Genomic DNA, 144,179 nt, shown 5'->3' on the forward strand with positions numbered 1-144,179 from the left:
AAAATGAACTATACAACTTGTAGGTGGGGATGGAAGGGAAAAATAGAACTGGGAGAGAGAGGGGGAAGGGGGTGACATCGTACAAAAGTAAATATACTCTTAATCTGAATTATGCAACTGTAAACCCTCCTGGGCACTGTCACTGAGCTTTTTGGCTCTACCACTTTGAGCCACAGTTCCACTTCTGGTCTTCTGGTGGTTAATTGGAGATAAAAGTCTCACAGACTTTCCTGACTGGACAGGAAGCTGTGAGAACCCTAGGCTAAGATTATAGGTGTGAGCCATGAGTGTCCAGCTCCAGCCCTGCTTTTTGATGGTTATTTTTAAGATATTACTAATATTGGAGATTGTCAGAAGCCCCATGGGAAGTATTTCAATCAGGTTAAGGTAGAAATAATAATAATAATAATGCACAATAAAAATGCACGAAAGAAAAAAGGAAAAGAAAACCAAGAATATACAATTTTAACTAGTGCACTTGTAAATGGCTCCCACTCTTTAACCTATTTCTCCTAGCTAAAGACATTAACACTGTTCAAGTCTGAAGGAAACACTTGAACTAATTTAAGGAAAAAAAGGGTTATAAATCATTACAAACCAAAAATTAAATTTATTTAAATTACTAAAATAGCTTTTAAAGTCATTTACACATCGATTGCTAAAATTATTTTTCTTGAAAGATATAAGATATTACTTTAAAATTATTTAGGTCAGTGAAACATTTAATAGAACATTTCATTTTCCATATAATATGCATGTACAAAATAAGCTTCTTCAAAACAACTGTTTTACAATCCTCTATAAAATAACTCAGATGATCTGAGTTCTGATAAGTACAACACAATAATGGGCATACCTTTATGAATATTGGTAATTTCAGTGGTAAGAAATTAGATCACGTCCTACCACTAGTTCTAAGACCCTCAGAGGGTAACCTATGAAGCCAATGACTGGCTCTAATACTCTAAAACGGTATTTTCATTTAAATGTCTATAAACACTAGTTAAAACAAAAACAAAGTGGATCCAGAATTTTAAGAGCCTTATACATGCTAGGAAGTGTTCAACCACTGAGCTACATAGAATAAAGCAAACCAAAGCAGGTGACAGAAAGAAGGCTTATCACAACTAAAATACTACACGAGTACAAAAATACAACAAACACTATGTATGTGGTAAAGTTTGCTATCTTTTTGGCTTGAGGCACTCTAAAGGAAATTTGTCATGTGCATAGTTAGTCTTTATATTTGTTATGGAGTGTCAAAAACCCAAACAAAAAACCAAAACAGATTGTAAAAAGTGGGCAAGTAGAAAATTAGCTCAGGATAGCTAGAAAATGGTTTATCAATATGAGAATGTATTTCTTTAAAATAGTAGCTTAAGGTTATATCCAAAGTAAACTGAATTTATTTTAAGAGTTAAATCAGGAAATATATTAACCCTTACCACAGATAGGCTTTAAAACCCTCTGGGAGGATGAAGACTTTTTTAAAGGAAAACAAAAAGATCCTTACAGAATTCACCACAGTAAAGGTTCAAATAGATATTTGGACTAACTTATCACTCAGATGTGTATTGTAACAGTTTATCTTGAAGACACTTTTCTCCCATTTCCTTTCCCATTCCACAATCTCTCTTTTCCTCCTTCCCATCTCCAAAAACAAAGAAAAAAAATCTAAATATACACTCAAGATAATCTTTTATTACTTTTGTTCTATAGGCAGAAGCTGACTACTGAACACAATAACAACACCTAAATGGTATAAAAGAAAATATAATTGGAAAACCTATGGTTACAATGAGAAAGCTACTAACCAATGAAAAATCTAAAAGTCAGGGATGATTCATAAGAAAGGAGCTTAATACTTTTCACTGGTTACACCAAAGCAAGAATGATTCAGCCCAGAATCAAAATAGATCCTCTATGGGATTGTATATACTTTATACACTCCTAAGTACCCTTAACATACTGCTTAATAGAAACAGAGAAATAATTCTTTCATTACAGACAATTAAGTTGAATAAATGATTTAGTTTCTTAAAAAGAAACTAGTTCTTAAAAAAAAAAGTTGTGAATTCTGTCTGTGTTTAGAAAGTGTACAAAATTCCCAGAACCTGAGACATGATTTTCTCTCCTTTTTTTCCCTTATAAGCAGATACCTCTTTTCAGGGCATTTTCAGGTTGCACAGGCAGAACTAAGTGAGAAATACGGCTCCACAGCCCATTCAATTTGTCCAGGTCCATATGATTGTGGGAGCTGGGTGTGCTAGAATCGGTGAACTTGACTTTGAGGAAATCTCTCACTTTTTCTTCAATTTCCTTTAGGCCTAGGCTGGTTCCAAGTGTCTTGTCTTCTAGCAAGACAGTTAGGACTAAGGCTACATCTTTGAAGGCTGCATTTTCATGGTCACAATATTTGTAGAAGATCAAAGCAGAGCCTGCAGGCAGTGATTCAAAGCGGTGTACTACAGCTGCATTCTGGCCATTTGTAAATCCATTGCTCAATTCCTGATCTACTTCTAGTTTGACATCATCACTGTCCTGAGCAGCTTTGCTTGTTCCATCAATTCGTATGGCACGAACACTATGGAAGGAAGAATAGGCATCAGCAATTTGTTCACTCAGACACTTAAGTGCTTCTTCCGCATCTTGGGCAGCTGTAAGAAGCAAGATTGCAGGCTGAGGCCGAGGATGGGAACTGTTAAGATGTTTCTGCAGGAACGTTACACTTCTTTTCCACAGCTTCTCATCTTGACCTCGATACTTAGTCATAAGTTGGTTCATCTGGTTCTGGAATTCTTGAGCAGCAGTGGTTTTTACCTCAGGAGTATGAATGAACTGAAATATCCCCAAAGCAAGAAAAGCTACTGCACAAAGTAGCCACCACTTCCATTTCTTCACAAAAGATTCATTTTGGGGTTGTTCAGCCACTTCTGTTCACAAAAGAAAGAAATGACAGATAAATATCATTTTCTAAGATTCAAGGGTGAGTGACTTGTCATTTCCAATTACAGATGGAATTGATCCAGGTGCAGAAAGACAAATGTCACATGACCTCACTTGTATGCAGAATCTAAAACTGTTGATGATCTCAGAGTTGAGCATAGAATAAAGACTACCAGAGGCTTGAGAGAATAAGGGTAAAATGGGTGGGGAAAGGTTGAGCAACAGGTACCAGACAAACAGAAGTAGAAAGTTCTGGTGTGGTAGTGCATAGTAGGGTATGTCCTAAATAATGTTTTGGTGTGATAATGTTATATGCCTTTTACTATATATTAAAAAAATATGGATGGGAATGTGGTTTGGTAGTAGAATGCTTGCCTAGCATGCAGGAAGCCCTGGGTTCAATTCCTCAGCACTTACATATATAGAAAAAGCTGGCAGTGATGCTGTGGCTCAAGAGGTAGAGTGCTAACCATGAGCAAAAAGAAGCCAGGGACAGTGCTCAGGTCTTGAGTCCAAGCCCCAGGACTGGTTAAAAAAAAAAATAGAGGAAAGAATTTAGAATGTTTTTATTATAAGAAAATAATAAAATACTTGAGATAGGTATGTTTAATCTTCTAATATACATGTTTCAAAACATATATACTTATAGGTACATATGTACCTTTAACTATGAATGATTTTAATATTTTAAAATACCAGTTAAAAACTGATCTAAGGGCTGGGGATGTGGCCTAGTGGCAAGAGTGCTTGCCTCGTATACATGAGGCCCTGGGTTCGATTCCCCAGCACCACATATACAGAAAATGGCCAGAAGTGGCGCTGTGGCTCAAGTGGCAGAGTGCTAGCCTTGAGCAAGAAGAAGCCAGGGACAGTGCTCAGGCCCTGAGTCCAAGCCCCAGGACTGGCCAAAAAAAAAAAAAAAAAAAAAAAAAAAACTGATCTAAATTTAATTTTTTAAAAAAGCTCTTTGGGAATACTTAATCTTAACTAGTATAAAGGGGTTCAAAGACTAAAAATATGAGAATAACTATTTTTGCCAGTCCTGAGGCTTGAACTCGGGGCCTGAGCACTGTCCCTGAGCTTCTTCTGCTCAAGGCTCCCATATGAGCAACAGCACCACTTCAGGCTTTTTCTGTGTATGTGGTACTGAGGAATTGAACTCAGGGTTTCATGAATGGTAGGCAAGTACTCTACCACTAAGCCACATTCCCAGCCCTCACTATAATTTTTGTAGTACTCACTCAGGATAAATAGGCTATAGGAATAAAAGAAACTTGTCTTAAGGCAAGGTACATGAGGTAACTGTTCTAATTAAATATAGGTCTGTGGATTTCAAAACCCATAGCCATCCTCTTATGCCTGTTACGGGGTTAGAAATGTTACGGGGTTGGAGGGAGCGGATTCCCTGTCCCCCCAAGAGTCCACCACTCAGAGACAGTCTCAAGCAAAAAGATGGAATTATTTATTTATTCTGCCAGTCCTGGCACTTGGACTCAGGGCCTGAGCACTGTCCCTGGCTTCTTTTTGCTCAAGGATAGCACTCTACCACTTGAGCCACAGCACCTCTTCTGGCCTATTTATATATGTGGTGCTGAGGAACCGAACCCAGGGCTTCATGTATATGAGGCAAGCACTCTTGCCACTAGGCCATATTCCCAGGCACAAAAAGATGGATTTATTGGGGAAGCATAAAGTGAACTGACCGGCCAGGGACGCAGCACAGACTTGGGAGCTGAAATGCGATGGTGAAAAGTGGGCTGACCGGCCAGGGACAGGGTGCAGACTCAGAAGCTGACACCGTGACCCCCAGGAGTCCTCAAATTGGGGTTTATAAAGGTAAAAGCATAGCACAGATGTAAGGGCTTGATGCAGGGGTAGAGCAAGCAACAAACAAGCAGGCGTGGCACAGATGTAGGAGATTGTTGCAGGGGGTAGAACAAGCAACAAACAAGTTAAGCATTTACAGAAGCAGAATTTTGGGGTCAGCTCTACTCCCCGCAACATTTCCTACCATGTTTCCCTAATCACGATGGAGTCAGCTCTGTTCCCTGTAACGATGCCCTACTTAAACTGTCCTTCTAATTCAGTATGGTTCAGTTAATGGTTATTAGCAGCTTTAGTTATTTTTAATTTTGGTCTTATGAACAATAAAGGGAAATAGAAAACTAGATGCTGTTTCATGTAGTTTGTGCACAAAAATTCCACTGCTAGTAAAATTCATACTATTTCTTCTGAAGTACTTAACATAATAATTCTTCAAATAGCATTAAGTCACACTGCTCTAAAATGATACTTTAAAACAATCATGGACCACCAGTTTTAAAACCGTTTTGTTTTAATAAAGGTGATATACAGAGGGGTTAGTTACATAAGTCAGGTAAAGAGTACATTTCTTTTTGTAGAATGTAACCCCTTCTCTCACTCTCTCCCAGTCTAATTTTAAACTCACTTACTGAACAGATAAAACTTACGTTGGGTGGAGGCTGGTAAAGATTGGTTTCTGGGCTCCAATTTCTGCATGCTATCATCTAAGATAGAAATAATTTTAAAAGATTATCAACTTATGTTCTATAATTTGAGCATTTATTACTAATGTAGAAAAAATATAAATTCTATTAGGAGAAAAAGCACAGATCAGCTACAAGCAGAAGAAAGGTTCATTCTACTGAAGGTTCTTGAGACACAAGATCTATCTCTTTCATGGTTATTCATACCATTCAGTAATCTATTACAAGGCACACATTTATTTTATTTTTTTTATTTGTTTATTAATTGAGCACAAATTTTTTTACAAGGTGTTGCGCAAAAAGGGTACAATTACATAGTAGGGCAGTGTGTACATTTCTTGTGATATCTTACGTCCTGTTTTTCTATCCCTTCTCTAGGTCAGGTAGACATATATACAATATACAATGTATCAAGAACATATACAGTATTCACAGACTTGGTCTCTACTGTCTCTCCATCTCCCTTTGTTAACAGTCATATATCAGGGAGATCATGCCCCTTTGTTTTCTGTGTTCTAGGCTTGTCTCGCTCAACATTATTTGTTCGAGTTCTGACCATTTCCCTGTGAATAACAATATTTCACCATTCCTAATCGCTATGTAGTATTCCATTGTGTATAAGTACCATATTATTTGGATCCATTCGTCTGTGGAGGGGCATCTGGGTTGTTTCCATATTTTGGCTATTGTGAATTGTGCCGCGATAAACATGGAAGTACAAATGTCTTTTTGATATCTTGGGGTTTGCTGTTTAGGATAGATGCCTAGGAGTGGTATGGCTGGGTCATAGGGTAGGTCTATATTGAGCTTTTTAGAAACCTCCATACTGTTCTCCAAAGTGGTTGTACTAATTTGCACTCCCACCAACAATGGAGAAGGGTTCCTCTTTCCCCGCACCCCCTCCAGCATTTGTTGTTTCCTGAGTTCAGAGTATAGGCCATTCTAACTGGGGTGAGGTGGTATCTCAGGGTTGTTTTTATTTGCATTTCCTTTACCACCAGGGATGTTGAGCATTTCCTCATGTGTTTCTTTGCCATTTTTATATCTTCTCTTGTGAAGTCTCTCTTTAGCTCCTTTGCCCATTTCCTAATAGGTTTATTGGGCTTGGAGGGGCTTAGTTTTTTGAGTTCTCTGTAGATGACCGATATCAGGCCTTTGTCTGTTGCTGTGCTGGTAAATATCTTTTCCCATATCGTTGGCTGTCTTTCTATTTTGGTGGCTATGTCCTTAGCTGACAAGGCACACATTTAATACTGAAGTCTGAGAGAAAAGCCTTGGAGCTTATTTAATGGAATTAGTAAAACCTGAACAATGCCTATACATTGAACGTGACTGAAGATTCTGTAAAGAGGTGAGAGGTGGGAAAGGAAAAAAAATGTGGAATATGGATAACTAAATTATCTGGGTAAGATATTTGCATATGAAAATCTTTTTTTTTTTCCAGTCCTGGGTCTTGAACTTAAGGGGACCTGGGCACTGTCCCTGAGCTTCTTTTGCTCAAGGCTAGTATTCTATCACTTGAGTCACAGTGCCACTTCGTCTTTTTCTGTTTATGTGGTACTAAGGAATTGAACCCAGAAAACTGGAAATGGCACTGTGGCTCAAGTGGTAGAGTGCTAGCTTAACTACATAAGGGCTGAGATCTGAGGATCAAGCTAGAAAACTAGCCTAGACTAAAAAAAAATGTGTGAGACTGTATCTAAAACAACCATCAAAAAGGCAGGGCTGGAGCTGGACACTGGTGGCTCATGCCTGTAATCCTAGTCTGTTATCCTCACAGTTTTCTGTCCAAGCAGGAAAGTCTGTGCGATTCTTATCTCTAATTAACCACCAGAAAACCAAAGTGGAGCAGTGGCTCAAAGTGGCAGAGCACTATTCTTGAGCAAAAAAGCTTAGGGACAGCACCCAGGCCCTGAATTCACACTTCACAACTGATAAAAAAAAACAACAAACAAACCAAAAACAGTGCTGGAGGAGTGGCTGAAGTAGTAGAGTACCAGCAAAGCAAGGAAGTCAAGTACTACCACCTCTTCAATTCCAATACATTTAATCATTTCTGGTAATACACTAGTAAGCATGTTTTAGGTTTGTGGTTAGTAATTCTTAAGTATTTTTGTCACAACTCTATCAAGACTCTTCCATCATTACTTTAGAAAATAAAAACTACCCTAACCCTTTTCTTTTTCCCCTCTTTCTTATCAAGGCTGGTTTTTTAATCTCTAAGAGAGAGGAGAGAAAGGTGAGGGTTCAAGAGGTAGAGAGACTGAATTATCACATTTGGTATGACCTACATTTACTGGTATTGCCACCATCTATCATTTGTCTGTAGTTTTATAACCTTTGTATATATAACTGATCTTCCTGTAGAGCTTCCTATCAACAACTTTAATTTGAGCAACATTGGAATAGAGTGGAGGAATAAAATTAGCACTACCAAGACACAGAAATAGCTACATTTTTTTTTTTTGGTCATAAGACAAAACCCCAAATAAGACAAAATGACATCAACACTAATTCTAGGAGGCATATTGGTGTTCAATTACTAATTTTACTTAGGAAGCTTCATTATTTAGAAACTTCTAAGGCCATCAAAGTTGTGACTGCATTATTAAACAAACACTAAGCAAACAATAAAAAATTCTAAACTTATCAGTTAGTGTTTATCTTTTCTTTTTTTTTGGCCAGTCCTGGGCCTTGGACTCAGGGCCTGAGCACCATCCCTGGCTTCTTCCCCCTCAAGGCTAGCACTCTGCCACCTGAGCCACAGCGCCCCGTCTGGCCGTTTTCCATATATGTGGTGCTGGGGAATCGAATGGAGAGCTTCATGTGTAGGAGGCAAGCACTCTTGCCACTAGGCCATATTCCCAGCCCCCAGTTAGTGTTTATCTTGCATATCACATTACATGTCTGCAAAGACCAAATGACAAAATAAAAATGAAAATGCTATGAAGTGTTATTTTATAATGAAACTTGATGAGTCACTATGAATTATGTGTTGTAAATAATAAGTAATTCATGGTTCACAAACATATCCTTAGCACAATATATACACTGCTGAGGCATGATACTGAAAGGAGCAGGGCACTGGTGGTGGCTCCTGGCCTATAATCCTAGCTATTCAGGAGATTGAAATCTGAAGATCTCAGTTTAAAGCCAGCCGAGGCAGGGAAGCCAAGAGCTAGAAGTGGAGTTATGGCTCAAGTGGCAGAATGCTTAGCTTAGAGGAAAAAAAGCTCAGGGATAATGCCCAGGCCAAGTTCAAGCCCGAACCAGCAACCCTCCCCACAAAAGGCACTGAAAACTAAACTCTATCCCCCTTATTAAACTTAATACAGCCAATAACAAATGCTGAAAGCAGTATTTTTTTTTTTTTTTGGCCAGTCCTGGGCCTTGGACTCAGGGCCTGAGCACTGTCCCTGGCTTCTTCCCGCTCAAGGCTAGCACTCTGCCACTTGAGCCACAGCGCCGCTTCTGGCCGTTTTCTGTATATGTGGTGCTGGGGAATCGAACCTAGAGCCTCGTGTATCCGAGGCAGGCACTCTTGCCGCTAGGCTATATCCCCAGCCCTGAAAGCAGTATTTTTGAGACAAGGTCTTGCTATATTACTCAGGCTGACCCTGAACTCATGATGTTTGTATATCAGCAGCTTCTTATCCCTGAAGGCTAGGATGGCAAGCATATGCTGCTACATTCAATTGAAATAAATCTTTGTTTTTGTCAGTTGTGGAGTTTGAACTCAAGGCCTGGGTGCAAGTCCTTGAGCTCTTTTGCTCAAAGCTAGTGCTCTACCATTTGAGCCTCAACTCCATTTCTGGTTTTCTGGCAGTCAAATGGAGATAAGAGTCTTAAGAGACTTTCCTGACTGGGCTGGCTTTGAACTGTGATCCTCAGATCTCAGCCTCTCTTAGTCGCTAGGATTACAGATTTGAGTCACCAAGATAAAGACCAAACTTTTCCAGACTGAAAAATATGCAACAATCACTCCATACAAGTCAAGAATAAAGGGCATGAATCCTCCATAGTTACTAATTTTTAAAGAACATATTGTTAAGGGTACAGAAGCATTAATATTTGTGATAATTAGGCCTTAAAATTATGTAAGCATATATAATCTAAAGGCACTATTGTTTCTAAAATTAAGAAAATTGAAGTTTACAAGAGTTAATTAAGTTCACCAAGCTTTTTCCCTTAGTAAGTGGAAGAGCGAGGACTGGAGAAAGGAACACAGAATCTGGAGTTAGAAGATTGCCAAGAGTTCAATTTCATCATCAAATTTTGATTGAAATGCTATAGGATTATCAAACCTAGACCTAGACCTGGGTTTTCTCAGACCACTTTCTATACTCTATGACCAGTCCTTTGATGCTAGCTAGTGTAAGCAAATGGAAATGACTAAACCAGAAGTCATAGCTGTTCTTTATTAGTGAAACTACAATGTAGTTTGAAGAACTAAATATTTTGGTATGCTAGATAATTAAGAAAAACACAGCCAGTAGCAGCAATTTAACTACTTACTTGGTATCCTAGTCCTCATTCGCATGGTTTGTTCCACCCATTCCTGAGGGTTTTTTTGATATCCCGAGCCTGAAACAAATGCATATACAAAAATATTTTATATTCTTGAAAAGTCTATACACACAGTCTTGAGTGGGGCTGGGAACATGGCCTGGTGGCAAGAGTGCTTGACTCATATACATGAAGCCCTGGGTTCGATTCCCCAGCACCACATATATAGAAAATGGCCAGAAGTGGCGCTGTGGCTCAAGTGGCAGAGTGCTAGCCTTGAGCAAAAAAGAAGCCAGGGACAGTGCTCAGGCCCTGAGTCCAAGCTCCAGGACTGGCAAAAAACAAAAACAAAAACAAAAACACAACCACACAGTCCTGAGTAACACAATAAATCTATCAGAAAGTAAAAAGGAAGCAGGAAGAAAAATCAATGAAAGTAGTAGCTTCCCAAGTAAGAGACATTTTTCACAGGGTGAGATCAGTAAAGATGCACCTTTCCTGTAACAAAACAGGTAGCTAACAAATTTAAATTTTTTTTTAACCAGTCCCGGGGCTTGAACTCAGGGCCTGAGCACTGTCCCTGGCTTCTTTTTGCTCAAGGATAGCACTCTACCACTTGAGCCATTGTGCCACTTCTGGCTTTTTTCTATATATGTGGTGCTGAGGAATTGAACCCCGGGCTTCATGTATACGAGGCAAGCACTCTTGCCACTAGGCCATATTCCCAGCACCACTTCACACTTTTATACCCAAGAGACCATGTCTTCTAATACCATTTATGGTATGTCTTACACTTAGTAGCTGATGATAAAAAAGGTCTACTGTCTTGCTGAAAGCTAACCCTGGATTTAGATGCTGCGCCTCTCCAGTGCCTAGGCCTACAGAAAACCTGCTCTGCCTCTGTCCTGCCTTCAATGTTCATTGTAGAGAACTACTTGGCTTCCTTTCAACACTGTCTACCCTTCTTTTGCCAGAATTAATTCAAAGATCCTATGTATTGGTCAAGCGGGGGTCTTATTTACAAAGGTAAGTTATTTACCTATTTTTAAAAACAACTTTGAGTAGTGTTGTCTAACTTTAGGTGGGATTATGAAAGACGGTAAATAGTAGGTGGTAGAAAGTTATATTGACATCACATTTTTTAAATAAATAAGTTAAATTGGGACATATTAAAAAAAAAGAATAAAAAAAAAAGAAAAGAGCTGGGCACCAGTGGCTCACACCTGTAATCCTAGCTACTTAGAAGACTGAGATATGAGGATCAGGCAGTTTCCAGCCCTTTCAGGAAAGTTCATGACATTCTTATCTCCAAATAATCACAGAAAAAGTCAGAAGTGGTGCTGTTGCTCAAGTGTGCTAGCCTTGAGCAATAGGAGGTTAGGGACAGCATCATGGACCAGATTTCAAGACCTAGGTTCAGGAGAAAAAGCACTTAAAAATATATTACAAGTGTTTTGTTAGAAGAATAGAGAGCAAACTACCAACCACTTACTCAACACTGAAAGTTGTTTATCAAGAGCTGTATAGTCTTGACCTGAAACAGAAAAAAGGACATTACAGATCACTTGGAAATGAAAACAAAAAGATGTTGTAAAGACACTTTTCTTGTTTCCCATGGACACTGGAAATCAGATCAAATCAGCTGGGTGCCAATGTCTCACACTTGTAATGCTAGCTACTCAGGAGGCTGAGATAGGAGGATTATGGTTCAAAGACTGGGCAGGAAAGTCCAAGAGACTCTTATCTCCAATTAACCACCAGAAAACCAGAAGTGGTGTTGTGGCTCAAAGTGGCAGAGCACTAACCTTGAGCTAAAGAACTCAGGGGCAGCAACCAGGCCCAGAGTTCAAGCCCCACGATCGACAAAAAAACAAAACAAAACAAAACAACCCTTTTTCTCACCATCCACAAATACATAATGCATTTAATATTTTCCCCCTTTAATAAACTTTAAACTATCCAGAAATTAGACAATGACAAGTAGTCAGCATTGAGATCATAAAGCATTATGGACAAAGGATGTAACTCAGCTGTAGAGTACTTGCTTTCTTAGCATGTGTGGACATTAAATTTGAGCCCTCAGCAAAACAAAACAAAAAATGGAAAACAACAAAAAGTCCCATAAAGAGTAACAATAAAACAAAAACAGGCTAAGGATATTCAATTAAATGGTGTAGATACTATTTTCCCTATTTTATAAGTAAAAATAAACATATTGACAATTTTCTCCAAGTTACTTATCTGAAAGTACTGAGTAGACTGAGATACAAATCCAGGCAGCCTACAACCACTGTATCATATAAAGTACAGAATGGATGATATGGTATATGCAAAGTAACTATGGGTAAACAGTGCTACTTCAAGTTCTGATGTGGTGTTTAAGGATAACTGTTAAGATGATGCAAGGGGATAATTTTTAAAAATGACATTACAATTAATTCAGGAATATCTGTTAAGTACCTAGTAGGCACAAAATATTGACTATGAGAATACCATGTATATAAGACAAATGAACACTTTTAGATTTACTACATAATAAACTTGAGAAAAATAGTACACATACATTTTTATATATTCTTTCATAAAATACTAAGTTTTCTTTTCTTTTTTCTTTTTTTTGGCCAGTCCTGGGCCTTGGACTCAGGGGCTGAGCACTGTCCCTGGCTTCCTTTTGCTCAAGGCTAGCCCTCTGCCACTTGAGCCACAGCGCCACTTCTGGCCATTTTCTGTATATGTGATGCTGGGGAATCGAACCCAGGGCTTCATGTATACGAGGCGAGCACTCTTGCCACTAGGCCATATCCCCAGCCCCTTTATTTTCTTTTTTAAGTCTGATTTACAGCTGTAGTTAGTGTATATGTGAGCATGCACCAGTTCTGGGGCTTGAACTCAAGGCCCGAGCACTGGTCCTTTGCATTTTTGCTTAAGGACAGCATTATACCACTGGAGCCACAGCTCAGCTTCTGATGTTTTGGTAGTTGATTGGAGATAAGAATCTCCAAGGACTACATTCCCTGGGCTAGCTGCAAATCTTGATCTTCATATCCAAGTCTTTTTAAAATTTTTTTAATTTTTATTTTTAAAAGTATCATTAAGTAGTTGTACAAGGCATTCTGTTCAGTATCACCTTATCCATCATTCAGATCTCAGTCTCTAGAGTAGCTAGAAATACTGGCATGAGCTTCATTGCTGGGCTAGGGCTATATCTAATTAATAGTTAAATGACATCATTTAAATGGATGGATTTTCTTTCTCCTTGATAATTAAAAACAATAAATAGTATCTTAAATTTAAGGAAGCATATTTTGATTTGCTATATCAGTATACAAAGAACTCATTTTTCATATCTGAATGGCATTTCATTGCTCAGTTAGATATATTTCAGTTTCCAACAGTCAGAAATTGGAGTAAAATAGGGTAAAGATGTAATTCATAGGGCAATTTTCCACAAATTTTTTAAAACATGATTCAGCCTTATTGCTCATTTGTTATATTTCAACCTACAGTTATTAAGAGAACCAACTAGAAACTAAAATTTTTTTAAATATATAAAATGGAATTCTATTAATAGATTTCCAAAGGTCTTGGCTTTAGTATTAAGTGTGTAATTTTTTTTAATTTTTATTATCAAACTTATGTACAGAGGTTACAGTTTCATACGTTAGGCACTGGATACTTTTCTTGTACTGTTTGTTACCTCGTCCCTCATTCCCCCCTTCCCCCTCCCCCAGTCTGTAATTTTTAAATTAAAAAAAAAAAAGTTTTTTGGCCAGTTCTGGGGCTTGAACTCAGGGCCTGGGTGCTGTCCCTGAGCTTCTTTGGCTCAAGGCTAGTGCTCTACCACTTGAGCCACAATGCCACTTCTGGCCTTTTTTGAATAGTTTATTGGAGGTAAGTGTCTCCTGGACTTTCCTGCCTGGGCTGCTTTCAATCATGATCCTCCTGAGAAGCTAAGATTACAGGTGTGAGCAACCAGTTCCTAGCTTTAACTTTGAGACAGGTTTTCACTATGTAGCCAAGTTTGAGATCCTTCTCCTTCACCTTCCTAAGTGTTGGACATCATGTGTGGCACTCTTTTAAAAAGGATGTGGAAGAAAAACAAGTTCTTAAGTATTTTAAATACAAGGACTATATATGTATTGGTGGTACTAGGAGGTTTGAACTCTGGACTTTGAGTTTCCTGGGCTGGTGTGATGCTGCTAAGGCATACCTCCAGCCTTCACACAAAGGCACTAGGGTGATTATTCCTAACTCAAATTCTAGGGCTTGATTTAAAAATAAAAAATGAAAAAAAGAATTTGCTCACTAAGCCTATGAAACATGTTATCAACTGCAAACAACATGTAAATTACAGAAAACGATAGCATATACCTAATAAGCATGAGGCTCTTGAGTTTAAATACAAGTAATGGCAAAAAACAAAACAAAAAAAAGAGTTGTACTAGGGTGTAGCTCAGTTCTTGAGCCCTTGCTTTAGTATTTTCAAGTTTCTGAGTTCCATTGTCAGCACTGCCAAAAGCAAAATGTCACAAATGATTCTGTCATCCTAAGCAAATCATTGTTATTATCATTTTAGTATATTATTTCCCACTGCTTTCATGTCTCATTTTCGCAACAACACAAACGTTTTTAACACTATCAATTTCAAATTACTCTATTAGTCAATTAAATTTAAAGTGATTAACATTTATATTGCAAGCAGACATTCAACAAACCAGAGAAAGAAGTTTTGTTTCTTTTTTTAAATTAAAATTTAAGTTTTGGGGCTGGGAATGTGGCTTAGTTGTAGAAGGCTTGCCTAGCATACATGAAGCCCTGAGTTGGATTCCTCAGTACCACATAAACAGAAAAAGCTGGAAGTGACGCTTGGTACAAGTAGCTGAGTGCTAGCCTTGGGCAAAAAGAAGCTCAAGGACAGTGCCCAGGCCCTGAGTTCAAGCCTCAGGACAGGCAAACATATAAATAAATAAGTAAATTTAAGTTTGAGATGGGCATTGGTGGCTTATACCCATAATCCTAGCTACTTAGGAACCTGAGATCTGAAGATTATGGTTTGGAGCCAACCCAGGTAGGAAAGTCTGTGAGATTCTTATCTCCAAATAACCACCTGAAAACTGGAAGTAGAGCTGTAGCTCAAAGTGGCAGAGTGCTAGCCTTGAGCAAAAAAGCTCAGGGACAGAGCCTAGGCCCTGAGTTCAAGCCCTACAACCGACAAAAAAAAAAAAAAAAAAGTTTGGGCACAAAGAATAACTCAGGAACTGAAATCATGAGTTAAATATTAGGTAAGGGTTTGTTTTATTTCATTTTTTTTAGCATTTATTATAATTAACAGTACTATGTCCACAAGAAGACTTACACTTACTTTGTGATAACCTCCAAAATGATTCTGGATATTGATCAGATGATCTGGTGGTTTGAACTAAAAAAAAAGGGGGGGTGGGATTATAAGCCATACTTAAGTGCCTATTTTACAAGGGAAAAAATGAGTAACAAACCACAGGGAGGTCAACACTCAAGTAAATAATTTTTAAAAGTTTCTAAAGAATCATACTGTATCTAAAAAGTTAGCTAATTATGGAGTTGAGCACTGGGGGCTCATGTCTATAATTCCAGCTTCTAAGGAAGCTGAGATCCAAAGGATCAAATTGAAGGCCAGCCTGGGCAGGAAAGTGTGGGAAATAATATCTCCAAATCATCATCAAAAAGCAGGGCTAGAGGTATGGCTCAGGTAGCAGAGGTCTGCCACAAACAACAACAACAAAAAACACCAGTTATGCTTCCTTACTGACAGGTAAAGAAAAAAAAAGGCAAGATATATAACACAGCATGAGCTTCTTTCATTCAAAGCTAGTGGTCTACTACTTGAGCCATAGTACCATTTCTGGCTTTTTGTTTATGTAGCAGAGGAACTGAACCCAGGGAAAGCACTCTACCAGTAAGCCACATTCCCAGCTCAATAAACCTTTGAGATGAAAAAAATCTTTCATGTTTACAATAATGGATCTTCTTAAAATTACTTACTTTATTTGTCAGTCCAGGGGCTTGAACTCAGGGCCTGACCACTGTCCTTGGGCTTCTTTTTGCTCAAGGCTAGCACTACCACTTGAGACACAGTGCCATTTCCAGCTTTTTCTGTGTATGTGGTACCGAGGAACTGAACCCAGGGCTTTGTGTATGCTAGGCAAGCACTCTACCACTAGGCCAAACTCCTGGCCTAGTTCGTTCTTTTGTCTGTTCGTCCGTCCGTCCCTCCATCTGTCCATCCCTCCCTCCGTCCCCCGTCCCCTCTCCTCTCCTCTCCCTTCCTCCCTTCATTTATTTCTGTGCTACTCCTGGGGCTTGAACTTAGCCTAGGTACTGTCCCTGAGCCTTTGGGCTCAACATAAGCACTCCACTACTACTTGAATCACAGATTTACTTCCAGCCTTTTTTGGGTCAGTACTTGGGAGATAACAGCCTCATGTACTTGCTGCCTGGGGTGACTTTGAACTACATTCTTGGATCTCAGCCTCCTGGGTGGTTAGGATTATACATGTGAGCCATCAGTGTCTGGCTTAAAATTACCAACATCTATTTGCGGGGCTGGGGATATGGCCTAGTGGCAAGAACGCTTGCCTCGTATACATGAGGCCCTGGGTTCAATTCCCCAGCACCACATATACAGAAAATGGCCAGAAGTGGCGCTGTGACTCAAGTGGCAGAGTGCTAGCCTTGAGCAAAAAGAAGCCAGGGACAGTGCTCAGGCCCTGAGTCCAAGGCCCAGGACTGGCCAAAAAAAACCAAAACATCTATTTGCTGTAATAATTTTGCAAGTGGGAAATACCTTATGTATTTTAGACTTCTTACTCTTCTTAAAAGCAATTTTTCATATAAATGTGGAACTCATAATTACCATAATTACATTTGTTTCAGTGTGGTTAAATTGCTAATTTACAAACAAGCACTAAACACATAAAAGTGCGATGGCTAATTGCTGATAGTTACTACTTTAACATTATAACACGTACTACACAGAACAATATATTAGCTATATATTAGTCTTGTGTATATTATAAAACAAAAGTAGACATTTTAAATAAAATATTTTCTTTATTGCAGTACCTTCTTCCTGCATCAAGCAATGGATTTTCTTACATTTTTTGGGCAATGACTGGTCCAGAAAAAAACCCTAGGAAGACTAGGATTTTTCCTAATATGCTTCGAAACTTGGTTCTTCAACCTAGAATTTTCTTCTGCATCTGGGGATGTATGCTTCAATATGTCACTAGTACTTACTAGAATTCAAGACCTAAACCTTATGTAGTTCCACATAGCTATATGGTAGGTAGCAATAGCAGTGAATGGTCATAAGAATGACTTGGTCTCTAAGTTTTAGAGTTTTATGTATATATGCATGAAAATTAGTAACAGCACTTCATTTGAATGTTTATCATGTACCAGGCACTAAGTGTTCTGCATACATGAATTAAATTAATCTTCACAATAACTTAGATGGCTGAGGAAAAGTTGAGCAGTTATCTGCGGGCATACATCTCATAAATGGAGAAAGAAAGTTGAAGGTTTCTGGCTCTAGAGGTTGTGTTGAGGTATTAACCACTATGCTGAAGTGTTGCCTATCTCCTTTTAGATTTCTTTGTCATGAAGGAATGGAAGCTGGGTGGGCTGATGCATGAGGGCTGTGAGATCTAGGCCAGACTGGGCTGTATAGTGAGAACTCAGTTTCAAAACCCAACTCTCCAACTAGTATGGTGGCTCATACCTGTAATCTTAGCTACTCCGGAGGCAAAAATTGGGAGAATCACTATTCATGGCTAGCTCAGACAAAATGTTTTGAGAGACCCCATCTCAATACATACCTGTCATCCCCATTATGTAAAAAGAGTACATAGAAGGGAGAGTAACTCAAGCTGGCCTGGGCAGAGAGCAAGACCCTATTTGAAAAATAATAAAATCAAAAAGTGAAAATGTAGCTCAAGTGACAGAACATCTTTCTGGAGCACTAGGTAGGTAGGTGTTCCATCACTTGAGCCACTCCATAAGGTTTTTTTGTTTTGTTTTGTTTTTATTGGTTATTTTTGAGATAAAGTCTTACTTTATGTCTAAGCCAGCCTGGATAGCTGCCCTCCTAATTATACTTTCCTGGGTGATTGGGACTAGTGGTTGCCACTGCACTTAGCCATTCTACTGCCCCTTGCTGGGATGATGAGTCATTGGTTGAGAGAAGAGCTAGCTGTCCTCAAGCTTCCATTCCTGATCTCTGCCTCCCAAGTAGCTAGGATTATAAACTTAAGTCATATTGCATGGCTCTGTAGAATTCTAAGCCTTAAATTAGTATTTTTGCCTCTATTCAGTGGACAGTTTTAATTGAATAAGCTTAAAGATAAATTCACATATAAAATTATCAATTTCAACAATCCAGAGAAAATTATCTAAGTGTACTAAAACTAATTAACACTGCTGCCACTTGTGAGTCCTCATGCCAATGTGATCAGTTCTCTATAAATTCAAAACAACTCTTCTAAGCATAAAAAGACTCTACTTTCCGTAAGTACTTAAACAGATTAAAGTAATTTACCTAGCTATATGGCATTCTCTCTATAATCATGTCACAAAAAGCAGTAATTTTAATAAATATTAAAAGTATATATAAAAAATTTAATTTTGAAGGTATTTTTTTTTTTTTTTTACTTGTAGGGCTTGAACTCAGGACCTGGGCGCTGTCCCTGAGATTTTCTGCTCAAGGTTGTCTACTACTTTGAGCCACAGCTCCACTTCTGGTTTTCTGGTGGGTCAGTTGGAGATTAGAATATCACATACTTTCTTGTCTGGGATGACTTTGAACTGTGATCCTCAGATTTCAGCCTCCTGAGTAGCTAGGATTACAGGCAGGCTGGAGCTTGAACTCAGGGCCTGAGCATTGTCCCTGGCTTCTTTTTGCTCAAGGCTAGCACTCTACTACTTGAGCCACAGCACCCCTTCTGGCTTTTTCTATTATGTGGTGCTGAGAAATTGAACCCAGGGCTTCATATATACAAGGCAATCACTCTATCACTAGGCCATATTCCCAGCCCCTGAAGGTAACTTTTTAAAAAAGAAAATCCAAAGGATATCTTTACATTTTAACTAAAAAGATAGGTCTGTGAAAAGAGTCATATGTACATAAAGCAACATTACCTCTAGACTCAATTGAATCCCTGGATCTGACCTCTGCAGTAGTGGCATCACTGTTAGAGCTGTCTTGGTCATCATCTTCAGTTTCTCCTAAAGGAAGTAATCAAGATAATTCTTTATTCTAATGTTCAAAAGATCATATTAAACAAATAACCCAGCATTAAAATGAAGGCTCTCAAATTATTAATATAGAATTCCTATGTATTATGCTTACTATTTTGAATCACAAAGTTCCAAATGTGCCATAATTAAGTTCATTTATTTGGTACTCTCCAAAGCACATAATTACTTCCTAAACAAATATTCAGAATTATATGTAAAATATATTCCAAGGTTTTAATATAGAGTCAGTAATGAAAAATGCATTCAACAGTGGGAAGCTTTCCTTTATGGGTAATAAACTACATATACTGTGTAACTAAATTTAGACAAAATCAGTGTACAAGTGTTTCTATGTGTAATATAACATAAATATTTTCATATAGGTATTGAATCTCAGATTATATTGTTTTAAAAACAAATTAACTTCTGGGGCTGGGGATATGGCCTAGTGGCAAGAGTGCTTGCCCCGTATACATGAGGCCCTGGGTTCAATTCCCCAGCACCACATATATAGAAAATGGCCAGAAGTGGCGCTGTGACTCAAGTGGCAGAGTGCTAGCCTTGAGCAAAAAGAAGCCAGGGACAGTGCTCAGGCCCTGAGTCCAAGTCCCAGGACTGGCCAAAAAAAAAAAAAACAACCAAAACAAATTAACTTCTATGTCTGTACAAATGTAGATTAGTTATGAGAACTTGGAAAAGCAATTATTTTAATGCCATTACTAAAGGCCAGTACATGACACAAATGAAAAGTATTAGTTTTGCTTAAGATTAACTCAAATATGGCTCCTTTGACCTTGCTTTCCCCAGGCCCGCTAATTGAGAGACACAGGGTAAAAAAAAAGACAAACAACTACAAAAGCAATACTTGCAAAACTGTTTGGTTTAAGTGAACTGAACACCTGGGGCGGGGGGGAAGGGAAAGGGGGAGGAGGGAGGGGGGTTTGAGGGACAAGGTAACAAACAGTACAAGAAATGTATCCAATGCCTAACGTATGAAACTGTAACCTCTCTGTATATCAGTTTGATAATAAAAATTTGAAAAAAAAAGATTTACTCAAATAGATAAAAAGATGTTTGAAATGTACACAATGGCTCCCACTGCTCACTGAATTCAATTTTATCCTGATTTACTGTAACAAGATATATACGACTTTTTTTCAGAAGAAAAAGATATTTATCAAAACTGCTTTAATGTAAAGAAAAACACTTAAAATATATTGTATAGTAGTTAAAAAGAAAATACCGTCTTCAGAGAAAATGACCTTCTGTTGGACACTGGTATCTTCTAAAAGACAAAAGCATAAACCAAAAGATAAAACTTTGCAATAAATAAGAGCATCTTCTTTAGAAAGATAACATAAAAGTATAATCCAATTTTTTTCTTTTGTCAAGCCATTAAGAATCTTTGTATCTTTTTGGCCACTTCAGAAACATATTAGATACAAACTAGGATAAAATACATTTTCCATCAGCCATAGGTCTAGTTTGAACTCTAAAATTTTTGTGTACAGAAAACATTAAAGTCTACACTGACAAATACCCCAATATTAAAGGTTTATGTTTTTTTCATTTTCCTATGCCAGATTTGAAAGGGAGATAAGCTGCCAAATCAGGTCTTCAGAGTACTGGTGTTCCAAAGAATAAATGTGAAACAAAAAACTTTTTAGTTCCAACAGGGCCATCTATATCAGTTTTTCAAAGCAACAGGGAATGTGAACTAAGAGAAATAAGTGAAACAAACTTTAAATTCAGTAGTTTTACATGGGCTACATAAAAAACTCTTTTTGAAGTGAGTAGATGCTAAGTCTGGAATAAAATTAAAAACTCATCTTAAAAACAAAGACGGGGGTGGGAATATGGCCTAGTGGCAAGAGTGCTTGCCTTGTATACATGAAGCCCTAGGTTTGATTCCTCAGCACCACATATATAGAAAAGGCCAGAAGTGGTGCTGTGACTCAAGTTGGCAGAATGCTAGCCTTGAGCAAAAAGAAGTCAGGGACAGTGCTCAGGCCCTGAGTTCAAGCTCCAGGACTGGCAAAAAAAAAAGAAAAAAGAAAAGGTATGGAAATCATCAGTACAAAAATGGAGTCACTTATGTGAAGTCTAAACAAAATGAACACAAAGGCCATGAAGTAAGAACTCTCATCTCATGCATGTGAGAATATGGTAAGTACTATTACAAAGTCTCTGAAACCACCAAATTTCCAGATTATTATTACTTTTTGTAGTGCTAGGAGTTGAACTCAGGGACTCCTGCATGCTAGGCAAATACGTAGAACTGAACAATATCCCCAAATTAACCATATTCTATAAATGTATCTCCCTATAGAAAGCTGGTAATCACTAACTTTTGCATTAACTCTGTAACCAATAAGGTTTATTCAAAACAGTTCAAATGAACTTGACTTCTTTGCCTTTAAAAACTTCCCCTAGCCCTGACCTCCTTAGATGCATTTATGGTATGACATAAGCTATATGTGTCTTGGATTGTTGAAAAATCTTGTATTTATAACTTGCTTTGTTAAATGGCAACTTTTTTCTTAAAGAAGAAAACACATCCTTTTTTTGTTTTTTGGATACCTGTCCTAGAGCTCAGGGCCTATGTGCTGTCCTTGAGCTCTTTTGCTCAAGGGTATAGGTGTAAACCACTGGTGCCCCACTCCTGTATATACATTAAAAAAAAAAAAAGGTCTTCCTTTAAGCTCAAGCTTTAACTCTAAAAATTAACATAAGACGCTTCTCATAAAGAATCACAGCTAAAGTTGGCTACTGGTGGCTTATGCCTGTAATCTAGCTACTCAGGAGGCTGAGATCTGAGGCTCACAGTTTGAAGCCAGCCAGGGCAGAAAAGTCTATGAGACTTTTATCTCCAATTAACCACCAGAAAACCAGAAGTGTTGCTGAGGCTCAAAATGTTAGAGCATTAGCCTTGAGCCAAAAAGCACACGCCCTAATAAGTTCAAGCCATGACCACCCACCACCACCAACAAAAGAATCACAGCTAGTGTGGAAGTGTTGTCTTTAATATGAAGGAGTTTAATTTCTCATACTGCATTATCTTCTAAAGATAAAATGATTTGTAAGGGGCTGGGGATATGGCCTAGTGGCAAGAGTGCCTGCCTCATATACATGAGGCCCTGGGTTCGATTCCCCAGCACCACATATACAGAAACTGGCCAGAAATGGCCCTGTGGCTCAAGTGGCAGAGTGCTAGCCTTGAGCAAAAAGGAAGCCAGGGACAGTGCTCAGGCCCTGAGTCCAAGCCCCAGGACTGGCCAAAAAAAAGATTTGTAAGACAAGCTATAGTATTTGAAAGTCTCTTCACTTTGCCTGTCTACTACTCATGTTTCAAAATTCAATTTAAATGTGTTTTCCAACTTATAAAACATACTGGGTTTCCCTGTTTAGGGTGCTTCTCCTTTAGGTTCAATATATATGTGCCAGTGTTTTTTAAAAATCACTTATAAAATTACAATGAGGACTGGAATGTGGCTTAGTGGTAGTGCTTGTCAAGTACCACATACACAGAAAAAAAGCCACATGTGTCATTGTGGTTCAAGTGGTAAGAGTGCTAACCTTGAGCAAAAAAGAAGTTCAGGGACAGTGCGGCCAAGGCCATGAGTTCAAGGCCCAGGACAGGCAAAAACAAACAAAAAAAACTACAATGATTTTTTTCCTTGTTTTTTGTTTTTGATCAGTCCTGGGGCTTGAACTCAGTGCCTGAGCACTGTCCCTGGCTTCCTTTTGCTCAAGGCTAGCCTCTACCACTTGAGCCACAGTCCTACTTCCAGCTTTTTTCTGTTTATGAGGTACTGAGGAATAGAGCCCAAGGCTTCATGTATGCTAGGCAAGCACTTTACCGCTAAGCCACATTCCCAGTCCCACTTGTTGGTTTTGTGAGGTAAGGTCTTGATATGTAGCCCATGCTAGTCTCAAACTCATAATCCTCCTTCCTTTTGTCTCCTGAGTGCCTGGATTACAATGAGTTGAAATTTGCTTTTCTTTTTCATTAGATAATGTATTCCTAAGAAGTAGAAAAAAAATCTCATAGTATTCTTTTTTTTTTTTGGCCAGTCCTGGGCCTTGGACTCAGGGCCTGAGCACTGTCCCTGGCTTCTTCCTGCTCAAGGCTAGCACTCTGCCACCTGAGCCACAGCGCCACTTCTGGCCGTTTTCCATATATGTGGTGCTGGGGAATTGAACCGGGAGCTTCATGTGTAGGAGGCAAGCACTCTTGCCACTAGGCCATATTCCCAGCCCCTAATCTCATAGTATTTTATGGCTCCAGCCTTCGGGCTAGTCATTGACATGCTGAAGGTAGTTAACAATGTTTGGCCAACAAATGAATAGATTTTATGATCACTGAATAAAACTTTTAAGTTTTTTTTTTTGTTAAACTATCATTTCCCATACATGATAAGTACAATTACTTGGAAACTTAAGAGTCTGAGACTCGATTTTGGGTTTTTGGGTTGTTGTTTTTTGCCGGCCCTGGGGCTTGAACTCAGGGCCTGGGTTCTGTCCCTGAGCCTCTCTGTGCTCAAGGCTAGTGCTCTACCACTTAAGCACAGAGTCACTTATGTCTTTTTTCTGCTTATGTGGTTCTGAGGAATCAAACCCAGTGTTTCATGTATGCGAGGCAAGCACTCTACCACTAAGCCACATCCCCAGACTAACTCATTCTTAATAATCACATTTCATGCAAGGTTTTAAAAATATTCAACCTGTTTTTTATCTTTTTGGCCTAAGCTGCAAAAAATGCATAGATGTTTAAATAAAATCTGATGATGATTCAGAAACATCTATGCCTTTCTGCTTTAGTTTCATTTCCTCTTTTGTTATTCAGCTTCCTTTATTTTAAACATGGCTGCTACATGTAGCAGGTTAGAACACTGAAGAGATGTTTCTTAAAAGCAAATGTTTTTTTTTATGCTCTTGCTAAAGCTTTGAAAAATTTAAGTCCTATATGAACAAAATTATCATGAATGAAAAAAGTTATAAGAAATTATAAAGGTTCTGGATTCAATAAGTAATAAACAAGTAGTTAATAAACCACTGTTGGTCTTTATTTTAGATTTTTTTCATTAAAGTGATCTTGCTATGTAACCCAGGCTGACAAGAAACACAATATTCCTGTTTCAGCCTCCTGAGTGCTAGGATTAGATGTATCCTACCATAACTGAAGAACAGATAAAATCATCGATTCTTGTGGAGACCATCTACTAGTTATATTCTTTTGCTGGGGTACACATGGTTAAGGAAACACAAAGCTCCAAGTAGGAACATCTCAGCCTTGTAGAACTTAAAAAACCTCTAGGTTTGAAGGCCCAAGTACTAAAGTACAACTATATACTTTCCTATTTCTAGAGACTAATGGGATGTGCTTTTTGCCAGGAGAAGAGAGTAATCAAGAAAGTATAAACTTGGCTTACTGTGCTTTATTTGGGGCAAAGATACAAAAATGTGAGAATACTGTGCTTTCACTAGGAAGACTAGATAGGAGTCACTGTTCTCTTTCTTCCTGTGATGTCAGTACAACCTAGTACGGATGCCAAGCAAGAGTGTCAAGCATCATGGCTGTAATCACAACACTCAGGAGTCTAAGGAAGGAGAATTTCAAGTTCTAGGCCATCATAGGCAAAATAGCCATACTCTATCTCACTAAAAAAAGATTCATACATAATTTAACAATATATAAAAGTATTTATATGTAACATAGATAAAGAAAAAATATATATCATAGATTATACACATTATATACATATGTGCGTCTATATTCATGTTTGTGTATGTATACACATACACATACACACACACACATACAAACGCCCGCGCACATGCTGGAACTCCTGAATTTACTTCTTTTTTCTTTTCTGGACCTGGGGGTTGAGCTCAGGACCTAGGTGCTGCCTCTGAGTTTTTGTGCTCAAGGCTAATATCCTACCACTTGAGCCATAGCTCTACTTCTGGCATTTTTGGCGATAAAGAGACTCACAGGGGCTGGCTTGGAACCACCATCCTCGGATCTCAGGCTCCTGAGCAGCTAGGATTACAGGCATGAATCATCAGTGCCCAGCCTGAATTTACTTTTAAAACAAATGACAGCTTGGGACAATTTAGGTGATTTGCTGTTTTGTTCCATGCAAACCAGAAGTTAGCATTCATAGCAAATAGTCTAGGCTTTGTGAGTTATAATAAGGTCTCTGTCCCATCTGTGGATCATACAAACAAAAATCATGGGCTAGATTGCACCACAGGTTTTAGCTTGCTGATTTGTAGTATAGATACCTTTAAGAGTTCAATATCAAATATGCTTTTTTGTGTGTGTGTCAATCCTGGGGCTTGAACTCAGGACTTAAGCACTGTCCTTGGCTACTTTTTGTTCCAAGTTAGCACTCTATCACTTGGGCCACAAAGCCATTTCTGGCTTTTTCTATATATGTGGTGCTGAGGAATCGAACCTACGGCTTCATGTATGCAAAGCAAGCACTCTACCACTAGGGCATACTCCCAGCCCTGGAGGGAATTAGAGGGCTGGGAATATGGCTTAGTGGTAGAGTTGCTCGCCTTGGGTTCGATTCCTCAGCACCACATAAACAGAAAAAAACGGAAGTGGTGCTATGGCTCAAGAGGTAGTGCTAGCTTTGAGCAAAACGGAAGCTAGGGGCAGTGCTCAGGCCCTGAGTCCAAGCCTCAGGACTGTGGAGCAGCAGGAAGGAAAATAAAGGGATGAGTATTCAAGCACCACAAATGGTAATTCAAATACTTCAAGATGTACTAGCATTACTGTAAAATAAATCAGAGGGTGCCTGTCTGTATTAATCTAAGTTTTAAAATTTCTTTAAAATGAAAAGTATTTTTTAAGTTTTTGTTATAAAATACATAGAAAATTATTTCTAAATCTATTTCTAAATATAATGTAAGAGAGTAAATTTATTTCAGCTCCAAGTTCCCTTCCAATTATGAAGCTTAAAAGAGGCTTAAAAATTGTTTAGGACGTGGTGCTATGGCTCAACTGGTAGAGTGCTAGCGTTGAGCTGAAGAGTTCAGGGACAGCACCTAGGCTCTGAGTTCAAGCCCCATGACCGACAAAAAAAAATTGTTTAAAATATTTGCTTCTTTATCAATTATGTAGTACTGGGGACTGAATCCAGGGTCTTACTTGTCTTGCCTCAAACTCACAATCTTCCTGCTTTAGTCTCCCAAGTGCTGGGATTACAAGGATAAGCTACCTTACCCAGCTAAATGAAACACTTTAGAGTACTTGAGAAACCAATGGGTAAAAACACATACACTTGTTGCAAACCATAAGGATCATTTTTAGTATCCGGACACTATAAATGCTGAAGTCACTAAACAAACCATCTTGAGCTTAAGTAAAAAATTAATACAGAAAGAAGTTATAGCTATGTACTTATAAACTTCTCTTTCTTTTTTTTTTTTTTTTTGGCCAGTCCTGGGCCTTGGACTCAGGGCCCGAGCACCGTCCCTGGCTTCTTCCCGCTCAAGGCTATCACTCTGCCACTTGAGCCACAGCGCCGCTTCTGGCCGTTTTCTGTATATGTGGTGCTGGGGAATCGAACCTAGGGCCTCGTGTATCCGAGGCAGGCACTCTTGCCACTAGGCTATATCCCCAGCCCTTCTCTTTCTTTTTTAACCTTAAAACTAAGTCTAACCATATTCAGTAGGTTTGCTGAAATCCAGATCTGATACTCATGCCCTATTCTATGCTAAACACTAAGAATATAAATTAGTTCAACAAACACAGCAAAGGATGGTGAACTTTTTTTTTGAAAAATACCTCAAATTCACTTTCTAAATCAAGGCAAAAATCTCAATTAGTAAATTGACAGCTCTTTTCTCTCAAAATTTAACAAAGCCAAATCAAACATTATCTGGATTTATAATATGTACACATATATTGTATTTATTAATGTATACTCATGTATATCATGAGCCCTCAATAAAACCTATAAGAATTGGAGACAAACAAACCTAATTCAGTCATTTCAGTATTTCCATTTGTTTTGTATGTTGAATCTGCAAAAGATACATTAAAAAAAAACAATTAGAACTACAAAGGAAATGCATCTTATGTTTGTTTTTTTGCCACAGGTTCAAAACCTTAACAGATTGATATCATGTAATACTTAAAAGGATAACCAAGTTTAATTAAAAAAAACTATGACTCTCTCTTAAAAGGGAACAACTAAGGAGTAGTAGAAAACTAATGTAAAGTAAGTTTTCCCTTTAGCTAAACAGAAAATAAAGTACAGGTAATTATGTGAAGTGATCTTACTAGTTTTCTTTTATAGTTATAAAATCAAATTAAGGTGTTGACAAAGCCTCAGTCTGGATTTTTTTTTTCCTTGTATTTTGTGTTGGTACTATGGCTTGAACTCAGGGCCTCAAATTCTTGCTTAGCTTTGTCACTCAAAGCTAGTGCTCTACCACTCGAGCCGCACCTCTACTTCCAGTTATTTGCCGGTTAATTAGGGAAAAGTCTTTTGGATTTGTCTGCCCAAGGCAGAGTAGGCTAGGATTACAGATGTGAGCCTGTAAGCTCAGGCTGAAATTTTTTATTAGCAATATTCTGGAAAGTCCAAGACTTTAGCTTGAAAACACCATGCCAGCAAAAAAACTCCATAGCAACATAAAAGAAACAGCCTCTTTAAAAGAAGGGGGAAGCCCTTTACAAATGACCTCTTCAAATGTATAAAGTTAAACTGAAACCATGTGTAAAAAATACTTATCAAGGCAAAATTTGCATGAAAGGGAGAAAGACAGTCCAAGGGTAGAGCCAGCAGCCTACATGTGCTGATGATCCTGAGTTTGAGTCCCAATATACAAGTAAAGGGGTGAGATGTGAAGTAGAAAAAATTATAAATATTTCTGGAACAGTACTTCTGAAACTGACAATGGTTGCTTCTAAAGAGGAAACTGGGTGGTTACAGGACAATGGCAGTGGGAGATTTTCATTACAGGCCTATAGCAGCATTTCAGTTTTGAACCATATGAATATATGTACTACATGCCTGTAATCCTAGCTACTTGGGAGGCTGAGAGCTGAGAATTAAAGTTTGAAGCCAGATGGGCTGGAAAGCCCCTTTAAGATTCTACTATCCAATTAACCACTCAAAAGACCAGAAGTGGAGCTGTGGTTCAAAGAGGCAAAGTGCTAGTCTTGAACAAAAGAACTCAAGGACAGCACCCTCAAACCCTGAGGTTCAAGCCCCACAACCAACAACAACAAAAAAAGTATTTATAAAAATAAATTAAACAATCTCTTACCAGATCTTGGGCTTCTTAGAGGGGGTCTACATAGGCTAATTACAGGATCTTCACTTGTCACTGGTATAGAAAAACATTTTAAAAAGATATAAAATGTGAAACATATTTGTTGTACAATCTAAGTTAAACAAAACTTTATGGAGCTTTTCATTAAGTTAAAGAACTAAAAGTAAGTTTTCTGTAAGGGATCATCTCTTATGAACTAGTTAGAACAGTGAACTAGAGATAAATTTTCTGCCACATAAAATTTATGTTCTTGGAAAAATTTGTATTTTTTTCCAGTAGACTATACTGTACAAAAGAAAATAGTAAATAAAACTCTTACAAGTTATCAATTAAAAGCCAAAATCTGAGTACAGCACCAACCTAATAATATCTTTTATGTGTGACTTACCTTTACTGTGATTATTTTTCCTTTTTGGTAGTAGTTAGGATTGAACCTAGGACCCCACGCACATTTGGGGTCAAATGTTTTACTACTACGCTTCATCACTAGCCCACGCCATCCCCCTTCCTTTTTCCCCCCAGTCCTGGGGCTTGAATTCAGGGGCTGAGCACTGTCCTTGACTTCTTTTTTGCTCAGGGATAGCACTCTACCAACTTGAGCTACAGCACCACTTCTGGCTTTTTCTATATATGTGGTGCTGAAGAATTGAACCCAGGGCTTTATGTATATGAGGCAAGCATTCTACCACTAGCCATATTCCCAGCCCATCACCAGCCCTTTAAAAAATTTAATTTGAAATTGTTAGTCCCTTTCTACAACTATTTAAATAAAATAAAAATTTTAAACTTAATTTGAGGTAGAGTCTCACTAAGTTAATTAGGCTGGGCTCAAATTTGCTGTCCTGCTTTAGCCTTCCAAGTGCTGAGGTTATAAATGTGTTTACTATATCTGTTTAAGGAGTATTTTACTTTTAGGGCTAACTTCTCAGGAGTTAATAAACACTACACAATTACTTAACCTTGTGTGTGTCCAGGAAATGTAAAGTCTAACTTAAAGTAAAATGTTAATGTTAGACATGGCTCTTTTTTTTTCCAGTCCTGGGCCTTGGACTCAGGGCCTGAGCACTGTCCCTGGCTTCCTTTTGCTCAAGGCTAGCACTCTGCCACTTGAGCCACAGAGCCACTTCTGGCCATTTTCCATATATGTGGTACCGGGGAATTGAACCCAGGGCTTCATGTATACGAGGCAAGCGTTCTTGCCACTAGGCCATATTCCCAGCCCAGCCATGGCTCTTTATTTCAGACTGTCTGGTGGGTTCAATGGCAAAGGATCTGTGCTAAAGCTAATTCCAAGAAAGAACATGCCAGTTTTAATCTAGAAAGAAAACCATGTATAAAGATTCATAGAACACACTCTGAAACCTAAGATATAGTTAAACTTGGATGTTATGTTTTGTTTTATTCATCTCTATTAAAAAAAAAAAGCATTGTTTTGGCTCTGTTTGAGAACTGCAAAAGCCACATTTTGGAGTTTTGATGGTCCTCTTAAAACATTTATCTCTAAGATTCTAGGAAATTACAAACTCAGGTGTTAGCATTTCACATATTAAGTACTTAGAACTTACATAAGTATCTTTGAAAATAAGTTTAGTAAACATAGTGGCTCATAACTATAATTCCAGCTAGCTGGGAGGCAGAAACTAGAGGAATGTGCTTCAAGGTCAGTCTGGGCAAAAAGTTAGCAAGATCTTATCTAAAAGCACAAGCTGGGAATGGAGGTGCACACCTGTAATCCAAGCTACACAAGAGACAGAGATAGGTGTATTATGGTCCAAGGCCAGTTCAGGCAAAAAAAAATGTGAGCCTACTGATAAAAAGAAAAAGGGCTGGTGGTGTGGCTCAGGTGGTATAAGCATGAGGCCCCGAGTTCACACCCTAGCACCACACACACACAAAAATTAGTTTTTGCTTAAGTATGCTTAAAAAAAACCCCAAACCTACAAATCTATAGATATTAGTTACTACTTCAATTCTCACCTTTTCATTTAAGAAGTTTGAGTGTATACTTGAGGGCCCACCCTTGTCTTATTTTGAGATATGCCTATATTAGTTCAATGAATAATTGATACTCAGAAAACTCTGAATAAGGTGTAATTTGGGATACTTGATGAACACTTGGTGAATTTATACTTTTAAATGTTGGCGAGTAAGGGGAAAAAAAAAAACAACAAAAATTTTCTTACCTGGAGACTCATTTGTTTTCCTGACAGTTTTCTTTGAGATTGTTTGGCTTATAACCGTTTGGGAAGATGGTTCATCTTCTAAGGAAAAGACATAAGTTAAAAATCAGTATATATGACCTGGGAGATCACGGCACAAAGAATGAAAAGTTAACAGCAACATATGAGCAAAAATAAGCAATTCATGTATAACTAGGAGCCAAGACCAGAGGATTGCAGTTAGCCTGGGGAGAAAAGTCCATAGACTCCATCTCCAAAATAATAAGCTAAAAGGAATGGTGGCATGGCTCACATGGTAGAGCACTAGCCTAACAAAGGTGAGACCCAGAGTTTAAATCCCAGAACACTACTAAAGAAAGTATAACTAGGTTTATCAAAACTTAGTTTTTACCCTTAAGAGTATACAAGTTTATCAAAATGCTCACCACTATTATTTATAACAAAATGTATTATTAAAGATTTACTAAAATAAAGATAAATTTTTACTTAAAAAAACATAGCCTATGTAACTGCACAAGGCCCCGTGGCAAAGTCAATACAATGTAGCATATATTATATGTACATTGCTTTCCATGTGCAAGTACTTTCTCAGGTACTGAAAGAGATATAGAATTAGCACAAGTAAATTATTATCAAGTGTACTAGACTGGATTCTAAGAGGACAAAAATAAACACGGTCTAAACTGTCTTGAGTTGTTACATCCAAAAGCATCGCACATATGTTTAACATAAGGTTTTCAAAATCAAGCCTTCAAGTGTTGGCAGGTAAACTTGCAACCTTTTCTTGTGCTCTGACTGAAAATCCAGTCGTTTACATGTATCCAAGGTCTACCATTAATATGTCATTCCATTGTGACTCTAAGCCCCAGAGATTTATAGGTAGGTACCTTTCATGAGGCTAATATGAAACTATATGTGACTTAGTGTTAGGTGGGGTGGAGTAAAGAGGGGGAGACATCAAGAAGGTTGACTTTAAGGAAAGGTGATTGATTACTTGTGGACTTATGTAAACACAGTACACACTGTCAACATTTTGATTATTGAAAGCTTCTTAAATTACTGGGTCTTACTCCTCAGGCTATGGCCTCCAAAGTGATTTTTTTTTGCCAGAAGTCAAAACACCACATTAATGATGAGGTGAAGTGTATGAGATACAGGATAATTGTTACCCCATGTCAGTATAAGTTATGTGGTGTAAGATCTCAAGTCAATTAATAATCCCTCGCAGGTCCCCTTTGCAAAAGCATCCTCCAGTGGAGATGGAGAGGGATCGAAAGGTTGGGTTAGAACTATGGTCCTCAGTTGAGGGCTTTGGCCCCAAAAAATGAAAAGAGGAAATGGAAGTGGTTTCTGCAGAAGCTTTTGCAGAGGGAACGGAAATGAAACAGAGCCTGCGGGGATCCGAGGTTCTGACTATCAGCCTAACTCTCCGCCCCCACGCGAAAGCCTGCAGAAACAGGAGCCCCCAAAGTGCGCGAAACTGATGACCATCTCGGTCCTCCATGGGGTCAGCAACCTGCGGTGCCGCGCGGGGGCGCTCGTCCAGGGTTCGAGGAGCCCTCGAGGTATCCCGGCGGGGTCGGCTCCACCTCCGACTCCGCCAGCGTCCAAGTCGGCCCACCCGCTGCGTGCGCTCCGCACCGCCCAGTCCCCGCCGCCAGGCTCACCTTCGGACGACAGAGAGTCGCGTAACCTTCTTCGGGTCGTAGGCGGAGAAGACTGTGGCGGAGGAGGCTGCTGTGAGTGCTGCTCTAGAAAGCGAGCCGCTTTACGCGTCTTCATCTCCTCGGCTTCCAGGACCCGTGGCCGCCTTGGTTGCCGAGACCGAAGGTTGTACACCCTTTCTCTCACTTCCTCTTTCGCAGAATCCGGCCGGAACTTTTCCGGCGGGGTTCGTCTTCCCACCGGGGACCTTTCTATGCCTACCCGGGGATCGAAGTCGCCGTACACTTCCGGAGGCTCTTCAGAGAACCTCACTTCCCGGCGGCCCTGGCGCGACGTAGGAGTTCCGTACGCAGGCGCGTCACTGCCGCCGCCATCTTGAGGGGCGAACCGCAACCTGGACTCCCGGATGGGAGCCCGGGCCTTGACGTACCTCCCCCAGCCTTCCCCGGCCAGCTCCGGCCGCCGCCCCTCGTTCGCCATACTTGTTGACGTAGCTGTAGTAGGTTGCGAAGGTAGCTCAGCGGGTTCTGCCGATTGTCGGTGGGTAGTGGGCGATGGCTTCTCGGGACTGTTGGGCGGTGGTCGCAGTGGTCAGGGAGGCAGTTGAGAGTCGCCGGGCCCGCCGCCTGCGTCGTCGCTACTGTGTCGCAAAACTGCCTCCGTGCCCATGATGTGTCCTGAGGGCTGTGGGAGAGGCAGTGCCCGGGCCGGGTCAGCTGCTATGGGTCACCCCCGCCTCCCCTGGCCAGAGGCACCAAAGAGGAGGAGAAGGAGGGAGGACCTCGTCTCCTAGGCCTTGAGGGAGGGAGGGAAGGGGGACGGCCGAGCGTCGCCCTGCGAGTTGCCGGTGCTAAGTCCAGCTGCTCCTGTCAACTGTGGCGGGCAGGCAGGAGGGGCCCTTCCAGGCCCGAAGTCCAGTCTGCTCGGAGAGCGTGAGGCGCGGGGCCAGGGCGGTGAGCGAGTTCCAGGCCTCGCGCCCGCACGGTTGCGCACTTTTTTCCAGATGCTTGTTGATTCCCTGCTGCTTAGGCCATGCCTTTCCAGCTGCTCCTAGTAGGAATAAGAATCCTATCAATTGCACGTCTCATTTTAAGCGGTAGAAATTAGTTTCAAAGCTCCTAATGAAGATTCGTTCACCCGTCCTAAAAATGTAAATCACCTGTTGGTAGTGTAATAGTTAAGCACTCATTGGGTGGATTTCCACTTACGAAATATGCCAGTACAACCAACCTTATTCCCCTTCTTTCACGTAAAGGTGCCTGTTCCAGCAGCTCAACTAGCAAAGACACTTGGTCGGTATTATACACTAAAAGCCCAGTGTTACATGGACGACTTTCTAAGATTTAAATGAATCGAAAAAATAAAATTACAATGATTCTGAAAATTTTGAAATGTTTAGTACTCCTTTGGATATTTTAGCCAAAATGTTTTTGAGAAACTCATTTGCTGCACAAACTGGCACAAATGTCACTACAAATCACCACATTAAAAAGTCAGGTTTTAGTCTGTCAAGAGCTTAGTTTAACTTCGTTGAATATGCACAGTATAATCAATTTAACTAGCCAAAGAAACTGGATGAGCAGTGAGAAGGAAGCACTGCTACTTAAAAAAAATGAAAGGAAAATGAAAACGATACTTTTTTTGTCAGCCTTGTAAGAGGGTATATTTGGAAGATTTCTAAGAGGAATTCTTTTCTCCCAAATGCTGAAAAGTATTCACTCTTGGTAATACTAGTTTTTATTTATGTAACTAATAGTTTAATCTGTGAGGTGCCTGTTTCTACATTACTCATTAGTAACACGTAACAGTAAAAGTTCTTCAAAAGAGGAACAGTAATTAAAGGCAAATTTTATAGTATTTATATATTAAGCTCATTTTATCATCATTAATGCATGTATTAAAAGGCTCACTAGAACATAGACCACACAGGTGACTATATAGAAACTTGGATACTGGCTTGTGAATTGTTTCTTTGGAAGACATTAAAATGACAAGAAACAGTAACTAAGTGTCTATTCTTGTTATCCTAGCTACTCAGAAGGCTGAAAACTGAGGATTTGGGGTGAAAGCCAGCTGGGACAGGAAGGTCCATGAGACTCATTTACAATTAAACATGAAGAAATTGGGAGTGTTGGCTGGGAAGGTGGCTTAGTGGTACAGTGCTTGCCTAGCATGCATGAAGCCCTGGGTTTGATAAGGCCAGAAGTGGCGCTGTGACAAGTAGTAGAGTGCTATCCTTGAGCAAAAGAAGCCCAGGGACAGTGCCCAGGCCCTGAGTTCAAGCCCCAGGACTGGCAGAGAAAAAAACCCAAAAAACTGGTAGTGGAGCTAGTTCAAGTGGTAGAACACTAGCTAGTCTTTAGTGCAAAAACTAAGGGACTCAAGCCCTTAGTTTAAGATCTAGTACTGGAAAAGGAGGACAAGTTCTGCATAATATAGGACTATCAGAGATGATTAAAGTTTCTACAGATTTATTAGCTCATGTATATATGTGTTATTTTGTCATAAATGCTTATAAAGGCTCAGTACAGTGGCTTGCACCTGTAATCCTAGTTACTCAGGAAGCAGATCTGAGGGTCATGGTTCAAAGCCAGCCGGGCTGGAAAATGGGGAGACTAATCTCCAGCTGCGTACGTGCACACATACACGTGCATGCACGCATGCCAGAAAGTGGTAGAGCTCAAGTGGTAGAGCTGCTAGCTTTGAGCACAAAATCTCGGACAGTGCCCAGGTCCAAATTTTGAATACTATAAAGCAGGAAAAAAAAATCCCTGTTTATAAAGACTTAGGAATGACTTTTCAAATGAGAACGTTAAAGTAAAATGGAGAATTAAAGGCATGGCAACTTAATCATTAACACATTTGCTTAGAGGTAACAAGCAACACATTTGCTTAGGAGTTTCCTTTTTTTTTTGTCTGAATTATAAGAACACATTACCTTAGCTGTAACTTAAATTCCTTCCACACCTACCAACCTTACAGATATCAAACTTTCATTACTGAGTTAAACCAAATCCTTGTCAAACCAGATATTCTGCTGTAGATGTTTTCCAAATTCCAAAAGAGGTAACTGCAGACAAGGACTTACAGTTTGTGTTATAAGGGATTTGCTGAGCCACCAGGGCTAGGTCTAGAAATCCTGAGTTGTTGAGTTGTTGATACCTACATATACATATACATACATACATATATGTGGATATATATATATGAAGCCAGGGTTGCTTGTCCTTGCAAGGCAAATGCTTTACCAATTAAGTCACCAGCTCCTTTTTGCTTTGGTTATTTCCTTTATTTCTGTTTCCTGGAGTGCATGCTTGTTATTTTCAAGGTAGAACTGGTCTGTCATAGATTTTTTTTTTTTTTTTTTTTGGCCAGTCCTGGGCCTTGGACTCAGGGCCTGAGCACTGTCCCTGGCTTCTTCCCGCTCAAGGCTAGCACTCTGCCACTTGAGCGACAGCGCCACTTCTGGCCGTTTTCTGCATATGTGGTGCTGGGGAATCGAACCTAGGGCCTCGTGTATCCGAGGCAGGCACTCTTGCCACTAGGCTATATCCCCAGCCCTGTCATAGATCTTCTTGATTGTACTTTGCTGTATTGCTATAGATTTAACAGGTACATGCCATTGTGCTTCTCCAAAGGCTGGGATAACAGGCAGGAGCCACCACACTGAACATTGGTATTAAACCTGAGATCCCCTATCTCTGCCTCCCAAGAGTCTACAATCTTTAGCCACCGAGTCAGACTTGACATTGGATTTCTAAATAAATGAGCTTTTTAAATGAAATTTATTTTAAAAATAATTATTGTAGGTGAGTTTTGTTTAGGGTATGCAGAAATCCAATTGCTTAAAGGGCATTGCAACAGCCCTCTATGGTTTTTTTTTTGCGGGGGGGACAGTCTTGGGGCTTGAAGTGTGGGCCTAGGCACTGTCCCTGATCTCCTTTTGCTCTAGAATAGCACTCTACCAATTGAGCCACAGTGCCACTTTTGGCTTTTTCTCTAATTGGAGATAAGAGTCTCATGGACTTTCTTTGATCCTCAGATTTTGGCCTCCTGAGTAGTGGATTACAGGTGTGAGCCACCAGCACCCAGCTTCTTTTGGTTATTAACACACCTGGAGGAATCCTTTCTCTCTTGCAAGTTCAACCACCTGTTTATAAATATTTTTTGCCAGTCCTGGGACTTGAATTCAGGGCCTGAGCACTGTCCCTGGCTTCCTTTTGCTCAAGGCTGGCACTCTACCATTTGAGCCACAGTGCCACTTGTGGTCTTTTTTGTTTATGTGGTGCTGAGGAATTGAACCTAGGACTTCATGCATGCTAGGCAAGCACTCTACAGCTAAGCCATATTCCCAGTCCCATCCATATCATTTTAAGAAGCAAAAGTTAAAACCTATTGAGACAAAAGCTGAAAAATATTCTCACTTTCCTGAATTGACTTATACCACATCTATACAATGATCACTGAGTATTTCTGCCCAAGTGTGCACCGCTAAGCTACATTCATGGAGGGTGGGGGGGGGGTGGGGGGTGTTGGTCAGGAATGTTATGGGAAAAACATGAAAGAGAAAAGATAATTCTATTGTCTTGAATTGGTGTAGGTTAGAAACAGGTATTTTAGACTTTTGACTTTGCCCCAAATCAATGACTAAGTTCCTGGGGAAATGACTTTCTTTTTGGCCAGTCCTGGAGCTTGAACTCAGGGCCTGAGGACTATCCTGGCTTATTTTTGCTTATGGCTAGCACTCTGCCACTTAAGCCACAGTGCCACTTCTAGCCTTTTCTATATATGTGGTCTGAGGGATTGAACCCAGGGCCTCATGTATATGAGGTATGCACTCTTGCCACTGTAGGCCATATTTCCGGCCCCGGAAAATGACTTTCAGTTTCCCAATTTTCAGTTATAAAATTAGATCAAAATGATAGCTATTTTTGACCCATTGTTCGCTACTGGCATTCAGCAGACACATCTCATTTACAGTCTAACATATTTGTAGTCTTGTTCACCTTAGACCCATAAGCAAACAAGTTTAAAGACCTGTTTCTAAGTCATACCAGAGGCTAGGTTCGAAGTCTTGTGTGACTGGTGCCTGCCATTTTCATCTGGTAGTACCTTTCACTGTTCCCTGGTGGATCTGACTAGGCCAGGCTGTTTTGTGGCCATGCTCAGCTTTAGAGGGTCGGGTGCAGAATGGGCGGTGAGGAGGGGGCGGGGCTTGGGACTACCGATCCCAGCATTCCCCGGGCGCCTCCCTGCAGAAGTAGTGGTCACGTGGGCGGGGCGGCGACATTCTGCGGCGGCGGCCGAGGAGTGCATCCTGCGTCGTGGAGCGGAGGCACACCCGAAGTGCTCTTCGGTTCTGACGGTTCCAGGGCCTAAAACTCCGCCAGAACTTGTAAGTACGCAAAACGAAGAATACACACGGTCCTTCGGTGTTTTTAGTGTCTGAATTGGTGTTTTCTTCTTTCAAAAGGTCTTTCAGAGCGGCCTCTCCCCGCCCCCACCTCCCCACGGCACAAACAAGACGAGGTAGGTTGGGGGTCTATATCTGTTTGTGAGAAACGAAAGAGAAACGGAATCCTTAAAACACTAAACAGATTAAGGTGAGAGTAAATTTTTGGTTTGGGCTTTAAGATGAGAAGCAGAATTTCTAAGTTTCGAAATGTAAACGGGAATTTTAACTACTTACTGTAGATTCCAATTAACTCCCCATGCGTCTGTGACTGACAGGATCCCAGCTTTCTATCGAGTTAATCCTTAGAAAATAGCGCCTTAAGTTGTTTACTCTTAGAAGGGAAACGTTTGAAGTTTTAGTAAGACTTTTATTTTGCTTACATATTTATATACTCTTAATTGTATTTCAGACTTGGTGAAAAAAGTTCACTCCTTTTCCTTTATACAAATTAGTACTCTACTATCAGATGTGTTAGACTTCATACTGTTTTACAGATCTGGAGGCGAGTTAACTTAGATAAAACGAACTGGTTTTAATTTGTTTTACTAGCCCTTTGGTTTTAAAATATTTTATTTTGGGTCTTTATGAACGATCATTTCCTTGTTACTAGTTTTTAAACAATTAAAGTCTGTGGCAGCTACTCATATTTGCTGGCTTTAGTGATTAGTTCATATAGGGCCAATGTAAGAATTATTTAATGGAAAAAGAATATTTAGTAGAGGAACTGAAAATGTTCCTGGAAGCCTTTGGGTTACAGAACAGTTTGGAAATACTAACATTTTTATGAATACTTTTGAGTGAGAGCCTCCTAAGTAATGTATTAGATTGTGCTGAATGCAGAGTCCACAAGTTGATCAGCAGTTTTGATGCAGGGTTGGCATGTGACCCTGGTTGACTCATTTAAAATCTGTTTTATCTAGTTTCACTAGCCTGAGAGCTAGTAACCAGAATTTAGCTAATTGGAAGTTACTGGTATTTTAACAAAACATTTTATAGTCATTTAAAACTATATTCTGTAAAAATCCATATTTATTTGAAATAGCACTTAAATTTCCCAAAGGAAATTTGCTTGTCACTTTGAACCCACTGTGAAAGCAATTAAACTTTGAGGTCCTACAGCCTCCAGCAAATTTAAAAGAGTATAAAGAATTTTATTTTGCATCTAAGTGTTTATCTTATGAATTGTATCCCATGAGAGATAATTCAATGAATGTTTATACTTTATCATAATTTCACACGGAAAAAATCAAACATTTGGGAATGAGCAAATCTTACCGTTAACAATTTTTACACAGGTAGACTTTGGAGTCACAACTAGCCTTCAAAGCTCTGAGTTTATTTTCTCATTAGTAGAGATCAGTAGGGGGTAAAGTTCATTTGGAGTACTAAGTAGGATCATTTAAGAGTTCATTTAACTGTTAATGTTGACTGGGCTACTTTTTTACTAATCAAGAGGAGTTATATTACATGATTTTGCTAATCAAAATTAGTAGTAAATTGCCAAGAGATCAAACTGTTTAGCTTTTTACAAGTTTCTATTTAGCCTTTATCTGTAATTGTATTTTTAAAAAAGTCAATTTGCCTAGCATTCATGAAGACCTGGGTTTGATTCCTTAGTACCACATAAACAGAAAAAGCTGGAAGTGGTGCTGTGGCTCGGTAGAGTGCTAGCCTTGAGCAAAAAAAAAAAGCCCAAAGACACTTCCCAGGCTCTGAGTTCAAGCCCCATGAATGGCCAAAAAAAAAAAAAAAAAAAAAAAGTCAATTTTAAAATAATGGTTTGTTAGCTTCTGAAAGCTCTTTCAACTGAAGCTGTCTGGTTGTCCCTTAATTTTGATCTCTTGGTAAAAAGTGGCAGAACTTCCCTTTAGTGCACTTTCTACTTGCCTTGTCCAGTCTTCAAAATAAAACCTCTAGTTGCATTTTAATAGTTCAAATCATAAGTTTTTGGGGACTTAATTTTAGGGCTCATCTCAACCTCTGTTTGGAAGTTAAGAAAACCAAAGATGCCCCACTACTGCTCAAAGAACAATAACACCCCCTACACACACATACCCAGAAAAACCTAATAACCCCAAAACAGAAAATTCAAGTCAGAAGCATGTGTAGTCATTCAGGCCTAGACACTTTGACGTGAGAGGTTAGTACTACATTGGGCTCCGTATTTATAGATTCACTATGTGAATGTAGACAGGAATTGATCTTGTAGGATAACTTAGAACTTCTTTGTATAAAAGTAACAACAGTATTTGTAATTCTTAACTACTTTCAGCAACATTTTTCTAGAGAAGTGATTTAAAATAATAATAGAGAAGTATTGAGCCTTAACAGATGAGGCACATGTGCCTCACATGTGTGTGTCCGTACATTTTCCCCTCTAGTACTGGAGATAAGCAGTTACTCTACTATTGGAGCCACCCCCACAGCTCTTTTTGTTTTTTTGGAATAGTTATTTTTCTAGTAAGGTTTCACATTTTTGCCTACCCGTTCCTCCCCTCATCTTGGATTACAGGCACTCACCCCCATGCCCAACTTATTTGGTCAGATGAGGTGTTTTGCCAGTGTTCCCCTCAAACCAAGATCCTCCCAATCTCTGCCTTGCAACAAGAGTATAGACATGATTTTCTTTCTTTTTTTTTTTTGCCAGTCCTGGGGCTTGGACTCAGGGACTGAGCACTGTCCCTGGCTTCTTTTTGCTCAAGGCTAGCACTCTGCCACTTGAGCCACAGCACCACTTCTGGCCATTTTCTGTATATGTGGTGCTGGGGAATCGAACCTAGGGCCTCATGTATACGAGGCAAGCACTCTTGCCACTAGGCCATATCCCCAGCCTAGACACGATTTTCTTGCCCAGCATAACTTACAGGTTTATTAGTTAAGGCATTAAAAATTAGATTTGTATACAAGGCAAATCATTAGGACTAGATTTTCCCTTTTTTAATGAGAGATAAATTAAGCTTTAATTTTATGGTAAAGGAAAATTTAATTTCTTTAAAGAGGTGTTCTTTAAACATTATAATGAGCACCAGAGTTGTCTGGCAAACTTGGTAAAACAAATTCTGGCTGGAGATCCTTAGAGATTCTGGTCTAGTGAGTCTGAGGGGGTGGTATTCCCAAGAATTTGTAGTTCCAACATGCTTCCAGGAGATGCCCATGATTCCCAGCTAATTAGTATAGTAAAGAAATAAAATAGTGATAAAGTAGGCACAGTGGCATGTGCTTGTAATTTGAGCTACACAAGAGGCTGAGGCAAGAGGATTGTGAGTTTGAGGCTGGCTGGTCCTACCTAACAAGACCCTGTCTCCAAAATCACAAGAAATTAACCATTCTAGTCCCAACTGTTGGCTTGACAGTGACATCCCAATAGCAGTGAGCATTCCAGATCATCGACTTAGAAGGACCAGGACTATTTAGAGAAGTGGTTGATTCCAGCGCTGGAGCAGAGGAAATACACAATGATCCTGGAGAATTTATGGTGCTTGGAATAAAACAAGTTGGAATAAAAAAGTGGTGAGCTTGTTGGAAGAACAGAAGTCAACTTGAAGACATTCCAAAGGACCAAGCTAAATCAATGCGAGCAACAAAATGAGTAATGAGAGTATTGAGTTTTAACACTTAAAATAAGTATTCATGAGTCCATACTGATAGAGTTGAAGGGAAGGAATAATGCATATTTACAGGAGAACTCCAATTAATAAACATAGAAGGGAGAAGGAAAGTTAGATAATAATTAGGCAAGCAGTACCATACACATTTATTGAAAACAAAATGCTGATGATGCTAGTGGGAGAATGTTTGAGGAAAATCAACTGTTTATATCGTTTCAAAGTATATTCTCCAAGCTAATTATTAACTACAAAGGAAAAATAGTTGACAGTAGAGATACCAGGTAAAGCAAGTGGTCAAAGTTCACATTGCAGAGGATAGGACATTATGAACCCCCTGATACAATGCAATGGGAAGGACACATTCTTTGATACTTGTCTTTGCCCAAAATGTTATCTTTCCATTTTTATCTTTCTAGTCATGGTGAAATGTTATGCAAATCCAAGTTAAAGGATGTTTTCCAAATGACCATTATTTCCAAGAGTCAGGGTCAGAAAAGACAAGTTAAAAACTGCAGAACTGTTACTTATTGGACTAAGAAAATAACTGCCAAATGGGATCCTATAGACCTTGGAAAAGAAAAAAGACATCAGTGGAAATTTGAACATGCATTATTTCATTAGTTGACTTACACAAGTTGACTTGACTTCTTTAATCCAAACAAATATTAAAATATTAATTTCTTGGTGCTTGGATGAAAGAAGTTAGGATCAGTTACATATACTTAGAAGAAAGTCCAAAATCAGAAGTAAAATATTATTAAAAATGTTGACTGCAAGATGGTGATTTGGGAAGTTGGTGCTAATTTGTAATTCCAGCACTTGTAATTTTAGCTATGGCAGGAGGATTGGGAGTTCAAGATCAGGCGGGTTACAGAGTGAGACCATGCCCCAAAATAAAAGAGGAGGCAGTTTGTTATGTCACTGAGTATTAGAAATTGTAACAAACTCATATTTTTTTGTATGGTGTTACTCTAAACCGGAGTCAAAGGCTCTCAGAGAAAGTAGGGAGAAAAGCATCCAGTTTCTGTGTGGAAAACTTCCTTGCGAAAGTAATTGGAGTATTTTTTGTTCATAAACTTTCCCTTTTCAAATTCCCTTTCAGAAAGCTGAAACAAGTCACCAGTTAGTGAAAATACTGGGAAACCAGTGGGAAAATTCATGAAAACAACAAAGACTTAAAAATGTAGTGTGTGTGTGTGTGTGTGTGTGTGTGTGTGTGTGTGTGTAAAAACACCTGTTTCTGGAGTGAGAACTTTGTGCAGCTGTTTTCTAATGTAGGCTCATATTTTTGGATTGGCTTATCTGTTCTGCCAAAGAAGGCAGTTTGTATGCTAAATAGTACTGGAGATTGCCATCTGTATGCCTTCTCTCAGTGATCCGAAGGCTTTGCCAAAAATAGCTCCTCACAAAACAATTTGAAGACTTTATTCAAGAACATTTAGTTTTATATTTTCAACCAAGAATTATTTTAGATCATGTATATTTTAAAAAGTGATTGCTGTTTTACTATTTCCTAATCTTACATTCTGAATTCAGAACATTATGAAATTCAAAGTTCTTATGATTTTATTTTGTATGTGAAATCTATTAGAGAAACTTACTTGGTTAATTTAGGGCTTGAGCACTGTCCCTTTCTTCCCTTTGCTCAAGGCTAGAACTCTACCACCTGAACCACAGTGGCACTTCTGGCTTTTTCTGTATATGTGATGCTGAGGAATTGAACCCAGGGCTTCTTGTATGTGAGGCAAGCACTCTACTACTAGTCTACATTCCTAGCCCATTAAAATTTTTTTTTTAATAGTACCAGGACTTGAACTTGAGGCCTTGTCCTGCCACTTGGCTTTCTTGCTCACAGCTGGTATCCTACCACTTGAGCCATGCCTCCAGTCCAGCATATTTTTTTGTGGTTGTGAGGCTTGAACTCTGGGCCTGGGCTCCGTCCCTAAGCTCTTCAGCTCAAGGCTAGTGCTCTACCACTTGAACCACAGCGCTACTTCCGGTTTTCTGGTGATTAATTGGAGATAAGAGTTTCATGGACTTTCGTGCCCTGGCAGTGTTTGAACTGCGATCCTTAGATCTCAGCCTCCTGACCATTTTTTCTAGCTAAGATGGCATCTCAACAGATTTTTCTGCCTTAGCTGGCTTTAAACCTCCATTCTCCTGAGTAGAATTAACAGGCATGAGTGAGTGACACCTGGTTTAGAGAATTTATTTTTTTAAAAATAGGCACACTTATTGATTAGTCTTAGAATATAATACTTCGTGGAAGAAAACATTTAAAATGGGAATTCAGAACAAGTCATTTTTTTTTTTATATTGACAGTACTGGGGTTTGAACTTAAGGCTTTATGTTTGCTAAGCAGGCACTCTACCACTTGAGCTATGCCTCCAGCCCACTGTTTTTAATCTGTTTTTCTTTTGATTTTCTATGTTATATAAGGATTTGATTAAGGTTGAAGCATTCACAGTATATTGCCTGGAAAAGTCACTCCTCTAAACCTTAGATTGAAACTTAATTATTACCCTACCATCAAAAACAATAAGGGAATTTTTGTTTATCCTTTGATAAAGGCCCATTTGAGTTTGCCTTTATTAAGGGAATAGCTAAGAATGAAATAGAGGGCTGGGAATATGGCCTAGTGGCAAGAGTGCTTGACTTGTATACATGAAGCTCTGGGTTCAATTCTCCAGCACCACATATATAGAAAATGGCCAGAAGTGGCACTGTGGCTCAAGTGGCAGAGTGCTAGCCTTGAGCAAAGAGAAGCCAGGGACAGTGCCCACGCCCTGAGTCCAAGGCCCAGGACTGGCAAAAAAAAATAAAAGAATGAAATACAATCCAGAATCTTTAAATTACATAATTATTTCATATGAATAAGCTGTCATGGTTAGTTGACACCAATTTTCTTTAAAAAAAAATTTTTATTATAGAAGTAACATACAGAAGTGTTACAGTTACGTAAGTCAGGTAAAAGTATATTTCATTTTTGGGCACTGTTACCTCTTCCCTCACTCAATATAAATTTCAGTGAGCTATGTATTTTCTTTCTTTCTTTCTTTCTTTCTTTCTTTCTTTCTTTCTTTCTTTTTCTTTCTGTCTTTCTGTCTTTCTGTCTTTCTTTCTCTTTTTGAGACAGAGTCTTGTTATGTAGCTTCACACTTCCAATCCTCTGTCTCCTAGGTGCTAGGATTAAAGACTGTGCTATCACATCCAGCTAGAAGTACATTTTGTTTTAGTGTTAGGAGTGTTTTTCTTTTTTTCTCTTCTCTCATAAGGTTTGTAACTTTTCTCCTAATAAGATTCAGGAAGAATCTTATATTTACATTAGTTTTCACAAGCAAAAAACCTATCAGCATTTTTTTCTTGTGTCGCATTTGCTATATGTAAGCTGTTTAAGCTTTATTTTTGTCCACTGTGTTTGGTCAGACAGTTTTAAGATTACAGGCATTCTAGTCTTTTCTGTGACCTTAAACATTGTCTAACCTGGATAGGTGACCCCCCCCTTTTTTTTTTGTGCCAGAAGTAGGGCTTTGAACTCAAGGCCTCATGCTCTGGCAGGTTTTACTTGTCTTGTTCCCTCCACCGTGGTACTCTACTACTTGAGCCACACCTCCATTTCCAGCATTTTAGTAGTGAATTGATGATAAGAGTCTCATGTAATGGGCTGGGAATATGGCCTAGTGGCAAGAGTGCTTGCCTCCTACACATGAAGCTCTTGGTTCGATTCCCCAGCACCACATATACAGAAAATGGCCAGAAGTGGCGCTGTGGCTCAAGTGGCAGAGTGCTAGCCTTGAGCAAAAGGAAGCCAGGGACAGTGCTCAGGCCCTGAGTCCAAGCCCAGGACTGGCCAAAAAAAAAGAGTCTCATGTAATTTACTGCCTGGGCTAGCTTCAAACCTCTGTCAAACTCCTGAGTAGCTAGGATTACAGGGTGCCTTCAGCACCTAATTTGCTTATCTTTTCAACATTTTACTGCATATTTATTCTTAGACAATATATCAGCTTTACATGCTTTTGAAACTTAGGTGGAAAGTTTGTAAAAGAAGATGTGGGTATATGTACGTGTGTGTGTCTGGATGTGTGTGTGTGTGTGTGTATTCCCCATAAAAAAGTGGAGTTTCTTAGAGACAACGCATATCGTTATCTTTACTGGATACTAGCAAATAATTTCCAGAAATGCTTGTAATAATTTACATTCCTATCATTAGAATATATGGAAGCAGGTTGTTCTGTATTCTTTCCAGTTATTTATTTATTTAAGAAATTGGTACTTGTAGCAGTAAAAATGGCAAGCCCTGCTACCAAGCAACTTATATGTTAGTGGCAAAAACATAGCTAAAATATGTAACATAGCAAAATGACACATATTTTATGGGGAAAAATCAAGCAAATGACTGGGCATTATTTCACTGCTGTTAGACTCATGTAGAGGATTAAAGACTAGGGGATGAAGTACAATCAGGAAGGTTTGGCTTTTTATGATTGACATGAATAGAGATATAAGAAAAAGATTGGCACTGATTTAAGCACATAGTAATGAAGCTGTGACTATTGGGAGATGGGATCTTGCTAAGAGCATTTCTAGGGCTTCTATCTTCACTCCTGTTTAGTAAACAGTAAGTCTAAAAAATGAGTTAGGAGGCTGATATTGGATGGTGTTTTAAGCACTTGGGATTTGGGAGAGCTCTCTTTTAATTCTTTACTAGTGGTTTGAGAGATATCTTGTCTAAACATGAAACAATGAAGTTCTTTTGATTCAGCAGTACTTAGAGCTTTGGTGCTTGCTTGACTTTTTTTTTTTTTTTTTTTTGGCCAGTCCTGGGCCTTGGACTCAGGGCCTGAGCACTGTCCCTGGCTTCCTTTTGCTCAAGGCTAGCACTCTGCCACTTGAGCCACAGCGCTACTTCTGGCCATTTTCTGTATATGTGGTGCTGGGGAATTGAACCCAGGGCCTCATGTATACGAGGCAAGCTCTCTTGCCACTAGGCCATATCCCCAGCCCCGCTTGCTTGACTTTTGAAGTTGGTAGGGGAATGGAGTTTGGGAAAAAGAGTAGTTATTTTGAGCCCATGAATTTTAGGGTTCTGTCTTGACTCTTCTACAGGGAGATGTGGAATCCTAAGGGAGGCTTTGCCTCAAGTACATGGATCTCCCATTATCAATTTTTTTTTTTGTTGTTGTTGTTGCTGTTGTTTGGCCAATCTGATAGAAATAGTATTTTGCTCCGTTTAATTCCATTTCCTTGATTTCACTCTAAAAATCCAAAATTAGCCCATTTATATGTCAGACTTGGTCAGTTACTTTTATCATTTATATTTAACAAGTTTCATGATTATGGGAGTTTTATTTGTTACTGTCTATACCGTGACTAGATAGATACCCAAGGTTTAATCTATCAGTTGAGGTTTTATTATGGGACTTATGTGAGCAGACCCTCAGTGAAATCTCTTATTCCTTATGTTGTCACCAACACCCTCTTTACCTGTTGCTCACTGCCTGAGGAGCTTGAGTTAGCCCTCACCCATACTTTCATACATTGTTACTTAAAGCCTCCCAAAACACACCATTACACTGACCCTCGTTCAATTCATTTGAGGCTCCCATCATAATATGGCTCTATTTCATAGCACTGTTAGAACCTCTTCAGTAGCTTTATCAGTTTGCCATTTTAAAAGTCTGAGAATCAGCAGTTTTTGAGTATGCTTTGACTGATTACAACAAAGGAAATAGTTCTCCTTTCTTTTTGGGCCAGTTCCTTTATTCAGTTTTACCACCTACATTGTGCACAGTATTATTATTACCTGATTAAGCCTAAGACTTTACAAAGAAAACACTGGAGAAAGGCAAGGTACATAATGTAATTTAAAAATCCATGGCACTTCCTCGGTTACCATCTAGTTGTTCCATGTGTCCTATTTCCCCACCTTGTTTACATGTTAAATTCAGCATCATGAGGGAGTACAAAGATGATAGCATCTGCAAGTTCCAAATGATACCATGCATTTCTTATGAATAACTCAGGTTTGTTGTTCAAGGCTATGCCTTACTTGCCTTTTTAAACTGAACTAACAGTGTATCAACTATTGAAGATGGATGAGGACTATGAGACCTGTTCCATTAATTTCTTTTGTAACTTTAAAAAGGGTTTTTAACCAAATTCCTATAGTAGCTATTTAAAATATTATCTAATAATTGTAAGCCTGTGATCGATTTAATGTTACTACCACATATACCACTCATTCTACAGAAGAGATTCTAGAGATTTCAAAGTTTAACCAGGTTAAACGTGATTATTACTATTATTACTCCCAAAGTGCCAAAGAGGTAGGAAGAAAAATGTAGTCCTAAAAAAATAAAGTCCTAGTATAAATTCCAAATGATCCAATCCCTTCCCAGAGCCTATATGAACATAAAAAATAACTTCTAACAGATCCATTGGTTTGAACCCACATTAAACTGTCATGGGAAAATCATGAGGTAATTCTTACCCACTTTTACTCAGATAATTTCCAATGCATGTTTCTAATACTGTGAGCAACTGCAAAGCCCATATGAGTCGTCTGAAGTTTTATCATTTGCAGGTGTGTGACGCATTCCCAGACCCTCCAGCCAACTCAACATCAGCCACTACTCTGTGACTGGATCCAGATTAAGGTTCTTCCAAGACAGACTTCATTGGATCCACATTCAAGAGGACTACTGATTTTTCACAACCTCCTTACAACACTGTCAAAGTGCCAAGGCCTTAAGACTTGGGTACGTGTATTACAACGGCAAGAGTGCCAGCGCCAACAAAAGGACTGTCAGCTTCTCTATTTCACCAAGCATACTAATCTTACCAACAAAGCAGAGTATGCCAAGTGCCTCTATGTGACATCACCACCAGCTGATTACGCACAAGAGAAAATTAATTTAGACTAGTGTGCTATCTTATCTTGAGAAGCTGGGATTTGAAGGAGCTATTTTGAGATCTGTGCTGCTAGTAAGTGACTGGATTGGTCCCTGAGTTCAGAGACTGAATTGCAATTGAATGAAAAATTCACAACGAAATCTTGAAGAATTGCACTGAAGTGCAAGCCAAATTTAACTCTCTTCAAGTAATATTGTTTGAACTGAGAAATTGCTAAGCCAAATCTGTTACAGGACTGATTATTTGGGTATCTCTGTCACTGTTACCTCTTGCTGTTATATTGTTCCTTGTGCTCTCTGTCTAAGTCCAGATGTTCTCTGATAATTCACATTGCCCTGACTGTGGGCAACAATGGTTCCCTAGTTTAGAACTAGGCCATTGGTTATACCAAACTGAACTTGTTGAAAATGAATGTTACCAGGTCTTTTTAGACCGAATCAATAGGGCTGATTATTGCCCTGAATGCTATCCTGATAATCCTGCCAATAGAAGCCTTGTTCTTCCTTGGTCTTTCCCACTTGAATGGGCTCCCCAAAATCTCACCAGGTGGACCTTTGAAAAAGCTTGTCATCCATTTCTTCTGGGTCCTCCACTGGTTAGAAAAAGGATCCATGACTCCAGAGTAGCTGGTTTTAATCCTGCTTTACAATTAATCTTGACCAGAACAGATAAAACCTTAAATAAGAAACTTGGCCAAAACAAATAAATTCTGTAAGTCAGAATCATGGAGACTGTAGAGGAATTTGTGTTGTTAGCTCAGAGAATATGAAACAATAATTCATTTTTATTTTATCTTCCTCTTTTCATGCTTTTTTTTCCCGTGTGTGTGTGTGTGTGTGTGTGTGTGTGTGTGTGTGTGTGTGTGTGTGTGTGTGCTAGGGATTGAACCTGGGGCCCTATAATGCTCCACAAGTGTTCTGTCATGAGCTATACTCCCAGCCCTCTTTTCTAGATCTGACCCAGACTATCCCTGCTATTGGGGGGGATTGCTTAAATTGTTGGGTCTGCTTCTGTGGCTATGCATATCTTTTTTTTAATTCAACATGAGCGTAGTATTCCAGCTAGACTAACACAATAATTCTTATAATCTGAACTAATATGCCTTTCCTGAAATTCTACAACCTACACCAACTTAATGTAGGCCTGGAAAGGAGGCCCCATATTGTTATAAATTCCCTTGCTTATATATTAGTGATAATGAGCTATATGTGTTTATATGTATATCTATAAAATTTATGCATATATAACCATTTATTCATTGGTTATGTTTGATCCATTCTCAGTCACCATCAGAGAATATTGATGTTGATAACTGGTCACTTTCAGAAAAATTACATTAAAATTATATTAAGTAGTACTTAGACAAAAGATTACACAAAAATTTGTGAAAATGCTGCCCGTTTACACTTGGCTCTGTATAACCAAAGACTGTCCTGTCTTTGTGGTGATTGAATTTAAAATGTCATCTTCTGGAGATGGAAATACCATAGTATCTGTATGAAGCTTATGACAAATGGAATTACCACACTTGACTCCATATAATTTATGAATAATCCATTGAAGGCTTTTTTGCAGAATTAAATATTTCTGGACATTAGCCACATTCTGGCCTTCTCATAAAAGTTGTGGAACCAGAGTTGGAGTTTAGTAACTTAGAAAAAGCTTTGAAGACATCTCAGAGGCACTGAACAATTTATAAATTCTGCTTAAGATTCTAGATAAACCAGTACTTATGTAACAGCAATGTTATCAAGGACCAGGTTCTTTCTATACTTCCCTCATGGGATTCTTGTGATGTTTGCTTTTTGTCCTCATGGTTGTTTCCTCAGTGAGTACAGTATGTTTGTTGTGCCAGACACTTTGATTTCAACATAAGGCTGGAGGTGGTAGGTTTTTTTTCTCCTTTCAAGCCTGTCTTTTATTTGGGATTAAAACCTTCCCCATAAGTCTCTAGCAGATTTAATTTTGCATTTTATTAGAAGGTACTGGTTCACAAGAAAGCCTGGGAACACCCTTTAAAGGAGACTTGAGTTGGCCTTATCTGGGGTAAGGCACATTGCTTCTACTGATGAGATCAGGATTCTTTCAGGAAAGAAGAAATGGAGAGGAGATTGAATGGCTGTTAATAAAGCAACATCTTAATTGCCATGTGTTGTGAAACCTAAGATATTTGTTCATGTGTATCAAGAATGTACCCAGAGATCCACCCCTGTATCTGCCTTATGTCTATCATGATGGAGTTTCTCTCCTGTTATATTGATGAATAAACTGTGTGGACTATTAAATTGAGTGAAGACCCTGTTAGTTTGTCATTAACCCATGATGAATTTCTTCACTAAATGAGTATTTAGTAAAAAAAATGAATATTCTAAAAAGTGAGTAATTTACTTTGAGATAGTGCTTTAGAGGATGGTTTGATGATTAATGTTACTGTTCATTTTATTTCAAGATATTGGGGAATGCTGTGCTCCAAGGACATACATATACTTTTAAAACACTGAAAAATTTTAAATATTAGCATAGGGATTATACTAGGACCTCACACTTGTGTTCTATTGTTTGGACTATGTCCCCAATACTTGTAGTTTTCCAAATAGGGTTTTATCCTAACTTTTGCTGGGCTGGCTTTGAGTCTTGGGCTTCCTGCTTCTGCCTCCAGAGTAGTTAACAGGATATGCTATCATGCCTGGCAAAGAGCTTGATTATTTTTATCAACTTCTTTAAATGGTAAGGTCAAAGTAAAACGATTTATATCATTGATTTCTCAAGTAAATACCCAGCAATACATAGGATAGCATTTTTAAATTGGCCATTTCTTGGTCTACAAAAATTTAGATTCTGGAAGATTGCTTCAGATGCTAAAAACCTACATAGTGTAGTTAACATTGGGATTTTTCTTTTTTTTTTTTTTTTCAGTTGTGGGGCTTGAACTCTGGGCCTGGGTTTTGTCCCTGAGTTCTTCAGCTCAAGGCTTGTGCTCTACCACTTTGAGCCATGGTGCTACTTCCGGTTTTCTGGTAGTTAATTGGAGATAAGAATTTCATGGCCTTTCCTGCCCAGGCTGACTTTGAACCATGATCCTCAGATCTCAGCCTCCTAAGTAGGTAGGATTAAAGGCTTGAGCCACCAGCACCTGGCTAGCACTTGAGATTTTTATGCAGGTGTTTTGTGAATCAATACTTGGAGAAACATTGCAGCAGCACACTCATAGTGTCAACTGAAAAGGACAGAAGCTGGGTGAATGTTCATAATTCTGCAAGGTAGTAACATAGATTGGACAACCCTAACCCCAAAATTTGTAATGTTCCAAACCCCCAAATTTTGAGCACTGGTAAGAAGCTAAAAGTTCGGATTTTTTTTTTAGTAATTCACATTTTCAGATTAGGGATGCTTGATCAGTAAAGTCTGCAAATAGTCTAAGATCTGAAAACCTCTGAAATCTGGTCACAGCATTTTGGGTAAGGGATATTCAACCTGTATTTATTGTGTTTTTTTCCCCTGACATCCAAGAGATTTCATGTTAGACTGAAGGTCATCAATATTTCAGCTCATAAAAGTCAGCCACATTTCCACCTTGTCCTTTTTTGTTGGTCATGGGGCTTGAACTCTGGGCCTGGGTGCTGTCCCTGAGCTCTTCAGCTCAAAGCTAGTGGTCTACCACTTGAGCCACAGTGGTGCTTCCAGTTTTCTGGTGGTTAATTGTTGATAGCGTCTCATGGACTTTCCTGCCTGGGCTGGGTTTGAACCATGATCCTCAGATCTCAGCCTCCTGAGTAGCTAGGATTACATGTGTGAGTCACCATCGTCCAGCTCCGCATTTTTGTTTTTAATGAGAACTGTCTCAGCCTTCACAAACAGTTCTGTTTGGAGTCATTATAAGCAACTTGATATGTGGGCAAAAGAAAGGAATGAAAAATACTCAATATATTAAAACAGGTACTCAAAAAATGAGGCTGTGACATCCAGAGATTACATGCTTGCAAATATAACACGTTTTATATGGATAGATCTGGCAATTCAGTATCATGAGAAGTAGCTCAAAATTAAGCAAGAGAAAATTAAGGAAGCCTTTGTAGTTTTTTATTTGAACTTAGGATTTTGGAATATGACTTCCTATTTCCTAAAATATTATAGGATACCCTAGAATATTCACTTTGTAGTTGCTAGAAATAATGACGTATTATAATTAAATAAAAATTGGTGTATACCTGCCATTCCAACTACATGGGATACTGAGATCAGGTAGATTGAACCAGAGCAAAAAAGTTCATGAGGCTGGGAATGTGGCTTAGCAGTAGAGTGTTTGCCCAGCATACATGAAGCCCTGGGTTCGATTCCTCAGCACCAGATAAATAGAAAAGGCCAAAAGTGGCACTGTGGCTCAAAAGAAGCCAGGATCAATGCTCTGGCCTTGAGTCCAAGCCCCAGGACTGGCCAAAAAAAAAAAAAAAAAAGTTCATGAGACATCTCAATGGAAGACAATAGACAGTGATGGGCACCTGTTAGCTATGATGAAAGTGTAAGAGAATGTGTCCAAGTTAGGGTCTCAGCAAAAAGAGAGACCCAGGCTGGGAATGTGGCTTAGTGGTAGAGTGCTTGCCTAGCATGCATGAAGTCCTGGGTTTGATTTCTCAGTACCACATAAACAGGAAAAGCTGGAAGTAACACTGTGGCTCAAGTGACAGAGTGTGCTAGCCTTGAGCAAAAGAAGCTCAGGGACAGTGCCCAAGCTCTGAGTTCGAGCCCCAGGACTGGCAAAAAAAAATAAAGACCCAGTAACCAATGGAGGAAAAAGACTGGAGATGTGTTCTAGCAGTAGAGCACCTGCCTACCAATTAAAAAAAAAAAATGCTAACAGTCTGGGATGTTCATTATTTATGTGAGCATGTTAGTTTCTACTTTTTAAGTGCAGAAGAGTTGACTATATACATAATAATATGGATCATTTCTAAAATGACCATTATAACTACTTCCTGTTTTATGGTAGCCTTGTGAGTACAAACATGTTGGGGCAGACTCTGAGCAGGAACTCAAAGAGGTAGTGCTCATGGAATGAGGATGACTGAGATAAGATTGATTTCTTCCCATAGGCAAAAAATAAGGCCATTTCATCCAAAGAGTATATTACAGTCTGCCTGCAACAAACCACGCCTCTTTTGTCACTCTGGTCTTCCTTAGTAACCCTCTTTTGCTGCTCTTAAGTTGCTGGGGATTAGACCTAAGACTTTGTGCCTACTAGGCAAGGGTTTTGCCACTAGTATCATTTACAACCCTTCCCTGATAACCAGAGAATCTCCATAGAATTGTGAGAACACAACTTGAAAACTATTTTTTTCCTGGCAGAGCTTGAGTTTATTTTTTTTACATTATTAAAAAACTTTATTAGGGAACACAATGTTCAGATATATGACATGACAAATATGAAAACTATTTTAATGGAGAAAAAATAATGATACAGTCAGCTGGGTTGTAGTCTAATTCTGATACTCTGGTTGGTTGTTGCTGTTTTGTTTCTTGTTCTTTTTTTTTTTTTTTTTTTTTGGTTCTAGCACTAGAAGTTGAACTCAGGGGCCTCCTGCTCTCACTTCACTATTTGGCTTAAGGATGGTACTTTTACCAGTTGAGCCATGTCTCTAGTTCTGATTTTTGCTGGTTAATTGGAGATAAGAGTACAATATGTTTGCCTGGACTAGATTCAAACCATTCATATCTCAGCCTCCTGGTAACTAAGTAATTCTAACACTTAAATTTACTTGGGGCATTTTAACCACTTATCTGTGAAATAAGTACCTCCTACTGTTGTGAGGTTTAAGCCTGATAAAATATACCAGTCCCTATCACATAATAAATCTGGATGACCTGGAAAGGCCAGGGCAACAAGGTAGAAATCAGAACTAGGGAATAAAAGAAAGTCTTAATTTTAGGACAAGGATAAGAAAGAGCCAGTTACAAGTTAGTGCTGAATTGTCAAATCTGATAAAGGACAAGACTGGTCTTGGGGCTGTAGGTGAACCTGTAGTCTTGAGTTAACAGTCTTAGGGCTAAGGTTAAGAGGCCTAAAGACATGGATAGTCCAAGGCAGAACCTTGTTACATTTCTAGAGTTCTTAATTGTAATTGCTGAATGGTTTATTACACCATCTGAAACTTTGTACAACACTGAAATAAGCTGGTTGAGAAAAGCTGAAGGATGCATGTACAAATTCACTCTGGCTCTATGTCCTAGAGTCAAAGTTCAAACCTAGATCAATGATTTCAGAGTCAAAGTGTTTTGTTTACAAGGTTTGTTGTTGTTGTTGGTCATGGGGCTTGAACTCGAGGCCTTGGCATGGTCTCTTTTGCTCAGGGTTAGTGCTGTACCATCTTGAACCATAGTGCTACTTGTGGTTTTCTGGTGGTTAAGTGGAAATAAGAAACTCAGGGAGACTTTTTTACCCCAGCTCATTAGAACTGTGATCCTCAGATCTCAGCCTCCTGATAGGTGTGAGCCACCAGTACCCGGCTACAAGGTGTTTTTTTTTTTTTTTGTTTCTTTTAATTTAATTTTATTGTCAAGGTGATGTACAGAGGGGTTACAGTTCCATACATAGGTAGTGAATAATTTCTTGTCATACTTGTTACCCCCTCTCTCATTTTTCTTCCACTTTTCCTTCCTCTAGTCTGCCCCCTCCTCCAGTTTGTACAGTTAATTTCCAACATGTTGTCTTGTGAGTGTTGCTATTGTGGGTGTTTTTTTTTTGTTTTTTTTTAATGCCTTGGTTAAAAGGTTGGATTCCACAGCCAAACTGCTTGAATTCAACTCCTGACTTTGCCCTTAGAAGTAAGTTGTGTCTTTAACCTTCTGTATCTCAGTTTCTTCTCTGGATGATAGTTAAGAATATTGAGTCCATACTTTGCATAATTATGAAGATTAAATGAGTTAATACAAAAAGTGCTTTCCTCCCTGGTATCAAGAAGGTAATAAATACTATTACTTGTTATAGTTGCTGTGTATGTTTTACATGTTACTTGTCCCTCCAGCAGGGCTGTAAATTGCAGGACAAAGGTACCTGTTTCTTTTTTTATCGTAAGAGCCTAAAATGGCATAGTTTACTAGAAAGGATGCTTAAGAATTTAAAATACATACTTATTAGAGGAGCCCTACTGCCATGCATTTGTCATGATGACATATCTAAACCACTATCTGGGAATTGCTTTTTTTTTTTCTTTCTTGGTCTTATTAGCTGCTAACCTTTAGGTTTCTCTCTTTTCTTCTGCCTTTTAAAAAGGTTTAAGGGTCTGGAAATGTGGCTTAGTGGTAGAGTGCTTGCCTAGCATGTATGAAGCCCTGGGTTTGATTCCTCAGTACCACATAAACAGGAAAAAAAAAATCCAAAAGTGGTGCCATGGCTCAAGTGGTAGAATGCTAGCCTTGAGCAAAAGAAGCTCAGACCCTGAGTTAAGCCTCAGGACTGGCCAAAAAAATTTTTTTTCTTAAAAACTATTGTTTCCTGATACTTACCTTTCCCTTCTCTTCAGGTCTCCCTCAGGTCTCCATCCTCTTCCTTCTTTTCCCTGGTTGCCTTGGCCAATTGGAAGTTTTCAGGAAAGATGGGTAAGTTCTATTGTTCTATTGTACCCAATTTTCCTCTCTGTGTTCTTTCTCTTTTCAGCTGGTTTTAATAAAATGTGTAGGAGGCTGTGTTTGAAGCTTAATTCTGTGATATCTTTTTGATAACTTTTCCTGCAGAAGTGAATATATTTTGTCACTCATTGAAAAAGTCAGTAGTTACATCAGCCAGAGAAAAGTACAAAGAATGAACACCTGTGTACCTGGATACAAAAATACATTAATATTTTGCTACATTTACCTGGGTTCTTCTTTTTTTAAAAGAAATTTTAGGAACTGGAGATGTGACTCAAGTGATAGAGTGCCAGCCTTGAATGAAAAACCCAAACGAGTGAAACACCCTGAATTCAAGCCTTACTACTAGCATAAATAAATAAATATATATGAAGGAATTTTACACATATAGTTAAAATCTACTTTGTTCCTGAAAGAAGCAAAGAATAAATGAAAGCTGATGTGTATTGTTTCTAATTATATATTTTTACCATACATATGCAAACTAAAAAACAAAAGGAATACTTTCAAAACTAATAGCTTCAAACATTAGCTTCAAATTTAAATATATGATAGATAACAATTTTTAGTTACAGTACAGAACTTAGTTTTTATGTTGGAGTCTTCTAAACTTGGTTGTTTGTCTTCAGTACAAAGATCATTTGTACCTTCAGGAATGTAGAAACATTTATCATTATACAATGAAATCAAACAGAAAAGGTGCATCTTAAGATAATATAAACTGATTGGGTGAGGCGGTACTTGCCAGTAATTCTAACACTCAGGAAACTGAGGCAGGAGGATTTTGAGTGTTCAGCTAGTGTGGGCTACATAGTTTGAGTCCCGGTCTCAAATTTAAGGTAGCCACATTTGCAGAGAAAGTAGGAAAGCAAATTTGTGTCCCTCTTTAGAGAAATTCCAGGAAGTCAAAATTAAGCAAAGCTTCCCTCCACCTATTATCTGATGTATTCTTTATAAATGAAGAATGTATCTTAATAGTTTCAACTTAGTCCATGCCCTAATGGAAATAAAGTAAAAAGTGAAACAGTCAAGCTCTGATACTGATTCCAGGGTTACAGGGAAGTGGAAGTGATGAGGCAAAATTTTATTTAGGTAGAAACATGAATTGTCACCTCCATTTATGGGACACTGAAAAACGTTTCACAATTGGACTTATAAGGAACTCACAAAAAGCAAGTGTCTTTTGTGTCATATGAAATCCATAGGTAAATCAGTCTTGCTGCAACAATTACCATCAATATGTAGCATAAGCATATCCAATACACACTTGTGCGTACACACACACAAATAAATATATATGGGATGTGCTTATGGTTTTTCCTAAAGCTATCCCTAGTCAAAATGACCCATTTTGATCAAGATTGTCATCTTGATCTCTCTCTGCCTTTTCTTTTTTCCAGTACTGAGGTTTGAACTTGGGGCCTTATATTTTTGTTTTGTTTTGTTTTTTGCCAGTCCTGGGGCTTGAACTCAGGGCCTGAGCACTGTCCCTGGCTTCTTTTTGCTCAAGGCTAACACTCTACCACTTGAGCCACAGTGCCATTTCTGGCTTTTTCTATGTATGTGGTGCTGAGGAATCGAACCCAGGACTTCATGTATACAAGGTGAGCACTTAACCAGTAGGCCGTATTTCCAGCCCTATATTTGCTAGGCAGTTCCACCACTTAAGCCATACCCCCAGCCCTTTTATTTTGTCTGTCATGGGGCTTGAACTCAGGGCCTGGGTGCCTGAGCTTTTCTGCTCAAGGTTAGTGCTCTATGACTTGAGCCACCGCACCACTTGGTTTTCTGGTGGTTAATTGGAGATAAGACTCTCAAAGACTTCCCTGCCCAGGCTGGTTTTGAATTGCAGTCTCCAGATCTCAGCCTCCTGAGTAGGTGGGATTACAGGCGTGAGCTGGCTTCCCCAGACCATTTTGCTTTGGTTAATGCTCAGGTAGGGCCTCACTTGTGCTCCAGGACCAGCCTGAATAGGGATCCTTCCTTACGTATAGTTTCCTGAGTAATTGGGAGTCCATAGCCACACCTTGTTTATTGATTGAGATGGGATCTTACTTTTTACCTGGGGAGGTGTGATAATCCCAATCATTATCCCGAGTAGCTGAGATTACAGGGATGAACCAATTCCCAACAAACACATTTCCCAATATGGGTTTAACACTAAAAAGATTGTCATGTTTCTGACACAGTGGCCTTCAGATCTCTCAGATACCAGACCATGTGACTTTTTGAGAGAATGTGTCAAGCTCCATATTATTTCACTTTTTCCTTACAGCTGGAAGGGAATGCCATTTTAGTTATGCGTGGAGGTGATGGGTTGCAAAGGGACTGAATGAAACTACAGGGTTGATATAACAGGAAAGGTGTATATTAAGCATTTCTGTGACAGTTCCTTTGCTGATTCTCTTTGACTGCAGTGGAGTTACATTTTAAAGCATTTGGTGCTGCTTACAATAAAAATGTAATAAAATAAATGTAAAAACTTTGGCAACACTTTCATTTCCCCACAAGGTTTCCTCATTATTGTTTTCCAGGCCAGACTCCTTCCTGAGAACTACTCATCTGTTTTCTACCACTGTAGATTGTATCATTTGCCTATTTGCAATGGTCATTGAGCCAAGGGCCTCATGCATGCTAAGCAGACACTCTACCAGTGGTTTGTACCTGAGCCCTGACATCTTCTTGATGTTGGCTTCTATGACTTTTCATGTTGTGGCATGTATCAAGTTAATTCTTACTTATTTGTTCAGGTTTTTTTTTTAATCACTCTACTTTGAATTATTTTGTGCTCCTTAAATTTTTATATAAATGCTATAGTATTATACAATGTCTTGAAATTGAATTTGTTCATTTTAAATTATTTATTTATTTATTTAATTACTTGGTTAGTCATGGGGCTTGAACTCTGTGGCTTGAGTGCTATCCCTGAACAGTTCACCTCAAGGCTAGCGCTCTCTCTACCACTTAAGCCACAGCACCACTTCTGGTTTTCTGGTAGTTAATTGGAGATAAAAATCTCATGGACTTTCGTGGCTGGGCTGGCTTTGAACCATGATCTTCAGATCTCAACCTTCTGAGTAGCTAGGATTACAGGTGTGACCACCTATACCAGGCTGAAATGCTGTCTTTTAATATAACATTGTAAGAACATGCTACAAACTTTAACCCATTTTCTTACTAATAAATGGTTAGATTTTCTACTTTTTTCTCATTTTTAAATAATGCAGTAGACATCCTTCGACATGTTTCTTGAGTATATATAAAAAATAATTGCTGATATCTAAAATGTATGTCTTCACTGTACTTTCCATCTTCTCTCTGAACATGTAGTAACACTTCATTGCCCAGAGGTTGAAGAGCTCTTTGTATTTCTTAGTCCTCATGAACACTTAGGCAAATGGCTATCTATTGGTTGTGAAATAGTATTTCATTAATTTATTTCTATATTTTCTTGACTGTTTACGTTCTCATTATGCTCTTAGGTTTACTCTGTAAAACTCGATGTTCGTCTCTTTTGTCTACTCTTTTATAGCATATTTGTCTTTACTAATTTGTGGGTATATATATATATTTCATTCATTCTAGATATTACTCTCCTATTAGTTGTATGAGGTGCACATATTTTGCTAGTTAGTGACTTAACGTTTTAACTTTGATATCTTGTATAGAAATAAAAACATTTTTTAATATGAGCACACATCACAATTTCTCTTCTGGTTTGTGTATTTTGTATCTTGTTTTTTTTTTTCCTTTAAACTTTGAGGTTGTAAACATATTTGATGGTTATTTCTTTTGTTGTGCCAAGTCGCGAAACCACCACCAAGAAGACCACTGAGACTCAGACATTCCAAAATGCAAAAGCAAGGCAAGGCTTTTTTTAAGCGAGCTGCAACTCGGGCCTTGTCCTACCCACTGACACAGCGGAGGTTAGGAGGGAGCCCGGAGCTGTGATTATACAGGGCTTATAAAGACAAAGAACAAAGTTACAACAATCAGGTGTTCAAGCAAGCAAGATTAGGACACAGGTACAAATCTGATTGGCTCAGGGTTCGAGGCATTCTAGGGGTGGTTAGAGTTAAGCATTCCCAGCGGTTAGAGTTCTAGACTGACTGGGCCCTAATGGGCTTGTCCTGGGCCTGCTCACAGGGCCTGCTTATCTCAGGTTCGCGTGGTAAAGTGGGGTTTGCGTGGTAAAATGGGGTTCACGTGGTAAAATGGGGCCTGACTTCAAAGTCTGGCACTTCACTTTAATCCAGAATTGCATTTTTTGGCGTGTCTGTGAGGAGAGAAGAAAAATCTTTACCCATTTGACTTCACAATTGTCTGTAAACTATACATTAATCCATTTTAAAAATCTTTTATCTTAGCCAGTTTCCCTCACAAATACACACATGTATTTCTTGACAGTATTCTGTATATTCTACTTGTCTATTCTTGAGTGCCCTATTGTTTTTTATTATCCTATTTGTGATACATTTTTGTTGTTGTTGTTGTTGTTGGTGGTGGTGGTGGTGGTGGTGGTGGTTGTGGGGCTTGAACTCTGGGTCTCGGTACTGTCCCTGAGCTCTTCAACTCACAGCACCACTTCTGGTTTTCTGGCAGTTAATTGGAAATAAGAGTCTCATGGACTTTGCTGCCTGGGCTGGGTTTTTGAACCGTGATCCTCAGCCTGCTGAGTAGCTAGGATTATAGGCATGAGCCACAGATGCCCAGCTCTTGTGTGATAAATCTTAATATCTGTAATGACATCTATCCTTTCCTTCTTCAGAATTGGCATAACTGTTCTTGCTATTTGTGACTTTTAGGACCAGGTTATCCATTCCATTCTAAACCAACAGTAATGAAAAAAATATTTTGAGATTGCGTTGGATTTATTAGGAGAAAATATGGCACCAGTGGTTTTTGACTTTGTTTAGGTATAGGATATGTTTTTCTGGTTATTTAGGTCTTTTTATGTTCTTCAATAAGGTTTTATACCTACAAGTCATCAAAAAGAGGCCTGAAGTGAAAGGCCAAAGGGTCACACTACTGAGTTACAGGGTAGAGAGAATATCTAGCTGTCCTACAGAAGGCACTTGGGGACCTTGCTAACTTTGTGGTTGGATGTATTGTAAAGAGATTTATTTGAGGAATTTTTGTTTTCTGCCATGACTTAGGTTATAAACATCAATTCTTACTGGATTTGTAAACATTTTTCCATTACAAGAGTGTTCTTAGAAGTGGCCTGAGGAGAAACTAAGTATAATGATGTCAGTGGGTGGGAGAGGCCACACTAAGTAGATGTAGGAGGAGGGGACAGGAGGAGCCAGGCCAGGTAGGAAGTGGGCAGTCAACTGAGGCTGACATGGGGATACACTCCTTCCCTAAAGCCATGAATTTTAGAATTCTGGGAAGATGTGAAGGTATAGTAAACAAGTATCTGGTCTATTGGAGTCATTATACTTGAATTTTAATTCTTGGCAGCTTATCTCAGCTCTCTGATAGCTTTTTCACAACAGGATTTTTTTTTTCTTGCTGGTCCTGGGGCTTGAACTCAGGGTCTGGGCTCTGTCCCTGACCCTCTCTGTTCTCAAGCTAGTGCTCTACCACTTGAGCCATAGTGCCACTTGGGGCTTTTTTCTGTTTATGTGGAACTGAGGAATTGAACTCAGGGTTTCATGCATGCTACACAAGTACTCTACTGCAAAGCCACATTCCCAGCCCAGGAGTAGTATTTTTAAATATGAGACATAGTACAAAACTCTCTCCCAACCAATTGCAAATCTGTTTATTTGATTTATCACTAGGTTGTCCTTATTTTCTGTTACTTACTTTATACTTACTATGAATGTCATCTTTCTTTCTAAATTTGTTTCACTAGTATATTAGAAACTTTACTCATTTTCTTGGTTTTAGCAGGCAATAATTAAGAAAAGAACCAGAAAAGACAGGACTGTTTATTTTTTGTCATGTGCTAAGATAGCAAAGAGACTCTCCTTGTAACATATGATCACAATGAAAAAAATGCTGAGGGCTAGAGATACAGTTCAGTGCTATAACATTTTCCTAGCAAAACTGAAGCCTTGGGTCCATCCTCAACACTGGAGGGGAAAAAAAAAATCCCAAACTCAGAAGCCTGAAGAAGATAAATGACAACCCTTCAAATCAGAGCCATGTTCTGTTTACACCAGTAGAAAGAAGGGCCTGTCTTTAACCTCCCTTCCCTTCTAGTTTATACCACATCACTCTTTATACATTCTCTCATTTTCATGTGCTTTTAAAATATGGAGTTAGATATACATGCTAGATATTTGGAATTAAACATTTTGATTACATTTTTAATTCGGAAATTAAATTTTATGAGAGTGCCATAAAAAAACACAAAGAGGCTAGTTGATAAGCCATCAAAAATGTAACATTTTAGCTGGCACTGGTGGCTCACACTTGTAATTGTAGCTACTCAGGAGACTGAGATCAGGAGATCTGAAGATTGAAGTTTGAAGCCAGTTTAGGCCAAAAAGAGTAAAAGCACATGGACCTCTTCCAATTAACCAGCATAACTGGAATGAAGTTGTGGCTCAAGTGGTAGGGCACCAGCCCTGAGTGAAAGAGTTAAGGGAACAGGCCCAAGCCTTGAATTCTAGCCCCTAGTACCAGCACACATGCATTCACGCACGCGCTCACACAGACATATGCACACACATCACACTCTGTAGGTAGCACCTGTGCATGGTTGTTAATGAGTAAAAGAAGCTGGTAGGCAAGCTAAGAGAAAAACAATGTGAGAAATTGAGGGTATAAAGGAAATCTGCAGTGATCGCTGCAGTAGTTTTTATTTCAACTCAAAAACTATGTCAATTTCTGGTCACTTGATCTTAACCTTTTTCACTCTTTCCAACTGTTTATTAGTCTGGAGCCCTTCTTCTTTCAGTGGTCTAGGATTTGCAGTGTGATGCTGTTGGAGCCAGAAAGCAATTTTTCTTAGAAAGGAAGTACTACTCACACTTAGAGATATTTAATCAATAAGCTGGGATTGTTATTTTGCCCTTGGATAGATTAAAAAGTCATTAATTTTTTTTTCATTTTGTTTTAGTCCCTATGTTCATGACGTGTTTCTTGGGTTCATGGTAAGCATGAGTCTGTTGGAACTTGACAGAAGAAAAAACAAGACATCTTCATAAAGAAACCAGGCACTAGAAAAGTGTGGCAAACACTGAAGAGATAGAAACATGACCGATAGTGGACTTAGGGACCCTCCAGAGGGTAAGACTAGTATGGAAAACATTGAATTTGTGTTTTAAGAAGCTAGCATTGCCTTAAGAGGGAACATCTCTAATGACTAGAACTGAAATTGTGAAGTAAAAAACTAATTCAAAGGATTCATTTGCTGTGATTGTTCATATTCTCTGTATTTATTGAGTTTTACCATAATACCAGACCCTAATTGTTAATAAAAGGAAGATAAACATTTTAGAGTCCAATGGAATAGGCCAGTTATATTGATAAAATATCCTTTTTTAAATAAAAAAGGTAGGCAAGGGGCTGGGGATATGGCCTAGTGGCAAGAGTGTTTGCCTCGTATACATGAGGCCCTGGGTTCAATTCCTCAGCACCACATATATACAGAAAACAGCCAGAAGTGGTGCTGTGGCTCAAGTGGCAGAGTGCTAGTCTTGAGCAAAAAGAAGCCAGGGACAGTGCTCAGGCCCTGAGTCCAAGCCTCAGGACTGGCCAAAAAAAAAAAAAAAAAAAAGGTAGGCAAAACTTTAGAGTTAATCTATAATATGCTGTATTTAGAGAGAATCTTTCAATTATCAGCAAAGATGGGAATTAAAGTCTTCATCCTGCTTATCAGTCTATGTAAGAGATATAAAACAGGCAAAATAGGAACAGCAAGAGTATTTTTTAAAATGTTTTAAATGTATAGAAGTAGAGCAGCATAATGACCCCTCCCCTGTAGTGTTCAACTTCAGCTATTATCAGCATAATGTCTTCTTTGACGTATTGCCTGCTCTGGATTATTTTAACGTAAACTCAAGACATTGACTCATTTTTTAATAAATAATTTTTTTATTTCTTTCAAAGATTGTTAAAAAAGTTAATGAAATGTCATAATCACACCTACAATAATAATTATTGAATTTATCAAATTGTCTCATGATTTTCTTTTTTTATTCACAGTTGGGTTATTGCTTTTCTTTATAATAGGGTCTCACACCGTATTTTACTGACATTAAATAATAGGTTGCTTTTGTCTGAAAGCTTTATATAGAATATTTCAAACATGTAAATGTAGAGAGATGAAATAAACCTCCATGTATCTGTTATGTAGGTTTCTCTGTCTGGCATAGGCAAATGTTATTTTTTCTTTACCCCCTGACTTTCCTCTTAATTTGTATCCTTTAAAAGAAGCAATTTTAGATATCCTGTAATTTTAGCCATAAATATTGGAATATAACTCTTTAAAAGATAAAAGCGAGCCAGATACCAATGGCTTACTCCTATAATCTTAGCTAGGCAGTAGGCTGAGATCTGAAGATTGAGGTTCAAGCTAGGTAATTGTTCTACTACTGAACTACATCTCCAGCCAATTTTTTTTTTTTTTTGGCCAGTCCTGGGGCTTGAACTCAGGGCCTGAGCATTGTCCCTGCTTCTTTTTGCTTAAGGCTAGCACTCTACCACTTGAGCCACAGTGTCACTTCCTGATTTATCTGTTTATGTGGTGCTGAGGAATCTAACCCAGGGCTTCATGTATGATAGGCAAGCACTCCACTGCTAAGCCACATTCCCAGCCCCAACCTGATTATATTCTTGAAGCATTCATTGTGTCCCTCTAATCCTGTGTTTCTTTGAAGCTTGTAGTTAGCTGTAGAAACTTGACCAGATTCACATCGGTCAAGGATGTTGGGCAAGGATACTTCATAAGTGAGCTGGTGTCCTTTAAGTTTTGCACTATATTGGGAAGTTAACGATGTGTGGCTTTCCTTGTTTTTGTTAGATTGGGTTCAGCGGATATTTGTCTCATAGTTAGGAGGCTGAGATTTAAGAATTGCAGTTCAAAGCCAACCCAGGCAAGAAAGTCTGTGAGGCCAATTAACCACCAGAAAGCTCGAAATGGAGCTGTGGCTCCAAGTGGTAGAGCACTATCCTTGAGGAAGAAAGAACAGAGGGTAGCGCTCAGACCTTGAGTTCAAGCCTGAGAACTGGCACCATAAATAAGTAAAAACCAACCTCCAAATGATGGTTTGAAGTGAAATTGATAATTATTGTATTTCATTATTCCTATTTGTTTAAAATAAACTAATCTCCAGAGAAATATTATTAGATTCAGTGGTAGAGTACTTGCCTAGAATGCACAAGGCCCTGGGGTTCAGTCTTCAGCATGGAAAAAAAAAGTAAACATTTCAGACAATCAGGAAATGTATATGCCAAATATTTGATAATACTAAGAAATTACTTTTCATCTTTTCAGATTTGATAATGGTATTGTCATTACATTTGAAAACAAAAAGAATTCTTATATTTTAGAGATAAATATTTAGGTATTTATGGCTAAAATTACAGGATGTTTGTACCTTGCTTCAATTAAATAAGTAAGGGCAGAAATGAGAGAGTACAGAAGGAATATATGAATTTAAATTTTATTCACACATTTTGTTTGTTTTTGAAACAAGATCGTGTTACATAGCTCAAGGTGGCCTAGAAAAAAAAAAATATATATATATATTTTGCCAGTCCTGGGGCTTGGACTCAGGGCCTGAGTACTGTCCCTGGCTTCTTTTTGCTCAAGGCTAGCACTCTGCCACTTGAGCCACAGCTCTACTTCTGGCTGTTTTCTATGTATGTGGTGCTGGGGAATCGAACTCAGAGCTTCATGTATATGAGGCAAAGCACTCTTGCCACTAGGCCACATTCCCAGCCCTAGGATATTCTTTAATTAGCCAAAGCTAGTCTCAATCTCCTCTCCTGCCTTGGCCTCTAGAGTGCTGTGTGTATCACCATACTTGGCTTTGTATTTTAGCTCAGACTGGCCTTGAACTTTTTTTTTTTGGCCAGTCCTGGGGCTTGGACACAGGGCCTGAGCACTGTCCCTGGCTTCTTTTTGCTCAAGGCTAGCACTCTGCCACTTGAGCCACAGCGCCACTTCTGGCCATTTTCTGTATATGTGGTGCTGGGGAATTGAACCCAGGGCCTCATGTATATGAGGCAGGCACTCTTGCCACTAGGCCATATCCCCAGCCCTGGCCTTGAACTTTTGAATACTCCTGTTTTAGACTCTGCTGTGCCACCATTCTTGTCTTAAGAAGGTATATTTAATACATCCAAAGTTGGTTTTATCATTTAGTGTTGTTTTACATTGTTACTAGTTATTAGATTTATTAACACAATAAGTTTATTTTGTCAGCTTTAGTGGGATTAAAGGAAAGTAATGTTGAGAATGAGTACCTTGTAAACCATGAAAATCTTTCTAAATATTAATAATCAAGGAATTTTGTTAAAATACAAAAACTTAAAGTGAATATTTTAAAAATAAAAGTGTACATTTTTATCTCACTAGACTCTCAAAAGGATTTGGAAAAGGATTCATCAGTAAATTCTCAGGCACAGGAGATCACAGTCACATCAAGTAATATTGAAGATCAGATTCCATATCTGGTCTCTAATTTTAACAAAGACTACCAAGAAGTTGAGGACTTAAAAGGTCAAGAAAGTGCAGATGCAGATACAGGTGATAAACCAGCAAGCCCAGATGAAACCAATTTTAGGAAACAGTCAGAGGATAAAACAGATCATGAGAACAACCCAAGTTTTCAAGATGGAAAACAAGAGGATCACCTCCCTTCAAAAAGTCTAAGTGAAGAACACTCGGATCTAGATCCTAGCCATTCTCTAGGAGATGAGGTAGGAAGAGTGGATCTGCCCTCAAGAAGCAGCTCTGAAGACCCACCTGTGGAAGCAAGTGGCAGAATTGGAGCTTCTCAGGAGCCACCTGCAGCAGGTTCCTTGGGGGCCCAGAGTCTTGGTCCTTTCAGTGTAGGACCAGAAAGCCAGAATTTACTAAGGAAGCGACTACCTGTGTCAGGTGAGAGAACAGTAGTAACTCTTTGGTATTGCCCTGAGAACTCGGCCTAAGTCAAGGGCCTTCTTTTAAGAACTTTGGTTTGTCTTTCATGAACTAAGGCATTTGGCTTTGTTCACAGACATCCAAAGCAATTAGACACAGGAATAAGGTTTCCAATTTCCTATACTAGCTTATTCTATTATATTAAGTTGCTTCTACACATAAAATGCATTCTAAACATAAACTGCATTCTAAAACAGCATTTTAGTGTTTATACAGTATGACAAAAACATAAAAACTTTAAGAATTTGTATGGTTCTTTTTTTCTTATAGGGATATTTGAATTTAAAAATTTAAATATTTTTCCTTTGGGGAAATGCAATGCTATATAAATTGAGAGATGGGTATATTTGATAACAAATATTGTTAATAGTTCATTATATTTGAGTTTGGTAGATTTTGAACAAATTGGATAATTTCCTTTTTTTTTTTTTTTGGCCAGTCCTGGGGCTTGGACTCAGGGCCTGAGCACTGTCCCTGGCTTCTTCTTGCTCAAGGCTAGCACTCTGCCACTTGAGCCACAGCGCCACTTCTGGCCATTTTCTGTATATGTGGTGCTGGGGAATCGAACCTAGGGCCTCATGTATACGAGGCAAGCACTCTTGCCACTAGGCCATATCCCCAGCCCCTAACTCAGGCTTTTTTTTCTTTTTCTTTTTCTTTTTGGCCAGTCCTGGGCCTTGGACTCAGGGCCTGAGCACTCTCCCTGGCTTCTTCCCGCTCAAGGCTAGCACTCTGCCACTTGAGCCACAGCGCCACTTCTGGCCGTTTTTTCTGTATATGTGGTGCTGGGGAATCGAACCTAGGGCCTCGTGTATCCGAGGCAGGCACTCTTGCCACTAGGCTATATCCCCAGCCCTCCTTTTTTTAATTGTGCTGTTACTGGCACTTGTACGCAGGACTTCATGCTCTTGCTTAACTTCTTTGCTCAAGCCTCAGCTCCATTTCCAATTTTTTGGGGTGGTTCTTTGAAGATAATAATCTCATGGACTTTCCTGTCCAGATTGGCTTTGAACTTTAATCTTCAGATTTCATCCTTCTGAGTAGTTAGGATTATAGGTGTGAGCCACCACTTCAGCTTAAATCAGTTAATGTCTATATCTGATTTTCCCTGCTTACATATGAAGGGGATTATACACATATATTCCCCATATGAAGGTAAGAGTTGCAGTATACCAAATCCTTAACTAGACTTGAGAAATGTGGATTCTATTTGTAGTTCTTTCACTTCAATAACTTGGATGGCTCAGGAAAATCAATAACATTCTGTATGTAAGTTTCCTATTTGAAGAATGAGAAGTTTGGGCAAGGTGATAGCCAAGGTCTCTACATTCCTTACTTTCTGGTTATATATGTGGATTTATATTTTATAAAAGCCTTGAAGAGCTCAATTGGAAATTCCCATTTGCCAGTGCAAGGAATATAAAATACATGCTATTGTATTTACACAGTGGGACTTAGAAAGGGCAGGTAGTTCATATTTTACTCCAAAGCAATGACTGATTTATAAAAAATGTTTTATTTGTTGGTCTTTAGAATAGTCTGTGAAGGCAAATGTCCCTTTTTTCATTGTTTCTCTGGCAACTGGGACATAGAAACAACTTTATGAATCTTTATTGAATGAATGAGTCAAATCAATGTTATTGTATGGACCATTATCTATTGTTAGAATTTCACCATTGTTTCAGGTATACTGTGAATAGAATAAAAAAACTGCTTTTTCAAAATGCAGTTTAAGCTGAGGATATATTAGAGCGGTAGAAGCACTTGCTTAGTACGCAGAAGGCCCTAGATTTAATCCTAGTTCCATAAGAAAATGCAATAAGAATATTTTCCAAAGTGTAGAAATCCTCTCAGTCACATAATTTGGTAAAGGGTATACTCTTATAGTGTATTGCTTAAAATATAAAATAGTATTATTTCTCCTCCTCTCCCCCCCCCCCCCCCCAGAGATTGGAAGTCAGGAAGAAGAAATACAAACAGCAGAAGAAAATCAGAAGATTACAGCGGATACCATAAGAAAGATTGATAAAAAGAGTTTGTGGAACTATGGTGAGAACAGACTTCATTTTATTGCATTTGTAAATCCTCAGTGGAAATGCCTAGAAAAACAAACACATTTAACACTGTGTTAATATGTTTAAAACACAGAGCAATACAGTTTTATAAATTTTATTGTCAAATTGATGTACAGAGAGGTTACAGTTTCATACGTTAAGCCTTGGGTACATTTCTTGTACTGTTTGTTACCTCCTCCCTCATTCCCCCCCTCTCCCCTCCCCTTTCCTTCTCCCCCCCATGAGTTGTTCAGTTGGTTTATACCAAATGGTTTTGCAAGTATTGCTTTTGGAGTCATTTGTCTTTTTATCCTCTGTCTCTCGAGTTTGATATTCCCTTTCACTTCCCTAGTTCTAATACCAGTATATACAGTATCCAGTGGAATCTATGGTTTCCCTCATAGGGAATAATTAGCACAAGTTTAGGCTAGTCACAGCAGAGGATCACAAGAGCTTAAAAGCTATGCCCTTATGAATGCATAAGATGATGCTAAGTGAAATGAGCTAAGTGAAATGGAAACGAGTGTTATATCACTGTTATAATTACTTTCAACACGCCCTGTGAAACCGTAGCTTCTTTTGTTGATCCTCTTGTATCCCTTCCTGTGGTTGTACTCGCACTATCACTATGTCTCATCTGAATACACTAGATACAGCAATACAGTTTTAAGTGTTTAACAAAATAGAACTTTTCATAAGCAAGAAACTGAAACTGCCTTTTCAGTAAGAGGTCACTAACTTTTCAAGTGCCATTTTTAAGTTTTCTTTCTGTGTGTCTATGTGTGTATATGCATGCACCACTGTTGGGGCTTGAACTTGGCCTTGTGATCTCACTGGACTTTTTCATTCAAAGCTGATACTATACCACTCAAACCATACCTTCACTTCTAGCTTTCTGCTGGTTAGTTGGAGATGAGTCTCATGAGCTTTTCTGCCTGGGCTAGCTTCAAAACACAGTCTCCAGATCTCAATCTCCTTCATAGCTAGGATTACAGGCATGAGGAGCTTGGCTTTATTATTATTGTTGTTTTTATTTTGAGACAAGGTCTTACTATGTAGCCCAAGCTAGCCCAAACTTGCAATCCTCCTGCCTCAGCCTCCCAAGTACTGAGTGCTAGTTTATCACTTTGCCAAGCTCCTATTTTAAGGTTTGGCTCCTTAGAAATGGTCTTCTACAGTGGTTAAGTTCTTTGAGAAAGTAGAAGGAAATCCCAATAGCTCACTTATAAAGCACATTATTAGTTACAACAAACAATTCATAAACTCAGCTTTTCCCTTTTAACAAAGATATTATCTTGTCACATAATTTGGAAGAAATTATTGAAAAAGGTATTTCTCTTAGACTTTAAGAGTAAAAGTAATAGATTGAGGAAAAGCAAACTTAACACTTTCAATAAAGCCTGGCTGCATAACCTACCTCATTTCAGTTTACCACAGACTGTTTCTGACTCATGTCCTCTCTCATTTTCTGATTCTTTAACAGGTCCCTTATTTTTTGCCTGCATCATTGTGGCGTTGGTGCTAACTTCTGTTAATAGCTACTATTCTTCTCCAGCCCAAGTGCCCAAAAATCCAGCTTTAGAGGCCTTCTTGGCTCAGTTTGGCCAATTGAAAGATAAATTTCCAGGCCAGAGTTCCTTCCTGTGGCAGCGAGGACGTAAGTTCCTCCAGAAGCACCTCAATGCTTCAAATCCCACTGAGCCAGCAACCATCATATTTACAGCAGCTCAAGAGGGAAGAGAGACCCTGAAGTGCCTAAGCCACCATGTTGCTGATGCCTACACCTCTTCCCAGAAAGTCTCTGCCATTATGATTAATGGGGCTGAGAGAGCCTTGCAAGACAGTGACACCGTCAAGCTGTGGGTCGATTTGGAGCTGAGCAATGGATTTGAGAATGGCCAGAAGGCTGCTGTGGTGCACCACTTTGAGTCCCTTCCTGCAGGCTCCACTTTGATCTTCTACAAGTATTGTGACCATGAGAATGCTGCCTTTAAAGATGTAGCCCTTGTCCTCACTGTGCTACTGGAGGAGGACACATTAAAGGCAAATGTAGGCCCAAGGGAAACAGAAGAAAAAGTGAGGGATTTACTCTGGGCCAAGTTTACCAACTCTGCCACTCCCAGCTCCTTCAACCACATGGACTCAGACAAATTGAGTGGGCTGTGGAGCCGTATTTCACACCTGGTACTGCCCGTCCAGCCTGTGAAGAACATAGAAGAACATGGATGCCTTCTATAAAGCTAAGCACAGACTTAATCACAGAAGAAAGACAGCCTGGGATTTTGAAACAGCCCCTTAAACGATCTTCCATTTCTGTGGCAGGAGGTTGATAAATGTGAGGGAATAGCCTGAAAAGCATTTGTGAGCTTACTTTAGAAAAGACGCTGTCATTTTTCTATCATAATCTTCAATGAGGCTAAAAATTGACCAAACCTTTTCTTATCTTGGCCTTTTCAAGTGAATCAGATTTAAAACATAGCAATAGTATATAACACTGAGGAAAAATGTAAAAATCCCCAAACACAACAGCATTATTGCACAGGAAGATATACTTCTACAGAATCATTTTTGTTTTCTTCAGTGTCACTCTCAAGAGCCTTTTGAATAACATGGACTTGGACTAAATTAGTTAGGAAGCTGTGATAATTTTTAGGAATTTTTTCTAGCATGTTAAATATTTTTAAAAATTGCTCTTATAACCTAATTGTAGTTTTATATCTTGTACTAGTTTTCACTTTTTAGTATGGAAAAAGGAAATAGGAAATTCAACACATTAGATCCTTGTCTAAATACTATGCTTTTATTCCATTAATGAACTGAGGTAAAGACAGCTATATTAAAAAATGTTCTTAAATATTGGAATCATTGAGAAATTGTAATGATTGGAAAAGAAACCCCAGTTGTGTGGATCTTTACTTAAGCTTTCTTGATTATTATTAGTTTTGAAACTCTGCCATCGTCTTCCCTGTGTATTGGAGGGGTTTGCTTTTCAGTTTTTATATTGGGGTTCTCTGTAAGATTTCATGCAACAGAGTTTTTCACTAATAATGATTAAGTTTGAAAACCATTGATTAATGAAAAAATATCAGGAAATCTTTTTACTAAAAGCAATATTGAAACTTATGAATAGGAAGATAAAATTAGTTTAGTTTATAGAAAGATTTAGGCATGCACATGAACAACAGAATGTATAAGCTAGCATTTGTGAGCTTTGTGTCTGATGCTTTTGTTCATTTCTGTTAATCATCATTTCTTTCATCCCTAGATGAAATTTATAATTGTTTAGGACAAGAGTTTGAATGTCATTTCAGACAAAATTTCCATAATAATTTAATAGTAACTTTTATAAGGACACATTGGCATAACTTTACCAAATAGCTTATTTGTTATGCTGTGATAGAACACTATATAATGCAGATCATTTCTTGACAACCAAGTATCTCGTAACTCTTAGTGAGATAAAACAGAAGCAGTCCATTCTCTGAGCCTAATGGCCAGGATCAATTGTTGGACCATGGTCCATGATAGTGAGAGAAATTGGAAACAGTAGCTGTTGATTAGTATTTGAGTTCTGAAAGCAGAACTCCAGTAAAATAATGACCTAACAAGGACTATTGTCAAATTGTCAAATCTTGGAATGTTTTAAAGTAGATTTTGGCTTTTGCTATGAGAGCATATATATATATATATATGCATATATATAAATATATTTATATATTTAAATGTATATATTTAAGTCATGTAATTAAAGTCTGGAAGGATTTTAGGAAACACTAAAAAAAGGTATGAGGAGGTCTGGGAATATGGCCTAGTGGTAGAGTGCTTGCCTTGCATACATGAAGCCCTGGGTTTGATTCCTCAGCACCACATATATAGAAAAAGCCAGAGGTAGCGCTGTTTCTCAAGTAGTAGAGTACTAGCCTTAAGCAAAAAGAAGCCAGGGACAGTGCTCAGGCCCCGAGTTCAAGCCCCAGGACTGGCAAAGAAAAAAGGTATAAGGATTAAGGATACTTAAAAAGATCACAGAAGCCTGGGATTATGAGCCTATAATCCTAGTTACTCGAGGTTGAGATTTGAGAATTGAGATTCGAAGTCAGTCCAGGCAAACAAAGTCAAAAGCTGGAACTGGAGGTGTGGCTCACATGGTTGAATACAAGTTATGAGCAAAAAGCCAAGCAAGAGCTGCAGATTCTGTGTTCAAACCCAGCAAAAAAAATTAAGATTAAAAAAAAAAATCACAGGCTGGGAATATGGCCTAGTGGCAAGAGTGCTTGCCTCCTATACATGAAGCTCTACGTTTGATTCCCCAGCACCACATATATGGAAAATGGCCAGAAGGGGCGCTGTGGCTCAGCTGGCAGAGTGCTAGCCTTGAGCGGGAAGAAGCCAGGGAAGGTGCTCAGGCCCTGAGTCCAAGGCCCAGGACTGGCCAAAAAAAAAAAAAAAAAAAATCACAGAGACACAGGGAAGAGCCACCTGTTTGAAAATATATGCCTCAGAAAAACAAATTTATTTTTAGTGAGGCCTTCATTGTTCTCAGTTGAGTATATCTGCATACTAAAACAACACTGTATTATTTATGATTTTGAAGGAATCTTGCAAAAGATTTGAGAAGAGATGAACACAAAGCCTAAATCACAGTGAATTAATGTCAGTCCAACATAAAATCAGAGAAAATGAAAGAAAATTTTATATCCTATATTCGTTTTTTCTCTGTATTTTTAGATCATAGATGGTAACATTTTATCACACACAACCAATGGTGCCTTGTAGAACTGTTACGTTAGCCTGCAGACCTGTGCTACCTCAGATCTATAAAGGAAATAGTCTAAAATACAGACACTTGGTCTTTATCAGTGACTCAGATTGTAGTTGGAACATAGGCAATTGTTTCTTCATTCACTTGAAAAGGGCTTTTCATCATTTTCTCTCTATAATTTAGAAAAATAAAGTTTCAAACTTTTAGTTTTTTTTCTTTTAAACTTTTTTTAGGTTTTTTTTCTTTGCTATTTTTTCCTTTGTTAATAGACTTTCTCCCATGTGTAAGTGTAGTCCAGTGAGACTATTTTGAGCTTTTGGCCTGCTGGGAACTGAACTCAGAGCTTTTGCACATGTTAGGCAAGTGCTACTTGCCACTGACCTATGCCCCCAGCCCTTCTGTCTACTATTTCAGAAATCACTTTAAGAACAAAGTGTATTAACTCTAAGTCTTCTTATGAATAAAATGCTTGCTGCTGCTTTTTTTGTTTTTGAGATAAGGTCTTGCTATGTAGCCTAGGCTGACCTCAAACTCACTATTCTTCTGACTCAGCCTCTCAGTGTTGCAATTAGAGTCATATACAGTCACATTTGGCTGAAAATGATTATTTTTAAAACAAACTATTTTTTAAATGTACAAATAATTAAAACCTACTATCTGATAGGCTCTTTTAAGTTAATTTCTAAACCATCATTTGTTATTTTACATTTGTCAAGTTTTCCAACTTGTGTATCTGTTCTTTTTCATTTTTATTGATAGGTAATTTTTTGACATTGAAAAATTATTTGTGGGCACATGATAGCATCTATAGTACTTAACCCTCACAGTTATTATCACAGCTCAACTTTCATTACAAAATATATCAATGCATATCACTTCTTAGACAATACTAAAGTTTTAGGAACAAGGAGAGGAATTAGAAGATGTTTTTGGACTTGAATTTCCTCCTGCCTCCTCTTAGGCTCGAATTTAGGTTTTTCTGATTTTTTTTCCAGGGTTTAGCAGAGACGTTCCAGGGAGTTCATATCACTAAATGTAGTAGTACTATTTGTATTTTTCAAAATCAATATAGCAATTGCACATATCATTTGGATGCCTCCAAGCTTACGATAGCCATATGCTAATGTTAACCAGAATGTTCCTGGTCTATCTTTTTCTCAGCTAATAGCCCAGAAGAACACTCTAGCCACTGAGGTGGCCTTATACAGCTTTTGTTTGACTTATACTTTATGTGTGTGCCAGTTCTGGGGCTTGGACTCAGAGCTTGGGTGCTGTCCCTGAGCTTTTTTGCTCAAGGCTAGTGCTCCACCCACTTGAGCCATAGCTCTGTTTCCAGCTTTTTGGTGGTTAAGTGGAGGGAAGAGTATCACAGAATTTTCTGCCAGGGTTGGTTTTAAAACAGGATCCTGAGATCTCAGCTTCCTGAGTACCTAGGATTACAGATGTGAGCCACCAGCACCCTGCTTGATTTACACTTTTTAAAGATAGGACATATAATTAAAAAAACATGAATAACAGGGTATAACAAATACAGAGTATAATTGAGAATAGTCCAGCAAGATGATTTCACCAGTACTTACTTGCATATCTAATCCACATTTTTGAGCCCTGTTGAATTTTGCCTTTATGTACTTAAATAATGAGTGGGCTTTACCAGTATTGATGTCTATCTTCTTGACATTTCACCTCTTCATATGACCATGATTGTTTATGCATTTGATTCCTATGGATATTGAATGTGCCTTATTAAAAATATTTGATTATAAAAAATAAATCTTAATTTCTCTCTGCCTACTGGTTCTTGATTAAAACTTCTAAAGTAGCAAGTTTATAGAAACGAGTGGTCATTTGTGTTAGGGAAGGAAACAGCGGAAGAGCCTTGTGAGGGTCAGGTGGCCTTCATGGCACTAGTAAAGAGTGAGACAGTGAGCACAGCACTGAGAGGTGCTCCTAACATGGTATACTGGGAATGTGGCAAGAGTGGACACTAGGAAACTATTGAAGGGTGGGGAGAGGCAGTGTGTGTGTGAACTTTGTCTCAAAACATTGCCAAGCCAGAATTAAGAGCAGAAGCACTAGGGTACCCCTTCTCCCCTCAACCCTCAGTGTTTTTCTCCATGTTCTCCTCTATTTGTATTCCTCAGTGGCATTTGAAGGACAGCTCAGTTGGAAGAAGGCTCAATGGCAGCCAAGGCCAGTTCCAGAGCTGAAAGGTTAGAGGGTGGCAGCATCTGAAGACAATGTACCCAGGTGGCTGCTCTGAGCTTACTCCATGCCTCTGACAGCTGAAGCAACAGAGATAATGACAAATGTGTCCGTGAGAGGCTTCCCAGCATGGCTCCCTGTTCTCAGGCATGGATTTTGTGGAAGTTGACTTAGAAAAATAACCTTTTTGAAATGTAGAGTAACAAAAAAAATCAAAATAACCTAAAGCATAAATTGAAAAGGCCTTGCTTCCATTCCCTTGTCAGTTCCTGTTTCCTCCCAATAGAAAACTGCATTAGCTTTTGTGTATCTCTCCAGTGTTTCTTTACCTCAGGTATATTTTACATTACAATTTTCATCTTAAAATCCTCAATTCTTCATTTTTTTCCTTTACTCTCATCAGTCCCTGACTCCTCAGGTGGGGCCTTAGATGTGGAGCAGGATGACAGAACAGTCATGAGAAGGGTAGGATGCTGGGGAGGACTTGAGTGTCGGGAGCTTTTGATCAATCTGGAGCTCTTTAGTTTAGGGAAGTTCAGAGGACTTGATATGGAGGGCAAGGCTTGTGATCTAGTTTCAACATGTTTTCTTTGACCAGAGTGTAGATCCTCCCAGATGAGTTCTCCTTTGTTGGTTTTAGGAGCACAGATGTAATTCCAATGGGTGGCACAAAGTTCAGGCAAAACATTGGGCTGCTCCTACAGGGATGGGCTGTGTGGATGCAGACCTGGCTTGTACCAGTGGGTCTGTACTGGTTCCCCTGCTCCTCCGCAGGTTCAGATACCTCTGTCTTATGTTCAGACATGGATGGGAAGATGACCTCATATGTCCAGGATGATCCAGCCACTAAGCCGTAGGCAGTGAGGAACTGTCTTGTCCACTGGAACCTTGAGGCCAGTTCTGCCCATCCTCCACTCCTATTGTGACTCGGGTTCCCTCTGCTATAGGTTGTGGGAATGTGGGTGATTGGTGGCAGAAGTGAGAAGGCTAGGTGGTTCTCTGAGGCCTGGTCAAGCCTCCTTCAGGATCCTGGCCACTGTTGGTAACGGAGCTCCCAGGGAATTAGGAGCACCTAGGGTTGTGCAAAGGGGACTTCTGCCAGGAAGGGTGACTCGTACCTTTGTTGGAGCAGTGACCTGGCTGGATGCTTACCTCCTCAACTTTAAAAACAGTTCAGCGCTATTAAACAAAGGGGTTAAAAAGAAGAACTTGTACCAGTGGCTCACTCCTGTAATCCTATCTATTGGGGAGATCAGAAGAATTGTAGTTTGAGGCAAGTCCAGGCAGAAAAGTTTACAAGACCCCTTTTAACTAATAGCTGGGCACAGTGGCCTATGCCTTGCCTTCAAGCTACAATGAGAAGCCTAAAACAGTCAGATACCAGTTTAGTGAGCTAAAAAAAAAAAAAAAATCAGCACAAAAACAGGACTGGCGGTGTGGCTTGACTCTAGAGCATCTGCCTAGCAAACATGAATCTCCGAGTTCAAACCTCAGTATTTGAAAAAAAAGGGGGGGGCATGGAGCTTGATATAGTGGTTCATACCTATACTTTCATACTTTTTTTTTTTTGCCAGTCCTGGTGCTTGAACTCAGAGCCAAGGCACTGTCTCTGCACTTCTTTGCTCATGGCTAGCACTCTACCACTTGAACCACAGCACCAATTCTTGTGTGTATGTGTATGTATGTCTAATTGAAGGTATGAATCTCACCGACTTTTCTGCCTGGGCTGTTTCTGAACCATGATCCTCAGATCTCAACCTTCTGAGTAGGATTACAGGTATGAGCCACCAACACCTGGCTACCTGCATTTTTTTTAATTTCAGTAAGTATTATTTTATATGATCAGAGTCACAGAGGCATTGCACCTTTGTGTTCCTCCCGAAGAGTATCCTTCTTTGGTGTCACAGTGAATACCTAGAGTCTTGTATACTTAATCATGTCTTGATGTAGTTTAGATCTAGTTCCACATATGGGAGAGAACATGTGCTGTTTGTGTCTCTGAGCTTGGCTTACCTCACTTAACATGACTTGTTCTAGGCCCTTTTATTTCCTTGCAAATGACATAAAATTCTTTCTATTGGCTGTGTAAAATTCTATTGTGTATAGGTACCACGTTTTTTTGGATCCACTCATCTATTGTAGAGCATCTGGAATGTCTCCATAGCTTAACTATTGTGAATAATGCAGCAATGAACATTGATGGCACAAGTGTCTTTATGGTATCCTGATTTATGATGTTCTGGGTTAAATGCCCAAGAGTGGTATGGCTGGGTGATAGGGAAGATCTATGTTTAGTTTTTGTTTTTTTTTAAATTCTAGACTGCTGTACAGGGTGATTATACTAGCTTACATTTCTACTAGCAGTGCAATAAGATTCCCTATCCCCACATCCCTGCCAATTTTGTTGTTGTTTGAATTCAGTAGTTGGCCAGTCTAACTGGGATGAGATGGAATCTCAGAGTTATTTTAACTTGCATTTCCTTTATAGCCTTTAGCATTTCCTTATATGTTTCTTTGCCATTCTAAGAGGTAAGAAGAGACTTCGGCCCCTTTGCCCAGTCAGTTATTTATTAACTTTGGGAGGTGTTAGTTTCTTGAGCTCCTTGTGTATTTTGGATCTTAGGCCTTTGTCTGATGTATTTCTGGTAAAGACCTTCTCCCAGTCTGTTGACTGTCTTTCTAGTTGAGTAACTATGTCCTTTGCTATAGAGAAACTTTATGTTTTGATATAATACCATTTGTCCAGTCTCTGCCCTATCTGGTGTGCCCCTGGGACTCTTTTCAAAAAGTCTGCCTATGCCAATGAGCTGTAGTGTTTCTTCTGCTCCCTCTTACAGTAATTTCAAAGTTTCAGGCCTTGATGTTGAGGTCTTTGGTCTACTTTGAGTTGATATTATTACATGACAAACAGAGACCTATTTTTAGTTTCTTGCTTATGGATGCCAAGTTTTTCCAACACTAACTATTGAAGAGTTTATCTCCCTCCCCGGTCCCTCCCCCCCTGTATATCTTTGGCTTTGTTATCAAATATCAGATAAACATAAGTATATGGTTTTATTTCCAGTTTTCTAGTCTGTTTCATTGAGCTTTAGGTCTACTTTTATCCCATACCAGGCTCTGTAGTAGAGCTTGAGGTCTGGGATTTTGATACTACCAGCATTGCTTTTTTTTTGGGGGGGGGGAGCCTAGAATTGCTTTAGCTGTTTGAGGTCTTTTGTTGTTCTATATGAATTTTTGGTTTCTATCTTGGTAAAGAATGTCATTGGAATTTTGATGGGGATTGCATTAAATATGTAGATCATCTTTGGCAGTATGACCATTCTCACAATATTAATTCTACGCATCCATGAATAAGGAAGGTCTTTCCAATTCCTAATGTCATCTTTTGTTTGTTTCTTCAAAGTTTTATCATTTTTGCTATAAAGGTCTTTTACTTCCATATTTATTCCTAGAGATTTTTTTCTGAGGGTATTGAAAATGGAGTTATTTTCCTAATTTCTTTCTCTGCTTGTACATTGTTGGTATACAGAAAGGCTTCTGACTTTTGTGGGTTAATTATCCTGCTACTTTGCCAAAGTTAGTGATCAGCTCTAGAAGCTTAAGGATGGAATCTTTTGGCTCTTTTAGATATAAGATCATGTCATCTGCAAATAAGGATAGTTTGACTTCTCCTTTCCCTATGTTAATCCCTTTTATGTCCTTTTCTTGCCTTGTTGCTCTGGCTAGGAATTCCAAAAATTGACTGAAGAGGAATGGAGAGAGTGAACATTCTTGCCTTGTTGCATCTATTGAGATGATCATGTACTTCTTTCATTGTGCATTGTTAAATGTGTTGTATTATGTTCATTGATTTATGTATATTAAACCAGTCTTGCATCTCTGGGATAAAACCCATTTGATCATGATGTATGATTTTTTAAGTAGTTGCTGAATTCTGTTGGCTAGTATTTTATTGATGGGCTTTGTGTCTCTGTTCATCAGAGATTGGTCCATAGTTTTTTGGTTTTTTTGTTTTTTTGTCAGTCATGGGGCTTGAACTCTGGGCCTGGGCACTGACTCTGAGCCACAGCACCACTTCGGTTTTCTGTTAGTTAATTGGAGATAAGAGTCTCACGGACTTTCCTGTCTGGGCTGGCTTTGAACTGTGATCCTCAGATCTCAGCCTCCTGAGTAGCTAGGATTACAGGCATGAGCCACCAGTTCCAGGCTCTATAGTTGTCATTTATTGTTGGATCCCTACTTGGTTTGGGTATAAATGTGATATTGGCTTCATAAAATGAGTTTGGAATTAATCCTTCTATTTCTAACTTATGGAAAAGTTTGAGGCGTGCTGGTCTTACTTCAGTTTAGCCATGAATCCATCAGGGTCTCAGCTTTTCCTTGTTGGAAGACTATTACTTCCTTGATCTCATTGCCTGTATGGGCCTGTTTAAGTGGTTCCTATATTCTTGGTTCAGCATAGATAGTTTGTATGTCTCTAGGAATTTATCCATTTCTACTAGATTTTTCCATCTTATTTAAGTATTAATTTTGAAAGTAGTCCTTCATAATCTTTTGGATTTCTTGGATGTTTGTTGTAATGCTTTCTTTGGCATCTCTAATTTTGTTGATTTGTCTCTTTTCTCATATTTTCATCGATTTATTTAGTAGCTGTCAATTTTATTGATTTTTTTAAAAAAGAACTAGCTCTTTGTTTTGTTCATTTTATAAAGTTTTTAATCTCTTTTTTTATTGATTTCTGCCCTAATCCTTATTATCTCTCTTTGTCTAGTAGTTTTGATTTGTTCTGTTGTTTTTCTAAAAGGTGGTTACAGTTACATGAGTCAGGTAATGAGTATATTTCCTTCTGAACAGTGTCACCCTCTCCCTCATTCCCTCCCAGTTTTTCCCCTCCCAACTTCCTCTCCCCAAAGCTGTATAGTTCATTTCCAACATAGTGTTTAGTAGGTTTCACTGCTGAATTGGTTCACCATTTTTGTTCCTGTTTTTTTTTTTAGCAGCTTTACTTGCATCTTGGGGTTATTTATTTAAGCTGTTTTTGTTATATTTATGTAAGCACTTAGAGCTATAGCTCTAAGTTTCCTGTCAACACTGTATCTCAGAAGTTGCAGTATGATATGTTTTGATCTTCATTGAATTAGAAGGATTCCTTTATTTCTTCAGTCACCCACCTGTTGTTCAGCAATGTGTTGTTCGGTGTGTTCATTTGAGTGTATTCTGTAGTATCTTTTGTTGTTTAGATCTAGTTTACTTCCACTGTGATCAGATATGATGCAATCTCAATGATATTGTTTTTGCTTAGGCTTGTTGAGTGTCTTATGATATGATCAGTTTTGGAGAATGTTCCTTGGGCTGCTGAGAAGAATGTGAATTTGTGGTTGTTAGGTGAAATACTCCATAGAGGTCCATTAAGTCCATTTGGGTTATGGTGTCTTTTAATTCAGAGGCTTCTTTGCTGATTTTTTTTTTTTTTTTGGTTGACCTGTCCTTTGGTGAAAGTGAAGCGTTAAAGTCTTCTGCTATTATTGTGCTAGGGTCTACCATGTTCTGTAAGTCTGTTCTGTAAGTTTGTTTAATGTGTTTAGGTGCTCCATTGTTTGGTGCATAAATTTATTTTTTTATTTATTTTTTATTTTTTGGCCAGTCCTGTGCCTTGGACTCAGGGCCTGAGCACTGTCCCTGGCTTCTTCCTGCTCAAGGCTAGCATACTCTGCCACTTGAGCCACAGCGCCACTTCTGGCCATTTTCTGTATATGTGGTGCTGGGGAATTGAACCCAGGGCCTCATGTATATGAGGCAAGCACTCTTGCCACTAGGCCATATCCCCAGCCCTGGTGCATAAATATTAACCACTATGATTCCCACTTCATGAATCATTCCCTTTATTCATATGTAATGACCCTCCTTGTCTCTTTGTACTGATTTTAATGAGAAGTCAATTTCATCAGATAACAGTAGAGTTACTCTTGCCTTCCTAGAGGGTGCACTTGCATGAAATGTCTTTTCTATCCTTTCACTTGGAATTTATATGTAAATTTGACTGTGAGATGAGTTTTGTTTTTGTTTTTTTTTTTTTTTTGCTCTGTTGTGGCTGCCATCCAGCCATGCTGGATGCCTGCCTCAGTTTTTCTGTTTGTTCCCCCCTTCTGTACATACTTATGTTTGAATCTTCTTGGTTGGTGCCAGCTCCGATTATTTCTAGTTTGTTTGGTGTGATTTCTTGAAATGGAGTTCTGTACTAGAGGTTCTGTTCCTCGGTTTGAGCAGATGGAGTGGCCATCTTTATTCTTCTGACATGAAAATTTTGATGCATCTCTCTGTTTTAACATCTCTATGCTTATGCTTTCACCTCCTTTAGTTGTTGCATAGGGCCTATCAGAGTATCTTGGGTTTTTTTGTTTTGTTTTCAGCCAGTTCTGGGGCTTGGACTCTGGGCCTGAGCACTGTCCCTGGCTTCTTTTTGCTCAAGGCTAGCACTCTGCCACTTGAGCCACAGCACCACTTCTGGCCATTTTCTGTATATGTGGTGCTGGGGAATCGAACCCAGGGCCTCATGTATATGAGGCAGGCACTCTTGCCACTAGGCCATATCCCCAGCCCGAGTATCTTGTTTTTAATGGCTATCTTTCTGCAATTGCATGGCAAATGTAGTCTCACATTTTATACTAGCTTGTACCAAAAGCTCATTCTCCACATACTGCAATTTAATTTATATGTCACTTCAGGAAGTCAGAATCAGATATGTGACAAAATCAGGAAAGACTTTTTACTCATCTATGACTTTTAAGTCCACTGAAGAAGAATCAACCCGTTCTGGGCTGAGTAGTACATGCCCATAATGACAGCACTCAGGAGGATCACAAGTTCAAGGCTACATTGAGAGATTCTATCTCAGAAAACAAAAGTCAACCAGGTCCTACAACAATATAATTTAAAAACCTTCTAGTGGCACTAGCAGAGTTCTCATGCTTGATCCACACCTACAGTGAAAATGAGGGCATCTTCCATATTCTGTTAATCATCACTATTCTAACAGTTGAAAAATTATTTTTATGCCTGAAGTGGTATTGCTCTTTTAAATAAAAGCAAGTGAAAAAAGCTGGGTGCCGGTGGCTCACACCTGTAATCCTAACTACTCAGGGGGCTAAGATCTGAGGATTGAGGTTCAAAGCCAGTCTGGGCAGGAAAGTCCATGAGACTTATCTCCAATTAACCATCAGAAAACCAGAAGTGGTGCTGTGGCCCAAGTGGAAGAGCTGAAGAGCTCAGGGACAGCACCCAGGCCCAGAGTTTAAGCCTCACAACTGACTAAACAAATAAATAAATAAAGCAAGCAAGTGAAGCAACTTGTACAAGTAAAGACTAAATATAACAGAATAGTTTTTTAAAAAATTATCAGAGCCAAGCATGGTAAGACATGTCATGTCTGTAATTCCAGCTTCTTGGCAGGTAGAGGCAGGAGGATCACAAGACTGAGACCAGTTCAGGCAAAGTTAGTGAGATCTTATCTGAAAATGCAATACAAACAAAAGGACAAAATGTAGAGTGTTTGCCCAGCATACTTGAGACCCTAGATTCCATCCTCAGTATCTCCTCTCCCCACAAAATCTGAGTAAGCAATAGGGATGTAGCTTGCCTGGCATGTGTTAGGCCCTGGGTTAGATCCCCAACATGGAGGAAAAATAACTAGGAATTTTCATCAGAGTAGGAAACAGACATTTCATAATGTTAGAGAGAAAAACAAGAAAAGGCTGGCAATATTCTTTGCTTGACCTGGGTAGTGGTTACAGAGCATTTACATTATTCATTAAGCCACTTTCTCATTTTTTTTAAATTATAAAAGTTAATTTTAAGTTATTTGCATATTTTACTCTATTCTCGATAGCATCTTTGTAATGCTGGTTGCAACCCATGTATTTTAGAACCATAGACTGTAGCATGGTTTCAAAAACACAGAATGGGAGTTAAAAACATTGGAAGGCCTTAAGGGTAGGAATTTGTTGTTCTAAGGCAAAGATATGTCTGGGAGAGATGAGGAATGCAGCTTGCTTGAGGACTCTGCTAAGATAACAAGCAGAAACTACCTTTTCCAGTCATGACTCATCTCAAAGCTTGCCTCTTCGCAACATTAGACATTTCATGGAAAATTTGTCAAGAATGCTCTCATGTTTGAAACTCAGTTTCCACATTCACCAGTAACCTAAGAAGAAAACACCCAACTATCAACATCTAGTCTATACCATCGTATTTCCTGACTCAGGACAGCCTTACTTTTAGATGGTGCAGTATTCTCATTAAAGTCAATTATTTTCACTTGGTAGGGGGAAGAGAAGAGAAAATATCATTCTTCATAAATTGATGAAAAATTGTTTATCCTGGATATAGACACATACATATATATACACACATATACATGTATATGTATGTGTATATGTTTGAAGATACTTATTGGACTTATTTATTTGCAGATTTGTGGAATCTTAAGCTTTTTATTTTCTTTTTATTTTTGTGCTACTATTGGGCCCTTGTACTTTTGACTCTTTTGCTCATGGTTTGCATTCTTCTTTAAGCCATCCCTTCAGTCTGGCATTCTTCAGCTTAATTGGAGATAGTCTCACAGTGTTTTTGGCTGGGTTTGAACCCAGATACTCTGATCTCAGACTCCTGAGTAGCTAGACTTGTGTCTGTGAGCCTGTACCTGGCTAGATGTTGAACCTTTGTCCTCATGGCATGTAGCTGTTTTCAGTGATCTTGCACATTTAGGGATTAGGAAGGGAGAAGATCTCCTACCCTTCTCTCAACCTTCCGCTCTTCTCTCCAGGGTGCAGGTTCCAGGTTCCATTTCCTGTTTAGAGTCCTAGCCTCCTTAACTTTCTGCTGCTGTGGTGAAAGTATAACCTGGTCTTCTGGAAAAGGCCTCTCCATTTGGTTGGGCCTCTGTGTTCAGGGGGAATTCAGACTTTGTGAGGCCAGGCTCCTATTTAAGCCTGAGTTGTTTAGATAGATCCAGAAAAAATACTCTCATGATCAAAATGCCAAGGAACATCCTTACGAGGCTTATGTAAAAAGCCCACTTTTTGGCCCACTGGGCAGGGCACTGTGACTTGCTCTGGTGAAGCCTCATCACTTTCAGCAAGGCATAGCAAGAGATGGAGGCAGAAGTGGACAAGTGGCTGGTGGCTTGGTGAGCTGTCTGCTTCCTGCCAGCCACAGTGTAAGTAGAGGGTAGGTTGATAGTCTAGTATACAAGTTGGGACCAGAAATGTGTTTATGTTTTTGTCACCAGCACCAGTGAGCTGCCTCAACTTATCTCACAGTGGAAGCCAGTAGATATGACACACTCCAAACAACCAAGCATCACAGAGAAAAGCTGCCGAAAATCACAAAGTAAATAGTTGAATAAAGCCAGTGCTTTTCAGCTAACCAGAGCTACAGGAGGCGATAGAGTCAGCTTAACAGTTTTGGAAGCTGCATAGGAAAAGATACCCTTGGTTTTATTTCTTAGGAAGTTTATGCTCATTGGAAGGGGAGCATGCAAGGGACCAGATGATAGGGAAGTTGAGGCTTCGATGACTCATGGCTCAGTTTACAGCTGTGCTGATACTTCCTGCCCTTCTCCCTGGAATCAGATCTGCAGGGCAATGGCAGATCCAGCCCTCCGGGTGGTTCTCCTTCACTTTCCCAATCCTGAAGATGCAGATGGCTCTTCATGAAGGCATTCTCTTTCCTCCTGGCCAAACACTCTGGCACCTTCCCTCCTGCCCTTCCTCTTTCTTTCCACCCCTTGGGAGTGCCTAGAAGCCAGTCTGTGGAGCACGTTCTAAGTGAAGTACAGTGGGGTGAGGGGTAGATAAGTGAAGGAATCCAGGCTTTAGATGAAGGCTAGAGGTCCTTCTGGAAGCTTTCTGCCTCCCCTTTCCAACTCAACTGGCTCCCTTTGAGCTTGGGAGCCAGTAAAATAAAGAACACAGTCAAGCTGAACACTGTGCTCTTGGGTTGGGATAAGCATGCGTTCGTTCATTCATTCATTCATTCATTCATTCAGGTTATTCGAATAAATTGTAAACCCAGGTTTATGGAAGTGAGTCCCTCAAACAGACGCAGGCTTTATGGAAAATGCACTTTATGGAAGAGAGGCAGTTGTGAGTGAAGTAGTCATGGCAAAGCCTGGCACCTGTAGGTGAGGAGTGCACAAGGAAAGTCATGGACATGAAGGGAGGTGAGGAGAGTGGACATGCAGAACGTGGAATGTTCTATCATGATGACTGAACAATTCCAGTGTGGGCACTACTGTTTCCACAATGCAGATCCAGGCCTGTCTACTGAAAATGGCTACTATGTATGCCAGCCATCAGCTCACTGGGTTTTCACAATGGGTATTACATTCTTAATTTTACAGATGAGGAAAGTGAGACAGGGAGGTTCAAGATGTAACAAAGTTATGTAGTAAGTGGTGGAGCCAAGCAGATTCACCCTCTAGATTATGCCACTAGATTATTGCATCTGCTGGGATGTGAAGTCACAGAAAGAAAAGAGACAATGGCTTTGTGACCTAAGAGTTTCTCTTTTCCTACTTTCCTCATACAGTGCCTTCTGTGGCTGGAGGCGAAGCCTGGAAGATGCTATATGATGGCGGGTCAGAGTACCTCAACACACACTCTGGGGGTACTCAGAAATTGAGGTACAGGAGGGAGTGTTTGGGGAAACTATGTTCACCAAATTGAGGTGACTGTTTTCTGGGAAATTTCTCCCTGGTTCTCCTGAAGAAGCCCACAGGTGCTGGAGGAATGGTGGTGGTTGGGAGGGAGGACTCAGGGTTGGAGAGAGGCCCAGACAGGGAGGAAGGGGAGTTGTGGCTTGCATCTCACTGAAGAGACCAGTGCCTGAGGCATGAGGAGGTTGGGGTGCTTCCTTTCTGAGCAAGAAGAGCTGTGGTGGCCTTCTGCTTATGCCCTTTCTTGCTACTGGCTGTCCTGGTTTTCTGGGAGCTTTGGTTGGGGTCCTTGGTTCTTATATTCCTTCAAGAGAGCTTTCAAGCAAGACATGACAGAGCAAAAGTAGTGGTAGAGTTGATTAAGAGAATGAAAATTATATGCTCTTAGAGGAGGGAGAGTCATTTTGGAGAGGAGATTGATGATGAACATTTGTTTGCTTGTTTTTCTGGTACTGGAGCTTGAACTCAGAACTTGAGCATGACACTATCCTTTAGCTCTTTTTGCTTAAGACCAGAACTCTACCACTTGAGCCATGGAAATTAGTTTCCTGCTCAGGCTAGCTTCCAACAAAGATTCTCAGATCTAGACTACTGAGTAGCTAGAATTACAAGTATGAGCCACTAGGACTGACTCTATGATGTACCTTTTTGGTCCTGGCATTTTTTTTTAATAAAAAAGGAGGCCTTAAAGGTGAAATTTAGAGAGCATATTATTAATTTATTTGGACAGTATTTCCATTTTGAATTACTATTTTGCTTTTATGGAAAAAACCTTATTTATATACAAAAATCCTTCTTATCTAAGAATGCCCCGCTTCTTTATGAAAGAAGAATGTTCTCCTTTTCTTAAATCTCTTTATCTCCTGTTAGCCTTGCCTTTTTACTTTTCTTCTGGGAGGTACTGGGGTTTGAACTCTCAGTTTACTTGCTGGGGTGGCCCACTACTACTTGAGCTGCCCTTTGGTCTTGTTTTTTTGCTGGTTACTTTGGAGATGGGAGTTTAGTAAATATTTTTGCCCAGATTTGCCTCAAACTGAGAACCTCTAGATCTTAGCCACCTGAATAGCTAGGATTATAGGCTTGAGTTAATAGTGCCTTTACTAATCCAACTACATTTATGACAAAAGGAAACAAAAAAGATTGTCTGTCTACCTGTGGCTACAAGTAGTATGTAAACTTTGCTGCCATTTTGATTTTTATGTCTTTATGAAATTTTTCCCTTTGGTATTCTGAGTCTAAAAGTTCCAGAAAGTTACATTCCAAGTAGAGCTGATTAAGATAAAACTAAAAGAAGCCAACAGAGAAAATTTATGAAAGCCCAAATCTTTACAAGTTAGTCCTGTAATTTCAGTCTAGGATATAATTATTTCATCTTCATAGGTACAAGAAAGAGAGCAGATTCCTTTGTCTTGCACAACACTGCTGGGCAAGTTTTGCAGGATAATGGTCCATAATTAGAGAGTAAAACTATAATGGCAGTCTCCTCCATATTGATAAGGAATCAGATAGGCTTTATAGATTCAGATAAAGTCATCTACTCCTGAGCAGGAGTCTTCTTGAGTTTCCTCAGATATCTTGCTAAAACAAGTCGCCAGATTTGGGTCACTGATTCTTGGGGTCAGAAAATTGTGAATTTCTTCAAAGAATTCAAGGATGGATACAGAAAAGACTTAAGCAGGGGCAGGTTTGTTGGAGAGTGGACAGGCTCAAAAGAGACTACTGTGTACTAGAGGTCCCAAGACCTCAAGCTTTATTCAACTCTGCAGACTTGGGGGTGACTGGTGCTGGAAAAGCTGGTTATCTGTTATTAACTTTTGAAAACTGGGCTGTGGGTAATCTATCAGTCCCTTCTGTATGTAGGGAGTGGGGAAGGTTTTGGCCTTGATTGGTATGGGGCTGTTATTTCCTGTGGACTCCAGACTGTGACTCAGCAAGCCCCTGCTGTCTGTCACAAGTCATTCCATGAACATCAGTAATCCAGGATGTGACTCCTTGCAACATCCAAGTTAATCTTTCTCAGCCTTCAGGCTTCCTGACTTCCTGCCTAACTTCAAGTCCTCAACTGTAGAAGTTTGTTGTTTGTGATCTACTCAGTGGCCTCTGAAGTAGCTCTTTTAAATTTGATCGTAGAAAACTGGATGAGGATTTTATAGCAATAGGGGCTTCTCCTTGAAGTCCCTGCTAAAATTCAGGGATAGGATAACAGGATGAGTCTGGCACTTGGGTTGGCATGATGCAACTTAGAGTTGCAGGGCCAATGGTGTCTAGGGCACCAGAGCTCTATTGCTCAGAGAGGCCGTTGAGCTTTAAGGCAAAGGCCTGAGGTTTCCAGCATTGCTTCCCCCTCCTCATCTATCTTCCCTTTCATATCTGGACACTGAAGTGGCCGGAGGCTGAGATTGTGGAGGTCAAAGGCCACCAGAGATAAGAGCTGGGCCAGGGCTGAGGTTCCATCAACAAGCCAAAGATCAGGCTGATGTGTCATGGGCATCTCTTCGTCACCAGGGTATCATGTGGGCAGGTAGAAGTGAAGGTGAGGTGGGTGTTGGTGTGAGGATGGGGTGGGTGGGTTCCTTGCAAAAATTTCCTCACGGTCTGACTTTTGCTGCCAGAGAACTACAGTAGCAGAACAGTGGCAACTGCTCCCTGTGCTGGGGGTGAAACTGGGCTCCCTTTGGCACTAGGGAAGGCCTGCTGCAGGGTCAGAGGCCTGGCAGGCTCTCCAGGCTCCCTGCTGGCCCAGCTGTGGCCACCACTGCTGTAGCCCCATGGCAGGAAAACAGCTTTGCTCTCACAGAGTCTTGTGGACGTGCACATGAAGACACACTCACTCGAGTTTTCTTCTCAGACACAAAGCTGTTTCCTGGCTTTGCATTCCTATACCACATTGCTCATTTCACAATATCTGCCTGACTCTTATCTCTTGTCTCATGCAACATGGGCTGCTATGTGACACAGTTGGGTCTCCTTAGGCTTTCTGAGTGCTCGTGATCTGACTCAGAACCACACGTGGGGAAATGGCAGGCCTGGAAAATTAGGTCAGGGCAGGGTGAAGCCACTGACCCTCCAATAACCACCATGGGCAGGACCACTTCCACCCAGGGTGGGGGCACAACAGCCACTATACTTTAGTGCCCCCTGCCCAAAACACAGTAAATCCTCCCTGGATATGAACTCGATGGAGGCAATGGTGACACCTGCAGTGAGAAGAGGGCTGTGTTGGCCTGTAAGCAGGAGAGGAGGGGAAGCAGGTAGATTTTGATGTTGGATTGGAGCATTAGCTCTTAAATCCATGCCCAGCGGTCTCCTACTCCTTGGGTGAAAAATAAAGGACCCTATGGGGTTTCTATGTCAAATTTCTCATTTATTTTGACATTCCCTTGGTTGAGACTCCAAGTTATCAAAGACGCAAGACAAGAATTCTGCAGCAGGAGTAGTGAAGTGAGGTGGAGAAAGATGGCAGAGAGGACTGGGTGTTCCCCAGTCTCCCCTCCTCCTCTTCTTGTTCAGGGTTCAGTTTGAAGAGTGTACAAATAGTGTCCCATAGCTTCCACAGCTGGAAGGGTGCTGTTGGGTGGGGTGAGCTTCCTCTTCCACAGGGCAGAACCCTCTCAACTACAGTGAAGCAGGCAGGTGATCTTGAGCTTAGGCCAAAGCCTGGGCTTTGTAACACCCTGGCCCCAGATTTTGACTTGAAAGTTAGCAGCACGTAGGCTGGGAAAGCTATAGAAAATGCAGTGGTAGAGGGTACTTTGTACTCAGTCCTCCAGTAGGTCTGGGGCAAGAAGCCAGTGATAATTAACTGGGTTGTCCTGGTTCTTTCGGAGGCAGTCAGATGATGGCATTGTTGCTTTGGGTGAGGAAAGCTGTGGCGGTGGGATGGATGGCTGTAGAATTGCAGGAGAGCAAGGCACTGGGCTGGTCATTAAAAAGAGGGGAGGGCTGTGAGGCCCAGCAGCTGGTTCAAGGGGGTGCTACGTGGCTATGAAGACTGATGGTGGGGTGAGGGGCAGTAAAGCTGCTGTCTAAACTGCCTCTCTGCTCAAGGAGAAAGATCTCATTATCCCTCCTGGAGTAGCTTCCTGACACAAGAGCACTGTTTCCATTTGAGGGGTGTGTGTGTGTGTGTGTGTGTGTGTGTCATATTTGCTTTTCACTGACATGGAATTTTTGTGGGAGGGGGTTGGGCTAAAAATGATGAAAGATGAAGAATATGGTTGTAGAATATGTATGTAGAATATGATTTGCATCTATGAAAACAACTATAAAACCTGTTGAGACTGTTTCGGGAAGAGAGGAAGGGAAAATGATAGGAATGAGATTGTGATCAATTGTCGATTGGAAAATGTGTACAAATGTAACAATGAGATCTCTTCTTCCTATAGCTAATGTAAGGTAGCTAAGGTAAGGTTGTTTCTTTGCTTCATTCTGCAACAAACATCCTTTCAGAAGCCCAGGATCAGACTGCTGGTGAGGCCTACATGTAACTCCCATTCCAAGTTGGGATGAGGGAAGGGGGAACAGCCTGGACAGCAGGCTTGAGGAAGTCCTTAGTTTCATGGAGCACTCTAGAGCCCTTAGAATCTGCCTTGTTTCCCTGGAGAAAATGGAGTCTCCAAGAAGCTAAGTGGCTGGTCCTTTCTATAGTTTAACAGTAAGCAAAATATGGCTAGAACCTGACTTCTGCCTTTCAACCCAGTGTGTGCTAATTCCAGATTAAGACACAAAGTCCTGGGGCCAATTGATACAAGAAGCAACTATTCCCTTCCTTCCCCACACTGGAAACTGCACCCTGCCCTGTGTCTAATGTAAAACCAAGATGTCAGTCTTGTCCCAGCCCAGCCCCTGCAGCATTCAGTGACTCAGGAAGGGTAGGGGCTAGCTAGGGGGTCAGTCACCTTTTATTGCAGAGGCACCTGGAAAACTCATTAGACATACTTACTAAAAAAAAAAAAAAAAAGCACAGTTGGGTTATGAGCTGGAAGTGAGCCCTGGACATGGAGCTGGGATGTCATAAGTGGCCCATCGCAATGAGACTGGGAGTGGGGTGGCCAAGGGAGGGCGCAAGCATGACACTCAATTGTTAAGACACATCCAATCCTCTGGAGCCCTCTCCTGCTCAGGAGTCAGGGCTGTTGCTCCCAGTGGGATACAGAGGACCTGCTCAGTGATGTGACAAGTGGATATTGAAGTAGAGCACCTGACCCCTAAAGCATTATATGCAGGTGGGCAGCATAACCTGGTGGGGACTCCAGGCTTCTCCTGTACCCGTGGTATTGGCCACTTGAATCACCTTTTCTTCTTGCTGCCTTGAGGGTCAGTTTTTTTCTATTTTGTTGATATCCCCGGACCCTTCCACCCTGCAACTTCTGAAGGGTAGCAAAGCTCTCATGACTCTTAGTGGTGGTGGAGGTGGTGGTGGTGGTGCTGTGTGTGTGTGTATACACACACCTAGGACTGCATTCACTGGTGCTGCTCAGCATAGAGGACCAGGCTCAAGGTAAGTTACTAGAACTCTGACAAAACCAAGATGCTTCCCCAGCAGGGGGCGTCTGGATCCCGAGGCAGTGGAAATGACTGAGAAGACCAGGTTAGACAGTGGCTTCTAAGTGCAGTCACCATAAATACTCCTATGCCCACTCATATGATACTGAAGGAAGGGGAAGATACAGAAGGGCTGTGTTCTCTATTGGAGCAGCTACAGTGACCACACTGTCTCTGATAGCCAGCACACACAAACTTAAATTCGTTCTTGATGAGCTTTAGCAAGCAAATCCTGAGAAAGTCCCATTAACACACCTTCTCCTGTCCTCTCAAATTGTGGAATGTCTAGTCCTCACTTCTCTCCTTGCCCTTCATCTCCCTTTCTTCTAGGTACCACTTCACCTCCCAAGGACTCTGGAAGCCTCCAGAACTTTTGCTTAGCTTTCCTTTGCACAGCCCAGCAAAGACAGGGAATTGGGGGTCATGGAAGGGGTTGTGGTGACAGCAGGAAGTCCCTACAGAAACTGGTAAAGCTCAGGACTCAATCTATCAGGTCCCATGGCTGGACCCCCCACGGGGTGGATCCAGGCCATGCTTTGGTTCTCCTCAGTAGCTTGAATCCTGGTGAACCCTCTGCTATGGAACAAGAAAAGCCAGAGAAACTGAGATGGTCCTGAGGGGCCATTGGAGAGCTGTCCACTGGCCCAGTGCTCTGGCCAGGGCAGCAGCGTCGGTGTGTGCGGGTCGGGGGGAGGGATTACACGTCTGTACTAATAGCCCTTGGATTAGTGAAAGCCTCACGCCCAGAGCCTGGCCAAGTCACCGGGTAACTCTGAGGTGTTGCCAATTTGAGAGAGGGGGGTCCTCCCTCCTTGTAGTATGTGGGAGCAAAGGAGAGCCTCTCACTTCCACCCCCATTGGGCACCATGTCAGCCGTCCGTATGTAAAAGGGGGAATGGTATGGGGAGCAAGTGGTGCAGTGGCTCGCTGCCACCCCACATGGCTGGCTGCAGGGCTCGATGGTGAGAGGTGCCAGGCTGCATCTGCCGTCCAGGGCTTGGGAGCTGCAGGCATTGCAGGCAGAGCCTCTGGGATGGGTGGGAACATCGTGCTCCTCCTCCTCCTCCTCATCTGCATCTTCCACTGTGCTCTTCCTGCAGCAGTAATACTAGGGGGAGGAGAAAAGATGGCTGAGTAGTTGTTGTCTGTGCTCTCCTGCTCCCAGCCCCAGTGCACTCTGCGTGTGTGAGCACACGCAGGTGTTGGCAATTGAACTCAGACTTTGTGCTCTTGATCAGCTCTCTTGCTTATGACCAGTGCTCTACCACTTGAGCCACACCTCCATTCCCAGCTTTTTATTGATTAATCGGACATAAGAGTTTGAGGATTTCTTTGTCCAGGCTGTCTTTGAATTTCGGTTCTGAGATTTCAGCAGCTTTTTTTTTTTTTTTTTTGGTAGGTGTGGAGCTTGTGAGCCACAGCACAGTTTGTGAGTGGTTCATAGAGATAAGAGTCTCACAGGGACTTATCTATCTGGGCTGGCTTCAAACCATGATCCTCAGATCTCAGCCTCCTGAGTAGCTAGGATTATAGGTGTGAGCCACTGGTGCCCAGCAGATTTCAGCATCGTGAGTAGTTAGCATTATAGGCATGAGTCACCAGTGCCTGGTTTAGTGCACTTTTTTTTTCTGCAAGAGAAACAGAATTTCATTTTTATACTAATTAGGAATTTTAAAATGGAAAGTTTCCATATAGAAAAAAGTTTGAAAGGTAAAGAACATCTGTGAACACAGATTTCTACTATCATGGTATTTTGTAGAAGCATGCTCTCTGAATGAGAAGGCTCAGGACTGAATAGTTTTTAGAATGATTACACAAAAATTTTTAGTATACTTTTGAGTGTGCACAGGTTGCCATGTAACACTTCATTGGTGCTAGGATTAAAACTAAACACCAGAGGCCCACATTCCACAAGCATGTAGTTGCAGCTTTGCAAGGTGAATACTTCCCCCTTGCTTTCCTCTAGTTTTTCTGTGTACACCTGCTGAGAATGGGACTGGGGCTGTTAGCAGCAGCTGTCAAAGTCCCCCTAAATATTGGTCTTCCCATCAGCCCTGTGAGGGTGAGTACAATGATAGGATATCTTCCCAGCATACTCTCTGGGTACCCCAAGGGCACAGGGTGTGAGGAAATGCACAGCTCCCTTCTGACCACCCCTACTCCCAGCTCTTGATTTACCCTTCTCCATTCCATAACTTTGGGCTCCGTCCTGAGTGGGCCTCTGGGTTCTGTCCCCCTCCCTCCAATGGAGAAGTGGTTTGCTGGTGGTCTAGCGGCCTCTGGCCCCAGGCCCAGGGGGACTGACCTGGAGCCTACAGTAGCACAGGACAGCGATGATGCAGAGGAGGATCACTGTAGCCAGGATTCCGCCGGTGATCACAACCGTTCCCGCTGTCATCCGCCCGATGCCCCATCAAACTCTGCAGAGATGTGTGCCGAGAGGTGAGGAGCTGATGACAGGGCACCCTGACAGTGGTAGCAGGATCTGGGAGGGTCCTGGCTCCTAAGGACATCCTGAACGCTGAGGATCTGCTGTGGCAGGGACCTAAGTCAGGTCTCAGGTGCCTTAAGACAGGTACTCTAAGTCAAGGTGAGAGGTTATGACTACTTTGTTGGGGGTAGAGGGGACAGAGTGCCAATTCTGTTCCATGTTTCTGTCCAGCATCAAAGGTTCTTTCTGTCTTTCCCTTCAGTCCTCTTCTCTTCCCCCACCCCCTCTCTTTTCTTTTTGAAACCTTGTGTTTGCCAGGTGAACATTGTACGAGTGAGCCTTCTACCAGTTAAGCCGCACCCCCAGTCTTCTTTGCCTTTTTCCTAGCTACAGAGAATAATAGACTAATTGGTGCTGTGGACTGAGGGTTTTGTTTGTAGGAGGCACCATGCTAAGCACTCCATAAGTGCTCTCATGAATCCTCACCATAGCATTTTGGGGTAGCTACTAATTATTTCTACTCATCATGTGAACTGTAGCTTTGGTGAACTTGGCTGGGACCAGGCTGTCCTATTGCTACCCTGAGCACAAACTGCTGTCCTGAGCACAGACCCCAGTAGCCTTGAGGAAGAGGGTAGGGCCCCAAATTCAAAAGTCATGTGGCTCAAACCCACACTCCTTTTGGGTATGTCTCTTCTCTTCATCAGACCACCATGGAAAACAAAGATGAGCTGAGCCCAAGGGAACAGGCAGCAGCGTCTTGGCTCATGGATGGCTGTGGCCAGGCTGGGGAGACTGGTCCTGGCCTAGGGGACCACATAAATAGGACAGAGACAAGCTGTAGGTACGAGGCTACTCAGGCCTCAGGCAGATTAGCAGATGGGGATTTCTGAGCCTTCCATGCTGACAGAGCCGAGAAACAGGGTAGTGGGCTTTGACATCTTGAGGATAGAAGAATGAATGATAATGATCACTTACATTCAGTAAAGGGAACGGTGACCTGCAAGACAACAAAAAGGACAAAGGTGCTGGGAGAAGAGTGTTACTGGATTGAATGCCCCCAAGGATGGCTTATTCTCTAATCTCCACTCCACTCTCATCTCCACTTCTAACAGGACTGTCCCATTGTCCCATTGTTACCTCAATATAGACAGGCTAAGGCTGTCCTCCAGTTCTCTTAGCTCTCTGTCTCTCTGTATAGTTCCACCACAAGGATGTTTGTTCCTCAAAGGGCAAATGCAGGCTGAGTCTCAGCTCTGCACCTTGTGCCTTTACCTGGAGGAAGGGGTATGGTTCTCTTCATCCCAAGACGACACCTGTCTGCCATTGTGCTCCTAGAGGATTCCATCTGTCCAGTAGCATTGTTCCTAATTCACTCATAGGTGTGGGGCAGGCTTGCTGTTACTCACTGCTCTGGGTATCAGAAACATGGCATCTGTTCATAATGTCAATAAGATCTTGTATCTCAAGCTTGGCTGATGCAGTGGCTTCCTAAATTGGGTACCTTTGCTCCTAGCATGGTTTGATTTTCCATCATGTCCCTGGGCCTATCAGCGGCTCCCACATCTTTCTGGCATCACTACCTGCAGGATGCATCTATCAGCACACATTTTCAGATGCCACTGCAAAGGCATTGCCTTTCCCCACTTCCCTATCTCCACCACCATCTTTTCCTTCCTGCCTCCCATAGTTCTCTCTGAAGCCTCTGCCCCATCTGGCAGTCCTGTTCTTAGGACTTCTATCTTATCAGTCTTATAGCTTAGTGATGAATGACACTTCACATACTCTGTGATGTGGTGGAAGATATTCAACCCCAGCACAGACTGGGGGACTTGGGACATGGGGGGACATAGAAAGAGTTATATCTCAGCCAAATCCTACAGGAGACAAGGTGGGGAGGGGAGAATATGGGGGTTAGGAGAGGAGGACTCCAGGAATTGTAAGGAATCTGAAGGCTTAAACAGGCCAGGGGTAGGTGTGAAGCTGGAGAGGCTGTAGGCCAGACAAAGAACCGGGACTTAACTCTTTTGGAGGTGATGGTTAAGGAAGTGCCTGAATTTTCTTCCTCTATTCAAATCCAGAACATCCTTTATAAGTCCCTGACTACTTCATCTATAATCTTATCCCTTCATTCTGGACTCTACAGTTCTGTCTTCCCACATTTCACTTTTCAAATTGTATCTTGGTGAGATGCTAGTCAATTTTTCACTGAGAATATCTTGATTCCTCCACTAAATTATAAACATTTGTGTTCAAGGACTTTGTTTGTCTTATACTGTTTTCTACTTCCCTATCCCCCAGTACCATTATACAATATGTCTGGTGTACAGCAGACAGTAATACTAAGTTGGGGTAGTCATTTCATTGTGTAGTGTCCATGGCAGTTATGACTTTGATTGACCACCAGAGGGCAGCAAGTCACACCGCTCAGCTAATCCTATCTGCAAACTTGAGCATCACTGTTGAAGACAGACTTTGCTCAGGTAGATATATGACTTTGCTCAGGTAGATATATGACTTTGCTCAGGTATATGGTATGCCATGCTTCTGGAGCTCAATGAGACATCTGGTGAGGGAAGATGAATGTGAGGCTGGGGAGGATTTGTGTGATTTGCTATGATGTCACTTCAATCTCCCTGATTTCCTAAATGCTCACTAAGGAGGGACACACAGTGTAAGGACCTACCCTACTGAATATCCTAGCCTAGCTCACTGAAAGTCAGTTCCCAGCCTGTTTTAGGAGACAAGAGGTTATAGAGAAATCACGTAAGACAGTACCCTTGTTCCTCCCTGTCTCCTGGTCCTGGCCTCTCTCTTTCCATATCACAGAGGCTGTCCAGCAGAAATGGCCTAGAACTAGGCAGCCATGGCACATAGCAGAGCCATAGGCATGAAGGTGCATGTATAAGCCCAACTGTGCCAATTAGCAGCCACCTCATTTTGGAAATTGACCTTTTTTGCTTGTAAAACCATTCTAGCACAATCATTAGACACGGTTGAAAATAAACTATACAACTTATAGGTGGAGATGGGAGGGAAAAACTGGGAGAGAGTGAGGGAGGGAGTGAAATTGTCCAAAAAGAAATGTACTCATTACATGACATGTAATTATAACCCCTCTATATGTCACTTTTATAATAACAATAAAAATAAAAATTATAAAAAAGAAAAATAAAACCTTTCTGTACTTTACCAGAAAAAAAAGAAGAGAGGAGGAGGAGGAAGATTGTGCCAAGCACTGGTGGCTCACATGCAATCCTAGCTACTCAGGAGGCTGAGATCTGAGGATCATGGTTCAAAGCCAGCCTGGACAGGAAAGTCTGTGAGTCTTTTATCTGCAACTAACCACCAGAAAACCAGAAGTGATGCTGTGGCTCAGAGTAGTAGAGTGCTAGCCTTGAGCAAAAAGACCTGAGACAGTGCCCAGGCCCCGGGTTCAAACCCCACAACTGACAAAAAAAAAAGATTGCAAATAAGACAGAGAGGGAAAAAAACCTGGGATATAAAAGACTATCTCTTGTATACTTTAGAAGATCCCACAAGATACAGTTATTCTGGGGGGAGACCAGGAAGACCTGACATTTTGTGGCTGCTAAGGTCTGGGCTTAAAAATCATGAGCTAGGAAGTTACACACATAATGTGTGTGAAATGAAATAAATGAGACAGGTCTAGCCCCTTTCCCCGAGGGACTCAGTACTAATATAATTTAGCATTAAAATTCCCAGGGTTAGTGGCTCCATATAATTTCAGGTGAGCTCATTGTCTTTTTATGATGAGATGCAAGTGGTAACAATAACTCCTTATATCTAAATAGCATCCCTCCTCCTTGTGGTGGCCAGGCTTTAAAATGGCTCCAAATGATTCCCCACCTTCCAGAAGTTAAGTCCTGTGTACTTCCCTCCTTCCCAGTGTGGGTGCAGCCTATGACATGCTTCCAAATTCCAACTACAGAAAATAACAAATCAGTTCCAAGACACTTGCAATGCAGGAATGAGGTCAGACCATTAGGCAATTTGTCTAAAGTCATAGGACAGCATTGGTCTGAGCCAGGCTGACCCCAGGGCCCTTGTGGGGGAGTTTCTGTGATTCTTGCTGCCTATGGTCTGCCTGCTATGCTCTTGAGAAAAGGTCCCTGTGCTGCGACCCAGGGCCAAGAAGACATGGGGCAGAATGACTCACTAGTAGCCACCTTGGGTAGGGGGCAGCTAAAGGAGACAAACTTGTTCACTAAGGAATCCCTAGAGTCTGTCCTTAGTGATCAAGACTTCTTGAAGCTCCCCTCTTCCCCATCTTCCTCTCACTTAGTGCCTAGTCACTTAATGGAGTGTGTTGGGGGGAGACAAGGAGAGAGGACTGGCCTTGACTTACACTTACGTGAAAACAGCTGGATGAGCAGAAGCTCAATCACACAGGCTGTACCTGAGCAGATAGTGGTTTGGAAGGTGTCATGATCAAGGGCATTGCTCCCTGCCAGAAAAGAGAGGGGAAAGTCAGTGAGAGCTGGACACAGAGTGTGAGAATACAAACAAGGAGGAGTTGAAGTTGGAACCAAGGTGTAGCCCCAGAACTATGGAGTGGAAGTCTCCTCAGGGCTTTGCCTCTTTTTTTTTTTTTTTTTAGGGCTTTGCCTCTTGTTCTAGGTGATTTCCTGGGCTTCTGAAACTCCCAGCCTAAGAACTTGGAGACAGGTTTGTAAGGTCAAATCTGACCCCATCCTTGTTTCCTTCCAGTGCTGTCCTGTGGATCCCTGTGCCCACTGCTGCAGCAGGACAGTGGGCAGGAAGCACCTGCGCAGTGAGGCTCCATGCTGGGTGGGGTGAGCAGCTCTTTCAGGTTCCCCTAGAGAGCTTGGATCTGTTCCCATGTGCAGGTGTCCTTGTGCCTGCTTGCATGACCTACCCTGCCCTCTATGGTTTCTTTCTGGTCCCCTTCCCTCATTCTTCTTTGATTCAATCTGTTTCTTCCAGTGCCTGGAGCTGTACCTCCTTTCTCTGATCCAATATTATGTCTTCTCTCAGGCCAGAGCTGGCAACTGGACAGTGGGAGGAGCAAGTTCGGCTGGCATGCTGAAGGAGGAGGGGAAACAGGGTCCTAACCAGACATCTAGGAGGGGAATTGTTGGGCTTTCTTCGAATTCCTTAAACATCCACTTAAGATCTCTTAGAAGAATCAAGGGCCTACATGGGAGTCAGGGAAGGGAGAGGCAGGACCTTCTGTGGTGTGATACTCAGCCTTTGCTCAGTTGTCCTGAGGGATATTTGTACAGGGGAGGGGACCACGTACACAGAACCACCTTCTGAAGGACAGGGCTGAGTGCTTCCAGGTTCTCTGCTCAGCCAGAAGCCAGAGATCAGGGGATTATTCTTGCCCCATGGACTGGCACATATTAGGGAGACCAGCAGGTCTCAGGAGCAGGCCTCTGGAGAGGCTGAGAAGCCAATCGTCATCTACAATGTGGTCCTGTCCTTCTCCATGCAGACTTTCATTTGTCTTCTGGCAACTGCCCCCTCTGTTCTGGGCCACAGGCTGTCTTTTCTCAAGGACACTGTCGCCCTTGTTGAACTCTAAGTCCTATGTAACTAGCGATTTTAGCAGGGCTCCTGCCAGAAGCACTGACATTCCAAAAGATAGAAGCCAGAGGACTACAGTGAGTTGTAGACCACACAGTGGAAATAATTGGAGCCACATGTTAACAAACATCTGGGCATAGTGGCTCATACCTGTACTCCTAGCTACTTGAGAATCAGAGGTTGGGAATTCATGGTTCAATATAGCTGGGCATGGTGGTGCATGCCTGTCATTTTGGCTGCAGGAAAAGGACAGAGGCTGGGTATGGTGACACACTCCTGTCATCCTGGCTATTCAGGGAAGCACAGATAGGGAAGATTGATGCTCCGACTGACCTGGGTATGAAGTAAGACCTTATCTCAAAAATTAATGGGTAGAAAAATGATCAGAAAGGTGGCTCAAGTAGTAGAATGCCTGCCTAACAAGCACAAGGCCCTGAACTCAATCCCCAGTACTGCCTAAACATCAACAACAAGCACAAACGCTGACACCAGACCCTCCGGAGCAGCATCTCCAGTGTGGGGCACGGGAATATGTACTGTGAACAAGTTTGCATCTTACCATCTGGCTCTTTGGGGAAATGCTGCAGGAATGAAAGTCTTTGGGAGGATTTCAGTGTGGAGGCACAGGGGAAAGGGCAGGGGATGTAAGAGGAGGAAGTAGTCTGAGAAAAGCCAAGGGCACAGTCATGTTCAATAAAGAGGTCCGGATGAGTGACCTCAGAGGCCATTCTTCAAATAGAGTCGGGGGGGGGGGCATTAAAAGCCACTCTGATGAAATATTCCCCATTCCCTATAAGGTCAGGGGTCTCTGCTCTTCCTGAAGAATCCCTTACCCTCAGTGACTTTGAACTCTGAAGCAGAGACACATCACCCTACTACTGGGTGAATGCTGGCAGGAAATGCCTGCCACAACTGGCACGGGCACACATAATTAATGATCACTGCCCCTGCTCCTGCTTGTCCCTCTTAGGAACACAAGTTAATTGAGTGGAGTCCAAGCACCAGCTGATCTCCATTTCTTCCAATGCAATTATGCCTTGTCCAATCGTTTATTAACTCATGAAACTGAACCAGCAGGTTAGCAGCTCCAGAGGAAACTGCTTTTTCCTTGTTACCTCTCATCCTGAACTGCAAGGGGAAAGTTCAGGGCAGAGGGGAATGAGGGAGAACATCCTTTTACTTTGTGCTTATTTTTTCATTTCAAGTCCTGACTTCCAGAGAAAGGTCTGAAGAGTTGGTGATCAGCAATAACTAGAGCTGCACAGATGCCCTACAGGGCCCTGCCCTGTATGAAAAGGGGATCCCTCTCAGATCTACTCAAGGGGCAACTCTAAAATCTATGAGTATGAGGAAGAGGAGCAAGATGGTGGCTAAAGACCCTCTGGTGATATCTCCCAACAAAAGTGAACAACTATTCACCCATCAAACAAATTTGCAAGTGCCGAGGAAACTTAAAAGAGACCACAGTGCTAGGTTTTAGTGTGGTGAAATGGAAAGTTGTATTAAAGAAGGAAAAAGTGGCCAACACAACCCTTCCCCTAACTCCAAGCCAGCCCAGCCTGGAGAGTTAAACTTACCTCTTGGTGGAGGGAGAGGTAAGGAATTCTAAGTCTTAAATCTGCCACAATGCAAGCTGGTTCTGGACACAGCCTCATGAGACCTACCCCTAGATCAGTAGAGCCACTGATGCTGCCTTGGGCTGAGCTGAGGGATTCTTCCACCCATCCTCAAACCTCAGGTGGCAGAACAGGGCGCAGGATTCCACCCTCTGGAGAATGAAGCCCATAGGGCTTTGTCTCAGAGCCCAGGGTCAGACCTACTACAGTGAGTGAGACACAGCACCTGGAAGATGGAGCCCTTAAGCCAGCCTGGTACCACATAGATCTATGGGCCAGCAAGACACACTTGAGTTTCAATCACATCATATCCACCATTGAAGTGGGTACCAGCCTCACCTCTTTTCCTCCCGAGACTTGTGCAGGCCCCTGCATCTGTGAGACTCATGTACAGCCCAGCTTAGTGTTAGTCTCTGTGGCCAAGGACCAAGCTTGGGCAGCAGAGCTATAGCCAAGCCAGGGGTCATAAGGCTCTAGGAATGTGAGTGGACAGTGAGTAGACTTAAATCCTCTTAGCAGTTTTCAACTATCCAGTACATAGTTCTGAATTATAGATTTCTTGAATTTATTCTTCCTGTCTCAACCAATTTTCTTTCTTTCTGAGTTACATACTCTAATTTCTCTGAATGGGGAATGGTTCTTAGAGCTGAAGTGTGTGTGTGTGTGTGTGTGTGTGTGTGTGTGTGTGTGTGTGTGTGTGTGTGTGTGTGTGTTCTGGGACTTGACTTTAGAGCTTTGTACTTGCCAGGCAGGTGCTCTATAGCTTGAGGGGTATCTCTTAGGAATTGAATCTTGGTTACATTGTACTGGGTAAGGGTAGCCTGCATGGGAAAGACTTGCACTGATCCTAATCCAAAGCTTCTAACTCTTCTATACCCCTGAGGGAAACTTCTAGAGCAGGATGATCCTAGTAATCCTGTGCTCTAGAGAAGAGGTGAGCAGGGCTAACAAGAGAGCCCCTCACACTTCTTTCTTACAGCAGGAAAACATTGAAGGGTAAGATACAGAGGTATAGTCTTTCTTCTCTCTGCTTTTGCTTAGCTATGTCTACCTGCTCATCATCTGGCCTGGACAGATATGGGGTAGGAGGTAAATTGGGGCTACCATGCTGTATGGATTGATGGAGGTTAATAAGGTATGGGCTTAGACAATGAGAGGAGAGGGGATCTCAGGCAGTCAGTCTGAGACATAGTTGCAGAACATCTTGGAAGTAGAAATAGATGGGGAAAGAGGATGATCTATCTATCTACCTACCTACCTACCTACCTATCTACCTATCTGTCATGCCTCTAGTTCCAGCTTTTTGCTGACTTGTTGATATAAGAATCTCTTGGATTTGTCTGCCAAGGCTGGCTGTGAAAGGCAATTCTCAGATCTCAGCTTCCAGAGTAGCTAGGATTATAGACTTGAGCCACAGATTCCTGGCTGTGTTGTACTTTTGTATGACAATAGTTTGTTTTAACCAGCACAACCATGAACATGTGAGTGTCAAGTTTCACTATGATAGAAGAATGGCCACAGTATCACTGGGTGACAGGAAATATCCAGTTCCTTTATAATTTTATGGGACTACCACCATATATTCCAGGGCTACAATTGGCCAAAATGTCATTATACAGGGCATGACTGTAATTGCACAATTTTAATAAATATTCACCAGCAGAGGACTAAACGAATTACAGTTCTTCCATGGAACAGAATGCCATTGCTTGAAAGAATGAAGCAGAGTAAGATTCCAATTATATTAAAAAATCGTGCGCAAGATGAACACCTAAACTAAAATAAGATTTAAATATTCCTATTTTAGGAAATGATCCCAAATAAGGAAAATGTTAGAATCAGAAAAAACAGGGCTCACTATAGTATTTATAATAGAAAAGAGAAGCTAAATATTTGATAGGGAAAACACTTGTTTATGCATAATATGGCTATCCTGTGACATGCTGTACAGTTGTAGGTTATGATTATAAGGAATTCATCATGACAGGAAAAACGTTTAAGTGGATAAACTTGGACACGAATTCACATAAAATATGATGCCAGTCAGGCAAATAATTAAATGTTAATGGTAGAACAAAGGACCAGACTGCAGAATACTTGGCTAGCTTGGGCAGGGTATAGGAAAACTATGCGTGTTTTTCCCCCTATTTTTAACATTTTATGTAAGTGTTTTAAAATAAAAATTTCTGAATTTCTTTTTGTCCCATGAATCTTTAGATAAATTCTACATTACTTTTTACTAATTCTAGTCACTCTGATAACCTTCTCTTTTTCCCCACCTCCCTCTTACCACCTCACCAGGTGCTTCTCTCTAGCACACTTCTTTCCGCATTGTTGCTGGTGGCTTTCCTTCAGGAAATGCCAGGCCTTGGAGGCAGGAGACTCAGGTTAGGTTAGATTCATGGCTTAGTGGTAGTTGGGATAGTATTATCTTCTTTGAATCCCAGTTTCCTTTTTTTTTTTTGGCCAGTCCTGGAGCTTGAACTCAGGGCCTAGGCACTGTCCCTAAGCCTCTTTGTGCTCAAGGCTAGTACTCTACCACTTGAGCCACAGGGCCATTTCTGGCATTTTCTGAGTAGTTTATGGAGATAAGAGTCTCATAGACTTTCTTGCCCAGGCTGGCTTTGAACAGCAATCTTCAGGTCTCAGCCTCCTGAGTAGCTAGGATTACAGGCCACCAGTGCCTAGCCCTGATTTCTTTCTTTCTTTTTTTTTTTTCAAATTTTTATTATCAAACTGATATACAGAGAGGTTACAGTTTCATACGTTAGGCATTGGATACATTTCTTGTACTGTTTGTTACCTCGTCCCTCATACCCCCTCCCCCCCTTTCCCTTTTCCCCCATGAGGTGTTCAATTCACTTATTCCAAACAGTTTTGCAAGTATTGCCTTTGTAGTTGTTTGTCTTTTTTTTACCCTGTGTCTCTCAATTTTGGTATTCCCTTTCAATTTCCTAATTCTAATACCAATATACACGGTTTCCAATATACTCAGATAAGATTACAGAGATAGTGTAGGTACAACCAGGAAGGTGATACAAGAACATCACCAACAATAGAAGCTACAGATACACGTGGGATGTTGAAAGTAGATACAACTGTGATATAACAATCGTTTACATAACATGGAGTTCATTTCACTTAGCATCATCTTATGTGTTCATAAGGGTATAGCTATTGGGCTCTTGTGATCCTCTGCTGTGACTTGCCTAAACCTGTACTAATTATTCCCAATAAGGGAGACCATAGAGTCCATGTTTCTTTGGGTCTGGCTCACTTCACTTAGTATAATTTTTCCCAAGTCCTTCCATTTCCTTACAAATGGGGCAATGTCATTCTTTCTGATAGAGGCATAAAATTCCATTGTGTATATGTACCACATTTTCCTGATCCATTCGTCTACTGAGGGGCATCTGGGTTGGTTCCAGATTCTAGCTATGACAAATTGCGCTGCGATGAACATTGTTGTGCTGGTGGCTTTACTGTGATTTTGTTTGTGGTCTTTTGTATAGATACCCAAAAGTGGGGCCGCTGGAGTTCTATATTTATCCTTCTGAGGAATCTCCATACTGCTTGCCAGTGTGGCTGAACCAGTTTACATTCCCACCAACAATGAAGTAGGGTCCCTTTTGGCCACATCCACTCCAACAATTGTTATTGTTAGTTTTCTTGATATATGACATTCTTACTGGGGTGAGATGGAATCTCAATGTTGTTTTGATTTGCATTTCTTTTATGGCCAGTGATGTAGAGCACTTTTTCATATGTGTCTTGGCCATTCTCATTTCCTCATCAGAGAAGTCTCTTTTTAAGTCTTTAGCCCACTTGATGAGGGAGGGGGCTATTGGTTCTTTGTGGTTTTGTTTTGGAGGAAGGTAATTTTTTCAGTTCTGCATATATTTTATATATGAGGCCTTTGTCCGTTGAATGGCCAGTAAAGATTTTCTCCCAGTCTGTGTAGCCCTGATTTCTTATAGTATGGCCCTCCTACTTTATACAGCATCACTTGGATGACAAGGGCCCTTTAGAATTTCTCTGTTATCTAGAGTTCCCTTCCAGGCCATCTATCTGAATCCCTAGCTAGATTTAAGTTCCTCTGATGGCAGGCTGTGTCTACAATGGAGTCTCAAGTGTCTTCCAAAGGTTCTGTGTAAAGGCTTGGTGCCTGGCATAGTGCTATTGGGCGATGAGGGTCAGGTGGGAGGGCTTAAGTAATTGGGGATGTGTTCTTGAAGATGTAGGATTCCGGGGCTCTAATTCTTTGATGGTGGGAACTGAGTGTCCTTCCCCAAACTCCCTTAACTTCATAGGGCTGAGCCAGCGCTCATTGCCATCATTAGACTGAGCAGAAGCACGAGTGGGCCAGAGCCTGAAGATAAGGGTGGTTAGGACTCAGCTAGATCCTGGCAAGCAGCCACCCCTGCTGTCATGGGAGATGATGCCTGTAGCCACTGAATGCAGCTGCAAGGGACATGTGCTGGTGTCTCCTCCAGCTAGCTTTCAAGGACTTGGCTCTTAACTCATGGATGAGCTTTAAGAGTAGGTCTTCACAACTAATACCTGCCCTTGATGGCTAGAATGAATACCTGGGTTAATTCAGGCAGCTAGGCCAACAATTGCAGCTTAGTATGTGATGATGCTATATTCCAACTAGATGTCCAGTGCCATTTAAGCATCATTTCAGACAGCATCAGATTCTCCACAGCAGTGGTAAGGCTCTTGTTTGCTTCCTGGGAAGCATACGTTCTGTTCACTTGGCTTTCTTTTTAGATTTAGTCATGGCAAAGCACCCAGCTCCATCAAAGCCAGTTCTGAGACCTTTGAACCAAAGTGAGCTGGGCAATTGTAACAGAAACAGGTCCCAGAACCATCTCACCAGGATCCCTCATGATTTACTCTGACACAGTTTAGAGCTGGGGCTTCACTGTCTCCTAGAAGCACTACACTGCATACTTGTGTGTTTGCATGCACACTTGTTCCTTTTCTTGTCTCAGTGCCTCAGCGCTTAGCATAGATATACCTGGAGTCCATGAAACAAAACTGTGTGTTATTGTATAGGTGGATGATAAATGAGCCTTTGATTTGTAGCAGAGTCTTGGAGTTTTGGAAAATGTAATCTTTAAAATAATGCTTTGACTACTTTGTGACTAAAGTACCAGTTAGGATGACCTCTGTGATCTGTGTAGCCATATAAATATCCTCTGCACTGGGACATACAAAGCACAGAGAGAATGCACAAGTTCTCTAAAGTCATATGACTGGTATGTGGTAAGAGACTGCTCCTCCAGACTTCCTGTGTCAGATGCTAACCCCCCTGAATTATGAGAAAGGTGTGAAAGAACTAGAGTAGGGGCAATAGCCAAACCACTGTTTATTGAGATTAATAGTGTCCCTCATCACTGATAGCCCATCTTCTGTTGAAGATATAAAAAAAATTCAAGGTCAAGAGAAAAAGAATCCTCAAGACCTTATTCCAACCATAAACAAAGCGGGGCAAAGGAATGCACCCCTGTCATACCAGCTATACAAGAAGCATACACAGGTGGATTGCAGTCCAAGATGGCCAGCACAAAAGGATCCTATTTGAAAAATAACAAAAGCAAAAAAGGCTGGAGGCATGGCTCAACTGGTACAGAACCAGATATAAGGCTTTGAGTTCAAGTACCAAAAACAACTAAGCTAGAAACTGTTAAATAAAAAAAAAGTTCCTTTTTCTGCCTTAGTAGATAGGCTTTCTATCTCTAATAGAGTAGGCTCGATTTTAGAATTTTCTGGCTCCTCAGTGCTGACATATGGGGAGAGTTGTGGCCTGTGAGGGACCAGGGTAGGCCCTTTGTCTGAGTCTCAGGATAGGGCCACCTGTTTTTTGGAAGTACTGAGTTTGAACTCAGCGTTTTATGTTTGTTAGGCAGGTCCTCTAGTACATGGGCCATATTCACAGGCCTTTCTTTCTTTCTTTTTTGCTATAGTTTGTTTTTTAGGTAGTGTCTCATGCTTTTGCCTGGGATAGTTTCCAACTATGATCTTCCTACTTTTGCCTCCTGAGTAGGTGGGATTATAGGTGTGCACCATCATGTCCAGGCTAGGAAAATGCTACTTGGAATGCTGAAGTCCCATGATGTTAGGTTCCTTAGATCTTGCCTTTATTTTGCATATTTTTAGTCTTAGAAGAGGGAAAATTTTGTTTAAGTCTAGGGGCAAGATGTCTAAGATGAATGATTTTGAGCTGGGCTTAGGAACAATATGCTGGGGTGTTTGGCTTTTGGTACAGTGACTTAGATGGGAATATTTCTGAAGAAACCCAGACAAAATAATGAACACGAGATTCTTATTCATGTCTATTAGTGTCTATTTATGTCTCCCTTGCCAGCTGCCCACACATTAACACCTATTTAATAATGCTCTGAGCTTAAGCTGGATACTGGGTAGTGCATGCTTATAATCCCAGCTACTCAAGAGGCTGAGATCTGAGGATCTCAGTTTAAAGTCAGCTTGAGCGGACAAATGCAAGAGACTGTTATCTCTAGTTAACCACCAAAAGGCCAGGAGTATAGGTGTGGCTCAAATGGTAGAGTACAAGCTATGCGGAGTGAGAATGTGAAGCTAAATTCAAGCCCCAATAGTAGCACCAAAAAAGAAAAGAAAAAAACGAAAGGAGTGCTTTTACAGACCATTCTCCTTGCATCTCACAACTTGCTCCTACTATCTGTTCTGTCTCCCCTCTCTCTCATGATCCAAGGGTCATCATCTTCTAAGGTATGCCCAGCATATGGACTGGACTAGAGTTTATGCATCCACCTGGATCTTTTCTAGAACAAATCCATTAAAATTAAATCCCAATCTCAGTGTTTACCTATAGCCTGCTCAGGTCTGTGGAAGGTGGTCTTTTGGGGAAAAGAGCAGCTACTAAGGCCAAATCTACCTTGAGTATCAAACCACACTGGCCATAATCTAGCCTATTTCTGCAAGTACATGGAGGAGGGGCTGTGCGGTGCTGGGTTAATAGTATGGATTCCAAGTCAGGAGATGGTGGCTCACACTATCTAGTCCTAGATACTCAGAGGCTAAGCACAGGAGGATCGAGGTTTGAGGCCAGGTAGGGCAGAAAAGTTCTCAAGACATACTTCTCAATCCAGAGCTGAGTCCAGTAGCATGTACCTGTCACCCTAAATGGCGTGGGATCCTGAGACTGGGAGGACAATGGTGCCAGGCCTACACAGGCAGAAAAATCCATGAGCCTGCATGTCAGTGGGAGGAAGCTGCATGGTCTGTGCCTGTGATTCCAGTATTGAGGTTTACATTCTGCAACATGGAGGCAGTAATAATACTTTACTATTAAATAGTTTTACCTTCCTCTCAGGCTGGTTGTGTGTAGCAATTGTGACACTAATGAACACTCTGTAAATAGTACCTATTCAGTTATCAATCTTCTGGTCCAGAATACTCTTTGTCCTTCCCTTCAAGGGACACCTCAAGGTGTCTCTCCTCCTGGCTGGCTGCAGATCTAGCGCTTAACAGTGGTCTAAAGTGGGGGATAGGAGGAAAGGAGAAAGGAAAACCTCGGTTTCTCTCTGATCTCCTGGGGATGTATTTGGTGACTTTGAGATAAATTAAGCAGAGATCCCACTTATTTCAAATTGTGTAGTGTGTGTGTGTGTGTGTGTGTGTGTGTGTGTGTGTGTGTGTGTGTGAATATAGGGCCCCATGCTTGCCAGGTGGGTACTCCACCACTTGAGCCCAGGTCTCTTTTTTGCTTTGGTTAGTTTTTTAAAAATATTTTTGTTGTTATTAGAAAGGCGATGTGTGGAGGGATTAGTTATATAAGTCAGGGAATGTGTACATTTGTTTTGGGGCAATCTTATCCCTTTCCTTGTTCTCTCCCAGTTTTTCCCTCTGGTTCCCACCCACAAGTTGTATAGTTCTTTTTTTTTTTTTTGCCAGTCCTGGGCCTTGGACTCAGGGCCTGAGCACTATCCCTGGCTTCTTTTTGCTCAAGGCTAGCACTCTGCCACTTGAGCCACAGCACCAATTCTGGCCGTTTTCTATATATGTGGTGCTAGCTGGGGAATCGAACCCAGGGCTTCATGTGTACGAGGCAAACACTCTTGCCACTAGGCCATATTCCCAGCCCCGTATAGTTCATTTTCAACATAATGTCTAGTGAGAACCATTGCTGCATTTTTTCCACCCTTTGTTCCTCCATTTCTGTGCCTCCCCTTACCCTCCCAAACACATATAAGCAAAGAAACAGAACCAAAAGAAAACAAACACAGCAAAAAGAAAAAGGAAACCTCTTGTTTTCATTTCCTATAGTTCATTTCAATAAATATTATTTTGTGTGATCTGATGTGCATAGGCACTGGGCCTTTCTGTCCTTTTGTTAGTTTTCATGTAGCGTCTTGAGGTTTTACTTAGCTGGCCTGGACCACAATTCCATTTATGTAATTCCCCTTATGCAGAGCTGGGATTCTAGACATGAATTGCTACACTTAGGTTATTGCTTGAGATGGGGCTCCCACTACCTATCTTTTGCCACAGTGGGCCTCAGATCACGATCCTCTCAATGTCTACATGTAAGCATCTGAAATCACCAGCTGTGAGGCAGAGTAGGTGTGGGCCAGAGCAGGCTTTCCCTGATGGTAAATGGGCTCTGGAGAATTAACATGGATAGGAACTGAATAGTTTATTTCAAACCAATGAACATCATGGGAAAAAGTGATTAGGCACTGGTGGACAAGATAACTTGGGAAGAAAACCCCGAGAGACACATCATTAATCTCTGCAGAGGATTTTTACAGCCTAGCAAGGCCATCTATTAACTTGTCCCTAACAATCTCTAATCTCTGAGTGGAAGGACATTGGGAGCAGCGCATCCTAAGCCTGGCTGTCCTCAGTGCCACCCAGACCCCCATAGTCCCCCAGACCCATGGAATCAAGAAGCTGCCAGGACAGTGACTATGGCTTTTCATGACCTCTCCCCTGGGCACTGCACAGAGACCTCACTGGGCTCCATCTTTTAGCAGCTAGCCCCTCCTCCACTCTGCCACTAGTCTAGACTCCAGGAAGCACATCTGAGCAGGACAAGCCTGGCCCTCGGGGGCAGCTGTGGAGTGGGTTCTCTAGCCCTGGCATTCATGCCCCACCTATATCTGTGCACAGCTCCTGTGAGAGCATTCTGAACTCACCAGCCTGTGTAGCAGGTGCTCTGAATCTTCTATTAGAACTTCTGGGGGCAGGGAGGCCAAGTGAGGCTGGAGTCAATTGATCACAGGCCTATTTTGTCACACAAGGCAGAGGGTAAAAGGCTTCTTTTGGGGTAGGGCAGAGACTATCTTGTTTACTTTTGTATCTTTGGTGTCTGGTCCTGGGACCAGCATGCCAAACAAAACAACGGAATGAACGCATGCACACTGGTACTTCCATCTGTTATTTATGTCAATTTTAGATCAAGTGAGTCCTCAAAATAGAAGTGTCTAGGGCGAGCTCTCCTTACGCAAAGGCTTAACAGCCCAGCTAAATAGCTCTAGTCTCTTTATTATAAATTAAGAAGAGCATTGGGCTAAAGAGATTGCTTAGGCACTTGGAAGAGTCTGCCTTGAGTTTGATAAACCCTTGTTTCTTGATGGCTTAATGCTTTTGAAATAATCTCATTGCAAACGTTATTATGATGCTGCTTTGTATGTCAAAGGATGTCAAGCTTGGCCTAATGGACTTTATCTAATTCATCCTTCCTCATCCGCCATAGTTAGGAAGAATGAAGTTCTCTTTTTTTCCTGGCATTAGGCCCCTGGAGGTGGAGGACCAGGGCCAAGCCCCCAGCTCCACACCCTCCTTCCCCCAGCCAGATCCTTGCATAGCCACACCCTCAGGAAACGTCCTGAATCTCACACAAATCCATGAGAGTGAAGAGAGAGACCTTGAGTTGAGAAACTGTAACCAGATGGTAGAGGTGACCTTGGAAGCACTCAGGGGCCTGAATTCTGAATTTAAGTCCTTGTTCTCCTTGTACAAGTTATTCAATCTCTATGAACCCAATTTGTAACTGGGGATAATAGGTGTATTCTCCTTACTATGTCACCTCAAGGATTAAACCCCATCATTATGTGCCATGGCTTAGGCGGCTATATGCTGGGCTTGCAGTGAAGTTCCAAGAGACTAAGTTCAGGAGCAATGAGCTGCAGAGCATAGGGCTTTGTGGGAAGCATAGGAGTTGGGTTCTTCCCTTCGGCCTGCCACCTGTGTTCATAGGCAGGTCTGTGTGTTCGGGCCTGCAGTTTAAGTGGACTTTGAGCTGAAAAGAACTCTTTGCCAATCTGTACCACAGGAGACCTGGGCCCTGGTGCTGCTGCTATCACTCTTGTGAAGAGAAGGGCTGTTGCAGCGGAGGCTGAGAAGACACATACTACAACTTAGGTTCCTGGGTGATTCTAGGAGCCTTTTGAGGTGGTTAGGTGCTAGGTGACTTATTTTATTTATTTATTTATTTTTCATGACTGTACTGGGGCTTGAACTCAGGACCTTACATTTTTGCTTGGTTTTGTTGCTCAAGTCTGGTGCTCTACCACATGAGCCACACTTCCACTTCTGGCTTTTTGCTGTCTCAGACTTACCTACTCAGGCTGACTTTGAATCTTGATCCTCAGATCTCAACCTCCTTAGTAGCTGGGATTACAAGCATGAGCTACTAGCACTTAGCACTCAGTGACTTTTTAAATTAAAGAAAGATGACATCTTTTTGAATACAAGTTGGTCAAGATAAAAACATATGAGTTTTTGGCAAGGGTGTGGGAAATAGTTACAAGCCCACACTAGTGAAGGTATATATAAAAATGACCTCTCTATTTGGCAATTTGGCAACAGGAATCTGACTTTAAAAATATCAAGGACTCAGCCATTCCAAGCAGGTTGGATGAAAATCCAAAGTCAATAGTGTCCACTGTAGCATTTTGCATGAGTGAAAACTTAGAAGCAATATAAACATTTAACAATGGGGAAAGTTGCATCACGGACATGGAGAATACTGCAGAAAACCATTAACAAATATTGCTGAGCAAGCAGGCTACAAAAATGTATCAGTGAATGACTCTTTAAAATGTTTCTATTAAGAAAAGTAAATGTATACACATACAGCTTTGAAAAAAATCCTTAGAATAATATATCCTAAAGTATTAAGTGCTTTGGCTTATTTGTTTGAGACAGAGGTCTTGCTGGGTAGCCCAGATTGGCTTTGAACTTGCAACCTTCCTGTGTCAGTCTCCTAAAGGCTGTAACTATAGGCATCCATGTCAGCAGGCCTTCCTTCCTTCCTTCCTTCCTTCCTTCCTTCCTTCCTTCCTTCCTTCCTTCCTTCCTTCCTTCCTTCCTTCCTTCCTCCCTCCCTCCCTCCCTCCCTGTAACTATAGGCATCCATGTCAGCAGGCCTTCCTTCCTTCCTTCCTTCCTCCCTCCCTCCCTCCCTCCCTCCCTCCCTCCCTCCCTCCCTCCCTCCCTTCCTTCCTCCCTCCCTCCCTCCCTCCCTCCCTCCCTCCCTCCCTCCCTCCCTCCCTCCCTCCCTTCCTTCCTTCCTTCCTTCCTTCCTTCTTTCCTCCTTCCTTCCTTTCTTTCATACCCATACTGGGGCTTGACTCAGAGCCTGGACTCTATCTCTTAGCTTTTTTATTCAAGGCTAGTGCTTTACCTCTTGAAGCACAACTCCACTTCAGGGTTTTGGGTGGCTAATTGGAGATCAGAGTCTCCTGTACTGTCCTATTCAGGCTGGCTTTGAACCACAGTTCTCAGATCTCGGCCTTCTGAGTAGGATTACAGGTGTGACCCATTGGCACCTGGCCAGGCCTCCTTATAAGGGGTGAGATCTTGAGTTCTTATTTCCCTATGGTGCTTTTTAGTGTTTTCCAAGTTTTTGATTTCATACACGAAGAAGTAACTTATGAAAAGAAAATCAAAACAAACCAGAACTAGACCTGAAGACCAGGTTGGGTAATTGAAGGCATATGGTCCTGTCAGAGGCTCAGAAGGTCCAGGTTGATCCATGAGGGCAGACTGCAAAATGAAAGCCCAAGGAATGTCTTTTTGATCCTTGGCTGGATGTTCTCTCATCTTATCAAAGGAAAACCTCAGCTGGAGAGCGTGGGTGTGGAGGAGAGACCGCTTCAGAGCCTTCCACACCCAGCTCCCCAACGCCTGTATTTATAGCGTGTGCAGTGACCTTTCTGGTTGATTGCAATTTATGGGTTCTTAATTGGCTTTCTGGAAACAAGCAGTGGTAACTTATATACTCGGCAAGGGAGGAGCAAATCTCATCAGAGTGAGGGCTGGGAGGAGGGGATGGTTGTCTCAGGGGAAGCATGGATCTATCCCTCCTCACTGCCTCCCTGACATACTGAATTACTGTGCCTTTAATTGATCTGTGAATCACAGGGCAACATTGCAGAAATGGGGCTCTAAATGAGTAATCTCTTGATGTTCTATATTTATTTGTCCTCCCACAGTGATGTCTAAGGCCAGTTTCTAAGGTTGGGAAGCATTTTTTTGACAGTTGGGACCACCTGCCTGGTAGCCAAGCAAGAGAACAGTCCTGTTTGTCTGACAGACTTGAAGGGACAAGGGACAAGATGGTGAGAATTAAACTCACTTGTTAAGTTTGTGAAGAAAAATAGCAAGCAAAGGGCCTGGAAGGAATCCCCCAAACCCAGAGCATTTAGCTTTTGAATCGTATGTCATGTCACCATTGTGGATCATCTTCTCCATGACAGAAATGAGGCACAGGGTCCTTTGTTTTTGTTTCTCTGGACCATAACAAGAATTTAGCAAATGCTTGTCTAGTTTTCCTTCTGATTCTGTGTTTCCTTCACAAACTCTCTGGAGGAGAGTTTTTCTGGGTCTGGGGTTTGTAGGTACACAGGGCAATGCTGGACAGGATGGGAAGGGAACTGCTTAAAATTAGTCTATGTGGGTATACATTATATATATGATATGATATTATATATAATATGTGTTATATATATGCCACTATATTAATTGTGGGTTTAGTTCATCTTCATTACAAATCCTGTAATGCAGAATTGCTCTTGGTAACTGATGTAACACCCCTGAGCTAGTAAACAATTAAAAAAATGAATGCCAAGAAGCTAAAGCTTGTTTTGTGGGGAGGGAGGCATATGAACAGAGAGAGGATAGGTAAGCAAACATAGTCATGATACTGAATATACATATGTGAAAATGGAGCCAAGTAATTTGAAGCTCGATAAGGGGGCTCAGGCATGTTTAGCTATGGCTAGGTCCTTCTCCAAGAAGACACAGGTTCTGGAAGGCTCATATGCATGTGTATTCTTAAACACAACCTTGAACTGTCCTAGCCTTCCAGGAGTCCTGAATCTTAGTCACTATAAACCAGAGCCATCCCTGGCCTCCTGCCCAGAAGGACTGGATGTTTGATGGCCACAAGCAAGAACCTTACCAGCACAGATTTCCTTAGGGAATTCTATTCTGAGTGTGTCTCCTGTGGGGCTGGTGGTGTTGGAGCAAACGAGGTATGTTCAGGCAACTGTTCTTTACAGCCAGTAGCCTATCCCACTGCGAAGTGCCATTTATATTAGGGGTCAGTTGTAGAAAACTTGGGAAATATAGTGAAATAAAAATAATGTGGTAGTTCTCCCAGTGGTTGATGGCTCAGGCAGATTCAGGACCAATTCTGGATCTTGGACAAGCTTTTACACTTTTCTGGAATATTAATAAGATTATCTTTCTCCATTCCTTCTATAGTTTCAACTGGATGTATATGGAGTAAGGGCAGATAAACACAGGTATTTGACCAGCTATTTTGAATTACAATACTGTGTGTGTGTGTGTGTGTGTGTATCCTTGTGACAGGGCCTGGGCCCTGTCACTGAACATTTTTGCTCATGGCTATAGTTCTGCCATTTGAGTCACAGCTCCACTTTCAGATTTTTGGTGCTTAAGTGGAAATAAAAGTCTCACAGACCTTCTGCCTGGCCTGGCTTCCAACAGTAATCCTCAGATCTCAGCTTCCTGAATGGCTAGGATGACATGCTTGAGCCATGGGCGCCTAGCTGAATTACAATACTGCCTAGTGTACATTTAAAAAGTAAACACTGTCAAACTGTTTTCCCAAAGGACTTACAAAATTCCACTGTCACCTAGCAACAGAGGAGCTGAATCACAACAAGGTCAACATAAGGCCATTGCTTGGATGGGTCCTAAAACTCAATGAACAATTCAACAATTTCAAACAATATTCAATATATTTCAAACAATAATCACTCCATCACACAGGAAAAAAAAATCTTTCCTATTTTTTTCACTTGAGGTAGTTGAGGCTGTGCTGTGCGTGCAGTCCAGTATCTGGCTTTGTCATTGAATGCTTTGTGTATAAATTGTCAGGCCTTTGCACATGCGCACACCAAAGGCTGAGGAGCATGAGCGTGGTGTGATGGCGCTGCGCCAACTAGTGGTGGGAGGTTGGATTGCAACCCTGACCTCTAAGGGGTTGGTAGTCTCAGACAAGTTCCTAAACTTCTCCAGGAAATGGTTTCCCTCCTCCTAAAAAGAACCTTCAAAGGATGCTCTGACTCTAGTGTTATTTACTCTCAATCCCTGAGGCTGCCTGTTGGGGTGGGTTTGGAACTGAGTGTTCTGGAAAGGGGAGGGGAGATGGCAGCAGCTGCAGAATTCCTGATAAGGAAGGAGGACACAAACTGTGCAGAAGCTTGGACAGTGGCTCTAAGAACCCAGATCCCCACAAGCAAAGCCCACAAGGCCTAGTTTACAAATTCCAAAAAAGTACCCTATGCTGCTTGCATACGCTTCCTGGTTCAAATACAGCACCCCTGTGTCTTTATTGACCAACCCCTCTGGGTCTCCCTCACCCCACTTCCCTCCCATCGCTACCCCAGGATACCCTCCCTTAGTACCCTTCTCTTTCCCTCTACTGGGGATAATTCAATGAGTCCCGGGTCTGTTGAATTAAGCCCACTGCTGCCCCTGCCAGAATCTTCTAACAGTCTTAATTGGAAAAACAGCCTCAGCGACTGCTCATCAAAGCTGATTACATCCGTGAGCAGAGGGGCCTGGTCCTTGTCCGGGGTGCTGTGCTCGGGTGTGAGCTCATCCGCAATCCCTGGGGGATGTCTGTGGCGGCTGTGCTGGAGTCAGTCCGGGCGCCCCACCTTTTCTGCATGGAGGGGTACCAGTTGTCCTCCCCCCACCCCCAGCTTCTCCTCTGACGACATAAACACTTTAGTGCTTATCCCAAGCAACTGGAAACAGCTCATGCTCAAGGCCAGAAGCTCATCGAGTATCTACTGAGTTGTGAACTGCAGCTAGGTGTGGCAAGGAGGGAAGTTAAAGGTATGATTCAGCTTCCCTTTAAGTCTCTGGGTTATGGAAATCGTTTTCGAGGTAGCCTTCACAGCACAGAAAATGCAAATTATAACCATCCTTACAAAGTTGGGCACTAGCTTCACTTGTTCTGGAACATTGTATTACCCCCAACAAACCCTCTATGGGTTATGCAGTCCCTTCCCCACCTCTGTGCCGCTTTTGCAGGCCTAGCAATCATCTATTTTTCAGCTCCATGAAATCACTGGGGTTAAGAATGATCTACAGTATTTTCTTTTCTTCCTTCATCTCTACATTTCACATAACTAGATACAAAAAAGCCTTTGCACAAGGCCTCTGAAATCTCCATGTACTTAAACCACACAGCTACTCATTTCTTGCCACACATGAGGGATAAGTGCCCTTTATCTTCTGGTCCTTTGGTGTGAGCCTGGGAATATAGCTCTAGTGCTACAAACCATCTGAGGTCCAGTACCTATAGAGGAGTCCTACAACCTACAGCAAGCATCAGAATCACCCAGAGAGCTTATTAAAATGCAGATCACTGGCCAATCCAGCTATAACTTCTGTTTTCTTTTTCTGATTAATCAGAGATAAGAATTTTGTGGGGATTTTTTTTTTCTGCCCAGGCTGTCTTTTAACTTCGATCTTCAGGTCTTAGCCTCCCAAGTAGCTAGGCTTACAGGTATGAGCCACTCACACTTAGCTTCCTCTGTTTATTTTTGAGATAGGGCCTCACATTTTGTCTAGGCCTGTCTGGATTGCAATAATCATATTTCAGCTTCCTGCATAGCTGGGATGACAGGTATATGCCATAATACTAGATTTTTCTGTTGAGATGAGGTCTCCTGAGTGTTTTGCCTGGCCTTGAACCCATGATCCTTCCAACAATGACCTCTTGATGGGATTACACACATGTCCTACTTAGATCCCCCTCCTTTTGGGGGAATAGCAGTGTTTGAATAGGCTTCACAATTGCTAGGCAAGTGCTTAATACTTGAGCCACTCTGCCAGCCCCTGTTTGTGTTAGTTATTTTTAAGATAGGTTCTTGCTTTATGCTCAAGCTAGCCTGAAGTACCATCCTCCTATTTGCATGTAACTAGAATGATAGATGTGTGCCACTGTGTCCCACCATAGTACCTCCCCATAGCTTGGGATGACAGGCACCTGCCACCACACATACCCACTGGTGGAGATGGAATCTAGAGGAATTTTTATGTCTGGTTGTATCACAACCATATCATCATAATCTCTGCTAGGATTACAGGCTTGAACCATAGCACTTGGTCACATTTCTTCTTAAAGCTAACTGATTTTAGTTGGAATCTTTTTTCTATTACAGTCATTAGTAAACAACATTATTCATATTTCCATAGGTATGTTTTCTATTCCTATTTTACATTTCACACTTAGAAGCTAAGATCCACAGTTCCATAGTGCTTGCAACAGTGCATTATCAAGATATACACAATTTCTTTTCCAAACAGAAGTGAGACTGAATTCGCAGATTTTTCTTCTTCATTATGGTTCCCTTTGAGATGTTTAGCTGTAACATAAATACACATTTGTATGATCCTGTGAGGATTTTGTTGGCTCATCATGTAGAGGGTTCTTTGAATGTGTGTCACAGTTGGTATTACAATATCTTGAACCTGCCTGACTCCAACCCTCCCCAAGTAGTGCTTCTGGCACAGAGCCAAGAGCCAGACTTTGGGTCATAGCCAGTGCATTGTTTAGCACAAGCATTCTTTGTTCTATAGGAGCTGTACACACAGTTATGTATAACACAATTATATTCAACAATCCATAGATTATATAGTGTTACAACCCATGTATATATAGTATACATATATAGCATGCATAGCATTATAACCTATTACATCATGTTATATAATCTAAAGCTCAGAGCAACTCTATCACATAAATGAAGCTAGTATCACAACTCTAATTCATGAATATACAGGGGCTCATTGACTGGGATGATTTGCTCTAGACCTTCCAGCTAGTAATGAAGCCAGGCCTCTCACCAAGACCATGGCCACATATCCATCAATTTATCACTCACATGGATTCCCAGAGTTTAAAATTCCGCTTGTCATTATACAGGCCTTGAGAAGGGCACTTGAAAACAACATAAGCCTATCTGTTTATCTATAGCAGGACAGCAAAAGTGAATAGGAACAGATAAGCAGGAAGTACAGATGCATATTGATATTCAATTTTTAATCTAAAAAAACAAGACCATGTTCTCTAGGACATTTTGGTCAGTTCATTTGGCTGAAACATCATCTTGTCATTGTCTGACTGCTTCTTGAAGACCCACTGGCTTCCCACTGGGTCCCACTGGGGCTTCCAAAGCCTTTGGAATCCTTTGGCTCTGCACCCACCAAGAGCCATCCACAGTCCCAATGCTCGCTAGTCCTCACTGATGTAACAGAAAGCAGGAATGGTGACAGGATAGGAGATGCTGGGGCTCTCCAGTGGCTGCTTTAATCACAAAGTACCAGCTGCTGTTGATTTGCTTCACCCCATCCCTTCATATTCATTCACTCATTCAACCTCAAACCCCAACCTAAACCACCTCCTCTTCTAGAAGGCCCAAATCCTGACCATTCTTTCTATTTCTGATACCAATATCCTTGTTCAGAGTCTTGTTACTCTTTCATGATCGTTAGTATAACATGTAACTATTTTTGCTTAACATTTATATTAACTCCACTCTACTAATATAAATAGTAGTAAAGGTATGGCCAGGTGCAGTGGTGTACACCTGTAATCACAGCTATGTCGGGAGTATAGGTAAGAGGATCATGATCTGAGACCCATCCTGGGCAAAATTTCAAAACCTTGCATGAAAAATAACAAAAGTCAAAGATGGATGGGGTTGTGGCTCAAGTGGTAGGGCTCCTTTCTAGTAAGCATGAGGTTCTGAGTTCAAACTCTAGTACTTCCTCCCATGAGAAAAAAGGGTAAAAATTTAAGGCAAGGCTGGGAATGTGGCTTAGCAGTAGAGAGCTTGCCTAACATGCATGAAGCCCTGGGTTAAATTCCTCAGTATCACATAAACAGAAAAAGCCAGAAGTGGTGCTGTGGCTCAAGTGGTAGAGTGCTAGCCTTGAGCAAAAAAGAAGCCAGGGACAGTGCTCAGGCCCTGAGTCCAAGCCCCAGGACTGGCAAAAAAAAAAAAAAAAGTCAAATACCCAAGATAATCACTGTTAGTATTTTGTTATTTTCCAATGTTTATGAAGATACTGACTTGAATATGAGTGTATGTTTAGGGAGAGCTTTCTGTTTTATAACTTTTAAACCCCAGCTTCTCCTGTTTACACCTTTTAAAGGTTCCTCCAGACCCTGAAAAGCCCTACCACCTGCAGCCTTTCTGAGTCAGCCTTCTGTTTCCTTAGGGTCCTCCCTCTCCAGCCCTTGGACTCCAGCTCTGAGCCTGTGGGGAACTTGTGGATACCTGTCTGGCTAGGCCCCCACAGTGTTTGAAACAATTAGAAGGGTGGTCCTGGCTTCACTACCACCCCTTGACACCTCTGCCTTACCCTTTCCCAGGCCTTACACACACCCTCCAGGCCTGAGTCTGCAGCTTGTGTGTCTAGCTACATTGCCCCACACACCTTCCCCCATCTCTGGCCCAGATTTTGGCAAGGGGCTCTCCTGCTAAGAATGCCCTTCCTGGGCAACTCATCAGAAAACTGATCAAAACCAGCCTAGGCAGGAAAGTCTGAGAGACTCTTATCCCCAATTAAGTGCAAAAAAACCCCAAACACAACAGAAATGGGGGGCTGGCAATGTGGCTTAGTGGTAGAGTGTTTGCCTAGCACGCATGAAGCTCTGGGTTTGATTCCTTAGGTACCACATAACTGGAAAAAGCCAGAAGTAGCACTGTGGCTCAAGTGATAGCGTGTTAGTCTTGAGCAAAAGAAGCTCAATGACAGTGCCAGGCCGGGAGTTCTCGCCCCAGGACTAGCAAAAATGGAACTGTGGCTCATGTGGTAGAATGTTAGCCTTGAGCATGAAAGCACAGGGATAGTGCCTAGGCCCTGAGTTCAAGCCTCATAACCTACACCTAGGTTTTTTCCCATATTCTTCCCCTTACCTCTGGGCATGTGATGCTCTGCCCACTCATGGGTACCCACTGTGGAGTTGTTGGTGTGCATCTTGCCCTCTGGGCCTGAAGCCATCCTTACTTTGCCTTTGAACTGAAACTGATAATGGTTGCATGCAGCCTTGGTTCACCTACTTTTCCCATTGTCCTGGAGTGGTGCTCCCTCCTTGGAACCAGGGGCTTGGGGTGAGGAGAGCTGTTCTGGTTCTCCTCCTGAGCTTTCTTTTGGGCCAGAAATTGGTGTTAGTGGTGTGGTGTACAGCCGGGGATGAGGTCAGTTTGTAGAATTGCTGGAAATGGGCTACAAATGTAAATCTGAGTTTCTTAGTAACCAAAGCAAAGAGAGTACAGTAGTCAGTTAAGACAAAGCACAGGGTAGAAGGAGTGGTTTTCCTTTCCAGCCTGGAGAGGCATTCACAGGAGGCTGAGAGGTAAGGAAAGGAGCTTACTGCAGCATTGCATATGTAAAAAGCAGCTTATGACTAGAGACTATCTCACAGGTGCTGTCTGAGGGCAGCTTGCAGAGAGGGAGTGTCCTGGGAGCTGTGGCCTTCAATGGCAGCGCAGCTCTCTGGCAGGTGCACTCTGATGTGCACCTGCCTCAGGCCCACCTGGGAGATCTGCCAGACCCCTGGGTCTTTGAAAGAGGTGATGAAGAGTAGAAGCTGAGTTCATGCAGCTTCTGCCCCCTTCTGCCACCTCAACTTTTCGCACAGAAAAGTAGCCATCTCTGCTTTCTTATGCTGTATGGACATAGAACTTCTCTGTATTTCCAAGTTTGGGGTTTGGGGTCAGCTGTCTAGCAAAAGGTGTGTGTGTGTGTGTGTGTGTGTGTGTGTGTGTGTGTATGTGTGTGTGTGTATCTTACATGAGTAATATTTCATTAAGCATTTGACAAATGATAAATTTGACAAAAGTAGCCAAATTTAAGTTTATATTTGTATTTGGGGGCAAAAAACTTAGAGCGTTTATAACAGTACTTATTCATAGCCCAAAGTTGGAAATAGTTGATTTCAAATGTTGATTAACTGAATGGATACATACAATGAAATACTATTCAGTCATTAAAAAGTGACAGATGTTGTGATATATAGTATAGCTGAACCTTCAAAACATTGTGCTGAGTGACAAAACCCAAAAGCAAAACTTCACACATTGCATGATTCCATTTATATAAAGTGTCCAAAATAGGCAATCTATATAGACAGGATAAAGATTGGGGAAATCTGCTTAAATGGCATAGAGTTTGATGCTAGAGTAACAGAAATGTGGAACTAGGAAGAGATTGTGTTTGTGCAATGTATTCAATGCTACTGAACTGTACCTTTCAGCATGGTTATGTAAATCACACTGTAAAAAAACAAACTACATATAAGCTGGGTACCTGCAGTTCAGATCTGTGGATCTCTATTTGAAGTTGGACAGGGCAGGAAAATCTGTGAGAGTCTTAACTCCAATTAACCACCAAAAAGCCAGAAGTGGAGCTATGGCTTAAGTGGTAGAATACTAACCTTGAGCGAAAAGGCTGAGACTGTGAATTCAAGCTCTAGAAACAGCGCAACAACAACAAACCCATATATAAAACAAACAATGAAGGGCAAATCATTGTTAGAGCATCTTATTGTGAAAAGATTAAATAGGGTACAGCAGGTGGAAAGATGGGGAAAGGAGATGGAGATAGATGGTGAATATTATAGAAGTATATTATCTAATCATATACAAAAATAGCACAATGAAATCTACCAAAAAAGAAAGGAAAAGGAAAGGAGGATTAAGAAAGAGTAATAGAGAAAGTGAATTTGACCGAAGTACATTATATGCATGTTTTAAACATCACAATTTATGTTAATAAATGGCTAGTACTGAGGCTTGAACTCCAGGCCTCTAGCTCTCTCTGGGCACCTCACAACTTGAGCCATGCCTCCAGTTACAGCTTTTTTTCCTGGCTCATCGGACATAAGTATCTTGGGTTTGTTTTCACAGACTTGTTTCAAACTGACATCTTCAGATCTCAGCCTCCTGATTAGGCAAAAATTATAGGAGTAAGCCACCAACACCCAGCTCAATAAAAACGTTTAAGCCAGACCAGGTACTAGTGGCTCACACATATAATTCTAGCTACTCAGGAGGCTGAGATCTGAGGATCACAGTTCAAAAACAGGCCCAGCAGGAAAGTCCATGAGACTCATCTCCAATTAACCACCAGAAAAACTGAAAATGGCACTGTGGCTCAAGTGGTAGAGTACTAGCCTTGAGCTGCCCAGGCCCAGACCACCACCACCAAAAAAAAAAAAAAATTAAGTCAGAAAAAAAAGTACTCTTTATCTGACTTACATAACTGGAACCCCTCTGTATATCACTTCTAAAATAACAATAAGAAATAAATAAAAAGACCACTCCCTTAAAAAAATTTAAAGCCATGTGCAGTGGCTCATACTTGTAATCCTAATTGAACTCAGGAAGTCAATATTGGGCAGATCAAAGTCCAAGGCCAGCTTCTGCAGAAAGGTCTACGAGATCTCCTCTCTACAAATAGCTAGGCATGTTGGCAAGCACCTATCATTCCAGCTATGGTGGGAAGTAGTCTAGCCAAAAGGTGAGATTACATCTCAAACAGTGGTGGTGGTGGTGGTGGTGGTGGTAGTGGAGATGTGGCTCAATTGGTATTGAGTTTGAGTCCCAGTATTGGACAAAAAAAGAAAGAAGGAAAGGAAAGGAAAGGGTACAAAATACATTGGAAGTGTGGCTAAGTGGTAGAGTACATGCCTACAAGTATGAGGCCCTGAATTCAAACTCCGCTACCACCAGAAGAAAATACTTTTAAAGGCCGTCTTATAATTTGATCATCAATCACTCTTTCCTGTGATTCCTGCCCGCAGCATACATCATTTAGAACAATTGCTCCAGATGCTGATGCAGACTACACCTTGCCTGAGCGGAGCCCTTGGTCCCCGAGTAAATCAGAATGCCTCATTATTTCACAAGCACATGTCCAATTCACATGTAATCACTTCCCCATCTGATCTGTTCACTCAGCCTCATCTGCTTTTGAAGTTATAGCAAAGAATTCATGAGGATCAATCTCCCTTGCCTAGGAGCCCAGGGACTAGCTGTGGTTAGGACTTGGCTTGCCCTCCCTGGAGCTGGTTCACACTCCTGTCTTTCCTGATAGGTTAAAGAGCAGCCCCAACTCAATTTCTGAGATCACTCAGAATACTCCCTAAGTGTCGTGTCCTTACCAGGACAGAACATATTCCTTTATATTTTTATCTACCCAATTAATGTTGTTAACTGCTGAGCATCTTCCATACGCTGGGCACTGGTGCCAGGCTACTGCTGGGGTTACATCTGTGAACTGGCATGACATTTGAGTGATGGGACCAGCCACAGTGACACATGTGCTGGGAAAAAAAATTTTAGTGGGCCAGACAGTGTGTGTGTGTGTGTGTGTGTGTGTGTGTGTGTGTGTGTGTGTGTGTGTGTGTGTATCAGGGAAATGTTGTTTGGAGTTCAAGAAAGCTGTGAAACTGCAATACACAGTTCAGTCAGTGGAAATGCCCAGGAAAAGCAGCCTCCAAGATCTAGAAGTAAAACTGGCTGCCCTGGCCACAGACAAGAGAACAGATAAGGACATGGAAGTTTCCAGAGACTCAGGAGAATGAGCATTGCTGGTCCCACTGAGCTCACCAGACAAAGCCAAGAGCTTCCTCACAGATGTTTCTACTCTGGGTAGTTCCTGTCCTCTCTGACCCCTTAGCTTCCACTTCTTACCACCCTCATCAAAACTGCCCTCAAACCCCTCTCAAATGATGGGGTGTCATTCTTAGCTCTTGGGGTTTAGGTTGCCTTTTGAAAATCTGACACAAGCCAGGGGTATGCTAGTAAGGAAAAAGCATCCTGAGAGGATTTCACCTGTAAATGAGGGAATTCACAGAAGCCCTCAGTCCCCTCCCCTTCTGCCTCCCCAGGGAGTCCACAGGCTCAGGGCCAGGAAGTTGGAGAAACTGCTCATTCCAACAGGCCCCTCAGCCTGCAGCACCTGCCCTGTGATGTGCTTGACGCTCCTCGGGCCAAGGCTGGCCTGGCTCTCTGGGCAGTGCTCTGCCAGGCTTCTCTGTCAATGTACTCATTTTCAGCAATTCAGGGACAGTCTGTGTCCACATTTTCACCCATAAGTGCCCCTACACCTCTTTCCTGTCTCCCCCGAACCCCCTGCTCCTGTGCTTTGGGCCTCCTTCCTCTCTCTCCTCAGAGTCTTTCTGCCACCTCAGTGCTCCCTTTCCACTGTATGGTTCTCCCCAGACCTTCATACATTCCTTCCTTTGCAGTCCCTCTTCAGCCTCCCCCTTGAGACATCTGAGTGTCACAAAGCTAGGGGGAAAAGCCTCTGGGCAGGATTCTGGTGGAGCAGAAGCTTCTGACAGGCAGGCTAATTCCTTCCCCATGGGGCAGAGTCAAGTTCAGCAAAGCTGCCCAAGGGTGAGGCAGCAGCTGGCGCTGGGGAATGCCTTAAGGACCAGAGCTCCAGAACACAGAAAAAGATGACAGGGTGGAATTCTGTGAGGCATTCAGAAAGATGGCTCTGCACAGTGGCTTTGTGGTCCCTACAGCAGGATGTGGGGCTCAAGGGTCCATCTTTGCTTCCTGCCTCTTTCAATGAAACAAAGGCCATTTTGTTCTGTATTGGGTGGGACACATGTCTGAGAATATTGGTGTTTTCTTGGAATGGAGTCTTCTGAAGGCAAGAAAGGTATCTACCGTGATGCCCTTCAGGGCTGGCTGTATAGGTGAAGAGTGAAGTGTACTCTAAGTGCTAGTGGCACCTTTGGGGCCCCTGCTCCACAGGGGAATGGTTTAGTGCTTGCAAGTTGTGGGCTGTATGGGAGGTGCCCTACTGCCATGCCATGAAAACTTTTACTGGCTGCTCCACAGAATGGTTAGGTGCATGGCAGAGACTATGCTGCTTATTGCATATGATTTTCGTTTCGTTTCTTTACTTTCTCATTTGGAAGTAATTATACATCTACAGAAGTTGTAGGAAAGAATGCCAAGCCAGGAGCCAGTGGCTTACACTCATAATCCTAGCTACTCAGGAGGCTGAGGTCTGAGGATCATGGTTCAAAGCCAGCCCAGGCAGGAAAGTCTGTGAGACTCCTGTCTCCAATTAACTGCCACCCCAAAAGTTGGAAGTGGAGCTGTGGCTCAGGTGGTAGAGCACTACCCTGGAGCAAAAAGATCAGGGATAGCACCAAGGACTTTAGTTCAAGCCCCAATACCAACACACACACACACACACACACACACACACACACACACACACACACACACACACACCAGAAAGAATGCTGAGAAATCCCATATGTTCTTCATTTTGTTCCAATCAATGGTAACACCTTGAAAAAAACTATAGTTTATATATCATATCAGTTTTACATGAACAGGAGCATGTGTCAGTTCTATGAATTTTTTTTTTTTTTTTTTTTTGCCAGTCCTGGGGCTTGGACTCAGGGCCTGAGCACTGTCCCTGGCTTCTTTTTGCTCAAGGCTAGTACTCTGCCACTTGAGCCACAGCACCCCCTCTGGCCATTTTCTGTATATGTGGTGCTGGGGAATTGAACCCAGGCCCTCATGTATAGGAGGCAAGCACTCTTGCCACTAGGCCATATCCTCAGCCCAGTTCTATGAATTTTTAATCACAGGTGTAGATCTGTGTGACCATTACCACAGTCAAAATATATCGCAATCTTTGATAGCTCTATTCACATTCCTTCCTCCTTATTTCCCAACCCTTGTTATCCATTGATCTGTTAATCTTTCATTCATTCGTTCACTTATTTGTATTGGTACTGGGATATGAACTCAGGGCCTCATGCTTTCATTTGGGTTTTTCTCTCAAGGCTGGCACTCTATCACTTAAGCCAAACTGCCACTTCTGTGTTATTCATTTCTTTCACTTGACCATTTTAAGAATGTTCTAGAAAACAAATCATTTAGTATGTTGCCTTTGGAGAGAAACTTAATTTTTAGCTGGGAATATTGCCATTCATAACAACAACAAAAAATGATTTCCCAGCTTCCCTTGCATTGGCATGGACCAAATTCTCATGAACTAAATTTAGTGGAAGTGTTATTTGGATCCCTTGGGAAAACTACTTGAGGAGAAATGGCTTAGCTAAAAGAGCACCCCTTTTGGCTCTTGTGCTTTTCCACTTTGTCCATATTAGGATATGATGGCTAGAGTGCTAGTAGCCATCTTAAACCTTGAGGCAAACTTGATACTATAAAGAGGCTTAATCTAGGTGTTGAACCAGGATGCTAGGACTTGGAGTTCCCAATGACCCCATGGAGCCAGTGTATGAGACTTGCATCAACCATTGCCACACTTCTTTAAGTTTGAGAAAAAAATAGATTTCTGTTTTGGTTAAGTCATATTTTGTTTTTACTATCCAATTGAATCAGCCTAACTAGAACAAGGTGTCTTAGGATTTTAAGCAGAGGAGACATGTCCACAGCGGTATTTCAGCGGTTTGTTCATATGTTGATGCATTTGTTCCTGGCTTATCCCTCATTCCCATGCTTTCCAATCAACCACATTCAGTCAACACTAGGATTGCATTTGCCTTTGAATGGCCCAACACAGATGGCAGGCCTCATCCAAAGCACTTCTGAACTATAGGTGTGGGTAGAACCCAAGAGTGTGCATTGTGAACAAGGACTCAGGTGGTGGTGGAGCTGCTGCCAGCACAGGGATGTATCTTGAGAGCCTCTTTGGATGAATGGGCTTGGCAGAATAGTGGACAGTGGTCTGGAGGCATAGGAGTGGAATGGAGGATCCAGAGGAGAGAGGTGGTGATCAGATGACTGGCTGGGATGAGCATGCTGGTTGAAAAAGGCTCAACAGCACTGGGAAACTTAGTTCAATGATCACAGGACCTGAGAACATGGATGGGATGACCCTGAAGGCTTGGGGATAACAGGGGACACCTCAGCATACCAGAACCTGCTTTTTATACTATGTAGCTCTATGTTCTTTCCTTTCTTGTAAATCAAATATATCCCATCAATTCCAAAGCTATTTGCTGAATACTAATCATCAAAAGGCCAAGTACTGTGATGGAGAAATTTCAGGTGATCACAGAGCAGGGGCACCACCTCAACTCAGGGGATATTTCAAGAGAAGTAAGCTTCAGCTGAAGTCTACAGGGTGCCTAAGTCATCTAGCCCGGGGCCGGGGGTGGGGGGAGGCAGAGGGGCGGGCAGGTGGCGTCTCAGGGTTGGGGCTAGGAAGGCAGAGTGTCCCAATAGAGGCCACAGAAGGTACCAAGGCCTAGAAATGAGAAAAGACATGGTGTTTTTCATTTCTTCTGTGTGCCAGTACTGGGGTTTGAACACAGGACCTAGGTGCTACCCCTTTGCTTTTTTGTTCACTATCACTTGAGCCACAGCTCCACTTCTGATTTTTGGTGGTTAGTTGGAGGTAAGAGTCTTTACAAACTTCCTCTTTGGATTGGCTTTGAACTGCCATCCTCAGATCTCAGCCTCCTGAGTAGCTAGAATTACAGGTGTGAGCCCACTGACACCGGGCTAGAGCATGTTGGTTTTGAAGACTGAAAGAATTTCAGGACAGCTAGGACACAGAGGATGAGGAGGAAAAGTAAGAATGAAGTGGCAAGGAAAAGCAGAGTCCTTGAGGACTCTAATTAATCACTGGAATTTAGATTTCATCCTGGAGGCAACAGGAAGACTTCCTGAGTGCTAGTTATAGTTAATGATCAGGAGAATGAATGCAAGGAGGCCAAGAGACCAGTTAGGAGGTGCTGTGATAACCTAAGTAGGAGATGGCAGTAGCTGGGACTGCAGTAGTGACCAGAGCTGTGGATTTACCTGGATGGCTATTAGAAGGCAAATTCAACCCTAGTGTTGGCTGAATGTGGTTGATTGAAAAGCACAGGAACAAGGACAAGCCAGGAACAAATGCATCAACATATGAACAAACTAAGGCCTTTATTTCCTGGGCCCCAAATGTCTACAAACTAGGGAGGAGGTGACTGGGGAAGGATGTCTGGCAGAGGCTCCAGGGAGAAACTTGAGCCTTTATGCCAGTGACTCTCTGCAGCAGGTGGCTCTGGGACCTGGTGCTGTCACCCACATCCTGCAGGGCTTCTGTATTTTCATGTGCTCTGCATGATGGTGGTAGCACTTTATTTTCCAGAAGACTATGGGAAGTTGCAACTTAGAGTAATTCATAATTTTAAAAATGCTGTTATTTCAGCTATAATGTGTGAGGTTCTTGTAGCATGGGAGGCAAATGGGGCTCTAGGAAAATATAAGATTAAATTTTTTTTTTTAAAGATTAAGGAACTGGAAGTGTAGGTGTGGCTCAAGTAATAGAGTGCCAGCTGTGAGTGATAAAGACACGTGAGAGCATGAGGGCCTGAGTTCAAGCCATGGTACTGGCAATAGCGATATATTAAAGATTAAAACCTTTTTCTTGCAGTTTGCTAGGCTGATATTTGACTTACTTGAAGAAAAAAACCTCAAAGTATTCTAAGCATTTTTTTTTTCCAATCCTGGGCTTGGACTCAGGGCCTGAGCACTGTCCCTGGCTTCTTTTTGTTCAAAACTGGCACTCAACCACATGAGCCACAGCGCCGCTTCTGGCTTTTTCTATATATGTGGTGCTGAGGAATTGAACCCAGGGCTTCATTTATACAAGGCAAGCACTCTACCACTAGGCCACATTCCCAGCCCCTATTCTAAGCATTTTTATCTGTATTGGATGTCCTCCATTAGACATCTATCAAATTCTTTTTTTTTTTGTTTGTTTTTGTTTTTTAGCTGGTCCTGGGGTTTGAACTCTGGGCCTGGATGCTATCCCTGAGCTTCTTTGGCTCAAGGCTAGTGCTCTACCACTTGAGCTAGAGCACCACTTCCAGCTTTTTCTGAATAGTTTACTGGAGATAGTCTTACAGACTTTCTTGCCTATGCTGGTTTTGAACCATGATCCTCAGGTCTCAGCCTCCTGAATAGCTCGGATTACATGTGTGAGCCACCAGCATCTGGCACATCTACCAAATTCTGAGTGAAAGAATAATAGCAAATTTTCAAAAGGCTTAAAAATTGGGAAGTGGAGGGCTGGGGATATAGCCTAGTGGCAAGAGTGCCTGCCTCGGATACACGAGGCCCTAGGTTCGATTCCCCAGCACCACATATACAGAAAACGGCCAGAAGCGGCGCTGTGGCTCAAGTGGCAGAGTGCTAGCCTTGAGCGGGAAGAAGCCAGGGACAGTGCTCAGGCCCTGAGTCCAAGGCCCAGGACTGGCCAAAAAAAAAAAAACAAAAAAAAAAAAATTGGGAAGTGGAGGTGTGGCTCAGGTAGTAGAGTGACAGCAAAAAAAAAAAAAAAAAAAAAAAAAAGGTAAGCAAGAGCACAGTGCCCTGAGTTTAAGCTCCAGTACTGGCATGTGCACTCACGTGTATGCGTGCACATACACACATACACACACAGAGGAAAGTAAAAAAAGTTGAGCACTTTTAAACCCTATTTTAGAAATCAAATCATACACAATAGTGGGAGATTGCACCCAAAACATCTACTGATGATCTTGTACCTATCGAGCATCTTAAACATGCTTGATATCATGTTTAATTTGTAAATGTTTCTGTGCACATCTCTGAAAGTCTTATAAAAACATGTGACACAATATCATTAGCACACCTAAACAAATGAATAATTAATTCCATAATGTCATAACAGGTCTAATATTCATGGCTAAAGTTCTGGCCACACCTAAAACCAAAGCCTGGCATCCTCAGTTCTAGCCCAGCTGCCATAACCCACTTCTGTGGTCCATAGAGATCTTTAAGGGCCTGTCCTTGCCCACCCCAATTCTGTCCAGAGGCCCCCTAAGTGCTAATGCAGAGGACAGTAATAAAATCTTGAAAAAAATGAATGTCTTATTGACTATGGCATTGTATACAGGTCCCTCTTTATTTATGTGGGTTAATACTTGCAAACTATTTCAGGAAGCACCCCAAAATGTCTATTAACAGAAGAATGGATAAAAGGAAGTGCTGTGGACATAGAGGAATATTATACAATCTAATAAAGGGAATACTGTCATAATATGAACAACCACAAGGATACTATGCTAAGTGGAAACAAGCCATTTACAAACAGACAAATCCTACATGACTGTGCTCATAATATCTAAAGTAATCAAAATCGTAATATCATGAAGTAGAAAGGTGGTTGCTAAGGACTGGGGCAGGGGAAGGGGAGATTAGGGTTTAGTGGGTATGGAGTTTCAATTTTACAAAGTAGAAAAAAGTTGATCTGCTGTGTATAAGAAACCATTAAAAATGGCTAAGATGGCAAATTTAATGCTGCATGTTTTTACCACAATAAATAAAAATATATCTTTCTCAAGTCCCTTTTGGCTGTAGTAATTAGAGGGATATAACAGGTTTCTGGGATGCTGTTATTGTGTTGGGAGGAGCTTTGGCTCTTCTTTCAGGGAGCCATATAGGGAAATTGGAGTTGAAGGAAACTGGCAGCTCCTGGACTTCTGCTAACCCATGAGGAAGCAGGTGGCTGTGTCTCACCAGGCTTCCAGTAAGGGGTACCAGGGGTGCTGGGCAGGCTCTGTAAAATAGAAGTAGGGGTGTGTGTGTGTGTGTGTGTGTGTGTGTGTGTGTGTGTGTGTGTGTCATTTTGGGGTGTCATTAAGTGAGAGAAATAAAAGGAAATGGGAGCCTTAATCAAGGGCTGGGCTGTCCTCAGGGAACATTCTGGGAAGAAAGGAGAAGGCTCCCAGTTGGGCAGGAGCAGCCATGCATGGGGATATGAAGTGACAGATACAAATGTGCAGTACACTGGGCAGGCAGACGTGGGAGAGATTAAAAGTGCACTGATGCTGGGAAGGGGGGAGCCAGGCTGGAAAAGGCTGAGTCCCTGAACCTCTTGCCAGGGAACCTGGGTCTGCCCAGTTGCTTTTAAGGCTCATTATGATAAGGCCATTTTCCAAATTAGCACAAGTCTGGCGTAAGGGAATCCAGGCAACAGAAAGCAGTACTGGATTCCAACCTGCCCATACCCTTCTCCTGACCTCTCCTGGGAAGATTTCTCTGGAATCTGGGCATAGCAGAGATTTGCTGTACTCCATGGAGATAGAACTTGGTGTTAGAGAGGGCATGTCAGATGGAAGAATGTGGAAGTAGGGAGGCAGGCAGGGCTCCTGCTCAGGCTTATTTCTAGCGCTCAGATTCCTGTTTGGGAGAGCTTGTCCATCCGATCCGAAGGTATGAGAGCCAGACTTGCTTCTGAGGAAGCTGAGAAAGTGTGGGATTCCTCCCAGGCGAGGCTCCTCAGCGACAGAGCTGTGGATAGGAAGCTGGGAGCCCCGATTTGGGGGTCTTCTGTCTCTTTGGGGCAACAGCTGTGAAGTTTTCCTAGCTCCACTCATCACGGGTGCTTCCTGGGCACCGGTGGGCACACCTTTTGCCTCCTGTGCAAGGGAACAAATGGTTGATGCAGGAGAGAGGGAGGAATGTAATTTAACCAATGGTTTGGAAGCAACTCTGATTTAAAACTAAGCCAGACATTCCCCAAACTCAGTTTATTCGCTACCTGTAACAGTCCTCACCAAAGATCTCCACAATGGCCTGGAGTTTTGGGGTCCTGTAAATTTCTCTATTTCTTGAACTGCTTTCCTCAGATACCCTAAGACCCTAAGGTCACCCATCAAGCCCCCAGAACTCACTACCAATACTTCAAGAAGTTATTGGCCCCGACCACCACAGGCTTTTGCTGGGAGTCACACAGGCTGACATATGCATGGTTTTGCTCCCATAGCATGGGCCCCAGGCCAGGAGCAGCACCTGGAAGCTTATTAGAAATGCAGAATCCCAGGCCCCAGCCTAGCCCTGCTGAATCAAAACCCACATGTAACAAGATACCCAAGATACCAGTGGTGACACCAACCAACCAACACAGTGTGGGAAAAGGTAAAGGGGAGAAGGGTTTGGAAGGGGGCTGCTACATGTCCAGTGCATTCAGATTTGGGACCACTAAGATGAAAGCTTAGGGGCTATTTTATCAAGTACAGGATTCTGTGATGCTGACAAAATATCTAACATCCATGGAGTACTTACTATGAGACAGGCACTACCTTAAAGAAAGCTGTTTTTCATGTATTCAGTTTTATCATCTTGCAGAGCAGTCTCTTGAGGTTTAGATCATTACACCCATTTTATAGATGAGGCAATTGAGGCAGGGGTCAGGTGACTTGCTGTCTCAACTCACTTGAATATGTGCCAGAGCCTGGGTTTATGACTTAGTCATGTGTCTAGAACCCATAATATTTTTCCTGGTGGCACTAGGATTTGAACCCAGAATCAGACTTGCCAGACAGGTATACTCTGTATAGTTTTAGCCATTTTCAGATGGGGGTCTCACATTTTTGCCTAAGTTGGCCTAGACCATGAGCTGAGCTTCCTATGTATGGTCTCCTGCATGGGTCAGTACACTTGGCTTATTGGTTGAGATGGGGTCTTGCTAACTTTTGCTCAGGCTGGTCTCAAACTTCTGCCTTTCATCAGCAACTAGGATTACAGGCCTGAGATAGCACACCAGGCTGCCCTCACTCTTAACTACCATGCGCGAGTATTTCCAGAAGAGGCAGAGGGAAACACTCTCCCCACACTGGAGTTTCTTTTGAAGCAGTGACATTCCTCGGGCCATTTGGATTTGCCTGGGGACTAAGGGTTTTCCCTGGATGTGAGACTTTCAGTGCTATGAGTGGAGCAGACTTGGGCACATTGGTTGCCCATCGGTACCTCCCCTTTCATGAAAGAGCACATGAAGAAATGTACAGCAGGAAATTAGTAGGAAATCCTTGAGATTACAAAACCTGAGTTATTGTAGCATTAAATAAGCCTTGGGTAACCTGTTTGCATTTGAAAAAACCTGAAAGTTATGTCTGGGGACTTTAAACAAGGCTCAAGCTCTCTTTATGGCTCACTTTTCTCCAAACAGGTATGCTTCCTTTCTCTGCCTTGCTGTCTTCCTCCTGTCTAGTGGTATAAGAATAAACAAGAGCCTGTTTCTGGTGCATGCAACAGCACCAACATCCTGAGAACAAAGGGCAAAAAGAAAAAAATCCCAGCTAGTAACTGGGCTCAGTGGCTCATGCCTGTCACCCCAGCTAAATGGGAGGTTGAAAAAGGAAGGATCACAGTTCAAGGCCAACCTGGGAAGAAAATTCTTGAGACCCCTTCTTTATTAAAAAAAAAAAAAAAGACTGAGTGTGGTGACATACACCTGTCACCCCAGCTACTGTGAGATGGCCCGGGCATAAATACATGACCCTATCTCAAAAACAAAAAGGGCTCATGGCTCAAGTGATAAAGTACCAACCTAGCCAGTGCCAAGCACTGGGTTGAAACCCCAGTACTCCATGTGAGTGATCTTTAAGAAATATATGTGTGTGTGTATGTGCCAGTGCTGGGGCTTAAACTCAGGCCTGGGCTCTGTCCCTTAGCTCTTCTCACTCAAGGCTGGCACTTTAACACTTGAGCCAAAGTTCCATTTCCAGCTATTTGCTGGTTAATTGAAGATAAGTGTCTCCCAGACTTTCTTACCCAGGCTGGTTTCAAACTGCAATCCTCAGATCTCAGCCTCCAAAGTAGCTAGGATTATAGGTATGAGCCACTGGTGCCCAGTAAGAAATAATTTTTCAAAGCAATTTTCCTATCTAAATTGGATGAAATTGGAAAGGAAGCACCAGGACAAAGTGTGCCAGAGGGCCCCAGAGCATGAGTTCAGTTTCCTGCACCCAGCTAGGGCAGCTCCTCTTCTCAGCCATGGGAAGGCTATGCTTTGAAAAGACTAGGATAATTTCCTGCTGTTTTTAGGAGGGAGGGGAAGGTCTAGGTCTTCTAGTTACAGCCTGGCACCAGGAACTCTGTGTCTCCTGTCAGGCTGAGCTAGTTTCGCAAAATGTCTTTGCCCTCTCAGAAGCAGCTCCTTCAGGTGTTTCCTGATATACCCTGTTAGACTTCTGATCAAAGTATAAATTCTGGAGCAGAAGGCAAAGAGGATGAGCAGAGTTGATGCTAACTTCCCTCGCCTTGCAGAAGACAAAATGAGCCAGTGCAGTGATCGGCAGCCTCTTTGCTCACAGGCTTTCAGCAATAATTTCAATGGTGTTGCCGGGCAATTGTAAACTCATTGTATATTCTCTTCTGGATGTCCAGATTCTTGTTGTAACTAGAATATGCATTACAAAATATGCCTCTTTGGCATATGGTATATTTTGAGTAGTGGCAGACACAGGAGAATCTGTGCAGAGTTGATGTGATGTGGCCCTTTGTAAGGGAAATGACTATATGTCTCTAAGAGAAATTCCCACTGGTGAGTTGTGGCTCCCTCTTCAGTGGGAAGGGAAACCTGACTAGATCACACTAAAGACTTGACAACTTAAATCCTCAAAATAATCCTCCCACTAGTTAAGAGAGCCTTCTTTCTCTTGTCTTCAGCTGAAGCTTGAAGTCTAAGCCACGTCTGAGATTTGCTCATTTTTCTCCTAGTATTTCCCATGGATAGATCAGGTTTGTGTCAATACACTTCCATTTTCTTCCTTTTTTTGATAGAGTGCTTTCATCAACTCTTTTCAAAAATAGTTATAAAGGTGATGTACAGAGGGGTTACCATTTCATAAGTCAGACAATGAGTACATTTCTTTTTGGACAATGTCTTCCTTCCTTTCTCCCAATTTTTCCCTCTCGTCCCCACCCCCAAGTGGTATGGTTCATTTTCAACATAGTGTTTAGTGAGTACCACGGCTACTATTGCTCATCCTTTGCCCCTCCATTTCTGTGTCTTTCTCCTGCCCTGTCCCCCATTTACTATTAATTTGTTTTGTTACAGAGTTCCCAGCTAAAAACTCTACAAGGTGGTAAGGAAATGACTTTTATTCCTTCCATATTCTCTGTACTCCTGGAATCAAGGAGTCTTGCTACCCCAGACCTCTGGAGTCTCTGGCCTTCATTCCTGGCTCTTGCAGGGCTGGAGCAAGGCATTACCAGAGCCTTTTCTGAGGAGGGCACGGGAGATGACTAAGGAGATGAGAGATGTGAACCAAAGCTTCCCCAGCTTCTACTTGCTGACCCAATAACCAGTGTTGAGCATTCCTAGAGTTGACAGCACACACATGGTGCAAAACAGCTCTTCATTTGAGTCAAGGGAAGGCTGTCAGTTTGATGCAATCATGAAAAAAGAAGTAAGAATAAAGAAAGAAAAAAAGCAAGTATTTTTTGCACTAAGTGGCCCAGGAAGCTTTGCTATTTAGGCCTCTGTGTCTTTAGACCATGTGTATTGGAGGGACTGTGAGCACACAGCAGAGCCTTTGCAGCCCATCTGCAAATGACAACAACTGACACTTAGCTCTGTGCATGGAAACTCAACCAGGCTAGCTCCTCTCCTTGTCTAAGTGGTAACAAGACTGACTGCCCCACATATCCAGAATAATGCCAATCCAGTCCCAGGAAGGGGGAGGGCAGACAAGACTCCTGATGTCTGCTTCTATTACAGCTATCTACTTGTAAATCTGGGTAGGAAATAGAAATAATTATTGAATCCTGGATACATTTGGTTTGTAGTGACTATCTATGACATAGTTTTCCAATGCGATTATCTCTCCCTGCCCTGATCTGATTATATGACTGAAAAATCTTTCTTTCTTTTGTTCATTCATTGTCCATCCATTCAACAACAGCATCTGTCATCTGCTTCCTGTGGGGTAACTTCTGGGCCAAAATCAATAGGATAGTTTCCAAGCTTAACAATTCCTTGCCTATAAGCTGCATCCACTTAAATAGGCAAGCAGAGGAGTGGATTGTGTTCAGAAATAGCCACATCAAACCCCAACCTCTGCTATCTACTAATTATTTATTCAAGTCTCAACAGCTCTAATATGAGACAAATTCCACAGTTGTGAAATTTAAAAGAAGGAAGAGTATATGAATATAAAATGGTAATTCATGGGGCTGGAATGTGGCTTAGCAGTAGAGTGCTTGCCTAGCATGCATGAAGTCCTGGGTTCGATTCCTCAGCACCACATACACAGAAATAGCCAGAAGAAGTGCTGTGGCTCAAATGGTAGAGTGCTAGCCTTAAGCAAAAAAGAAAAAAAGAAGCTAGGGACAGTGCTCAAGCCCTATATTCAAGCCCCAAGACTGGCAAAAAAAAAAAAAAGGTAATTCATAACTGTTACTAAACAGTCAGGCAATAGGGGCCAGGTGCTGGGACTCATGCTTGTAATCCTAGCTACTCAGGCTGAGATCTGAGGACTAAGGTTCAAAGCCAGCCAGGGCAATAAAATTTGTGGGACTATCTCCAATCAACCAGCAAGAAGATGGAAGTGATGGAAGTGTTAGCCTTGTACAAAAAAGCTCAGGGACAGTGCTGGGCCTAGGACCCCCACAAAAAATATAAATAAATAAAAATAAAAAAAGGTGATAATTGTCGGCTTAGTGAAATAGATTTAAACTAGGTACCAGAGGCCCACATCTATAATCCTCCCTACTCCAGAGGCTGTGATCTAAGAAGCTCAGTTTGAAGACAGTTTGAGTGGGAATTTCTGGAAAACCCTATCTGAAATTCTAGACTGGAGGGTGGGATCAGCAGTACAGCATCTGCTATGAGCAAGCAAGCTGAATGAGAATTTAAGACCCAGAAAATTTAATCCCTAGGAACAGCACACACCCACACACACAGAGAAAGGCAGAAAGAGAGAGAGAGAGAGAGAGAGAGAGAGAGAGAGAGAGACCCTCTAGTAGCCCTCTCTTTTCCTACCTCCTAACAGTCAGTACTCTCTTTTGAGTACATTTGCTCCCTGGGGAAGTGTTCTTGGGGTTTGAATCCTCTGGGGAGCAGGCCTTGGCTGTGTCCTGACTTCTGATGATGGGATCTGTATCAAGGGCAGTGGTGAAGCTTATGGGAGGATGGATATATAAAGTCCAGTTAATAAATAAACACACAGACATCAAGGCTACCAGCTGTCATAGTAACAAGACTTTATGCTTTCCTGGCTCCTGTCATCTTTGGGACTGAAGGCACTTAATGAATTAGTCTCACTTGCAGTCCTCCTGGACAAAAAAATACTGCTGTGTCTACAAAATGCAGTCGTGTAACCAGCCAGAGGCCACTTGCTCCTGTGAACACTGCCAGGCAGATCCCTGGAGCACCTTTGTCTGTTGCTGATTTCCTACCATGGACATACCCGTTGTGGATTAGAAAATTGAAAATATCAAAATTAGAATCCCTTGTAACTTTGTCTACTTAGAGATATGCACAGTCCACATTTTGTTGTGTCCTTAGACAGAACACACACACACACACTCACACACACACAGTAGTCCTTGTAGCCTTATACCTGCTGTTTATAATTCAGCAACATGTCACAACTGTCTTCCTGTAAAGAATATGTCTGTACCATTTGAAGTGGCTGCTAGTTGGCTAAATGTCATTAGGCATTTAGGTTAATTTTCCCCATGGTTTGGATTTGGTTTGAACTTGTCCCTAGAGGTTCAGTTGTTGGAAATGTGGTCCCCAGAGTGGGTGTGTTGGGAGGTGGTAGGACCTAGAAAAGGTAGAATGCAGCATGAAGTAATTAGGTCATTGTGGACACATACTCTCTCTAAAGGAATAGATGTCATTCTTGCGGGACCCAGTTCAGCCTCAAGAGAGAGCTATGATAGAAAAGCACACCTGGCCCTCTCAGGTCTCTCGCTGGCTATCTGTCTTGCCATTTGATCGCTCTCTTTTGCTAGTGTTCAACCATGCTGGAATATAGTCAGGGCCCAGGGCCAGTCCATGCATTTGGATTTCAGCCTCCAAAACTGCAAGTTAAATAAGCTTCTTCACATATCCAGACTTAGGTTTGTTGTTATAGTAATGGAAAATGAATTAAATGAAGATTAGTTATTTTAGCTCTGAGGAAATCTTGTGTTTTATCCTTTCAGGGTTTAGGGAGCGGCAGGAGTGAGGGGACATGGTATGGGAAAGTGTGGCAGGTTTATAAATTAAATGTCACTTTGTGTGTCAGGAGGGCAGTGCAATGACAATGCCTGGAGCCAGATTGCTGGGGACCTTGGGGACACAGGAGAAGAAAATGAGAAGTTGCGCATCTTACAGTGACTCCCTGGTAGCATGTCAGAGGCGACAGGGCTGAGTGCTCGAGCTACCTACCTCCTTCTCATCTGTTCCTGCCATCATCCTGCTACTAGCTGCTCCTTGAGCCCCTGGTATTGCATTCATTAGCTCTTGCCAAACTCTCTAGCCTCTTCTCTGGCCTGTCCCTGCTCTAGTTGTTGGCTTGTGTTCCACAAAGGCAAAGTCTCATCTTCCTTGTGCACTATTGGATCTCCTGTACCCGGCCCAGTGTCTGACACAGAGTGCTTTGTATGTAGCTAAGTAGAAAAAGAGATAGATAGATGCAGGATGTTCCTGAAGCTGTTTAACAAGTAATACACATCATGATCATCCAGAACTGATGCCAACTACAGTGGTAAGGCTGGAAGGAGGAGGTGCCTTCTGTGCATCACCCCTGGGATTGCTGGACCACAGAAGTCTATGGGAGGGGCTGAGGCAGCCCTGGGGGTGGAGGAGTCCAGGAAATCCAGGTAGTAGCCTTTTGCCAGTCCTGGGGCTTGAATTCAGGGCCTGGGCATTGTCCCCGCACTTCTTTTGCTCAAGGCTAGCACTCTACCACTTGAGCCACAGTACCACTTCTGGCCTTTTCTGTTTATGTGGTACTGAGGAATCAAACTTAGGGCTTCATGCATGCTAGGCAAACACACTATCGCTAAGTCACCTTCCCAGCCCAGTAGTAGCCTTTGTCATGTGAGAAGAATACATGTAAGATACTAACAACCTGCAAGATTTTAACAAACTGAATGTCCCTACCTGCTAATAATCAATCCTGGGTAGATAGGTGGGTAGACAGAGGCAAGAACATGAAAGAGTGTGCTAGTGAGTTGAGAGAAAGAAGGGAACTAGTGTCTATGCAGACAGAGAGGTTCTGTATCCTTCATACTTACTCAAATGGCCTACTAAGACAGTATAGAATAAGCCAGGTGCCAGTGGTTCACACCTGTAACCCTAGCTATTCAGGAGGGTGAGGTCTGAGGATCATGGTTCAAAGCCAGCCTTGGTTAGAAAACCCATAAAAATCTTTTCTCCAATTGACTACAAAGAAAAAAACCAGCAAAAACTAGAAGTGGCTCTGTGGTGGCTCCAGTGGTAGAGTGCTAGCCTTGAGCAAAAGAAGCTCAGGGACAGTACAAAGGCCCCGAGTCTAAGCCCCAGGACCAGTACAAAAAAAGGAAGGAAGGCAGGTAGGTAGGTGGGTGGATAGGTAGGGGAGGGAGGGAGGGAGGGAGGGAGGGAGGGAGGGAAGGAGGGAGGGAGGGAGGGAAACAAAGTGAAGCAAGAAAGGAAAGAAAAAAGTATGGTAGACATACTAGTAGGCATAAAGGTGAGGCAAGTATTACACTCTTTGGTTTTGTGTGTGTATGTGTATGTGCTGTTCTGGGTCTTGAACTCAGGGTCTACCAGGGTCTCACTTGGCTTTTTTGCTCAAGGATGGTGTTCTGCCACTTAGGCCATGCCTCCTCTTCCAGCTTTTTGCTGGTTATTTGGAGAGAAGAGTCTCAGATTTGTGTGCTTTGGACGTCTCTGAACCATGATTCTCCAATCTCAGATCCTGAATAACTAAGATTATGGGCATGAGCCACTCGCTCCTGGCTCACTTCGTTTTTCCCCCCTAAAGCATTGAAGGTCTATTTCCAAAGCACTGAAGCCTCTTCTCAAATGTTGTAGTAAAATACCTTAATTTATATTCTAAAAGAAAACATCTCCATTTAGATTCAGAAAGAGCCAGAGATAGATTTACTATTTGTCTGCCAAAGGGGAAACATTTGGGAAGATCATCTGAACTGAGAAAAGCTTAAAATCCAAGTGAGCATCTCTCCCCACAGCAGAGCAGCATGTTCTCTGTACAAAGATCTGCTAAGGAGGCAAAAATAAAAAAGCACAAAGAGTTACTGCCCACTTTTCCCCACACGCCCTTGTCCATTAACCAGCCACCAAGAATCCAATGACAGCATCAACATTGCTAAGCCAATGTCACTGTGTAGACACTGTCCCACCATGTGCTATGGAAAATTTCCACAGTTCTACCACCTCCTTTGAATGGTGACTGCAAGATTCCTCCCAGTGGCTGGGCCAAATAGCTCCAGAAGGAAGTCTGGAAGCTGTGAGAGAAGCAGGCTTTTCACACCACATCCCCTGGAGAGAGTCTCAATACCACGGACCTTGTTCACATGCACTTCTTGCCTCCATCCTGAACTGAATAGGCTTAAGACATCCCTGTAGTATTTCCCTCAAATAACTTCTGTTTCTGTCAACACAATCATTGTCAATTGCTTGGGCCCCAAACCTTGAAGCCTTTTTCGTCTGGAAGAATTCCATTAACCATTTAGGGACTGCTCCAAATTGTCATCCTATTTTCATCCCCACTCCTCTTCACTTTGAGTAAACAACCTTGCCCCTATCCCTATTCCAGTCTAAAATCGTCCTCAGGACTCCCCCTGCCCTCATTGTCTTCATATCTAAAGGCTCCCATCAGTTGGCCTCCCATGTGTGATCAAGGTCCAATCTCCCATAGCTCCTCCTGGTCCACACTCTACTAAGTGTTCCCTTGCGTGCACTCACTGTCCCCTCGCCCCCCTTGGCTCTATCCTCTCAGCTTGTTCCTCCATGCTTAGACTTCTAAGCCCATTGCTTCTCCTCATATTGCTCCACTGCTACTATCCAAACTCTGTCTTTTCTTCCCCACAAATCTCCTAGGAATAAATTCTATACACTTGCAGGCCACAAACCATCATCTATCTCTGGTTGTATTTCTGTTCCATCCACAGCCAGACTTCTCCATTCTTTGTATGTACTTCCTGTCTCTCTTTGACCACTGACTCAATTCTGAACTTGTAGGAATCTGATTTCTAGCTCCTACATGTTGTTCTGAAACTGCCTCTGACAAGTCTTCCATGACTCTCATCTTGCCCCTTCCAAATGGCTCTGCAATTGACTAGTCACTCCTTGTAACTGCTTATCTCTTCACTTTGCTCTTTGATTACTCATGAGACACACTACCTCGCCTGCCTCGATTCATATCTCCTGACCCTACCATTGCCCTCCTAAACATGTGTGTCTCAGCTTTTATCCTTCCCCCACCATGTCAGCTTTTGCCACTCATTAGTTCATGATCATTTCCAAAGCTAGATCTCTGCATTCAAGCTTCCTTGAGTTTCAGATTTGTACTATGAGGCTCCTTGACACTATTAGGAATCACTAATTCAACAGATCCCAAGAGACCTTATCATCTTACCCACTCTTTTCTCCAGAGTACTTTAGCTTTTGTTTTTCTCTTCCTTAATCAATGGCACCACCATCCACCTAGTCCTCAAGCCAAGCATCATGAGTCTTCCCAGTCTCCTTCCTCTGTCTCTTCCCTTACATCTAATCCATAAGGTGTGTTTTTGTGTGTGTCAATTCTGAGGCTTGAACTCAGGACCTGGGCACTGAGCTTCTTTTGTTCAAGGCTAGCACTTTACCACTTGAGTCACAGTGTCACTTTCAGCTTTTTCTGTTTGTGTGGTACTGACGAATCAAGCCCAGAGCTTCATGCATGCTAGGTAAGCACTCTACCACTAAACCACATTCCCAGCCCCCAATCCACAAGTTTTATACTTCCATAAATCTACTTCTATAATTTTCAAGAATATATTACTCAGCTTTGCATTGCTATAACAAAATCCCCAAGATAACTGACTTATAACATGAAAGTGTTCTGGCTCCAAATGAAGCAAACCCATCACTTCAGGCCTCTGGTGGGGCTGCCAGATGGCAATAGAAGATGTGGTGAAAGACCAAAGTGATTCCATTTTGAAAAGAGGCAGCCATGTTAGAGTTAGAGCTGATCCTGAGAAGATGAGAGTGCAGTTGGGAAAAATCACAACTATGGGCCCATCCAGCAACCAACTAAACAACAGATAGGGGGCAAGATGACCTAGCCAAGAATAAACTGTTGCTGTTTTGAAATATGCAGCTGGCCCCTTTCAGGCATTGCTGAAGGTCGACCATTAGGATAGCTGCCAACATGGGAAGCCCCTAAAGTTGTTTGTTAACCCCCCTGAAGTGTGCAATCCCCCTTTCTCAAGGCCCTCGTCTCAGCTGCGTCTGGTGAGCATGTTGGCCCGAATGTGCATTCACTAATAAATGGCACCTTTGCTTTTGCATCAATCTTGGTCTCAGTGGTCTTTGGGGTATCTCGATTTGGGCACACCAGTAACAGAGCAAACTGTTTACTTCCTGGCCAGAAAGCAGAGGAAGAAAAAGAAACCAGGGTCCCACAATCCCCTTGGAGAATCCATTCTTGATGACATAATGACCTTCTGCTGACCTTCTACTCTCTTTAAGGTTCCACCAGCTTCTAATTGGGCCATCCTGAAGACTTAACTTTTAAAATGTGAAGCCTTTGCGGGGGGAGGGAACTAATTCAAGCCGCAGTATAGAATATATCTTTATTATTTTTTAATATTATTGTCTTTATTTGTCTCCTTGTTAACTCTGGACTAGATAGTTGCAACAACACTTTCCTTCCTTCCTCTCTTTC

At 41.5% G+C, this 144,179-nt stretch overlaps 4 protein-coding genes and 1 long non-coding RNA gene across 12 annotated transcripts; 2 read left to right on the plus strand and 3 right to left on the minus strand.

The window, feature by feature from the left end:
• Positions 1-590: 590 nt before the first annotated feature.
• Tor1aip1 (torsin 1A interacting protein 1) lies at positions 591-32,854 on the minus strand. 8 transcript variants are annotated; one of them, XM_048357839.1, is made up of 11 exons: positions 32,377-32,854; positions 30,713-30,790; positions 28,524-28,586; positions 27,228-27,272; positions 20,476-20,517; positions 19,134-19,220; positions 15,322-15,378; positions 11,452-11,493; positions 9,969-10,037; positions 5,418-5,474; positions 591-2,933 (listed from the first exon to the last, which is right to left on the minus strand). In XM_048357839.1, exons 1-11 carry the CDS (start codon positions 32,852-32,854, stop codon positions 2,146-2,148), a joined length of 1,806 nt encoding a protein of 601 aa, XP_048213796.1. In that variant the 3' UTR covers positions 591-2,145. The 8 variants fall into 8 exon arrangements, with proteins under 8 accessions (XP_048213796.1, XP_048213795.1, XP_048213800.1 ...); XM_048357838.1 differs by having other exon boundaries at positions 19,119-19,220; XM_048357843.1 differs by lacking the exon at positions 27,228-27,272.
• A 9,600-nt stretch (positions 32,855-42,454) lies between these two features.
• On the minus strand, positions 42,455-52,025 carry LOC125359969. The gene is made up of 3 exons (XR_007212628.1): positions 52,009-52,025; positions 51,924-51,929; positions 42,455-42,859 (listed from the first exon to the last, which is right to left on the minus strand). It is a non-coding gene; the product is annotated as an uncharacterized LOC125359969 (long non-coding RNA).
• LOC125359967 (torsin-1A-interacting protein 2-like) lies at positions 48,062-72,726 on the plus strand. Its single transcript, XM_048357846.1, has 6 exons — positions 48,062-48,196; positions 55,868-55,943; positions 63,046-63,215; positions 66,511-67,035; positions 69,025-69,126; positions 70,615-72,726. The coding sequence occupies exons 3-6, from the start codon at positions 63,182-63,184 to the stop codon at positions 71,367-71,369; spliced, it is 1,416 nt and encodes a 471-aa protein (XP_048213803.1). The 5' UTR covers positions 48,062-48,196; positions 55,868-55,943; positions 63,046-63,181; the 3' UTR covers positions 71,370-72,726.
• Positions 48,196-49,185, plus strand: LOC125359968 (torsin-1A-interacting protein 2). The gene has a single exon (XM_048357848.1). The coding sequence runs from the start codon at positions 48,661-48,663 to the stop codon at positions 49,054-49,056; it is 396 nt and encodes a 131-aa protein (XP_048213805.1). The 5' UTR covers positions 48,196-48,660; the 3' UTR covers positions 49,057-49,185.
• A 20,324-nt stretch (positions 72,727-93,050) lies between the features above and the next one.
• Fam163a (family with sequence similarity 163 member A) lies at positions 93,051-94,751 on the minus strand. The gene is made up of 2 exons (XM_048357901.1): positions 94,659-94,751; positions 93,051-93,461 (listed from the first exon to the last, which is right to left on the minus strand). Exons 1-2 carry the CDS (start codon positions 94,749-94,751, stop codon positions 93,051-93,053), a joined length of 504 nt encoding a protein of 167 aa, XP_048213858.1.
• Positions 94,752-144,179: the final 49,428 nt, after the last annotated feature.

This window comes from Perognathus longimembris, chromosome 11 (assembly GCF_023159225.1).
Source record: "Perognathus longimembris pacificus isolate PPM17 chromosome 11, ASM2315922v1, whole genome shotgun sequence".
NCBI lineage: Eukaryota > Metazoa > Chordata > Mammalia > Rodentia > Heteromyidae > Perognathus > Perognathus longimembris.

Bases quoted from the DNA above. Each gene is read 5' to 3' on its own strand.
- Tor1aip1 (XM_048357838.1), bottom strand. From the start codon at position 32,854: ATGGCGAACGAGGGGCGGCGGCCGGAGCTGGCCGGGGAAGGCTGGGGG. The intron at 20,518-27,227 runs GTTTGTTTGTCT...TTTGTCTTTTAG, and splicing joins TACTGAAATGACTGAATTAG to AAGATACCAGTGTCCAACAG. The intron at 15,379-19,118 runs GTACATATGACT...CTTTTTTTTTAG, and splicing joins TAGAGGTAATGTTGCTTTAT to TTCAAACCACCAGATCATCT.
- LOC125359968 (XM_048357848.1), top strand. From the start codon at position 48,661: ATGTTCTCTGATAATTCACATTGCCCTGACTGTGGGCAACAATGGTTC.
- LOC125359967 (XM_048357846.1), top strand. From the start codon at position 63,182: ATGACCGATAGTGGACTTAGGGACCCTCCAGAGG. The intron at 67,036-69,024 runs GTGAGAGAACAG...CCCCCCCCCCAG, and splicing joins GAAGCGACTACCTGTGTCAG to AGATTGGAAGTCAGGAAGAA. The intron at 69,127-70,614 runs GTGAGAACAGAC...ATTCTTTAACAG, and splicing joins AAAGAGTTTGTGGAACTATG to GTCCCTTATTTTTTGCCTGC.
- Fam163a (XM_048357901.1), bottom strand. From the start codon at position 94,751: ATGACAGCGGGAACGGTTGTGATCACCGGCGGAATCCTGGCTACAGTG. The intron at 93,462-94,658 runs GTCAGTCCCCCT...TCCTCCCCCTAG, and splicing joins TGTGCTACTGTAGGCTCCAG to TATTACTGCTGCAGGAAGAG.